At 32.2% G+C, this 137,707-nt stretch overlaps 5 protein-coding genes across 15 annotated transcripts; 3 read left to right on the top strand and 2 right to left on the bottom strand.

Moving 5' to 3' along the window:
• Positions 1-6,730: 6,730 nt before the first annotated feature.
• LOC132733269 (uncharacterized) lies at positions 6,731-10,887 on the bottom strand. The gene is made up of 4 exons (XM_060719881.1): positions 10,553-10,887; positions 9,836-10,021; positions 8,063-8,171; positions 6,731-7,524 (listed from the first exon to the last, which is right to left on the bottom strand). The coding sequence occupies exons 1-4, from the start codon at positions 10,761-10,763 to the stop codon at positions 6,780-6,782; spliced, it is 1,251 nt and encodes a 416-aa protein (XP_060575864.1). The 5' UTR covers positions 10,764-10,887; the 3' UTR covers positions 6,731-6,779.
• A 3,183-nt stretch (positions 10,888-14,070) lies between these two features.
• Positions 14,071-18,663, bottom strand: LOC132733263 (uncharacterized). Its single transcript, XM_060719870.1, has 6 exons — positions 18,547-18,663; positions 17,601-17,966; positions 16,867-17,205; positions 16,467-16,652; positions 15,540-15,648; positions 14,071-15,205 (listed from the first exon to the last, which is right to left on the bottom strand). The coding sequence occupies exons 1-6, from the start codon at positions 18,575-18,577 to the stop codon at positions 14,440-14,442; spliced, it is 1,797 nt and encodes a 598-aa protein (XP_060575853.1). The 5' UTR covers positions 18,578-18,663; the 3' UTR covers positions 14,071-14,439.
• Positions 18,664-22,452: 3,789 nt separating this feature from the next.
• LOC132733399 (uncharacterized) lies at positions 22,453-28,244 on the top strand. Its single transcript, XM_060720055.1, has 7 exons — positions 22,453-22,639; positions 23,430-23,591; positions 24,396-24,572; positions 24,919-25,260; positions 25,801-26,055; positions 26,649-26,746; positions 27,072-28,244. The coding sequence occupies exons 1-7, from the start codon at positions 22,567-22,569 to the stop codon at positions 27,345-27,347; spliced, it is 1,383 nt and encodes a 460-aa protein (XP_060576038.1). The 5' UTR covers positions 22,453-22,566; the 3' UTR covers positions 27,348-28,244.
• Positions 28,245-31,435: 3,191 nt separating this feature from the next.
• LOC132733392 (dynein light chain Tctex-type 5-like) lies at positions 31,436-36,245 on the top strand. Its single transcript, XM_060720043.1, has 2 exons — positions 31,436-31,651; positions 35,140-36,245. The coding sequence occupies exon 2, from the start codon at positions 35,385-35,387 to the stop codon at positions 35,871-35,873; it is 489 nt and encodes a 162-aa protein (XP_060576026.1). The 5' UTR covers positions 31,436-31,651; positions 35,140-35,384; the 3' UTR covers positions 35,874-36,245.
• Positions 36,246-51,395: 15,150 nt separating this feature from the next.
• Positions 51,396-117,640, top strand: LOC132733321 (alpha-taxilin-like). 11 transcript variants are annotated; one of them, XM_060720023.1, is made up of 14 exons: positions 51,396-51,485; positions 78,939-79,026; positions 83,226-83,444; positions 98,745-98,884; positions 100,411-100,521; positions 101,552-101,617; positions 102,980-103,108; positions 104,881-105,000; positions 106,980-107,033; positions 109,636-109,728; positions 110,949-111,044; positions 113,664-113,784; positions 114,299-114,526; positions 115,380-117,640. In XM_060720023.1, the coding sequence occupies exons 1-14, from the start codon at positions 51,438-51,440 to the stop codon at positions 115,559-115,561; spliced, it is 1,695 nt and encodes a 564-aa protein (XP_060576006.1). In that variant the 5' UTR covers positions 51,396-51,437; the 3' UTR covers positions 115,562-117,640. The 11 variants fall into 11 exon arrangements, with proteins under 11 accessions (XP_060576006.1, XP_060575971.1, XP_060575992.1 ...); XM_060719988.1 differs by having other exon boundaries at positions 82,614-83,444; XM_060720009.1 differs by lacking the exon at positions 51,396-51,485 and adding an exon at positions 59,574-59,675.
• The last annotated feature ends 20,067 nt before the right edge of the window (positions 117,641-137,707 follow it).

The raw sequence follows: 137,707 nt of genomic DNA, 5'->3' as shown, positions 1-137,707 counted from the left end.
AATACATACTGTTTGAACATACAAAATGACCAAAGAAAACCAATATATTAGCCTCGATTACGATATCCAAAGATGAGACCACCTTGCGATGAATACCACAGATGTTAACATCCGTTGATAGTCTTAAGAGAAGGTTTATGCCAATTTATAAATTTACACATTTCTTTTTCTTCTTTTTTCTTTTCTTTTGTTCAGAAAAAAAATCGGAAGCTTACCGCTTCAATGAATATATTTGCATACATTTTATGTTAATATTGGTTTAATTTTCTCCATAAGCTAGTTACCATGTAAACATTCAAGAAAGTCATAACATTTTATCAGCATTGAACAATCAACAACATTGTACAGAGCACCAACTAAGCTTGTTTTGTCCTAATTAAGTTTTAATGTGAGTATTTAAATATTTTACACAGAAAAAATAAGTATATATGAATGTTACTAAAAATGAAAGTTTACATAACAAGACATTTAAGTGAAATAAACGTTCTTCTTCTTCTTCTTCTTCTTCTTTAATTTTTATTCTTACCTACATACAGAATCCAAATAAATAGAAACATAATCAATCCTACTTTAGCAACAATGTCATCATATATGTGTAATTACGGTTTTCAGTTATTTTATTAAATTGTGTTACTTCTCCTTCCGCCTAGCGGTCTTAATAGTAATTAAAGAAGACAGTAAATAACGTTTGAAGTGAGTCAGGAAGAGATATGTAACGTTGACATAAGTAATATCTTTTAAGACATGAATAAAAAGTGTGTGCTTTTCGAAACGTGATATAAATTTTGATTAAAATTATAAATTCAGTTCTTATCTAGCCCTTTGAAGTGATCTTAAAAACTCATATATCATTGACATAACTACTGATAAGGACGATTAATCATCCATAGGATGAGATTATTTTAAAAAGATTAAAATGGACTGTGTGACAGATAGTTAACATAAATAGGATTAAGAAACTATTTAAACGGTGTCACAGTCAATGATGTTTATAAAACTCTTTACAAAAATATGTTTTTCTTGTTTTGTTTTTCCATTTTTTTGCTTAATTATCTTTTCAGTGTTTACAATAATCTGTGTTAATGACATAGACTGTGTTGCTATTATGAGCCCAACTGCAAATCTTTTACTAACTCCTCTATATTTTCATATGCAATATATAAATTGTAACTATGGTTTTGAGCTGCTTTTATTCTGGAACAGTCCATTAGAAGTTTAAGGGATATTAATCATCTAATAGTATAATTACAATGGGCTTCTTTTCAATTACCTGGTCATCTTAGTTTAACTATTTAGCATTACAGATAAAGAAATACTGCAATGATAAATATATTTTCTAATGATTTTTTTCAACCATTTAATTGGTAATGTCGCGGCCCAGGACTGATGTGAATTAGATCATTTGTTAGTAAATGTTCTCAAGTTATGGAGTGTATTTTACGTAATGATTATAATAACATGCATGAAGTGCATATATTGCCCATAAATATACCTGATAAAATGGTTTTCTACATTGAATGTCTTCATTGATTTTATCTTACTAAACGCGTTTATGCCCTTATTGAATATGATTATTTATTATCTGCGTGTCGAATTTCATTTAATATGCCGAAAGATTATCTCAAAACCATTAAATGTTCATTATATAAATGAGTATAGAAATAGTTACTTCAAAAATGTGTAAATATACACACGAATGTATTTATTAAAGTAAATAAACTTCCTTTCTCAGGTTTATACGGTGGCTTTTATATTTTGATTCTGTGTTAAATTGTCTCGTAATGTGAGTGAAAATTATTGATATATTAGGCATTATATAATATTATACAGTCTTTGGGCAAGAAAGTTTCTTAAACTACCAATTATCATTTCACAAACAATATGTTCCACAATGACGTAATGTTTCAAAAAACTTCCTTTTGATTAATGTTTATTCACTAACTTCGCCACAACTCAGTTTATCAACATTAAATATTACTTTTATTTATTATAATTAATTGATATACAACTAACAACTTGACAACTTTTGTGATGAACTGAAACACCCTTCATCTCTTATAAACATATTTATGACCTTTCTCAAGCACTTACAATGACTATCTGGAAGAAAGTATTAGTAATTTACAGCACTTCCTTATTGCTTAAACACGAAGTTGTGTTTATTTATTAAATCTATAGATTACATGAAAAGAAAAACAAGTTTTACTACATGTTTTGCTTTTAACGTGAACAAATATAAAGTATTATTGTCCATTTCCACCTTTTCCATGTCTATAAAAGACTATATACAGCGTGCACATGTACGATTGAAAGCACGGTGTCAAGACAGTAATATTCACGCGATGTCATAAATGGCGGGCACTATCTTTGTCACATTATACAAAGTAATCTAAAATGATTATTGCTTCCGAAGTGTTGAAGATTGAATACAATACGTGAGAGATGTCGCACTTTTCATTATCTTTATCTGTTCTGTCTTATAAACACATTCATTCAATTCAAGTCTGCAATTAACACCTCTTGATTGGTGTTTTATTCCCTTCGATTACCCTTTCCAATTTTGTATAATGATTATTTTATATGTTATGATTAAACATTTCAACTTTGTTAAGGTCTTTATATTATGTATCATGTTCTTCCATTATTATGCTATGCTATGCTATGCTATGTTATGTAATGTTATGTTATGTTATGTTATGTTATGTTATGTTATGTTATGTTATGTTATGTTATGTTATGTTATGTTATGTTATGTTATGTTATGTTATGTTATGTTATGTTATGTTATGTTATGTTATGTTATGTTATGTTATGTTATGTTATGTTATGTTATGTTATGTTATGTTATGTTATGTTATGTTATGTTATGTTATGTTATGTTATGTTATGTTATGTTATGTTATGTATGTTATGTTATGTTATGTTATGTTATGTTATGTTATGTTATGTTATGTTATGTTATGTTATGACTGTTCTTGGAGTATTTCCTTTATTGTAATTGCACTCTATAATAAATAATATTTAAAGCGGTAATATGTAAGTAAGAGACGTACATTATTTATATTGACATTCAAATTATGCAAATGTTTTTGTCGATTTTATGGTAAATAATCAAGTCAAGATAATAAAATATTGATTGAATATAATTATCCTGTTTCAGTACTCAATTAACTGTTTATTGACGGACATCTAATTTCATGTTGTGATAAATATGCTGTATATCTACAACAATGTAAACTAGTCGACGGCCTTATCTTACACATATCAATTAATTTTGTTTAAATCGTTTAAAATAATAAGGTCATAAACTACAATATTTTTTAGGAGTGAGAAATTGACATCGTACAAATAGTGTTAAGTTTACATGACACTTTACAAAACCGTATACCCCCTCATTGAATTTACTTCAGTAAAGCAAGGCACCTTAGTTGCCCCCCTATCCCCGCGCCACCAGCAACCCGTTAATCAAAGTTCTTGCAACAATGGTGTCGACAAAATTCAACAATCGGTCCTGGACACCTCGACGTTGTTGGACAATAAAGCATTCCGACATTTCATAGATTCAGTTTAATATCAAATACAAATCGGTTAATAAAAATGAAATACTATTATCAAAGAGAATTGTTCTTTCATGGGGATTTTTCTAAGTACGATATCACATTGTGATCATGAAAAAACACGCAGAAGAATCAAATCGATGTATAGTTATAAGCGCTGTGTCAGTGGTACTTTTTGCCTAGTTCAAAGGGCTGATATGACGGAATAGCTTCAAAATAGTACTTTTAAAATCGCTTTGTATTTTCATTCAATGTACACATGACATACAGTTTCATCGCTATAGATTGAATTTTTTATTCAATCTAACAACAGATTTTATAAGGGGCCATTTGTTGGTTCAAAATTGATAAGTTATTTTTATCACCTATATAAGAAGCTGAGTGGCGTGATAGCGGTCTCTTTCAAAGAAGGTGGCATGTAAATTTTCAAATTGTTTCAACTTAAATTTAATCTAGCTTTACTCAATAATAACCACATCCTCATTCTCTTTACACATATGATATTTGCTGCCGAAAGTTTATTGTATTTTTAGGCAATTACAATGTGGGAGCTTTTCGTAATGTCTGGAAACAGAATTCTTGTCTGGTACTTATAATCCTTTGAAGAGGTTAAAACTGGTAAAGACGTTGTTGAGCATCAGCTTCCGTTAACGGCGCTGACGTTGATATGACATGTAGTGAAGATTATTTTCATTTATATGGAACATACATCTGCAATTTATATATGATTTGAAGCAAGATTTACGTTTCCCTAAATCATAAGTATCAGGTAATTGAATTTGCTTAAGGCATATTCTATCATAATAGTATGTGGTCGATGTCGGGGCATACATGAAACATATACCTTAAAATTTGTATCGGTATTTCTTTTTCACCAGGCATTGACAAAATTTTGCCAAATCTTAAATAAATCGTGAAAACCTAATTTGTCTTCTTGTATTTGTGTTCAAAAGAATTGTCATCTTTTTAATTGATAACAATGACAGCTTTGTAGATTTCAGATAAATTAAAAATCTTCATTATTGCAAACATACACACACGTTTCAAGCGTCGATTATTCTAATGACATAGAAATCAAAATTTATCCCTTTATTCAAGGACAAAATCGACTGATTTATTGCCTCTTCTTACTTCCAATACGTATACCACTACTTCCTGCTATGAAAAAGATAAGATTAAACTTTCCTATGTTTTAATATACTATATATGCAGACTTGGAATAGATATTTTGCATAAGCATTTCATAAACGAGGGTTGTCCAAAAATTCGTGCATTGCAGTTATTTTTCTGCGAGTTATTAATAAAAAACATGAATTATATATAACTTGAAGGGGAAATCTATCTCAAATAAGAAAACAAAAGAAAAAGCCGTGTAACCGGCGTGTCGTGAAAAAGAATTGTCATTAAGTAATACCGGCGCACGACAAAAATAGGGTTAGTTCATTACAGTAATTGTATTAATTTTCTGTTGCTTGTAAAGTGGCATTTGCTTTTTATGTCATAATTTGTTTTACTGTCAATAGAGGAATGATTGATGCGAAGTATTTTGTAGTTTTTATTGTTCATACGTATATGTAACATATTCACCAGTGCACGAATATATTTGACAACCCTCGTCACATGCACATGCATTACGGACGGAGGTCTGCCTGACCGGTTGTTATCGTCTACCCAGCCTCTACAGAGCGTTTGTGCCATTTAAAAAACAGCCTTCGTGACACTGAACTGGTCCCGCTTGCTTTTTAAGTTCTGTGTAGGTATATGTCGGTGTTTTACCAATACTTGCGCAAAAATTTAATGATCGTCCGTATTTCCAGACGTTTAGCGACTGCATTTTCACGTAATTACAATATTGACGACCACACAGAAATGTTTGTTTAGGACCGTTACAAAAGAGCAAATGACGTCATATTTTCTAGTGACGTTAGGAATACATACACACATTTTTCCCTGAATTTTGACGTTTATGTGTAGTGTTTAAAGAATACAGTGCTGCATCAAAGTAATGAACTAACCCAATTTTTTGTCGTGCGCCTGTATTACGTTACTAAGGTATCTGTATGACGATTCGTTTTCACGACACGCCGGTTACATGGCTATTTCTTTTGTTTTCTTATTTGAGATAGATTTCCCCTTCAAGTGATATATAATTCATGTTTTTCTATCAATAACTCTTGCGACAATAACTGCAGTGCACGAATTTTTTGGACAACCCTCGTAGAAAGAAAATAGTCGTTCAGATGTTATGTCAATAGAAAGTTTATTTATAATGCTTTAAAATGATTTTAAAGATAACCATATGACTATAGTTATTAAGAGCCTGCTCTACAAAGCTTAGATATTGTGAAAAATGTTAAATGCAAACGACCGTTGTGGAATGAATCTGCACAATATGCATGGCGAACTTTTTAACTAGGTTTTTTAACATATGAATAAATAAAGATTTGCTTGATTTTAAGTTTATATAAGATTGAACTATATTTGCCTCATTGTAGAAACGTAAACGATGTATTTGAGTAATACGTACATATTTTATGTTATTCTATGTTATAACGGCTTCCTGAGTGGTTTTGTAAAAAATATAAATGCAAGCACATCTTAAAAGTTAATTTAATCATTCTTCCTTATTTTGATATTGTTATCAATAACAATTTTATCCAAATAAATGAAAGTAAAATACATGATATGAAAACTTGCACTTGTGTTGTCATTGCATTGAAAACGGACCGCTATCTTATATCTCTTACATTTTATAATTTTTGTTTTGTGTTTACAAAATTTGCTTAATATGAGATAATAAAGTAAGCATATCAATATTTTATATAATTTTATAAATGGCATAAATTAGGCTTGTTTTGTTTCAATTTGTTAGTTATAAGTGGTAATACAAGGCCGTATTTACCCATCAAAGCACAATTTCAGGGGTTAGCCGGTTTCTATGTCAAGAACCAACTCTCACTCGAATACAAGTTACATATTTTGCTCACAAAAACCAAAGCTGTTTGCAGGAATTTAATCCTATGACGGTGAAGTTTTTAAAAGTCTACGAATTTCTAACGATCTGTTTTTGAGACACCGGCTTGGACAATGAACACATAACTATTTATCACACATGCAGTTGATTACTCAATAACAACCCACACCATAAATTGAAATCAATTGTAAAAGGGATATTTTTATTTCATTTGAAGAATGCAATCAGAACGATTATTATAAAATGATTCATGGATGAGGAAAATTGCTCAAATGGTCATATTCTTCTTCATCTGATTTAGTTTCTTTGGTTTCTTTGTAAGACAGGCCTTGTTGTTTTGGGGTGTCATTTTGAACATGTGTGTACATGTCTGGACATTCATGAGCTTTAATTCCCTCCCTTTGTCTCACTTTGGTATGTGAATAATTGCCTAAACATGAAGTGTCGTGATTATTTCCGGCAATTTGTATATGAGAATAGTTGTCCTCGGTTTTTGGTGCTTGTTTTATCATGCCAGTAAGAATATGGGAATAGTTTTCGATTCCACCGCATGTGTCATACGCCTCTTTCTTCTGTCCACTTTTCACTTTGGCATAGTTATTTTGATTTTCAGTACCGATTATAAGACCTTTATCATACGGTTCCGTGTAATTATGACCCTCGATACTACTTTGAGCTTTTTGTGACATTTGAATACCTGCCTCTGTTTTGGAAGTTTCAGCATAAATATTATCTGCAACAACATCTGCTGGCTCTGCATATTCAGTACCATCATAATCACAAACATCCGCTTCTTCATTTTTTCTTCCTACTTCTTCGTAGTTTGAGTTTGAAAAATCCTTTAGTACGATATGAACCCTTTTATTTTCGGTTTCGTAACCTTGATTTATGACACCACACTTTATCGGTGATATGTTTGCTGTGTTTGACTGAGCATTATATTGCGCGTACATGTTTTCTTTGTCTTTAGCTTTGGAAGTCTGGTTTTGTTTCCTGTAAGACAAGTATGTATTTGACTCATTTTTTGAATTCTATTACCATCCTTAAATTAGTTTCTATTATTTAAGTATTTCAATGAATAAACAACGCTAGAAGAACGCCAGAACTGTACGATTTATCATTTTAAAACATGACATTATAATCTAATAACCACTTGGGTTCGAATCCCGACAGGGTCTCCGAATTTTTCATGTCAGTATGCTATCTCGCTAGCTTACGGAACGGTCGGTGGTTCTACTCAGGTGCCCGTTCGTTCCTGAAATAATGCACGGAAGGGCATCAGAGGTCTTCCTCCACCAGTAAAGCTTGAAAGTCGCCATATGACCTATACTGTGTTTGTGTGACGTAAACCCCAATCAAAACAAACAAACAAAAATACAATTGATTATACAAGTTAACGTAATAATATGAATATAGGATCGCCAATACCGAACAGTGTTCTTGCAATATACTGACAAAAAATACACAGATTTTCAAATCTAAATATAAATATGATTGTTCCTAACTCACGTATATGTATACGTGTATTTACCTTCTGCAAAGAAAACAAATAATGACAGCAATAAAAACAACTAGAAACAACAGACCAGCTGAGCCCCCTGCTATAACCGGTAGGCTGAAAATTGTTCTGTCTTCGTTTCCTGTAATATATCCACATATCTCACATATCTATTAAATATAAATTTAAGAATTAAGGTTTGCAATGTGAACGGAATTTTGTGGTTGATGTATTTTTACTTTACTCAAATTATACATGTATGTAATTTTTGTCACTGATCACTTTTTTGCATGTGCATTTGTTAGCTTAAGATACTGCCAACACTAAATACTGCCATATTTGCAATGAAAAAAATATTTATAAGCTTGTCTGTTTCGAAGTAAAAATCGAGTTATTCTGATCGCTGCGGCGTCGTCGTCCTTGTCGTCGTCTTCGTTGTTGTTGTCGTTATCGTCGTGCAAAAACTTTAACGTAGCTCACTTTTCAAACATTTTAAAAGATATCAACATGAAACTTTGGATACTTGCTTTTCTTGACAAGGTGCAGTTGTTAGACAAGGGCCATATTCTGAAAGCAATATTTTAGGAGTTATGCCCCTTTTTCATTTATAATTTACATATTACTTGAAAACAGCTTACAGTTTTAGAACGTTGTATTAAAACGTACATATTTTTGTGTTCGTTAACTCAGATTTTAATATAAATATGCTAAAAATGATAAACTTCAGTCAGGTTTTACTTAACTTTTTGTAAAAACACATTCATTGTGGTAATGTCTGGAAAAGCTATTCTATTTATTTCTAAGGCAAAAATAAATAAAAACATGGACTTTAGATTATTTTTTTTCGATTTAATAAAATATTATCTAAGAACTTGTATTCTTATTTCACTTTGACCCGATCAGACTTTGAACTTACATTTCATATTCATAAGAATTATTAAGTGGCATTGGTATTCGCGTGTTGTAATGCGGATTCATATAATATGTAGGACTGAAATACTAGGTAGCTTGCATAAAAATCATTTGCAATCTTTTTATATTTTATGGACAATAGATTAACACCAAAAATCGGGAAACAAAGTGATCCCTCGGAAGCATAAGTCACAACAAAATTACATGAAAATTGCAGTCTGTACATGAGGGATAATCAATAAGTACAACATATACTTAGTCTTATATAATTTGATGTCTTAGAAAATTAGTAAACTTTTAACAGTCTTTCTTGTTTGTGAATCAAGTTTTTCTATTAAACAGTACCTCGAAATGTAAGGAATAATGAGGAAACAGTAAAATACAGTGCTTTATTTTTTACATATACAGAGTAGCCCACTTTTATCAGATGTTAAAATAAGGTATTGCAAATATACAGATCTAAAGGCTTTGACGCCTGTAAGAAACAAGTATTTGTACATGTATTATCGAGACATACAAGCCAAAGTTATTTCTATCTTAAATAGAACATCTTTATGACTGTGATATGTAATTATTTCATTGCTCGTTAAGACATTGTCGACTTTACGGTCCAGCCAAATGTTGGTTATTAAGTCCTGCACAAGTTACCACATTTAAAGAAGATTAAAGAGACCTGGTACTACACCTGAATCTAACAATATTTAAGTTAACATTGACATTTTTATTCCGAAATTATTGAAAGAAAAAATGTGTAAAGTATACAAATAAAAATGAATAATTTGGCATTTTATGTAAATTAATGAATAAGTATGAATCATTATATGTAACAAAAAATGGACAAAACTTCGGATAAACGCAATACCATATTCATCCACTTTTCTGTTACATTCATACCTTTGTTAAATAACGAGGAAGTAGTCATTGCAGTATTTGTTTCTGTGATAGTATTTTCTTTTGTTGTGTCTTTTTCAGGTAAGGTTGTTAAGGTATCTGTGAAGATAGAATCAGTGGAAGAGGAACTTGACGGGGAGCTTGTTAAGCTCATACCTTCATTATTACACTGAACTGTCATGTTGTTACCTAAAAATGATACAACAATGTATCACATAGAAATTGATATAATTCCAAAGCGTATGTTCTTTTTATACATAAATTGGTAAGCTTTTGAAAACCTGTAAGCATAAATATATTAAGTCCATTACATAAACCACAGAATATTTAAATAAATCATCAGTAAGATTTTCTATTTCTAACGTTTTATATTTCTAATAAATATTACCAACATTAACTTTGATTACAAAGTATATAAAAAATATCTACGTAATCAACTAGATGTATTGATGATCATTACAATTAAGTGTGAACATGACACAATTGTTAACATATTGATAGCTTAATCATTGTTAACAATTTTCATTCGATTTTGTCAAATGCGATTTTATATTTGCTAGGTAGCCCTCGTTACAAAAAAAAATATTTTTTTCCTTGAACATTATCATATTCTTATAAAACTATCATAAAATGGATTTATAATTTGATAACCGATTTGATAAACGCATTGTATTATCATAAATTAAATCATATCGTTCAAAATCTTAAAACAGTGCTTACCTTCTACGTGAATCCATATCATTTGTGGAAAATAGTCAGAAAATAAAACTGATATCATAGTTACATTGTTGATAATTGTCATTTTTGTGTTATACATAGAAACGTCTACGCCGTCGTTTTCACATTCAGGCATGGCTGTGTCGCCAATTAAAAATGTGCTACCTGCACATCTAAAATCATTTCCGTATGGTCTGTAGTCAACAACTTCCATGTTGATATTTTCTGTGTAGTCCTCAACAATACATGAACAGTTACCTGTAGCATAACCGGTTCTATTCAGGGAAATATGCACGGAGTCAGTTTTCTGTTTCCATGGTGAACATATATTCTTGAATAAATCTGAATATAATGATACATAGATAATTAAAAAAAGCAGTTTTTTCTTCACCGTAATATAAAGTTTTGAAGTAAGAATGTTAATGGTTAAGTATTCAATAATGCGACTTTTGCGTATAAGAAAAGAAATACAAATTTGTAACATGAATTTAAATTTGTAGTAATACCGTTAAACGTGTAGATCTTAATGTTTCATACATGCGCTAAAGTGATGCGTAAAATTTGATAATATTGATAATAAACAAAGAGATGTTAAATACTTCGTAAGTAGCCATTTAATTTTTGCTCGTCGTTGCGTATTTTCTTGAACATAATTTTCGGACAACATTTTGATGTAAGTTGATTTGTTTTGCTTTGAAAGTTGGTAAACATTTCCCTTTACAGTTCGTTCGGGATAGCTATATTTTGTGAATCAGTTACGAATGACAGTTTGTTTAGGATCTTTGGATTGAGTTTTCAGGCACGCATTGTTTTCTTTGTTCTTCTTTTTCTTCGGGGTGGTCATAATAATGATAATGTTGTTGTAGTTTTGTTGTTGTTGTTGTTGTTGTTGTTGTCGTCGTAGTTGTAGTTGTAGTTGTTGTTGTTGTTTGAAAAATGTACATTTAAAGATATTAAAAGAAATATAATCTTTAAAAATATACTTTGATATTTTGTAAATTTTTCTTACCTTTGCTGACACACTCGAAATTTATGTTTGCTTTCCAGATATATTTCGATTGCTCTGTGGTATGTATATTGTCTTGTAAAAAATTACACCGGCTTTTCCTTGAACAAGATTGATATAACAAAGTTTCAAAATATACAATGACTTTGTCTGTGACTATATCCCATCCCCCTGCTGTATAGTCTGTTTCGCATTTGCTGCACAACAAATGTCCAGTCGACATTGTCACTACTTGAATGTTATTTATTCTAATCACGTGTTCACCAGAACAAGACAACTGCATAGAATGTTGGTCACAAATATAACTTTGAGTTTTATTGTGAAGGAAGCAAACTGTTGACGAGTTATTAGGAAAGGCACTAACGGAACCTGCAAAATAATACTCTTATATATAATGCTTATATATAATCTACCTTTGAATGATAAAAAATCGATTTGGCACATAAATTGATAAAATGTAGGTTGGTTAATCACAAATATATGGAAGAAACTAATTGTGAAAAGAAATGCGTCTGATAATTTTCGACTTCATTATTATCTAATCATCTTATTGTACATATTAATCTTTCGCGATGTTAAGTTTGAAAATACCGAGCAATATATCTTAACGTGATACAACATTATTTGTTCACTTAAAAATTTAATATTTTGAATTTTATAACGTTGAAGAGTAGCACAGATCATTAGTACTATCAAAGTTATTTCTATACTTACCTAGATAAATAATCCAAATAATTAAAAACATTTTAAATCCTACTGAAACAAAATTGTCATCATATATGTTATTTAATTTATATATTTTTTACCAAATGTGATCTTTTTCGTTCCGCGTACAAACCTGACTTATGAAAGTCACATTTATAAACAATAAATTACTGAGATTGTAAATAAAGTATGAAGTGATTTACAAATTGGCAGGTAACGTTGGCGTACGTGATATCTGTAAAAACATAAATAATAATATTGTAATAAACAATTAAAAACTTGACATAAATTATAATTCAAATTAGAAATTCAAATTTTATTTAGCCCATGGAAGGGATACTGTCAGTACATGATCAAATGCAATTTAAGGAACGTATGTGATAGACACTTCCTTTTTGAATTAAGAAACCTATGGAACTGTATCACTGGACTGGACATTTCTTGTTTTCTCTAGTTTGTAAACAAAGTAACAAAGTAAACTTAAGTACTATCTTATATTCCTAAAGATAGCTTTTGATGTGTTCTTGCAGGTAGGATTTGTATCAACAGATGATCGAGTCTGTGTAAAGTTATAAGCGCTGTATCATTGTCACTTATGACTTGGTTCAAGTGGCTTATTTGACGAAATAACTTTCACATTTGTTTCAAAATATTACAATTTAATATTCGTTTATACAATATACGCATACTACTTTTTTATCTTGCTAAACCACCTACAATGACAGCTTTAGATTTCAGGTAAATTATATAGCACTTCCTTATTGCAAAAACATACAAACACACAAAGCCGTGTATATTATTCTAAATGAAATTCAAATTCAATATGTTGCTTTAATCATTGACAAGGTCAGACGAATTATTGCAATTTCGTTCTTAACATACTGTTACCACTACCTACTAATATTACAGAGAGTAGGCTTTCTGTCAAATGTCTTAAAATAATACAAATGCACTGTGTTAAAGCAGGAATGTTCCCTCAATGCTAAATATGACCAAAAAAATATCGTCAAGTGGACTGATTGTTATTAAAACAATTCGTTACCTATTATAATGGAAATACATATATTTTGCATTATCATTGTATAAAGAATAGTTTATTTTTAAGCAGATGTTTTGTAGTTAATCCACATATGATCTTCATTATGACAAAGCTTTACAAATTAAGACCTATGATATCCTATGTGCTACACAAATGTATGTCCATTATGAAGAATACCATGCATTTACAATTTTTAAGATGCTATTAATGACAGTACCCTTAATCATTAGACTGTTTTAATAAGAGCCTGTTATATATAACTTAGAAAGTGTTTAAATGTTTTAATGCAATATACACGGCGATATATCAAATTAGGTTAAACAACGGATATCAACAAAATGTGCGCGTGATTTACTGATAGAAACGGATATACTAGTTAAGAACTATTCATCCAAATAATTTAAGTGTATATTAAGCTATCTACTGCAAAATTATTATTTTCATTTTGTAGAATAATACTTCCATAATACTTGTATGAAATATAGTATTGTCGTATATTGCCTTAAAAGGGAATGACTCATATGTTAGCTAAAACCTACTTTCAATAGCAGCATAATATTTTCCTCCGAAACATCTTATTCTGTATTCAGACAATATTAATGCATGTTAAATAACAGAGATTTTATTTTACAAATTCTTCAAGAAACAGCATAAGATTATGGAAACAATATAACTTTACTGTTGATAAATTTTATAGAATATTTCATAAGTTACCCTTTAAAGTAATATGCTTGGAAATGAGTGTTGACGTGGACCATAGAAACCCCGTATTGGACTACGAACTATAACTAATAATTTCAGATTCTATCGAATAAAAATAACGGGTTTGTGTTTGGCCGAGTGGTAAACTTTACTGACTTAAAACAAATTGACCCTCCCCACTATGGGTTCGAATTCTACCAGGAACTTTGGACTCCATCATGTAAAGAAGCTGTCCATCTAGCTTTACGAAACGTCAGTGGTTCTACTCTACTCAGGCGTCCGTTCGTGCCTGAAATAAAGCACGATGTGGCACCTGAGGTCGTTCTCCCCTAATAAAGCTACAAAACCACCCTTTGACGACTACAATGATGATGGGAATTAAAACCCATACAATTTTCATTCATATTAACCCTTTAATAATAATATAATTAACATAATTCAGTGATGAGAAAAATTGTTCAAATGGTCATATTCTTCTTCTTCTTCCACTTCTTCTAAGCTTGTACTATTGTTATCCACTTCTACTGATTTATTTCCCGTATCAGCTAGGTCTTGTTGTTTTGTGGTGTTGATTTCAACATGACTGTACATGTCAGAACATTCCTGAGGTTTACATTCATCCCTTGGTCTCACTTTGGTATGGGAATAATTTCCTGAACACGAGCTTTCATTTTTATTCCCGGCTATTTGTATATGAGAATAGTTGTCCTCAGTTTTTGGTACCTGCTTAGTCTTTCCAATCTGGATGTGTGAATATTTGTCGATTCCGGTGCACGTGTCGTACGCTTCTTTCTTCCGTCCACATTTTATGACTTTGGCATAGTCATTTTGGCTTTTATTATCAATAACAAGAGCTTTATCGTACGGTTCCGTGTAATTAACACTCTCGGTTTTATTCTGAGCTTTATTTGACATCTGCATACCTGTATCTGTTTCTGCATTAATGTTATCAACAACATCTGCTGGCTCTGCATAAACAGTGTCGTCACCACCACCATCAGCATCTGCTTCTTCTATATTCTTCCCTACTTCTTCATAGTTTGAGTTTAATGTATCCTTCATTGTGATATGTACTATGTTATTTTCGGTTTTATAACCTTCCTTCGTGGCACTATCTGTTCTAGTCGATATATTCGCCGTGTTTGATTCAGCGTGATATACTGCGTACATGTTCTCCTTGCCATTATCTTTGGTATTTGACTTCCTGTAAGACAAGTGTCATTTTAAGTAACTATTATTTGACATTAGTCTAGCTATTAATGCCATAATTTGTAAACCTGATGTATACATGTACAATGTACGAAGAGATTTGTTGATTTGTTTTAAAGAAGCCGAATGTCACCAGTTCTATAACAGAATGATGAAGTACTCGAAATGTTATCTGTAGGGAGAGTGTTTATGTTTAAGCAAACGTAATATATCCGATTTTAGGTTTTGTTCTCTTACATAGAATCGATGGGGGTTTTTTTGCAATGATATGTTGACATGTATTTAAACATTATATCAAATAAGGTATCAAATATATGCTATGCATTTACCTTCTGCAAAGGATGCAAATAATGATAGTAATGATAACAATCAAAGCCAACAACCCTGCTGACCCTCCGGCTATTACGGGAAGGCTGAAAATACTTCTGTCTGTGCTACCTTAAAGTCAAAACAAATTATTAATTATCAGATTTTGGCATGTATGTGAATTTAATGATCAAAAATAATATTTCAATATCTTTTCTCTGGTCCTCATTTTATTACTATTATTATTGTTGTTGTTAATGAGTTATAAGTCACAATGAAATTTAGATGACGACATACAAACTTTAAAAGAGGATGACCTCATTTGCCCCTTCCAAATAGTTCCTCACATGAACGAATTCTATGTCCCTGATAGGACAGCGGTGAGGAACAAGTGGTCTGAGGTCAACAACCGTTACCACTCGGCTAGGAATGCCCCCTCTTCAATTTTAATATGAATGTAAAAAAAGCGAACAAAGAAAATATTTTATAGTCTAAAAATGATGAATAGCTGACATGGTATACATAATAACAAATGAGGAATCATATACATAACTCCAGATAAATAAAAACGACATGTTTATTTTCTTTTAAAGATCCTGTATGTACATTGAAACTAATGCAGTTAAGCACAATTCAGTGAAACTATGTACCAGAATATAAGTTTCCTACCAACACAATATACAGACATCTGAAAATGTGTTACATTTATACAAAAAGTTTTATAAATAAGTTTTAAAAAAAATGCATCTTTTTTGTCATGACTTTACCAAAACAACACTTTTTTATAACCTTCCTATATTAACATGAACTGTTATATCCGGTCATATCTTTATAAGATATGCTTTTTATAACTTATCATATTGATAAGTCTTCATTTGAGCATCGGATTGTGTCTTATAAGACCATAAAGTTTTTAAGGTACAAGGACTATTTGTTTATAATGCACATACCCTCGTTATTAAATGGGGGAAAGGTCGTTGTAGTATTTGACTCTTCCGTAGTTGTCATCTTTGGAACTGTTTCTGTTTCTGGTACGGTTGATAACGTCGTTGTCGATGTGGTATCCACTGTTGACATGCTACATAGGTGCACCGGCCTGTATTCCGAATCATTACACTTGACTGTCAAATTATTGCCTATGCGCGATAGAAATATTGAAACACATACATTTATCAATCAATTATAAGGGTTATAGAAAAAATTTAAGTGATTTTCATATAAGCATTGTTATCTGTTGAATATGCAATATACAATGTTTAAATTATATAATGTTTTTTTTTTGTTTTCACTAAGATCAAATCATATAATTCAAATGTTTTAAACATGTAGAAAAAGATGTTTAATGTTTACCTTTTACATGAATCCATATCATTTTAGGCAAATAATCACCAAATAGAAATGTTATGTCGGTCACATTGTTGTCAACTGTAATATTTTTGTTGTATACAGAAAAGGTTGTGCCATTCTCAGTACATTCAAACAAGTCTATACAATCGATTTCAACCGAATGTCCGGCACATTCAATATCATTAATATATGGCCTGTAGTCAACAACTTCTATACTGGCATTTTCTGAGTTCCCCATAATGCTACATGAACAATTTCTTGTAGCGTTACCAGTTGTATTCAATGAAATATGTACGGAGTCTGTTTCTTGTCTCCATGGTGAACATAAATCTTTGAACAAATCTGAAGACAATATGATAAAATATATAAAACCTATCATGCAATTTGTCAGCTATGTCAGAATGATTTGCAAGATCTTCGGAAGTTGTGGGGATTGACGTGTTTTGTGTGTTTTTGAGTCTTCCACGGCCAACTTGAATAATTGAATTGTTATGTCATTCTAACATGTAAACATGTGGATATTGACCAGCTTTCCAAAATGGGTAGACATAATTTATTTACAAATTATTATAGACTTAAGCAGCATCATAACATTTTTAATCGCATAATTTAGTTGCATTTAACGATGTAGTGATATATTTAATTAAATTATTTTAATGTCGTCAATTATCATATGTAATTAATGCTACTATTATGCAAACATATGTACAATTTGGCAATAAAATCTCAATGCTCACCTTTTTCTACACACTCATACATTATGTTGGCTCTCCATAAATATTTAGTAGTCTCGTTGCTTTGTACTATATCATCTTGAGAGAAGTTGCATTGGCTCTTTCTTGAGCAAGCCTGATAAAGTAACGTTTCAAAATATACAATTCCATCAACTGTATCCCAGTGACCTTGATTTGCTTGTAGGTTGCAGCCATTACAAATTCCAGTGTTTCCAGTTGTTCTTTTGGAGATCTGAATCTCTTTTATTCTAATTTGTTGATCTTCGGAACATGACAATGATTCAGATTCATCATTACAAGGACTGCTTTTAAAGTTTTCATGAAGGAAGCATAGTATTGATGAGTTATCGGGAAAAGAATTCACGGAACCTGTGAAAAAGTAGTTTATGAAATTAAATTTAACATTTTCAATGCCGTAATAATATTTTCGCATAGAATTGTAAGTAAAAAAATCAACAACTTGTATTGAAAGGTATATTCAATAGTATAACATGCCAGAATAAATAAACTAAACAAATTAACATTTCTATGAATCTACCGAGTGCATTCCTTCCAGGTGGCCTCGGTAATGTAACAAATAATTATTGCGACCTTGTAGATATTTCGCAAGGTTTTTGTATTTGAATGACAAATAAAAATGACATCATGTAAACCTAGCAACAAAACAATTTGGTATGCATGTACTTGATTTAATGTTTCGAGTTCAAATGACTACTGAGATTATACAATATGCTTTACTTTGTGTAACTGGAAAAAGAGAAAATTAACTTCCTCAATTTTAAGATGAATATCAACTAATAACTATCCAAGTATTTCGGGTACAATGTGGCACTTTCATATCACTGATAAGGCGAAATTGTACTTCTAAATATGTATTCGTTAAAAACATTTTATTGTTAGATGAGTAATAATTAAAAAAAAGTACTGTGAAAATTACTTCTACACTTACCTAGATAAACAAACCAGATCATTAAAAACATTGTGAGTCCTACTTCAATAACCTTGTCATCCTTTATGCAATTACAGTGTTATGGTGTTTACACAGTGTTATCTATTTCGTTCCGCTTAACGGTCGTAAATGTTAATAAAGAAGAAATAAAAAAGTCACCGACACAATGATTCATTGGTGCAATAAATAACGTAAATGGTTGTGAGACATGGAAATGTATAGAGATTGTAGAGCTATCACGTTGTTGAAATTTATCAAAAGTATTTATGTCAGCATGAGCATTATAAAAATACAAGTGATATTTGGCGTACCTTTCATTTTTTTATTTAACGGCATCTTTTGCAAAATGATTATTTAAATCTAAATGCACTTTAAATTGTAAGAGCATTAAATTATTATTATTGTAAATTTATGTTATCATTATATTATGAAACGTTGGTTTATGTGATTAAAGAAAAATGTGTGAGAATAAAAGGCCAAAAAAGTGGTGGCTCCATAATTATAATAGTCTATATTGACTTCAATGCATCGCGCCAATAAAAATAATAATAATATATTATATACTTATAAATGAAATATTGAAAAATATTGATAAAATAAAATGTGTATTTTTATTTTCCGTATTTTCACTGTAAAAATCTATTTTTCACTGCAGTGAAACATATTTTCCGTATTTCCACTGGTGTCTTGCCGGACTACTTTCTCTTAACTTCTGCCAGTATAGAAAATTTTAAGGAAAAGACTGTCAAATTGTGATGTCTAAAAAGAGAAAAATATATAAAATAAACAGAAAATTCAATTTTTTTTCTATAAATACATGATTTATTTTCATCTTGTGGCATGAAAATTATCATATTTCACTCGTGGCTACCGCCACTCATGAACTATTTATTTTCATATCGCTCGATGAAAATAAATTATGTATTTATAGACAAAACTTGAATATCCTCTATATATTTATTAAAAAAAGGTAACACATGTTTTTCGTTTTACATGGCTTCGTATATGTTTCTGCTATTCATTAATTTTTTCAGACCAAGTACAAAATAGTCGCAAATGAAGAAAGTAACATATGGGTTAGTGTGCCAAGTCTAGTTGGATCGCATTTTACAATCAGACAAATAAAATATATTAAGGAAATTAGCAACATTATAATTACATTAAATATATCGTATTTCATTATTTTACATGCAATACATAGCTTTCTTTTGATAATATTCCAAAATACAATAAATTTTAATTCTTGAATAGGCCAATATATTGTGTTTATTCTACTGTTTTTCAGAAAGGTAATATATCAAAGGAATTATATGTTTAATTCTGTACAATTTAAGACTTTAGCTAAAATTGTATTTAAAATATAGAATAGTTTTTCATTCTTTTGAAACAATGTTCACATTATACAAAAAAAAAATGAAATGTTTAGTTGTCACTTTAAGAAAAAAAATCCTGCATTAACTTGTCAAAAACATATTACCATTGATTTACCCAAAGACAGCAATATGACATTTACTTCTTAGCTGATTAAAAAATAAGCTAATAACGTATAGACCATTAAATTTAAGTAACTTATCATATATTATAGAAAATAATTAAAACCAATCTAGTACAAAGCTTAATTTTAAACATAAATCTCTTATTGTTAAATTTGTAAGGTTTATCACAATTATACGGACAGTCGTATTTTGGCCGTCATTGAAATTGACTTCTCTGTTAATTTTTTGCGTTCACAAACACTGTTTATCTGTATGTCAATAATGTAATTAAAGTTCATTTCAAATTTTCTTCAAGTAATAAACCGTAAACAACAATTATCCTTATAAACACCTTTAGTTACTATAGATACATTGGGTGTGTTCTTCCGAAACAAGAAAACACGGAAGTTTTGAACACTTGTACATTCCGTTCTTCAACAAGGAAACAATCATCTTGTATTAAATCGACAAAAAAACAGACGCGTAAGGAAAGTAAATTTTAAAAAGGTCACCCATTGGATTAACGAAAGGAAAATGGCTTATAAGCCAACCAGTAAAGTACAAATTATGAAAATTATGAAAATGAGTAAGAAATTATCAGTAGATTATGATCAAAACATATATTTAAAATAATTACTAAAAGACTAAAAAATATTTCCCAGAATACTGAAGATAAGAATAACTATCAGATTGTCTATTATCAACAGAATAAACGTAAAAAGTATCAGAGACAAATAATTTTATTCGTTTTGCAGTTGAATTCGAGATAACAAGCTATCATTAACAAAGTGACTTCATAAGCTTAATCTCCCTTTGGTATTGAGAGAAGGTAAATAAACTCAATGAAATGTACGAGTTTAAAAGTACGTCAAGTACTAGTAAATGCTTTTTGCCTTGAAACGTTCTTTCTATTGCCATATGTATGATTAATGCATCTCTGATTTGTTTCATAATTGGTTTGTCCCGTGATATTATTTGCTTACAATTTCCAACAAATTAATAATAAAACTTTTAAATAAATATTTCAATTGGCAAAACACATATTAAAGAAGTGTAAATTTTACAAAGATAAATAAGGAGCATTTACCTTGGAATGTTTAAGAAAATTTTCTGCCTTAGATCTTAATTTTCCTTATTTGCTTTTGTTAAAAGAACAATACTTCCGAAAACGTCTTTAAGGAAAATCATAATTGAAACACATGGAAAGAAATGGTGGTCATCATTCAACTTGTTGAGTTATATGCCCCTGAATGTGAGTTATACTTTTCATGTCATTTTCAACAACAGGTAACAAATAGCTATAAAACAGCATTTGTGGTTCATGAAAATCCTTTGCGAAGACTCACATTTACTGACAAGAGAAAGCATTAACAAATAACACGACTATTTGGATAATGTTAAATCTTTATAGCCATTTGCTGTTATCATGTTGACATGGTGTCATCATGGTGTTATCATGGTGCCTCCTTAATAAACTAACATATATGATTTTCCTCATTAACAGAGTTGCAAAATCAAGTTATAACAATAACTATGCCAAGATATATGAAATTCTGATAAATTAGTACAAAAAAACAACTATTTAATCATTTTGTATATGGAATTTGATATATGCATTAATTTCTAATAACTGTTTGAGCTATGATTCGTCTTTTTTTACTCTAGAAAAATGTTTCCAAATTCAGTGGTCATGCGAACTGGGAATTGTGCATTCCGTAAACATTGCTTATCCTCATTTGTACATCATAATTGCCATTCTATATTTCAATGAGAGATCATTTAACATTTCCTTGAACAGATAGAACACCAGGACTAAATTGTTCACCTTTGACAAAGACTCGAGTAAAAAAACCTATATGCTTTGGCTGTATTCATTAGTTGATATAAAAATACGACTGGCCACAAAAACTAATAACATACTAATAACATACTAATTTACATATTAGCTCTTTATCAGTATGACATTGTTAATTTTATTATATTATGAATAGTAACAACGAGGCTCGTTCCATGTACAAAGTAGAAATGAAATTAATTTTCTTCTTCATTTCTTTCTTTCTTTCTTCCTTCTTCTTCTTCTTCTTCTTCGTCGTCGTCTTCTTCTTCTTCCTCTTCTTTTTCTTCTTCTTTTCCTTCTTCTTCTCCTCCTCCTCTTTCTACTTATGCTGAATTTCAAGTAGATCCGCTGTAGAAATCATGCCAATAGTTATCTAAATGGTTCCATAGTACTTAGATTAGGGTGCACTGTACAAAAAGTCAGTCAGATTCGTTGTGTTTTCTACTGATGTTTTCTTTGTCAATCTAGAAGCGAGCAATTCACTTGAAAACAGTTGAGGTATGACCTTTTATGTTACGAATAAATATATGTGTCATTAACACATGTGATAACAAAATTATCATCTTATCAACATTGCGCTGAATTTGCCTATTACCCAGCAATTGTAAACACATGGATAAGTTTTATCATTTTAATGTACATTGTCAATTGAACACACTTCCGTGTTTCATAATTGGACCTTAATTGAATGTTTAACATTATTATGAAATGTTGGTTAAAGTTATCTCTGTTTTCTCGGTCCTGTGTGCGATTTGTACATACGCTAGTGGATACTATGATAGTAAGTAGGGTTTTCAATATTTAAAATACTTGTCAATAGTATCAACTGTTTAATAACAGCTGCAGCTCGAAAGGCACCTGAGTTCTTCCTCCACCAGTAAAGTTGGAAAGTCATCGTATGACCTTTACGGTGTCGGTTTGAAATCAAAAGTAACAAGCAAATCAATATCAATTGCAAAGTAGAAAGAATAACACCAAAATATGTGTCTATATATAGCATCATTAGTGCATGAAATAATGCACTGAGGGACAACTTTGGTCTTCATTCAACAATTAAGCTGGAAAGGGTCTCCATAAGACCGTTTACATTGTCGACATGGATAAATATCTAACCAACTAAAATAACAGATAATACATGATTACATGTTTCATTTCATAATCGTATGTGTACACGTTCAAATGTTTCAACATTTCGTTTTTTGACTTCAATAAACCGTGCATGCAGAAACTTAGGTAGATTAAGTTTCTATTTGTTTAGTTGCAGACAACAGTTCACTATTTAACTAATTTTCTCGAATAAGTGTTTATATTGCACGTGCATCTGATAAAAAGGTGTTGATTTTTCTCTAAATTATGAATCTTTTTATGTTTTAACAAACATGTATAAAGTACACATGTCATAATATTTTATCCGGCTGCATAACATTTGAAATATACATGTATATGAGACAATATTGTTAATATATCAATGTCAAAAGCAGCCGAATAAAATCATAATACGTTTTTCATCCTTGTAGTTATTGTTGTGATGGATAACTCTTTGATAATAAAGTATTTGCATCTCATTATAGATGACCAGGGTGTTCTGAGAAAAGTTGTTTGTAATGAAGGAATGCACAATTTTAAAAATGTAAAATGTGTCCAAGATGCAGGCGATGATCCTATTGTGATCGGCCTCCACAATATTATGTTCGGGTACTTGAACATGTCGACCAACTGTTCGGAAACACAAGGTATGTTTGCTGTCTGTATTAACCATGGATATTATTACAAAATCCTGCGTACATAGCTACTGCATTGGCCTCTGATATCAAACTATCAATACTAGTGGCATTTTGAACATAGAACAGGTAACCCCTGCAAATACCGTATTACTGTATGACAAGTTATTCAACTTTGTTCTTCACATTTGAAAGTTGGGAGGGAGAGAGTTAATGTTAAAATTTTGGTTCCTAACATTCGAAAAAATATCAGGTTCTCTAAACATTCTCTTGTTAATGTATTTATAACTTATTCAGTACTGCAGATTGGACTAAATTTATTTTTCAGTGTTTAACCAATGTAAATGAATTATTAATGCGACAATTATTAACACTTTTTATACATTTTTGAAATATTTTAAATTGTTTTTATCTTCTAACTATAATCGGGCTACGTTTGTTATTTACGAGTTTCAATGTTTTCATTTTACATCAGATATTTAATCGATTATGCAATCCTGTAAGTGGGTCATACTGTATTATAGATTTTGAAGATACAACTATGTCAATTTATCTTAAAACTGATATATAAAGTCATGGCATATATATTACATTGCACAAACGCCAAAATGAAATGTTGAATATCTTGTTATATAATTTCTCTGGTTTGTTATGATCATCGAGATTAAAATGTGCTGCTGAAGTCGGTGCTAGCGGGTGTAAGAAATGTTATGCATTCAAATACCTCTTCCAGAATATTTTGATTTATATTTAAGAAACAGACTTAACATATTGATTGATATGTAAATATCGTATTTTGAATCAAATAATTTGCAGAAACGGAAGGTTGTGAAGAGAGAATGTCCGATATCCAAACGGGTTTAATGCTTGAAAAGGGGTCAGCACAAGTTGCCATGAATGCTGTACAATTTCCGGCGGTTGACAAGTCTCATGATTGCAAAGGTTTTGGCGATATACCGGATTATATGGCATTTAATTTCGAATGTCTAAAATGTATGACTTCATATTTCCTTGCGTTTAATTGTTTTGTCGAGTCGCTAAAATATAAACCCCATATAAACAAACACAGTCAAATGTATGAAAATATCTAAATAATCTTAACATACGTAAAGCAATTACATCGATATTTTTTCAAAAAATTAAAATATCGGAGGCAAAAATGCAACATAACAATTCATTAAATCTAATCATGTTAATACCATTGTAATATACTTTTGATTGACTTATGAACTCTGTACAAAATAAGTTAATGTCCGAAATCGCTTGGCGACTTTTTAATACGCATATAAATATGTATTGAAAACGTTAAACATTTTAAGACTGTTTCATATTATTGAAGCATCAAGTATATCAGACATATGTAGTGCGTCTACAAAAACCGGTCAGAAACTATCTGTCTACAACAATGGCTATCCGGCTATCCGTTCCGTTGATGGCACGCATCACTGTGAATGTAAAATTACCAGCCCGGCACCGGTTATTTCAATTACAATTTACGACTACCGATTAAACTGTACTGGTAATCAACAAAACTTGACAATTGAACAAGAACAAGGTTCTGTGTTAGTTTCCGTCTGCGACTCTTTCCGAAGTGGACAATACAATTCTTCTAATCAGAATCTAACAATGGTGTGGAAAGGACAAATAAATTCAATTGGACTCTTCTGGGTTGGCTTTCAAGGTACATATCTGTAAATCGGATTATGTTAAGAATCAAATAGTTTTGTTTCTTGAGCACGTAAGGTTTTGAAAAAGCGTAAAATGCATTTCATGGTTTATAGTTACATAATAATTTATTATCATAGATAAAGACTATATACATTGTTTTGAATATGAAAGCTCATTGTTTAAAAAAAAAACAATTTGGTCTAAATCAGCGGTGAGAGACAAATGATCATAAGACTCAATATCTGTCCATGATCAATTATATATTACATTTTTATGGTTAAAAGGGTTACTCTTTCAGATATATTTTCCGATGATTTTAATATCAAATAGTTGGTTTTGAAATGATAGAAAAATTATTAAAAAAGAATACATGTAATTATTAAGTACAAAATAGTAACTTACAAACAATAATGAGAACTCGAGAGACGAGGCTAGAGATAGATGTATAATGTTTCTTAAATACTCACTATACGAGTGATTTTATTTCTTGTCAAACAAAGAATTTTTATTGTTATTTCTTATTGATATTTTTGTTTGTTTCTACAATCTGAAGCCGCCAGTCATTTGTCAAATGTAACAGTTAACTGCTATCCAATTTGGGATCCAACAACTACAACAACAACAACTACTACTACTACCACAAAGTCAACAACCACGAGTAGTTCTTCTTCTACTACTAATTCCCTTACCCCTTCACCGTCAATTGCTACAAATACATCAAAACCATCAAATGGTGTTCATCAAAGTTCGTCGGCCACATCAACACAAAAGATGAACAACGCAGAACATCAAACTGGACCAATGCCAAGTATAGTTATTGTTCTTCAAGTTATTTTCAGATCAGATTTTTGTACTGAACTCATGATGAGTTTTGTTATGGAATCTGCTTTTAATTTTGAACTGTCCATTCAAAGTTTAAGTGATTGAAAATACAAAATTGAGCTACAAATAGAATCTTTGTCAAACTGCACGGATGTGTTCTATACAGGTGACAAAGGCTAATCACTTCCGATTTCAGCAGGTTGATAGTTTATCAATTCTGTAGGTTCTAAGCTTACCTACACGTCATTATGTTACACTTTTGATTTTGAAGTTTTCAAAAATGCCTTTTCAATTTCTTCAATATTGTGCAAAATTTAAACGCAAGAACTGCACTCAACCCTTTTAGATTTTAATCAAGAATTATATTTTACAGTGCTTAGTTTAAAAATGGTTATTATTAGAGTTAAATTTAATCAAGTAAAGCAATTTAAAAATACTTTTGTAAATATCTAAAAATATTGATGTTTTCATATGACATAATTTTAGTGATGAAGATGAAATGAATAATTACATGTTTATGTTCAAATTGTTTTGAAGCATCAGTCGCATACAATAATCATATTTTCCATACTTTTTTAGAGACCGTGGTATATGCCCTAGCAGGGGGAGGCGGTGGTCTTTTACTAATACTCGTTATTGTGTGTGTAATCGCTGTCAAGAGACGTAATAATGTGACGGTAATGATTTAAGCTTTTTTTGGTACTGCACATACTTAAAATATTTCTAATAAACCGATCATGAAATCTTAAGTAATAGTTATATTCAGAAAGTTTTTTTTCTTCTTTTGGTTTTTCTATTTTCTTAGTTTTATATGTTGTTGCTTCGTCGGAATGAACTTCTTTATACACTGTTGTCATACAAATACAGATGACTAAAATGTTTGAAGAATGAATTACGTAATTTAACTTCTCCAGATTTAGACAGTTTTATTTTTAACAAACTTCTAAGCTGTAATTCAAAATTTATGTTAATTTTCCACCGTTATAATTTTTATCGTTGTAGGAAATTGAAATTGACCCATCTCTGATAATGAATACCACACGCGGGAATAACAGCGTATCAAGGGGTCAAATACCATCTAGGGTATCTACAACTTCTCAAGGTAATGCTAAAGAGAATCGTAGAACATCAACAGAAATAGAACTAAATCAAAGAGGTGTCAAAGGAAGGAAAGCGTCTGATTATGAAATGGACAAATATGTCATGGATAAAAGAACATCCAGTCGGATACAAGACCAAACTGTTTCTGTACCTAAAGTTAAGAAAGTAAATAGTTAATTGTGATTTACGGAAAAAGAGATCTATGTACAATGTTAAACCACTGACAAATATAATATGGAAAAGAATTGTAATCAGGCTGAGTAAAAAGACTAGCTCAATGTATATAGAGACAGGACAATATTTTCTGGTATAAAATGTAATCCGGGTGCATCAGTTACTATTAAAATTGAATGAGCAATCATTTAATTTATTTACACACATGCTCATCATTCATCCATTAGATGAAATTGAATTCTCATTAGATAGTATTTTATCATAACATTTTAGTTTAAACATATTTATATATTGAATACATACAAAAAGCATGTTCAATAATTGCACAAATCAAAACGTATATTCAAAGAAAAGGATTTGAAACGGATCACAAATTCTTATAAAATTCTCCTATGGCCCGTTCTTCACTTCAGTGTTGTTATATTTTTCTGGTACTTCGGGGTCATTGATTCCAGCACTTTTAAATGTTCAGAAATTGAGAACCGCTGAAACCGATAGTACGGAGATGGGGCGTGAGAGATGTTGCAGTTTTTCATTATATCTCATGTACAGACTCAATCAAACTGAGTCTGCAATTTTCATGTAATTTTGCTGATTTTAATGCTTCCGAGGGATCACTTTTTCCAGATGTTTTCATATTTGAGACAAATAGCTGTCTACTGAAGCAAAAGTGTTCCTTGTGTTATTGTATTGTTGTTGTTGTTGTTCATTTATTTGTTTTGACGATGTTGCTTCTTTGTCGTCGTCAACGCCGTTGTTGCTATTGCTATTGTTGACTTCGTTGTGTTGTTGTTATTGTATCATTTGCATGAAAACAACTTAAAATCATGTAATCAACTGAATGCTCTATATGGTAGCTTTAAGATAATTTTATGACAATAAAACAGAGATCAAACAAAACGCTCTCTATCTTAACCAATCAAAATACTTTTTTCTAAGAGCTGTAGGCAAGGCACAGTGTTTTATATAGCCCTTTTTGGATTTTTGGAGTGGGTACTACCTCTCACCTTATTAGATGTTGACTCAGACATTGAATTATATAGGTCAGATGAACCGGTTTGAAATTGCAGAAAATAACACTGTTAAATCTCTTCCTAAACATATTTGGATTTTTCAATGAATGTCGGTTGATAACGGGTGATTACCGAATTGTCAATAATGCATTTGCAGCTAAGCACTTCTTAAGCTAATATCAAGATAATGTTTGCTATTGACATTATGCTTAAGACACAGTCTAATAAAGGTGTACTTAAATTACAAAAGACCTTTGAGGAGAGGATATTAAAGAAATAAATTGCATTTCTTAATGAATGATTGCAGACAATCCGTACTGTGATCCATTTAGAATCCCTTTGATAAGACAAATACGGTCAAGTAAACTTCAAAGTTTATGTAATTTGTCTTGTAAAAAAATGATGACTAATGAAAAAAATAAATCGAAGTTCTTTAAATAATTTTGAGGATAAAACTAAACAGTTAAAACAAAGCATTCGACGGTTTATTGAAATACGATAAAATATGATGCATGCATAACATGTATGCAAAACTGAATTGACAACGTATTTATCAGCAAATAAGGTCAGAATTAAAAACAATGAAGTAAATTCATGTAAATATATTTCATCAAATAAGGCAGGAACGATTTTGAGTTTTCAGATTGACATAAAATATGTAAGGTTTATCAGATAGATATGAACGACGTGAACACTTTTAGATGAAACGCGTTGTACGTAGGTAATCATCGCAAAACATTAGATCTTCGCTATAGAATCCGATGCGCTTTTACATGGAATATATCTATGTTTTAGGAAAATATCACATAAAAGCTAATCAATTCAATCGTTAACCTTCTGAATTTGTGAAATGCATTTGCCTAGCCTTGATTTTAAAGTCTAGGGGAGTCCAATATCAAAATAGAATTAGTAACAACGTACAAAAATGAGCTACCAACAGTAAAGTGAGCATGGTCTATGCCTGTATGCCTCTATTCTGGTGGCAAAGGCCGATAACTTTCGCTTCTAACAGGTTAAGAGTTATGATTTTGTTGTCAATTTAACCGATAGTGAACAAAAAATAATTTACGATAAGCATACATACTTTTTTAACATCGAGAAATAGTGAAGAAAATATATTTTACATAAAATATCGAATAGATTCTATTGTAATGATTGCACAGTATGCTAAAGTAATTTTCTAAGCATATAAACACGATAGAGCTATTAGAATGCATTGAAGTTTTCTTTTATAAAACATGAGTGGAAGCATTGTTTTCAAGATTTGTGTAGCATCTGATAACGGTATGGACCAATAACTTGTGTGCAAAATGACAGATTAATCGATTGCGCCATTTTTCCCCATTTTTTTTTTTTTTTTTGCAAAAATGACCAAAAATGAAAAGCGTTTTTAACGCTATCTACTAACATCAAGCTAATAAGCGCACAAAGATTTATTTTTTAATTTCTATTTGAGAGTATTTCCTGTCAATTTTAACATCGCCGTTTAAAGTATGCCAGGCGTTCTATGTAAGAATTTCAAATATTACGTTTTAAGTTTTATGACCTTAGTGAAGGGGATATATAATTTTAATTATTTACAAAATTTAGTCAATAACTACCGCTTTAAAACCTGACTAAATATTTCAACATTAACATTGAAACACAAATGCAATATTTGTATATTCTATTTTTTTGAAACACTTACTTAACAAACGAATTATTACTCACCCTAACAATCCAAATGCGTATTAAAATAACTATGTGTCATAAAAACACTTTGAATAATTGTATTACAAAAAAGAACTTTTTTTACTTTTTGTGAGGGTTACTGCCTTTTATGCTAGAACAATATAGCATAAAATTTGTTGTAATCTTCGACCAATTGAAATACATCAATTTTCTTTATTGAAAGAGCAAAACAGCAAACAATATTGGATAGTAATATTGAAAAGTGAAGCAAAAATAGTAATCGTTCAATGGAAGTAAAGTGAGTGTACACCGGTATGGAATATTGGATTTCACCTTAAAAATTTAATTGTTTTAAATGTTATTGTATTCGACATTTTTACTTTTACTCTTAAAGGAGATATGTCAAAAGAATAGTCTAAAAAGTCAAACTAAATTTTAAAGAAGATAACTTGTAATTTTTAGTTATTATCTACTTATTTACGTTAGAAGGTAGTCACATATAAGTAGGTATAAGTAGTAATTTACTTATAAGTAAGTAGTTTTTACATATAACTAAGTACGTGTAGTTAATTACATATAAGTAAGTATAAAATTACCTATAAGTAAGTAGGTAAAGCATATTAGTAAGTAGGTATTTACACATAAGTTAATAGTTAATTACATATAATTAAGTAGATACTTACATATAAGTAAGTTATACTTTACATAGAAGTAAGTAGTTGTTTACATACATGTAATTAAGTTGTTATTTACATACAAGTAAGTATTTATTCACATATACATGTAAATAAGAAGAATTTTACAAACAAGTAATTCAAACTATCTTGTTAAGCAGTACTAATACCATAAATACAGTTTTCACAATGATTCCAAGCTTATAACGTATAGAGGGCCCTTTTTCTTCTAAAATCCACACGTACAAATTTCATAATGAATAATGTCGAATCAACGTAATATATGTTAAAATTATTTTCAATTTAAGTTCAAGTAGTCGGGCTATAATCTTAATCAAATTTTGTGCAGATATGTAATAAAATAACCACGTGTATACGATACGAACATCGTCCTAATATTGTTTAAATGATTGTTTATTCTTGCGATAAATTTTATCCTTGCGATAAGCAAATAGATATAGAGCGATGAGCAGACCAACGTACTGGTATAAAAAAATAAATTGTTTAAACCAAAGAAAAAAAATTAATCAAAATTTAGATATAAACTAAGCAAAATGCAGTCCTTTTAACAAAATAATCTTAATGCTATGAAAGTTCAAATTTATGAGTTAAAGGATTCCCCTGCTTTAATTCATTGTACCAAAGCCCGCTTATCAGCAATTGTGTACTTATGTATTGTCAATTGAGGACGAAATAATCTCTGTTTTTTCGCCGCTTTGTTTGATATGAAAGGATTTAGTATTTGCATTGATTGCACACAAGTTTGAACGTATTGTCTCTTAGTTACACCATATCTCATGGAAGAAAACAAAACAAATGAGATTATATACGGTTTGTTCGAACATAAAGAGTAAAAGTTCTGATTTCAAATGTTAAGTTTAAATTTGCATTAACTCGAATATTGTCATTTCATTAAGTTTTACAAAAGAAGAGAGTAGGATTATTTCTTGTAAGTAGTTTTAACCTTCAATTTAAAAACAAGTCCGACTCAGCTGCCTCTTTTAAATATCTGCAAGTTGTGTGCTTGTTTTAAGATAAGAATTTTAGACAAATTAAGTATTGTTGTTCTTTTTAAAGAGAATTAACTTCGCTCATATCATTAATTGGAATTCATTCATTTCACAACACTAAATAATACTTCTTTTGGTTAACCATCTTTAGTAAATATAACAAAACAACGTTTTATAATAATTTGAAATATTATTTAATCTCTATATTTTCTTTTAATTAATATTACTATAATTTATAGATTCGACACAAAACAAAGAGACAAAACTCCATGTATTACAAGTTTAATATGAAATTAGTTTAAAAAAGTAATTCATATATTTTAAAATAGGTAAAAACATTGATGTTGATATCAAAACAGAACAGAGCAATTAATGATAAAAATATTATGTCTTTTATTTAGTCTAAAAATGAAACATATAGCTCTTATGTTTTCCATTTCAGCTCATCGCAATATTTTGATCACAAATATAAAAATACATTCCGCATGTGTTTATTTTTTTTAAAAAGTGTGTCATAAAAGCGATGTAAAATGCGTGTCATAATAGCGATGTAAAAATGTGTGTCATAATAGCGATGTAAAAATGTGTGTCATAATTGCGATGTAAAAATGTGTGTCATAATAGCGATGTAAAAATGTGTGTCATAATAGCGATGTAAAAATGTGTGTCATAATTGCGATGTAAAAATGTGTGTCATAATAGCGATGTAAAAATGTGTGTCATAATAGCGATGTAAAAATGTGTGTCATAAAAGCGATGTAAAATGCGTGTCATAATAGCGATGTTTTAATATTAATTCTTCTTATGTTTCTTTATAATTTCTAATGGCTAAATTCAATAACAAAAACGTCGCGTGTGATAGTTTGCATGGTTTAATACATGTCATGAATTAATCATTTATGAAATATTGTACAATAACATGCAATATGTTCTCTACCTAAAAACTGCAAACTAATTGCGTGAACGCAGTTGTAAATTGTTTATTCAAACACCTTGTTTTATCGTAACTCATTTTAAGTGCGTTTAATGATTTATTATGAATTTCAAATAATCAAAGCCCCACCTGGAGAATGTGGGCATGAAATATTGACATCTTCAAGCAGCTGTAGTTATTTGCAAATAGTGGAAAATGAAAGTATATTATATCTATAAAAGCATGTCTATGGAAGAATGTGTACTGAAATATTGTGTTAAGATGTTCATTTATCTTTTGCCTGCTAGTGAATACTCATGAGGCTAGTGCAGACCAAGATCTATGTGGTCTAATTATGGTCGGCTCTGTTTGTCAAAATTGGAAGATGGGCTCGTCCGTTTATGAGGGTTAAATTTTGATTTCTGCTTAAGCCGGTGCTGGGGGGGCGTGGACGGTAACTTGCACTTTCCAGTACCGTCCTCATATGAACAGGCTCAATCAAACCGAGCCAGGAACATTTACAATATTGCCGTGTTGGGCTTTTTTTAGGGATTCTGTTTTTCTCTATTTGAAAAATGGGCTGTGTTTTCTCTGCCACTTTTTCATGTATAAATAAATATTTAACAATTATAAATTCCCTAACATTGAAAGAGCAAGGGATTCTTCTTCTTCTTCATATGGTGAAGTTTTTTTTCTGTATATGACCCTACCTTTTCTTAATTTAAGTATATTGTCTAGGGCGCATCTACAGGTCTGAAAGGTAAAGGTCGGAAATTTCACATGAACCTTTAACACTGTGAGTTGAATTTGTCAAGCAGATGAACCCCATTAGATATACGGTTTATCTATAAGCTTTAATAACATTGATACAATATGTAACTGTTTAAACACTTCTCAATGTGTTATCTATTTATATTTGATCGAGTTAGAGCAATTACAAATACTTGTGATACTAGAGAATACAAACTACCGTGTACCCGTGCATAGTTGAACTTTACTTTTTGAATACCATGAATAAGGATACCCTGTTTCAAAGGTTATAAAGAAATTATCTAGCTCAAACTCAGATCTCGGGTATCTGATTGGTCAGAAACTGCCACAGAATGTACACAGACCAATGAAAATCCTGAGATTTGAGACTGAACTGAAGAAAAAGATTAATAACCTCAAGGCCAATATTTGACACCAGTATAAAGCTAAACCAGTCCAAACTTCCATGAAGCCGGCCAGACGTTATGCATTTCGTGTTGGAAATTAGATATTGCTGAAGTCGGTGCATGGGGGCGTGTGACATTTAAAACTGTTCGTCTGTTCTCATGAAAAGACTCAATTTTAACATATTTTCATTTATATATTTTACATAATTTATATACTTTGTTTTCTGTGCTATCGAATTAAATACTTCCGCAGTTAAACGCCTAATTAAAATTACTTAAACTTAATTAAAAGTCCTTAAACTTACAGTGTCGGACCAAGAATTATAACAGGGCAAGTTCGTAACACAATAATCATCCGGAGTTTTGGATTATTGGCGTTTAATGACCTTTTAATCTGTAAGTTTAAGAACACCTCTATAAGGAGATTACTTTAAAGTGTATGATTTTGTTTCCTGCAATGTCGTAATACTTTGGGATTTTAAATGTCTTGCCGACAGTCTGACATACACTTGCTGTGTACGGTCAGCGGCCAGTCAATTGCACTCATCTATAAATTCCAGAATAATATGCAAGTGGTTATAGAGAGGGACCTTGATGATGATGATGATGATGATAATGATGATGATGACGACGACGATGACGACGACGACGACCACCACGACGACGACGATGATGATGATGATGATGAATTGTTAACTTGTCAATCAGAATATCGCTCGGTCTTTTTTCTGTTATGTACCTTTCACACACACCCACGTTTTTTCAGCTTAATTAAAATGTTTTCTAATGTATAGTATTCACAACATACGCGTGGGGGCAATTAAATCACTTTAAAAAGCCTTGTTATCTAACTTTTGCATCTTTTTTATATCACAAACAAGGACATAATCACGAGTGTCAAACTAAAATAACAGAGCTTTTATAGAAATAAAAAAGGCGAACAATATCAATCCTTGATATTTATAGCATCAAAAGCCTGGTGCTATATATTAATTGGATAATCCAACATCTGAACAATAACTGATTGATTTTTCACCTACGTTCTAATCGATCTTCTCGCAGAAATGGAAACGATGAAAAGGTCGTCATGTTGAATAACGAGATAAGAAGTAAAGCCCAGATTATATGATTAATAGTTATAAGGCACTGGAAATAAGAGTTTGTTAAACAGTGCAATAGTAAAAATGGATTATTGGATAATAATAAAAAATACTGGAGCGTTTCGTGAGTGGTTATAGTGACATGGCTTTGGTCAGTGGGTCAGTAGATTAAAAACCAGTTACACACCAGACACTCTAATATTCATAATTTTATTTCATTCATAAATGATTGGATTTTTTTTCAATTTTGATTCCAGGAAATGAATTTTGTACAGCACTAGAGTCGGGTCGTGGTGATAAAGCCAAACGACATTCATCAATCTAAAGGAATCAGTGAACAAGTAACCGGATTTTAACGGATGCGGGCTTTACAAAATTCGGATGACTTTTATGTGTTTGGAATTAGATTGATTTCAAAACTTTTTCAAAAACAAAACGTGAAATTGTGTTGACCACTGGATTTATTGTGTGTGTAAATATATTTCTCTCAGAAAAAGACAACATGAGTAGGGTAAGGAAGCCAGGAATTCTTAGAGTGATGACTAAGACCCCAATTCGGGAAGGTTCTACAAGAGAACGGACATGGGAAGCTAAATCTAACGTATCAGACACTGAGATGGCATGTCCTAGACAAATAGAAAACACGTATAAACTTACGCCAGACGACGAGAAGAAATTCAGACCTGGAAAAGTAGAAAGAGTAATGAAAGAGACACTGACTGAATATTTAACTGATGTTGAATATGAAAAGACACTTGGTCAGCGTATGAGTAAGATGTTAGCGGATACCATAAAGAGTAAGGTCAAAGAGTTCAAATGGACACGTTACAAGCTGGTGGTACACGTGATCATCGGTGAGAACAGGGAGCAAGATATCACGGCCGGAAGTAGATTTCTCTGGCTGGACGACACGGACAACTACGCATCTACCACGTTCTCAAACAAATCACTGTTTGCTCTAGCCGTGTGTTTTGGTGTATACTATGAATAACATAGGTTTTAGTGATTAATATTTTAATATTTGAATGTGTATTTAATGTGTATGTGATATATATGAAAGCCATATGACATTCATTGCAGCAGACGATGAATTGTTAGTGATAAAGAGTGATTTCGGGGACAATAATTTTTGTTATTTATGTATTTACTTTTTTTTTAATCTAGAAAAAATATAATTATGCCTGTTAAATAATTACAAAGACGGTGGAGTAAGTTCTAACTATTATACAATGAAAAAATAAACAACGGTTAAGGGATAGTTTTAACAACTGTCTGTTACTTAGATTTCCATTCTTGAAAACCATCTGTATTACAATACTTAAATAGAGAAATAAAAATGATATAAATGGTGATAAATCGATAATGTTTTCCTGTATATTACCCAATATGGAGATGTCAGCCAGAAATAGCACGACCACACTTCCGCAAACTGTCAGTCAATAGTGGTTAACTATTATGATGATTCAAATTGCATACCATACCATGAATTTTTCATGAAATATTCTTTGTTAGGTTTTATTTGAAAAAAGTTTTATTTTCCATAGCAAATCATAGTTCACTTCTACATATACAATTGTTAATTTATACGGTCTACGTATTATTTGCATATATATGTGATGTTAAATGGCATTTAAATCTTGGATACATGTCTTATTGCCCTAAAAGCGGTGCAGGGGGGCAGTATGCGGCCTCCAAACGCTTTTCAATAACATTCTTCTATTTATTTTTCATCAGTAATTTAACACATGTTTTGTCCTGAACTAATTTTAATATCAGTCCCACTATATTACTTCAGTTCTTAAAACTGACGTTCTGTTATTTCCTGCACTGCTGTTGAGGGGCTAAATAACTCCATTGATGGAATTATATAGATGCGTATAAAAAGCGAATTGTGCTCTATTGTATGTAAACCTGATCATAACTTACTGGGAAAGAGAAATGCCCATATACTTGCTGGAAAAGCCCATATAGTTGCTGGAGAAGCCCGAAATGCCCATATACTTACTGGAAAAGCCCATATACTTGCTGGGAAAACCCATCTACTTGCCGGGAAAAGCCCATATATTTGCTGAGAAAAGCCCATATATATACTTGCTGGGAAAAGCCTATATTCTTGCTGGGAAAAGCCCATATAATTGCTGGAAAAGCCCGTATTCTTGCTGGAAAAGCCCATATAAACAGAAACAGTTTCAACAGCTTCTTCTAAATGTTCGTTGGCAATCATTTTGTCATATGATGCCGCTTGTGTTTAATATCACTTGAAATCAATATAACGACATGATTGCCTGATAACCATTACTTTTTTCTTTATACTACACACGTTTCTATAAGCAACGGCGATTTCACCGTTTTGGGGTACTTTCTTTGTAATGAAATCAATAAAGTATGTTTCCTGTCTCTCCACTTACATGCATAGACTTACATTAGCTCTGTATAAGAATTGTTTTAAACCTTTATAAAGAGCCGCAATATATAACACTTTACTTGTTTTATTAATATCTATAAGAAAAGATAACTCAAGTAGGATCATTTAAAGCATAGACATTCTTAAATTATGTATAGGTTAGAGTGCATATTGGGTGTTCTTCGTAAATAAGAAAGCTAAAAGCTAATAGAAGTTTTCACATGTTTTACAGTTTCTTTTTGAACATTATAACAAATTCAGTCGGGGAAAATGGCTAATAATGAATCCGTGTCGTTTTAAAGACAGTTTATTTCGGTAGATAAATATTTGAATTTTCTTTCTATTGTATACAAAAATCATCCTGTACCTGAAGTTCTCAAACTTATACCCGTAATGTTACAAAATATTACCAATTTTTGTAACACAATATAATTGCTTATGCAAATGCATTATGAAATTATTTGAAGATATCTTAATTAAAGTATACGAGTAATTTTTAAGCAAACACTTAAATGAAAATCAAACAAACACTGTCTAAGACTTAAACAAATACACGATTATAGGCCTTGCACCGTTTTCTGCTATACATAAATGCAAATTGCACTTCAACAAGAGCTAAATATCCGATCGATTACAGTATGTAACTTTGTACACAATGAACCAAATAAATATGCTTGCATTCGAATTTCATAGATAAATTCACCGTAAAGCCTAGTGAATTTAATTTTGCCTGCACTCCTTTGACTTTTCGTTTAGCTCTTTGTTCTTTCCGCTTAAAACTTGATTTCAAAAGAATATATTTTACTTACTATAAAACCTTATGTATAATGTATATGGTAAATCAATATAGATGTATAGAATTACATGTTCTTTCTGGTCTTGCTGCCTATTATAACAAACCTTGATTGTAAACAATGAAAGTTATAATTGATTAATTCACTCATAAATTTCACGCGTTATTAAATATTGACAACCTTTGATTCTTTTTATAATCATACCTGATTTAGATAAAACTTTAGTAAAAATCAATTGACAATATGAAGAGTTGGTTAAGTTTGCTAACTATGGAAGTTTGACAACTTAAGAGATATTTAGTTTTCTTTAAGTGTAAGGGACATGATTGTGTAACCACGTATAGTCTTAACAGTTGTCTCTCTTGTCACTGTTGGTCAGATATAAAATACAAAAAAGCAAAGCAAAGTTAACTCTACTTTCTTTCCCTCGGTGGAGGGTGGAGAGATTTGAAGGACTAGGAGCGGCGTAAAAAAACAGAAACTTGTATTATGCGCACCAGCTGCCGATGCCCGAGTAAAGCCGAACAGTGACCCTACAGAGTATCAGAAGAGACGACGAAGAAGGGTGCTAGTTTCGTGGGATCCTAGCACGAAGTGAAGGCTTGCAAGGCAAGCCCTTTGCTTGGCAGCAACAGTCCTTTTCAGAGCTACCTCCTTTTCATATTGTCTTAGGTTACTGTACATTTAGGTTCTCATTGACCGCCATACAGTGTTCTACTTTTGGCTAAAAATCCATATCTCCGTGTCCGTGGACCGTACTCGACATGGCAAGCTGCATTAAGTACCAGAACGGGCGGGTGGACCCTCATTAAACACAGACTATATATACATACTAAGTTTAACTTTCGTGATATTTGTTTGTGAGCTCACTGATAGTATATATTAAATCCACATTATGTATCCTGATAATGTCAACGCGAACATGATAATTGTCAACGCAATTACAACATTGGCAGAACATTATTCGCGAATATACCGGCATTTCCTTTTGCTTACGGCTTTCGACCGTGAGTCAAAATGAAAAATAAGTTATATAGTTCTTACACATAATATAAATAAAAAGTAAAGGTCTTGTTTATTATAGTGTTATCCCTACTGAAAGGGCCAGCAATTTTGACTTATGAGACACCATTTGCTTGCATACCATGTACCTCTCATGTACCGGCCATTTCGGAACGAGAAACACTCATCCTTCCGTGGGAATATTAAAGGGACTCCACTGAGGTTTAAAGCCTAAAAACATAACCTTTGAATTTCTTACATAAATGAGCTGGGGTACTTTAAACAGAAATATGCAAAAATAATTAAGAAATATACTTTGAAATAAATTGAAAATCGTATTTTTATGCTTTTCTTAGCCCGATTTAAGTGAAAAGCGTTAAAACGCTTTTCATTTTTGGTCCGTTTTTACAATTTGAATAATTATTTTGGAAAAACGAAGTGCGCGAATGATCTGAAATTTTGCACAAAGATTAGTGGTCTATCCCTACATCAATTAGTTCATTTATCTGGAAAAAAATATTTTCAGTACCATCATGTAAAAAACCTAGGTGGAGTCCCTTTAAATTATCTGCTCATATACCATCAGAATTCATGACAGTGACTGCATGATGGACCAACCAATTATTGTGCTCAATGTTATACTTTTTTAATTATTTTAAATAATTTCTAAAAAAAAAACATCTATCCGATGTCTAACAGTTGATGAAACTGTCGATTTTATTTGCATTGTAATGCTATGTTCTCACCGCCGATCAGATCAACTCGATCGTCCCGTTCACATTAATTCCCCGATGAAGCCCGACCAAGCTAGATTAAATGCACATTCACGACTCCTACACGACCTCAAGTCGACCCTACACGATGTTTTACGACTTCTTCTCGACGACAACCCGACCAACATCCCGACTTCTTCTCGACTAGACTAACTGTACCTCTGCTCGATCGTTGCCAGATTTTTGTCAAAAAAAATCGGGTAGGAAGCCCGAGCCATACCGACCAAGGTAGACCGCTCCGACCACCCCGATCACGCATGCAGACCGAGCTAGACTGGTACCCGATCGCTTGATCGTGCTTGATCGAGTTGATCTGATCGGCGTTGAGGAAACAGCATTAATGAATCTGGCACATGTTGCTTATTCTGTTAACATCCTTCTTTTTTAATATAAAAAAAAATAGTTTTTAAAATAAGTGTTCTGTAACTCATGGATATGTGTCAACGTATTGTGAAATTATGTTAGTTTTGGATAAGTGTCAGCGCATTAATTGAGCCGCGTCATGACAAAACCAACATAATGGGTTTGCGACCAGCATGGATCCAGACCAGCCTGCGCATCAGCGCAGTCTGATCAGGATCCATGCTGTTCGCTTACAAACTCTATAACAAGTAGAGAAACCGATAGCGAACAGCATGGATCCTGATCAGACTGCGCGGATGCGCAGGCTGGTCTGGATCCATGCTGGTCGCAAACCTATTATGTTGGTTTTGTCATGAAGCAGCGCATTAATTATTTTCTTAACAAGTCCTATGTTTTCAACATTTAAATATTAATTGAGTTAAAACTAGACTGTATTGAAAAACTTCCTTTTCATTCACGTGCTGTGACATTATATTTCATTGTTTATACCAACGATAAAGTTGCCACATTTCAATCAGTATGATTTGGAAATAAAAGGTACTAGTATAATTAATTCATTATTACTACTCTAAATGGATGTAATAATCATAATAAACAATTTCAAAGATATGTGTACAAATACATCATGTTGCGTTTTTTTTTTTTTTTTTTTTTTTTTTTTGTTATGTTTTTTTTTGCAAACATAAATATGATTCGATGGTGTAAGTACGCATATTTTATTTTAAACTCATGTATGTCAGAACACATTTTTATTTCAAGTCCATGTATGTCGAACTATATACAGTGTAACTTCCGAATTCCGGAACTTCTGAAATCCGGAAACTTCTAAAAACCGAACAATTTTTTCGGTCCCGATTTTTCCCCTTCTATTTTTTATTAATATAATACTTCTGAATTCCGAAACTTCTAAATTCTGAATTCCGGACGATATTTTCGTAAAATTAGAGTCAAATCAATGCAATTTTACCTCCGAAAACCGGAAATATTCAAAGGTGTGAAATACATTGTAAATCGAGAATGCTTACCCTGCAGGAAGATTTAATCTCCCTATCGATTGTTTACTAATTAGCGGTGATCGTGTAATTTGACACGCGTTAAAATCACAAACTGTGAAATGGTATGTTTGAAGTGATGTGTTTAATCAAAGTAATTTACCGCGGTCAGTTAATTTGAAGTGTTTATTAGCGGATTAAATCACAATTAGTTTGGACAATGTATGCATCAAACGACTTTAGGGATTTTATTGCATTTGATGTAATAATTAATTAACTAGCATCGGACGATATGTACGTTTATGCCATTAAAAACATTTCTACAAACTGATAGAAATTCAAAAGCATTTGCAGGTGTAAGATAAAAATGTATTCTTTTCATTCACATCTTTATCTTGATTAAAAGACTATTATATATGATATTACAGTAATGGCCACATCTTCCTTGACATTTAGTGATATTAAGTGGCTTAGTCTTGTCCACATTATCATAAACCTCTGAATTCCGGAAACCTCTGAAATCCGAACTTTTTGACAAGTCCCATGGGTGTTCGGTTTTCGGAAGTTACACTGTATATTATTTCAAGTCCATGTGTGTACAATAATCATGTAAGTAAGCTTTCAAATGCTACCACAGCAAATATAAAATCCAAAAACTTCAAGAAAAATCACACATTTAAAAATGATAACAAAAAATATAACTCAAATTTTGAGAAATCGAAAAGGAAATTATTATTATCAAACACCGTTTTCTAAAAGACCTAAAGTTGAGGAACAAAGATGTAAGATCGATAATGATATGACTGTAATTATTTACCAAACGTCAAATCCACGAGGAGATAAATCCAGACATTCTGAACAATGAGACGCTCGAGCTTACAAAGACAACAGAAATTCAGTTTTATGTATTGCGCTTTATCTAAACATAATCACACTAAACGACATTGACATTGTACATCATCGTGTAGAGCACTTGCGTACTATTCAGAAAGAAGAGAAAGTGGATACTAGTATTATAAATCAAGGCTGCACGAATATCCTCTGTGGGTTATAAATCATGGAAAACGCATTGTTGTCAATGAGGGCATAGAACGTATATCAGATGTAAACACAAAGGAATACACCCACCAACGAAATAATCAATAGAGATTTCAGCGAAGAAAATGATGAAAACAACAATATAACCAGTGATTTTGAAATAAAAGCGACCAGCGGAGATTTGCACTTAATAAACAGGAGGTGCTGTAACCAACTTTTATTTTTAGTCAATATGGACCACGTTTTCACACATTATCTTAACAATGATGTTATAAATTGTCTCGTTTTAACCTTTTACCTATATATAGACATGTTTTGACGGCTTCTTGCCATCCCCCCCCCCCCCCCCCCCCATTTGAGGCCTCAAACAGTGTAAAAATGCCATATTAAGGCCTCAAACACGGATTCTCGTTTGAGAAATGTTGTTAAAAAAGTGGTCACTTTTTTCGGCGCGGCCCCCTATCAAAAAGATACATGAAGGGGTTGCCAGAAGGGGGCTGTGCCCCCATCTGTTTGGGGGTTTAAAGGGGGCGGTAGCCCCCCTCATCGCCAAGAAAAATTTGGGCATGTGACAGGCTAAAAACGCCTCAGGTCGATCTTAAGATTACTTGTAACTAACGCTGAAAAGCCTTTTAATCTATCTCAATCCATTGAGAAGTTGCAGCACTTTGAAATCAGTTTTGATGGGAAAAAAACAATGCAAAATAGTGATTTTAGTGCGAACCAAATGAATGTGGTCTACAAAGACTAGTTGATATTGAATTTTGAATAAAATATTAGTGAATTATGGACCCTTCTTTTTAATTGAGATTTCCATTGTAGTTTATATAACATACTTGGCTTCGCTACTGGTAAAATAATGGGTACATGTTACATAGGTATTTGGCCAAGCTGTCTTTACACTTTAAACCTTAATTTGTATAGGTAAAATGTTTCTAACAGGAGTGACAAACAGTATTCTATCTGTGTATGTAGTTTTCCATTAGTTATGTAGTCTGCCCCTTCTTAACCTTTTTATTTGATGTTTTAATGTTCCTTTTAATGAAGCGAAGGGAGTTGTTGGCTTTAGGGGTTATTCTTCTAGCTGTTTATAGATACTGCATCACACCCATTCGAGTAATTGAGTAATTGCTCTTCAGTGCAAGAAATGTAAAAGAAGGAATGTATAGAGAAGAAATGTACAGAAGGAAAAAAGTAACACAAAATGTATTTGTGAGAAAATCGAAACAAGTTTGTAGAGTTAATAAAAGATGAAATATACAGCCTGTCAGTTAAAAAGTTAAAAACAGCCTAAGAACTCATGACACAGTTTACATGTAGTTACCACTTGCCTAAACTGATTCAGGGTAAGGGCTTCTACACGGCCATGAAGTGTGTATTTTGATTTTTATGTGTTCTAGTGATGTTTATTACTACACATTTGTGACAAATAAGGTTGGTTGAATTCCATACCCCATGGTTTTCACACTGTTGTAACTTATATTTAGGTTCTCTTGCAAGATATGTTGTAGTGTACTGTTGTTAAATTGTGATATATATGGCATTGCCATCACCAAATAACCGGACCTGTGAAACTATTCTTTCAGGCAGATCGTTTATACAGAGTAATAATAGAAAGCGGCCGAGGACAGAGCCCTTTTGCACACACGTGGTGTAACGGACACCTCATCTGACTTGCCACCATTGACTGAGACTGACTGTGGGCGACATATGAAGAAAAATTTGACCCACAATGTATCAGTGTTATATTCCTCGGCCTAGTCTCTCTCCCATGTTTCTAACTTATAGAAATCATTTTTTTCGCTTTCCAATCCCATTTAATGAAAAACGGCGTATAACCCCATTTATTTATTTATTTATTTATTTATAAACAAAACTCATGGCCCTTAAGGGCATAAGAGTGAACAATCAACAAAACAAAAAATAATAATACAAACATGGCATGAAGTAAATAAGTAAATAAGGAAGATGACTTATTGAAATTTCAGCATTATAGCTTTGACAAAAATGGCTAGATTAAATAAAGTATTTCTGTTGTCGCTACACATAAGAGCCTGAAAATTTAAAATACTAGGAAACCTTGAATAATAGTTACTGATATACCTGTGTCTTTCATGATTAAAATAAGTACATTTAAAAATAAAATGAAATTCATCACCTATTTCTTGCTGATTACAAAGTGAGCATGTTCTATTTCTCTTTCAATACCAAATAGCGACCTTTCTCTATAGGAATATTAGAATTGAGACATCTAAATTTTTACAGAGAGCAATTGCTAAATTTTTTGGTAAACATAGTAAATAATGTTCTAATTTAAATTGAGTTTTATATATTCTATAGTTTAAACACTTAGCAGAATCAAAAACATCACTATTCCATACTTGTAAAAACTGATCCACGTAATCGTGATTTTATTACATATTTAAAATTATTAAAATTTGCAACATTCTGAGTTATCCAAAAATCAGAACAACCAAGATTATTCAAAGTAGATTTTACTTTCTCGATCCACTGACAATGTAAAATACCCTTTTCATGAAGATTATACATAGTGGCGGTACAAAGAGCACATATTTTTATCATTTTTACCATTAACTAATTTACTCCAAAAATTTAACATTCTGCAAGTAATATCATTTTCAATAGGAAATGCACCTAGTTCTCCCAAGACCATAACCTGAAGGAGTTGACATCTTAAGTTTAAGTATATATTTATAAAATTTCAATTGAAACTGAGAATAATAGAATTATTTTCAGGTCCCCAACACCTCCGACCCATACAATAATATTGGCTTAACCATACTATCAAACAACTGTAACTGAATATCAATTGGCAAACACAATTTCTTAATTTTAGTTAAAAATACTAAACATAGCCTTCCTCGCTTGATCTGTCAAGTGCTTTTTTGTTTTATTAAATTTACCCATTAAAGTTGAATATCACACCTAAATAACTAAAAAATCATCTACAGCTTCAAGAGTGCATTATTGAAATAAAATACAGGCTTATTTCTTAATTTACCACGAGAAAATACAACAAACTTTTGTCTTATCGATATTAACAGTCAAATGCCAAAATTTACAATAATCAAGCATGCAGTTTAGTGCTGTTTGAAGGCCAGTTTGACTTTCCGCGAAAACAACTGTATCATCAGCATAGAGTAATAAGTACAACTTCAAGAATACATCAACTTCATTCATTACTTAACTGTTCATTTATCTGGTCTGATAAAAACTGCAACCCTTCACAATATGTAGACTTATAAGAAAACCAAATCATTAAGGAAAATTGAAAACAAATTGGAGAAAGATTTTCTCCCTGACGGACACCTAAACAGCTTACAAAATGTATCTGACAATGCATTATTCACTTTAACACAAGACTTAGCTTTGTCATAGATATTAATGGAATAACTTTAAGTAATTTTCCCGTCAATATTATGTGCTAACAATTTCCTCCAGAGAGCAGTACGGTTTATACTATCAAATGCTTTCTTGTAATCAATAAAAGAGCAATACAATCTCTTTTTCTTCGATAAGTAAATATCAATCAACATTTTTTAGGAAAAAATTTGATCCGTAGTTCCATAACCATTACGAAACCCTGCCTGTTCCTCAATTAATAGGCCAGACTCTTCCAAAAAAAATAATTTATTCTAGAATTTAAAACTGATGTGAACAATTTACCAAGACAACTTAAAAATGGTTATACTCTATAATTATCAGCATTATTTTCGTCCCCTTTGTTTTTTATAAATAGGTAAAATTATACCCGTACACATGTATCTGGAACAATTCCTGTTTCAAGTACAAGATTAAATAAGCTGCAATACAATGGTAATAACAAAATCTTTTGAGTATTTTAATATACTCATTCAGTATATTATCTTTAGGTGAACATGCTTTGTTTTATAACTTTGTATTTTTTTTAATAAAGTTTTAATAACTTTGTCAATTTTAAAAGTAGTAAATGGGCGATTTAATATATCATTAAATTCTGAAACTGATTCAATATCAAATGCTGTAAATAAATCTTCAGAATCATCATAACTATTTATATTACGAAAATGATCATATGAAATGCTTCTAACTCGAAACCTTGTTCATTACCTCTTCCCTTTCTCACCGAATATTTATTGAGAAAGACACCAGTACTCCTTTGGTTTTGTACATCTAATTTTTAACAATACTTTCTTGGTAATTCCTAAGTTTAGTATTTAATAATTTCTTGTACTTCTTACTACAAGTTTTCAGATTTTTAATAAGTTATCTTGCGTGCGAAAAGATCTGTAATTACGCTTAGAAAGATATAATACTCCTTCTGACTATCCCCTACATTCTAAGTCAAACCACTGATTATTAGACTTTTTTGAGGAGTTAGCCTTTCTCTGTACAATTTTTAACTAGTACATTTTTTCAGCCAGCAGAAGTAGTAATCTACCAGCTTTCAATTTGTGATTTGTTAATAAAGCAAAGTGTACATGTACCTTCACCTACTATGGGTAGCAAATTGAAATTAACAAAATAATTACTAAACCAGTTTACAAATCAATACCCAATTCAGAAACTCATCTGAACTTTCAAAATTCCAAAATGGTTTTTAACTTACAACATTAACATTTACAGTAAGCAGAAAAGAGGGGAAACTAAATTAACGGCACAGGCTAAAACGCAGACGCTAATGCAGGACAATATAGAAATAATATTGTAAACGGAAGACAATATAGAATATTATTATAAAAACGCAGACCCAATATAGATATAGAGTGTTTTCACAAAATTGCCAGAGATATTACGAAATAGAAGGTGTGAATAGACTATTAAACAGCTTTCACCACTTTATTTTTCAGATTAACTTTATTAAAATAAGAGATTTATAAGAATTATTATTTATACAAAAATAACAGATGTTTAATTAGAGATTTAGAAAATCTTTTTTTTAAATGTTTTAATTTAGTATGAAAATATCAAAAAAATAAATATATAAATAGTGCTATAAGAAAGTTTTTTTTTTTTTTCTATGTTAGATTTTAATTTTAAAATTAAAATTTGAAAAAAATAAATTTAATATACTATAGGTCTTTGTATAATTTGTAACGTAAAAGAAATTGGCAAGAACGTAATTATCAAAGTTGTTTACTGTTAATTCTATAGGTGTTGCATTTTACTATATGGTAACATATTGTCTCATTTATCAAAAGTTTTACTATATATCTAATAATTGTCTGCGTTTCACTATAATCTGTTTCAAATTTTCTGCATTTACTCTATATCTTTAGTGTCTACGTTTTACTATATGTTTATATTGGTCTGCTTTTTCAAAATTTGTACTATTATATATCTATATTGTCTGCGTTTTACTATATGTTTCATATTGTCTTGCATTTATCACAAGTTGTCTTTATATTATAGTGTCTGCATTTTAACAAAATGGAATTTAAATCTTAAACAAATTTTCTCTATTATAATTATAGGTGTCTGCGTTTTCCTATATGTTCCATTATTGTCTGGCATTTTATCCAAGTTGTATATAATATCTATAGTGTCCTGCATTTTACTACTAATGGTACATATTGTCTGCATTTTATCAAAAGTTAGTTACTAATATATTATATTTGTCTGCGTTTCATCGCTATATGTTTCATATTGTCTGCATTTACTCTAATAAATAATACCCAGTTGTCTTTACTATTATATATCTATATTTATATTTTATATTGTCTGCGTTTTACTATATGTTTTCATATTGTCTGCATTTATCACAAGTTGTGCTTTATATCTAAATAGTGTCTGCATTTTACAAAATGAAATTTAATCTTAAACAAATATTTTCTCTATTATATCTATAGTGTCTGCGTTTTACTAATGTTCCATATTGTCCTGCATTTATCACAAGTTGTACTATATATCTATATTGTCTGCATTTCACTATATTGTTTCATGTTTACTCTATATCTATAGTGTCTGCGTTTTTAAAACTATATGTTTCATATTGTTCTGCATTTATCAAAAGTTGTAACTATTTTATATCTATATTGGTCTGCGTTTCACTATATGTTTCATATTGTCTGCATTTATCGCAAGTTGTACTTTATATCTATAGTGTCTGCATTTTACAAAATGAATTTTAATCTTAAAAACAAATATTTTTTCTATTATATCTATAGTGATGCCGTTTTACTATATGTTTATTTTTGTCTGCATTTACTCTATATCTTTAGTTTCGGCATTTTACTGTTACTTTTAACAAAATGAATTTAATTTTCAGCAAATATTTTCTCTATTATTTCTATATTGTCTGCATTTTACTATATGCTAACATGTCTGCATTTATCACAATTTTCACTATATATCTATATTGTCTGGGCATTTTTACTAATACTGTTTACAAAATGTATTAAAGATTTTATTGAATTTAGTGTTCAAAGACTTTTTTCATATGCTTCTGTAAATTATGATATATACTTAAAGCTGGTTGGAAGTTTTTCAATAATCATACTTTTTTAATATAATTGTATCAAAATTATGTGTTTTTCTCTGCAGAAACAAAGAGACACACACATTTAAATTAAGTGGCAATATACTAATACACAGGATGTGGTCACACTTTCCGTATCAACAGGGGACAAACTGTGGGGGTAACTCTAATCCCCTTGGCTATAGGGCAATTAATTATGCACGTGTGAAGTGACACTCATCTAATCAATTCCAAACAATCATCAACAACTATATGCAATCATGAAGCATGACATAAGTAAGTCATGGAAATAAATTATGCACTCACTGAAAAGAATGGTACCACATCATAGATGACAGCTTCATTCAGAATATCACGAACTTGGTATCCTGAGTATGAAAATACACTAAAACTGCCCTTGCACAAATAGTCTGATAAATACTTGGCTTGACTGTGACCTAACACCAAAGCCATAATGATAAACACAATTTAAACAAAAACACACAAATATTTAATACTATTTAAATATTCACTATTTTGTTCGCTATAAAAATATCAGTAATAATTTTATAATCTCCAAATGATAAATCCAGCAACAGAATTATCCACAATATGTATCACACTTTTGTTATTAATACTATAAGATGTATGAGAAAGGGATATATATATATATTTTTTTTTTCAATTTCATTTATTCACTCAGATCATACAAACATGACAACATGAGGTAATAATACAATTACATGTACATAATAAATGAGGCTTCAGAATCAGACAGTATCAAAAATAACATGATATTAAATTGTTAACATAAATATTGCGGGAGAATCAGCATTAAAACAAATACTTCAATAGGGTTCTCCACAGCATTAAATTTATACAATTTTTGGCTCATTTGAATCTTAATATAATTTCTTTAATAAATAAACAAAGTTTTTTGTAATCTGGAATATTAACATCAGTGTTCATAAGATATGAAACATATAGTAAAACGCAGACACTATAGATATAATAGAGAAAATATTTGTTTAACATTAAATTCATTTTGTAAAATGCATACACTATAGATATATAGTACAACTTGTGATAAATGCAGACAATATGAAACATATAGTAAAACGCAGACAATATAGATATATAGTACAACTTGTGATAAATGCAGACAATATGAAACATATAGTGAAACGCAGACTATAGATATAATAGAGAAAATATTTGTTTAACATTAAATTCATTTTGTAAAATGCATACACTATAGATATATAGTACAACTTTTGATAAATGCAGACAATATGAAACATATAGTAAAACGCAGACACTATAGATATAGAGTAAATGCAGACAATATGAAACATATAGTAAAACACAGACAATATAGATACATAGTACAACTTTTAATAAATGCAGACAATATGAAACATATAGTAAAATGCAGACACTATAGATATAGAGTAAATGCAGACAATATGAAACATATAGTGAAACGCAGACAATATAGATATAATAGAGAAAATATTTGTTTAACATTAAATTTATTTTGTAAAATGCATACACTATAGATATATAGTACAACTTTTGATAAATGCAGACAATATGAAACATATAGTAAAACGCAGACACTATAGATATAGAGTAAATGCAGACAATATGAAACATATAGTAAAACGCAGACAATATAGATATATAGTACAACTTTTGATAAATGCAGACAATATGTAGCATATAGTAAAATGCAGACACTATAGATATATAGTACAACTTTTGATAAATGCAGACAATATGAAACATATTGTAAAACGCACACAATATAGATATATAGTACAACTTGTGATAAATGCAGACAATATGTAGCATATAGTAAAATGCAGACAATATAGATATATAGTACAACTTGTGATAAATGCAGACAATATGAAACATATAGTAAAACGCAGACACTATAGATATAATAGAGAAAATATTTGTTTAACATTAAATTCATTTTGTAAAATGCATACACTATAGATATATAGTACAACTTTTGATGAATGCAGACAATATGAAACATATAGTAAAATGCAGACACTATAGATATAGAGTAAATGCAGACAATATGAAACATATAGTAAAACGCAGACAATATAGATATATAGTACAACTTTTGATAAATGCAGACAATATGTACCATATAGTAAAATGCAGACACTATAGATATATAGTACAACTTTTGATAATTACTTTCTTGTCCACATTTCTTTTATGTTACAAATTATACAAAGCTACAGTAGTATTAAATATTTTATTCCAAATTAATTTAATTAAAATCTAACATAGAATAAAAAAAAAACCTTTCTTATATCACTATTTATATATTTATTGTTGATATTATCATACTAATAAAACATTTAAATAAAAAGATTTCTAATCTCTAATTAAAATGTTATTTTTGTATGAAATAATAATTCTTATAAATCTCTTATTTTATAAAGTTAATCTGAAAAATAAAGTGGTGACAAGCTGTTAAGAGTCTAATTCACACCTTCTATTTCTATATCGTCTGCATTTTGTGAAAACACTCTACATCTATATTGTCTGCGTTTTACTATATATTCTATATTGTCTGCGTTTTACTATATATTCTATATTGTCTGCATAAGCGTCTGCGTTTTAGACCGGCCCCTAAATAACATTTAGTAGTCTTAATCTCAAAATTTCACAATGTCATTTTATCATGACACCGTTTACGTCATAACATGGCAGCCACCTTTGCAGGAAATCCAGAAAAAATTGCTTGTGAAAAAGTATGCATTTTTGACGTTGTTTGTATTTCATTGACTGTTTTGATAATTTTTATACATTCTTCAATATTTTATGTCTTGTTTTTAAGAATGTTGTTGATTAATTTTGTCAAGAATAGGCGAAAATTGAAAGCGAAAACAAGGTCGGCATCTCTCTTGGAAACATGCATGGGCTTGAGAAATGGAACGCTTTTTTCTGATATCCTTAACCATTCATTATGCATGAGGCCCAAATTTATGCTTAGGTCCTCTGCCTTTGGGTTCAGTTAGGGGTCATTTGGGTCGAGGTCACCAATGTCAAAAATAGATTTTTACAGCTGTAAACAGGTAAATTTTTTTATGAAATTAGGCAAAGCCACAGACGCTTGGGGTTATGTGCGTGGCTCCCCTTCTTGATCCGCACTTGTATACACCATGCCTATTTTTATCTGCAAACCGTACGTCAAAATATTTTTGCATATTATTACGACCTGGTCACATGTCTTGAACATAAAACATGTTTTCCGCTATTTTAACCACGTTTAAAAAAGTCCCTAGAATATCATAATTTCATGAAGATAACAACGTACGCTTTCCTTTGATGTGAGATGACTGGAATGAGTTTCGGCACCGTTTTGCGCTTTCATTTTCATGCCGAGAACCAAAACTCCGCAGCGGTTACTTCCCCTAATCAGTACAGAAACCAAATCAAAGAAGACTGACGGAAAGGGCGAGTAGTTGCGATTGAATTTCTTTTTCCCAGCGATTTTCCCGCTGTAATTTACGGGAAACATTCCAGTGGTCATGAATTCGTAAAGAAGCATGTGACTCAGTTATGAAAATATAATTAAATGAGCAAAGCTTGGAAGAAAGGTACGATCTGATAATAACATGCAGTTATTTATTAAAGGAATATATGCATCGACTGATTTACACCAGAAATAAATGGCATGCGATAACATAAATACCTGAAATATATGTAGGTCAGTTGTGTTTACATTTCGAAGCTTGGTATCGTCAGGAAATTGAAGCTTGGAAAAAAATTGACTTTTTTAAAACGTTATGAAATTCTATTCAAACTTGTTTATGTGTTAGACACTTAACCGTCTCATACTAATATAAGCACAAATTTAAAAACTTATTCTTGTAAAAAACAATACTTTTAGTTTTTAATATTCAGGGGCGGAGAAGGGCGGGGTCCATACTCCAAGTGTCTGCGGGCAAAGCCTACAGTACTGGACACGCGAAACCCGCACAATTCGCGTATTCGCGGCGAACTCTCATGCTTTATAACGCGAGCGAATTCGCGGCAACTTGAGACAATCGCCGCGAATTCAACTCGCGGCGATTTTGCCGTGAACATTTGCCGCGATTCGCGGGGAATAATACATGTTCATTTGTATAATAAATGTAGATCTATTGTGTAGTCTGTGAACTTGAAACCAGATATACATGTACAAGTACGAAAATTAATTAGTAGATCTACATGAAGTTGTATCAAGAAAATCTTGTAATTTGCTAAAATGCCCTTTCTCTATTTATCTTTGATGCCAACAGCAAATATAAATAACCACGGCGAAATCAAATAACACCGTTAAAAACTTTCCGTGAATGGCGGAATCATGACCTCAATGTATAAATGCGACGCAGTACAAGTATGCGGCTCCATCTGCAGGTAAATAGTGTGCATGTACACGTGTAAACTATTTTTAGGGGGGGGGTACATATTGAGTTTAAAGTAGATAGATATAAATATAATATATGTGTAAAAAGATATTTAGTTACATAAAAAGATACATAATTGATACGACATTAACTTGTTCATTTCTAAATGTAGTGGATCACCGGGACATTTCGTTCTCTCGGGTGATCATTACTCAATTTATTACACGTTTGTAAAAAATAACACACGCAAGATTTGTCTGCTATAATTTCTGAATGGCGGATATTTGCACCCCTGTTTTAAAAATGTTAAAATATTTAATTGTTAGTTACCGAAAATTATCGCCGATTGTTGAAATTCCATAGCGCTAAAAAGACACAAAAACACTCGTGCAAAAAGAAGCATCCATAAATAAAAGGAATATAATGTTTCCATTGTTAAATAATAAATACAAAATTTACACACGAAATGACCTCTGACAAATGACTGGTCGGCTCTTCTGAAGAATCTGTGAATCTTTGATGTTTACACACCTGTAGTTGTTGCCGAATCATCAAAGAAATGCCGACACTCGATTGACTTTCACCTCTTTTTTATATATCAGAAAAAAACTGTCATTTCTTTTTGTCAAGGAATGATTACACATGTTTAATTATTGCTCAAGTAAAAAAAATGTTGGATATTGATTGTGTCAATTATTGACATATTATTAATCGTAAGTGCATTTTGATTGTGATATTTTATTTACATTTCTCATCACCTACTCATGCACCTGGCATTTTTTACTCGTGAAATTGAAGGTAAAGAATGTCAATTTAAGTGATAAAACTTTTACAATTTTCAACAATCATAATTAGCGTATTAGACGTAATAATTAGTTACACCTGTGAATCGGTGCTAAATGTCGCTTTGCATTGTTCTAAAAATAGAATATGTGCGAAAGTAAACAATGGATTTTAATTACATTTGTATTATTATCAAAATAACAATTGGACAATTTGTTATCGTGCGTTCTTTGATGTAGTACCAATTACCTTTTGTAATTTCAATCTCGTTTTATTGTTAACTAATTTTCACCAGCACCTGATTGCTTTGTTTTAATATACAAAATGTATACGCTGTACATGTTCAAATGCTAAATATTTATAAATATACAAGACGTTTACAAGATTTTTTTAAAGTTTTCAAAATTAAAGATCACGGGAATTAAGGACCAAGTAGTACTTTCTAATACAATTATTGCTGAAGATTCTCCGTAAATTACGGCGATACATCGCGGCGATTTTTCGTGACCCGCCGCGAAATTCGGCGAACTTGCACGTGGCGATGTTTTACCGCGAAGTGTCCCGTCGCGACATAGACTACACTCGCGGCATAACGCGACTTTTGCGGGTTTCGCGTGTCCAGTACTGTATGAACGGGGAAGTCAGTTAAAAAAAAAATCGTTCATTTTTCCATTTTAAATGTGTCATTCGTTATTTCATGCACTGCTTCCGTTTTCACTCTGAACACTCATTTGTCTGTTATCGGAATACCTTGCCTATATCCATTGAGTTACATTGAAAAATGCAGCGCCCGACTAGAACTGACACTGAACATAAAGTTTAGGAATCTTCATTAGAGGTGCAGCGATATGTTTTGATGCATCGAAAACCGGTTTAGTGGGTGCCGATCGCTTCCGCTATCATATGTAAGAATTTCAATTCACAACCAAAAATATACACAGGGAAAATGCGAGTCTTAGTCCCATTCTAACTAGTATACCGCTTTATTATGTGTAATGTGATTGGCTAATTTAACTCTGTCATCCAATCAGTGAGTGCAAAATGTTGTATTTTCTCAAAACAAATCAGAATGGCTTCAAACGTAAATGTAGAAAAAATTAGGGCTGTGCATTGCCATTTTTTTCTGTCACGATACATATCACGATATTTGTTTTTCCAAACGATGCGATTCGCGATATGTATTGTATACTTTGAAGAAAGTCGCTGCATATTGCGATTCTTATGTTGCGACGCGATACGTATCACGATACTGACTTTCAGACAATATAAAAATTTGGCCATTTGTTTACAGCATAATTACGAATATAATATAAAACTATAACAATAACAAAAAAATAAACTCTTTTACTTGTTGTTATAACTTGGTTTCCGATTTTGATCTTTCAACAATGTACTTTTCTGATTACTTAAGGATTAAAGGTATTGTTAATTATACCATAACAGCAAATTGATATCTACTATTGTCCACTACTGTAAATATGGCAGTTTAACAATTAAAGTCTTACAATACACCACTAAAGATTTTTCTTGTGAAAAAAATAGTAACAAGTGATTTACAATAAGGTCAACAACTGTGAAAATAACAGTTTATCAGTTTCACTCTCAGTTTTCTCGAAAGATTTGTGCTCAACCCCAGAGTATTTTATTTTGAGTTTGCAAATTTTGCAAACACTCCACGTCCGGTCTTCCACATTATACAACACTGTCTGTTGGTTCCCCAAAAACTACAATGTTCCCAAAACTCGTGAATTATATGACCAGGGAGGATTAACTATAGTTTCCCCTTCTAAATATTTTGCAGTCTACAGTTTTTCTGTTTGTTTGTTTTGTTGTTGTTTTTTACGGGAAAATGATGTCAACGGAAATGAAAGTATAAATACATGACGAATATCACATGGGAATGTTGTCATCATCACTATTTTAATCGGACATTAAGTGCGACTAAATAAAATTACAAATTCATGTTTGTAGGTTGTTTTTTCTTGAAAAGGCATAGATCTCTAATTATTTTTTTATTATAAACAAGTTCAAAGAACACCTGCCCATTTATATGGAATTGATAAAACTTTGTTTATAGTTACCGTTAAATGATTGCGGACACGGGGAAACGAGATGACAACGATGATATGATAATAGTCGCACTTGTTCATTGTTTTCATCTGAGCTATTTTGCTTTCTTCAGTCTTTCAAAAAAGAACGTTTGTATTTATATTCTTGGAAGATATTGTTAGTGTATTGCAATACATCCCCGCTATATCGATACATCGGGAGGTGAAATATGTATTGCATCACAATATATTGGAATTTGTAATTTCATTACGATGCATACAGCCATACATCGAGGATAGGGCAGATCGCGATGAATCGTTACACCTCTAGAAAAAATAAATCTAAATATCCTCCAACAAAACTTAAATAAAATGTGTGGGAATGCTTTGGGATAGAGTCAGATTCAGACCCACAATCCTTTGCGTGCTTCGGTGATAATCAGGCTTTCCGCTAGTCTCCGATTTTCACACTATAGTTCAACTTCGGAGATATCCGTGAACTATTGCTTACATTACCCACATGGATTTTCATCGGATAAATATTTGTGCGGAAAAGGGTGTTTTGTACGTTTTAGAATAAATAACTGTTGCTTCTTATAGAAGTAAAAAATATTTAAGTCTTTTTTGTTGATGTACCTCCGGGAATTCAATATGGCGGTATTTTGGCTACTTTTACCCAGAATGCATCAAATCTCACGACATGATAACTTGATGGAACACAATTCGGCCGATACTGATTTTAACTGTGTGACGTCACAGCCTCTTCTTAATCTTATGTTTAGCTCCATGCATGAACACACTTAATATTCTAGTAAATAATAAGTTAGCCCGGATAAAATAAGTTGAGACAACAAAATATATTAAGAAAAAAATGTTGAGGGGCGCTCACTTGTACAGCAAATAAGCAGAATTATCAACTAAAGAAAACGAAGTAATTACACAGTCATGAATCAAATAAAAAAAATTAAATTGGTTGTCATTGAATGTAAGATTTTGAATTTACTGCCCCGAATTCCAATTTTCAATTTATTCTACTATATATTTAAATAAAGTTTCTTATGATTTACACTGGCCCAAACAAATTTTCATTGACCACTGGACCAGTGCTAAATTCGATGACTGAATTGGTGTGCCTGAAATCGAATCGAACTCTTGGTGTATTGTTGCAGCCTTAATGTTCATCCTTTGGATTGAGTTAGTGGTCAGTTGGATCAAGGTCACCTGTGCTAAAAATAGATTTTTACACTTTTGCCCATATAGCCTTTATTCATCGTCAGATTGCTTTCATATTTGGCAGGAAGATAATTTGCACGGTTGTCAGTTAGGGGTCAGTGGGTCAAGAAGGAACAGGTGTTAAGAGTCACAAAGTCAAGGTCACTTGTCCTAACAACAGTTTTTTAAACTTTTTTTACATAGCTTTTGTATATATTTTTTACCAATGTCTCATATTTATAAGGAACATACCTAAGGTGGTCTTTTAAGTTTGGATGGAGTTTGGGTCGCTGGTTTCAAGGTCGAGGTCTTGTAGTTATATATATTTGATAAAATTTATTGGTAAGTTGAATATTTTTCAACTTCATCAAAAGTCATAGCAATGACTTGCCAATTTGTATTTTTCTCAGTGACAAAACACCATGACTCTTTCAAGTTATATAACAGTTTTACTGTGTTTACAATTTTTAGCAATTTTTCTGTCCATAACTGAGTGAATGGTTAATTTTTATTTTTTTTTATTTTTTGTTACTTACAAGAAATTGAGCTGGGGGCATTCAGTCGTGTTTAACAACTGTGTTACTGTTTTAATTATATTTTGTGCAATTGAGTAGTACTTAGCTTTTTGTGCATGCCATTAGCCAATTGTCAGACAGTTCAAATTGGAATTATGAAAGTTTACATATAGATCTACATCTACAATCAAATCTATGATTTTTTAAAGAAAAGACAGAAAGAACTTAAACAAAATCCATCCACTAATGCCGCATTTATATAATAAAAAGAATAATAAAAGAAATCTGGAAAAAAGTGTTTAATTGAGGATTCAAGCTTACAACATCGCAATTATTCTAATGCTATTATTATTCTTACCACTAGGCCATCATGACGTAAATATCAATTAAAGTATTGAGTACTTTACTGTCATTAAAATTCAATTAGTAAATTGTAATAAATAAAGGAAACTAATGAAAAGGCTTCCGAAAATTAATCAGTCTCTGAAACATTCTATGTTTCATATGGGATACTCACTAGAATATTAAGGAACTTTTTGGTAATATTTTGTTTGGTAGTACTTTGAAAAAATCATCATATATTTTGACATGGATGAATTTAATTGGATACTATTGCCTATACATGTATTTACAACTTTATCTAGATAATTTTGCACTATAAACATATTTTACAGTGTTAAGAAAAGTAAATGTGGAACACCTTTTGAAATATCAGGCTCACAAAAACTGGTCAGCTATTGTTCTTGGTAATGGCATGTTTTCAAAGCCCCAGGTTAGAAAGGTAAAATATTTCAGTCTGCTTGAATGCAGAACTGTACTGAAAGCTTCTGGTTACCATAGAGAAATAATGTACAAGACTCATCCAAAAATAAAAATTCTAGGACTACAGTGATTTTTTTTTGGCTTATTTTATAGCTGATATTCAGTCATATTCCCGATTGAAAATAGTATATTATATTCCCAATCCACAGAAAAAATTCCCAATTGAAAGTTACCAAATGAAATTATTGAATAAAAAATCATAAAAATCTTTTTTCACTGTTATCATAGTGCTTTAAAAATGTTTGAAGATGCCATCATAGACAGTGCTTGTTTGCATTCATTTAATCACTTCAAATTTTCAGTAATGCATTTTTTCCCAGTTGTTAACAAAACATCGCTGAAATTCCCAATTCCATGGGTATGGGTTATGTTCCCAAAATCCTGGGAAAAAACCTTGGACTATTTTCTTTTACATTGTACACAATATTCATGTATCAATGCTCTTCATCTGTAATGACAGTTTGTGTAAAAACAATGTCATGATGATGGATAGATAGAGTGTAAGTAAACCTTGTTTCTGGAATTACCTTCTCTACTATAATTATGTCCTTACAATAAACAGTATACCAGTATTTATACAAAAGAATAATTACCCCCCCCCCCCCTTCCCACCTCTCTCCACCCCAACTGCTTCCCTCTCAGTTTGATATATTCCTATCATATAAATGTAGTTTTTACATAAATAAACGTCTGTTTCATTATTTTATTCTCTGTTCTCACCTGGATTTATTAAGACAATTAGTGAAAACATATGGGGGAGAGGCCTGCTCTTGAACTGTTTGATTCATGCATTACTCATTTGCAATGTACATGAACAATACAGACAGCCTGAAATCCTGGTTAAACTTGATTCATTCATGAATTCCTTCTGTCTCGAGAACTTTTTGTACAATTTTCATGATTTTGAAAAAATTCACTGCTGTTTTCCTTTTCAAAATCTAAGTAAAGTGAAAGTTAAAATGTTTATAATTGTAAAATTTTGATTTTAAAGTCTATTTGAAAGACTGATTGATGGTGAAAATTTATGTCAGAATTTAACATAAAGACAAAAATTTGGAGTAATGTGATATTAAAGTAACTAAATGAGTGCTTGTTGTGGTTTTACAGACTTTCTTGGTCTTAACTCAAAATTAGACCTAACTGGAGTTGTCTGCAATTGGAAAATGAAGGTAGTGTTATTTTCAGTACAAATTTTTTCAACTGTCGTTGATTTGTTTTACTACAATATGATATTGTTTGCATAGGTCTGCATTATTTTCTTGTTCTCATGTTTCTTAATGTATTAATGGGTGGGGTAGTGTTTTAGTCATACATTGTACATTGTATTAATTGTTTGTCCCTTCAGGTGGTTTCATAGTAATGTTATACACATGTATTATAAATTGTGTTGATAATAATAAATGGTAAGAAATTGTGGTTTTTAGTTGGCAAAATGTATCTTTTTCGACTTATATTTGAAGTTGAACATTAATAAAAATGAATCATCAACCATCTGTAGAAAGGGCATAAACTCTTAAGTGGCTGATTACAGATGTAATGATTTGTGTCCCTTTGATAAAAAGAAATAAACTTGATGAATGGACTTTGAAATGTTTCCAGGTCAGATTCAGGTGTTTTTGAAAATGTCTGGTTTCCAAAAATAAAAAATCAAGAGAAAACTGTTATGCTGTAGTTTCTATGCTTAATATTTTATGAAATGGTTGTTAGATTGTATAATATTAATTTAGAAACATTTTCTATAATGGATTATAGTTTTGTGTACTGAGTGCTTACAATGAAACTGGACATGTTGTTAGTCTATTCATTATATTACTTTTATGGAATACATAACTAATTAAAATAATAACTGGGTCGAAAGAAACATAAGGTAATATCGTCACATTGTCTAGATATGAGCAAAAAATAATGCACATACATTTTGTATATATGTTAGTTTTGCTCATCATTTATCATTAATTTTGTTCCTTTTATATATTGCTAAAATTAAAACACATGCTTTAATTAATAATGGTAAAAATCATCAGTATTCCATTCACATGATTTTATTATGATACCAGTTTAGACAGGTCAGCTTGCACTGTGTCTATTTATAAGTTTGACTGCTTATTTTCATTTTAGTATTTTGACATTGACATTCATTAGACCTTAACAAGGAAAAGATGCAAAATCAATGCATGACAACTTCATACACAATACATGTATAATAAGGGCAAATTTATAAAAAAAAATAGCTTCTCAGGATCCAATCACCTGTGTTGTTGTTGACTGGGTGTTTTTTCTTAGATAAAAAAATCAACAGCATCTTTTTCAGTACTGTGAGCAGACAGCCATACTCTCTATCTGGTAAAAGATTATTATCAGTGATTGTTCTTGTGTTGTTACCTACACCCTGTATTTTCCTGCAGCTTTTATGAATATGTTTTAATGATCTGCTCCTGTGCATTCTGCTTACCTTTGTTACATTCATACATTCTTTAGTTACTGTAAAACATATACATTTTCACAGGAATTTGAATTTGGTTTTACACGTATTTTGCTATACTTTGTATTATTCAGAATTTAGAGCTTTAGCCAAGGGTCAGACTGTTCTATTTGTGTACAATCTCAGTGTTTTTTTTTTTCTTTATATAACTACTACCCTAAAACGGTACCATTCCCAATAGAAAATAGACATTAAAATTCCCAATTTCCAATGTTAAATTCCCAAAATGACTGTTCAAAATGCCCACAAGGCAAAGTGATTTTTCTTTAAAATCATTTAAAATCCAACATATTCATATAAATCACCACTCAATAGTTCTATCTAGACAGTAGAAGCTGTTAGCTATCTTTATTCATGATGTCTAATCTCATTTGTAGCTGAAAAAATGCATTCAAAAAATTCCCAATTTTAGTCAAAATAATGTATTTTTTCCCAATCAGTCTGGTACCGGCACCATTCCCAAAGTAGAGAAAAAAACGCTGAATCTGACCAAACTCAGACTTTGTTGACCATTCAGTTTTGATGTTGAACAACTAATGACACATCTAAATTCAAAGCTTTTGTTTGTTCTCTTACACAAATTAACATAGGACAGTTTGATGAAAAACCAACACAAATTTAAATATCAAAACATGTTTCGCTTTATTCAGCTTCCTCAGTTGATACATAAATGAAATCAAATTAACATACAAATTAACATACAAATTTGTATCAATGTTATTGTCCCACAAGCAGAAAGTCTTAGAATCTACATGAAAGGGCGGGCAAAATTTGTATTTTGGAATAATATGGGAATTTTTAGCTTTAAATTCATTAAGGTTTTCTTAAAACCCTTAAAAAAATCAAAACACTGTGGCGGGAAGTCTTTTATTTTTAGAAATCCCATTTACCTCTTAATTTAGAGTTTTTTTATTTGAACATTTTTTTTTTGTAATCTAAATTGACTAATTCCATGAAATTTAAGACCTATGGAGCTTCAGTTTAACAGTACTTATTCAATATTTTATATGGTTTGTTATCATTATAAAACATCCATTAATATAGGAAATTATAGGAAACAGAGAGAGATTTTCATGGCCCCACTTGCCTCTCACTACTGTTGATGACTTCAGGATTCATTCATAATTTCATGTGAGGAATCTATCCAGCTTACTATAAAATAATGCACAAAGGGGGAACCAGACACCTCTGCTCATGAGAAAATCTCCATGACTTTTACAAATGTTGGTGTCAACAAAAAAAAACATTAACATAATTCACAAAATTTCACAATCTGTTCTTATTATTCAAGCTTAAAACATAAGAAACGCAAAAAAATTTGCAAGCGCCAATTTTATGCTTTATTACTTCCTACATTGGGAGGATATGTGAAGGAATTTTGCTATCTACCTGTACAACTGGGATCATTATTGTCTGTCAACCTCGTGTTTAACCCTTTTTCTCAGTGTACATGTTTGTTAGTTGATGGGAATGTAGTTGGCTCCATTTGGCAGGTAGTTGGGTGGTGAAGTAGACGTGCCTTTAAAACTCTACTAGATGTGTATACATGTATGAAAATTTTTTATTACATTTTATAGATATTTTGGAAGATATTTACACTGCAGAAATTTTGGTAATGTAGATAAGCCAGAGGATGTGATGGCAACATGCTTTTCTATGAATGATGTGGCATGCGCATAAAAAAAATTTAAAGATTGTATACTTTTGAATGTTCTGAAACAAAAACCCTTACCAGCCAGAAAAAAACACTCCCTTATAAAATTTCACTTTGCAACATTTTTATTTAAAAGTGACAAGGTCCCTAAAAAAAGTTTTTTTTAAAGGGAAATTTTTTGGGGTTTTTTGAAAGTAGAAAAAAACCCTTTTTATACCCCAAAAAATTTTTCACCAGGGAATGTAGAAATTTTGGAAAACTGCCGGCAAAATTTTTTTCTATGATGGTCCAGTTTGAAAAAACCCAAAGAGGGCGTCCAAGAGGGCCGAAAAAAAATAAATTTTTTTTGTTTTTATAAAGCCCAAAATTGAGATTTTATTTCTTTTTGATATAAAAAATATTTTTTGGGAAATATTATTTGTTTGGACCTGAACTTTAAATTTTAAATGGTCCTTCATGATTTTTAAAAATTTAAAAGGCCCCAAAGGTCATTTAAAGGGTCATTATTTAAAAAAAAACCCAAAAATTTTAAAAATTCCACCATTCTTCATTTTTTTATATGATTTTTAAAAATTTTTCAAATGTTTTTAACTTTTTAAAAATTTGCCCAAACGGGGCTTTTTTTTAATTTTTGTGTGGTGAAAAGCTGAAAATCCAAGTGGTTTTTCCAATAATTTTAATTTGTCATAATTAAAAGTGTGGTCATATTTTTTTTTGGATTTTAAACCCATTTTTTTTAAAATTTGGTTTCTATAAATTGATTTTTAAAAGTAAAAGCCCAAAAGGTAAATAAAAGGGTTTAAAATTTTTTAAAAAAATTTAACCCAAAAACATTAAAATTCCCCCATCTTCTAAATTTTAAATTTAAAACAAAAAGGTTTCTTATGTTTTAAAACATTTCTAAAATGTCTAACTGGGCTTTTTTTTAAAATTAGGGTGTGGGGGAAAGGGCTGAGAAAGTCAAAGGTCATTTCAAGGTCATTGTTTCAAAAGTAACCAAAAAATAATTTCTGACATTGATACATTCTGTCATTTTGATATCAATAAATACTAGCATAAGTTTGTTTGTTTATCTAAGGACCTTAACATCAGTATGATAATCCATCATGTTTTTAATAATCATATATAAGCCGGTGCTAGTGGTTGTGGACGGTAGACTGCAGTAATGACTGCCATCCATGATTAGACTAATTCAACTAATCATGCATATTTTCAATTATGCATGTTTTGGTATTTTTATAAGCTTTAAATTTTATTTGTTGTTTTTTTTTTGTTGCTACCATATAGATGACCAACTTTTAACATTTGCTGCGAAGAGAAAATACCATTTCTTACCTCAGAAAGCAATGGTAGATTTGATATATTGGTCATCATTATTTCAAATACCACGGAATGTACAATAGAATACAGTCAGTAAAACAATAATCTGGCAGCAAATATTTTCTTATTGCCTGACAAGGCTTCACAAATGCCATGTACAAATGTCAGTGTATGTTCTGTCTGTGCAATCTTGCCTAAATTCCAAGTCCATTTTGGAAAAACTGTACTTAACCTATTTTTGGAAACTTTTACAATGTAAACATGGCCTTTAAACTTGGAAAAATATAATCATTTATATGCAATTTGGAGAAAATAGAAAAAACAGAATCCCTAAAGAAAAGCCCAACACGGCAAAATTGTAAAATGTATGTAGCTCGGGTTTTGAATTGAGCCTGTTCATGGAAGGTACTGGTAAAGTGCACAAGTGAAAGTTACCGTCCAGCGCCCCCTGGCACCGAATTTAAGCAGAATTTCAACATTAAACACGAAAATGGTGAAATTATGAATTTAGAAACATCCACAGATGTGTTCATACGGCGGTTATCATGGAACTTCAATGTGACACAGTAGTGTCATTCCATGAAAAGCGGCATATGGTCCCCAAGTAAAAGAATGCGTGTGCCCTAAACGTGAAAACAATGGGCGAACTTTAAATAAAATGGAATTTTGAAAGGGGATCTAAGGTTATGAAGCCTGCATATCACAGAACCCAAAAAATCGAAAGTTTTAATGAAGTAGGTTGAAACACAATTATATATATGTTGTTTTTTGTCTATTTCAATTCAAATTTCTGTATCAAAGCATGGAACAAATTGCAAAGAAATCAATGAAAAAAAGCAATATGTATGCCCATCAAATTTATGGAACACAAAGGGAACACATGTTCACCCTACAATTATTTTGGGGTGCAAATATCCGCCTCAAAGCAAAGACAACGATAGGTGCATCTCCCCTTGGTATTGATTGTTTCAATAAAGTTTCATTGAATTCAAGCGAGTAGTTGCAGAGAAATAGCGAGGTAGTGATTTTTGCTCTGTATGCATTCTGTATCACTAATCAAGGGTCATAACTCTGTGTTGAACTGTCTGACTGGAACAAGGGGTTGATATGCGCATCTCTTCTTGGTTTATTGAAGGTTCCCATAAAGTTTCATTGAATTCCAACTAGAACTTGCAGAGAAGTAGCATTAGCATGGAAATAAGTATTGCTCTTTATGCATACTGCATAACTTATCAAGGGCCATTACTCTGTGTCAAAGGTCTGACCCGAACAAGGCAACTTTATGCACATCTCCTTTTGGTATTGATGGTTCCCATAAAGTTTCATTAAATTACATCCAGTAGTAGCATATAAATAGCGCAGAAACAAAAAATTCGGACGGTCAGATAGACAAAATTAAGGAAGGGGCGGGGGCAGACCAAAACCAAAACAATATCCTCCTCCCAATTCCATCAGTAAGGGATAATAAAGCACAGTTGCCTGAGATCATTAAGGTCATAAAGTGTAATCCACAGTGACACTGGCAAAAAGGCACAGCAAGTTTTACTTACTTTCACTCGGCTTTGTATAAAGTACTAGGTGTATATCGTTTCTTTCCATCTACCATATGTGTAGATGCATGCCACCTTAGCCTTGTTACCAAAGTTACAAAGATCAAATATGAATGGCTGACAATTCATGAAAAAGACATAAATATGCCTAGTGTACAACATAATCTGGGTTTTGCTATATAGTTTGCTGTCACCTAATATCGTAGAGTCAAGAAAAAAACTTCTACAGAACAGATATGCTGAGTTTTTTCAGAAGAGGGTGGTTGTTGAGCCTGCAAAACCGTCATAGTATCAAATTCAATAGTTTCAACGACAAGTTAATTATTTGAAGTGTACCTTTGATTTAGCCATATTGTCTCAACTAAGTATTTAAAATTTTAATAGGTTATCAGCTCCATCAGACAGTTCCAAAGTAAATTTTTGAAAAGTATTTCAACCATGTCAAACCACATCAAACTCTTGTAAACATCTTGCTGATGTCCCTGCAATTTACCCGTTAAATTGGCATGCCAGATATTTCCAAATGGGTCAATAAAAGTGCCTTAAGTTAACCACAACTCACTGTATGGCATGCAAAGTTTATAGAATGAATATTAGTGTCATGTTGGATAATGATGTGGTCATAATTATCATCCTTTAAAGATGTAAAGAAAGCATTCTGTTTGTAAGAATGTCTAGAAAAGATGCTGAGGAAGCATTAGTCTACCATAACAAACCCAATCACATGCCCTCAGAATATCTAAGTAACCTTCAAAAACCTAGTCCATCCAAAACAAAAATTCAAGTTTCAGTTTAAAAGTTTATCAGTTTTTGTTACAAAGCTTACCTTGAAGAAAGCTCTGCAAAAATCTCAGAGGAGGTCATTGTTCATTTAATATCAAGAGGTCTCATGCCAAAATATACAAAGTATCAAATTCTTGCCTTTATTCACAATCACTTTGCTTCTTGACATGTTTTAATAAAAGAAAAGGGGAAAATTGGCTTCAAATTGTTTTGTTGGATATTTGTGAGACCCCAGATTATCATGTTCTACAATAGACCTGACACATGGAGACCGATTAAATGAATTTCCAGTTAATTATGCAATGTTAACAGCTTACTCCAAGCAGAATTCTATCAATAAGGAAGCATTTCTGGTCCTCATAAAAACTATTCTTGTCTATGGAATACAATCATGCAACTTGTAAATCTAAAAATACCATTAAAAACATTCATTATGAGTACCGTTATGACATATCATATTTCTTCTTCAAAAAATAATGGCCCTGCTTTGAAAATATAAAGTATTATCATACTCAGATATTCCAAAGGAATTATTTCATAAAAAATAGCATTCCTTTATCAAAACATAAAATTAAAAAATAAATACAAAAAAATTCTCGAAAATACTTTTGTATAATTATGATTCTGTACATAAAATGTACCCTGGACAACTGAAGCGTACATAAATAACAATGTGTTTCTACAGCATAGATAGTTACCTAATGTGTGCAAAAATTTGATTTTTTGCATTAGTATGGTATATTTATATAATTCAAATGTTATAACTAAAGAAATAGTATGAAGTTACACACTATGATGACTTTTTATTTGAATTACTAGAAGCCTAGCCATTGAACGTCTGAAGGCATCATGTACGCCATTTTCTCATGCATACTTCTTTGAAAACAGTCCATAAATGCTAGATTGTTGTCATTAACAATTTTTGTTATTATTTAAATTCACTATATGTACAAGTTGCTGACTGAATATATGGGAGAATATAAAAATTGCTGACATGAACATAACCCTGAGCTTGTGCCTTGGATAATATTTATCTCATTCAGGCTATATTCTCCCATAATATATCCCATCGCAGACTTGTTTAACTACAAGTATATACATGTAAATGCTATACCTGAAATGCTCAAAATAGACAATGTACAAGGAAAATGTTTTTACAAAGTAGTTTTTCAGCATTGTAAACAAATACATTTGAATTGACCAAATATATAACTTGTGGGAAAATGTACAATACCCATGAGCAAGGCTAAAAACGTTTGTATTACAGCAACATTTTCTTCATTAATAATCACTTATTAGATTTCAAGAGTCAACCAAATAAAATATATAATAAAATTTGCACAAAACATTTTAATGGGTCCTAAATTTAATTCAGAAATCTAATAAGTAATCATAATTTACACTGAAAAAAAAAAACATAAACAAAAACTAATGAAAATATGTTCAAATTGCAAATCAAAGTACTGAAGTACAGACAAGCTGGTTGGCAGTTTATGATCAATTTGCATAAATTACATAAATTTGCATTCATTTGAAACAATTACATAAAATTTACATAATGTTTTAAACAATGTTTCCAGTCTTGGAAATTGAAAATATGTTCTGACCTGTCCAAAGGGAATTTTTTTCTTGCTACTTATTTTGCTACTTTAAAGACATGTTTAAATTATCAGTAACATTAATTTGTTGTGAATTATCATTTTCATCAAATGGCCTTGACCTTTATGACCTTTACCTTGACAAAGGCTTGGCTTTAATATTATTTATGCTATATTAGTTTATGTTTTATAACTAAATAAGTATGTCCATATAAAATTTTGATAATAAATTATCTATAAAATTTCCACATTTGACATTCACATTTCAGGACATACAAAAATAGTGAAGTGACCTTGATTGATGTTAAATTTCCGAAATCTAAATCATTTGTACACCAATTATTTTGGTATTGCTGAATGCTGTACACTTTAGTTATCACTTTGACATCTGTTTTGATAATAAGGTTGTTAATAATTTTAACTTTTTTTTTTGAAAATATCTAATTAAAAATAAGTTTTTAGCGAGATTTTTTGCAAATGACCTTAAATGACCTTGACCTTGACTTTGAACTTGATTGCTATAATATGTTTAGTTAAAAAGAACTTTATCATAGAAGTAATAAACATGCAATCATTAATTGATGTTATTTGTAGATAAGAAAACTGCATGTGACTTATAAAATTTCCTTCTATAAACAAATTGTGGCGGCCATCTTGGACGCCATCTTGGATTTCTCAGCCCGCACCACATAAAGAAAAATTATGCCACCATTTCCTGACATAAGATACATTTGCGGTCATTTTGGTATATAACACAATTTGTTCTACTGTTATGAAAATTTCACTGAGATTCAGCACCAATTGTCACCGTACTATTTAGGTTAAGATACCTTGCCCTTCACTGTTTGGTTATTTATCTAAATCATGCTACTGATGATGCAATCTTTTCATGTCACAAATGAGGACAAATGCCCAGGACTCACAGCTTCCACCGAGTCTGACTTACATCTTATACATAAACATGGGGCACCTTGGGCCAAAACTGGTGCCAGTGGTTACAATAAAGTCCCAATATACATAGTGGGACAGTGACTCTGAGACTTTATTCCCAATTAAGAAAAAATGCATTGTAGCTTGATGACAATTTACATGGACCAAATTGTTTTTGTGACAGATTGAAGTGAATAAGTTTGAAGTTAGTAAAAGGTCTTGTAGCTTAAGAATCCATTGACTCCCAATAGGTCAGGGCTGGCAAAATCTGATTTTCACTTACTTGTCTGTTTTTATTTGAAGCATTTCTTAACTTGTCGAAGTTGTCCATGAATATGATATTTACATAGTAAATTTTTGACAATTTCTACCTGTTTGCACAGGCTGTGGGTCAACCTGAGCAATACGGACAATTGATTTAGCCACCCCTGATAGGTCAATGATAACTCAAGTGCTTTTCTTGAAACCGAGTATTTAAATCTGAGAAATACAGACATTCATCTTCCTAATACATAGAGGTCTGTCAGGCTATGTCAGTCTGGCCACAAAATTTTCAACAATTGAATCCTTATGTTGTGTTTGTCAATTTTTGAATTTGTCAATTTTTGAAATAATAGTAAATTGTAATTTATCTAAACCAGACTCAGTGTTTTTATAACCCTATTGTTTGAGAGGTGGACATTTAGATTTATCCATGTTCGGTTGTGGCGTCTGTCCATATGTCCATAGACCGACATATCAGTAGAATGTGTGGGTATGTGTCTTGCTGACAACATTTCTGTTAATTTTGTTAATTGGAATCAAAATTAATGCAATGTATGTTAAATTTGTGTTGTCTTAATTATGTTAAAATTGTTATACATAAGACTGAAGTAAAAATTATTTGGCTAGAGTCCTTTCTTTGTCCGTCCAGGATGGCATAACTTTAAAATGCGGCAGTCTATTTATAGAGCTTACAAATTACAGCTGACTTGTACTATTTGTAAAATGTGGTATACATTATTTTGCAGCACCTGAAAATGTCAGGCTCTTGTAGAAACATATTGATAGAGATGTGTCTTACTTTATGTACAAGAATTGTAGGAAACAAAGGGGTGTATTAAAAGTCAAAGTTCTACCATATATTCTGTAATGATAATAGAAGGTAGTTAAGCCATGTTGACTATGATCTTTTGAGTCTGTGACATTATGCCGTAGTTTTCTTTGCTAAAGCTCCACCATAGTGCTGCCAAATTTCTTGCATGATTATAATTAGAGGAGACTAAAAAAAACCAGTGACATGTGCTTTGCTGATTATATGTAGGAATATCTTTTATCTTGCACCATATCCCAAGCTTATAATATGAGCCAATCTGTTTGTTATAGAAGTGTTTCTTACCGAGGCTTATTATCCCTGAATGCTGACAAGATCAGGTGGCTTTTTTGCACCAAGTTTAATTGATTAAGTGGAATTTGGAATGAAGGACATTTTCAAATTATCTGAAAATCTTGGATTACTGAATGTATTTTAAAGACAAAAGTGAATTAGATATTTGTGTGAATGATAACATTCAGTTGAATTGATGAATGCAATGTATAACAAAAGCTACGAAAAAATTCATAGAAATCTATTTTGGCAATGTAGTTTTTGCGGATTTTTGGCATATTAATCATTGATTCCCAATGTGGAAATGGTTTGGATGTGGTGGATGTTGTAGGCCAAAGTGTTTGAAGAAAAACATGGATGGTCGGCGACCAATTGTCAAATCTAATACATTCCAAGAAGTATGATACTGTCATATATTTTATTATCAACTTTGAGTATTAGTATTGTACTAGCTTAGTTGTTTTTGCTACATATAAAAAAAAAATGCTTGAAAGATAAGAAATGTTTATGTACATTTCTGTTTTGATTTTAGGCACAGATTTTTGTTTATGCTCATACATCGGGTTTTCCTGCCGATCAATAATGGATACACATTTTAAAAATTTAATGATTTTTGTCTAATTAATTATAAATGTCAAAAATAAAACAATTCTGCCATGATGTAATGGACATATTTCATTCATATACATGTAATAGTCCTGCAGAAAATGGGCATTTTATAAAGAAGACACATCATAATTGTATGTACAGAACAGTAAAGTTGGTAAGAGAAGTGAGATGTTTCAATTATCATGCTGACACTTTTAGTGCTAATGATGTCAGATGATAATGTAATGTCTCGCTTTCGTTACTAACTGTAGAAATTTCTTTTCAAACATCTCTTTGTTTTTTGTTAAAATTTATTATTACTTTGTTAGCATTCCCTTTATTTGTCCAGGCAACCTGAAGAAAATTGTTTGTTTGCCACTTTCTAGGTAGCATCTATGTTTTTCTCTTTGACAGTGAAGCCACTGGCTCTCTTTTCACAACTTTTTTGTGGGCCGAAATTTGGAATTCGTAGTACCATTTATTTGTCTTTATTTGTCACATGCTGTCTTTGGGATAATTATATTGAAACTGTATTTGATTTATTGATTGATTTTATATTTTTGATATTTTAAAAAAGAAAATTCAATTTTGGGTTTTTATCATGTTATTGGAATTTACGTTTTTCACCTTTTTTCATAAAAAATATAGGTTCTGCAAACATTTGCATGAGGCATGTTCAGAAATAAATAAATCCCTCTGATAATAATACAATTATAGTTCTGGCAACAAAAGAATTAACTCTGCACTTGCATTTCCTTATAATGGTCTCTTTATCATTTATAAACTTATTGTATCATAGTTTGGGGACCTTTCTGTTGAAAAAGTGTCAGAGTTAAATCGTACATATACATGCACAGTGCGGTAACTGGAGTGCAGGTATCAGTTACCCGCACTCCAGATCATGCCCGTTGATTGGCTCATTTTTGCTGGGGTTTACATATTGTGACGGCGGAGAAAGGGAAAGCGGCAGAAATATCATATTCAGATGCTCGTTCATTGGTTACCTTTTCCCCGGGGTTTAAAATTGTGACAACAGGGAACGTGTTTTCATGTTTGACTATGATACAAAAGAGAAAGAACACCAAAACACTCGGCAATCTGATTTATACTCGGGGGCTACGCCCCCTCGTACAAATCAGATAGCCTCGTGTTTCGGTGCTCTTTCTTTTACTTATAAATAATTTTTCAAGGTTAATGTAGATCTAGACAAATAATTTGTGTGCAAATTTTCTGATCATTTGCTCACTTCATTTTTCCAGAATAATTACTGTATTTGTAAAAAAAATCACTGAAAACTGAGCAAAGAACACAAAAAATACAATTTACAATTTATTTCTGTGTGTTTTTTGTATATCTGTCTTTATGGAAGTGCCCAAGGTGATCTATATAAGAAATCCAGATTTTATGTTTTTAGGCTTTTGGAGTTCATTGAATGGAGTTCCTTTAAAGAAACACAAAATTTATATAAGAATCAATGATGCTTATTAATTCTGTATATTTCCACCAGCGATATTGCCCATCCTAAAATTATTAAATATAACACCTTTTTCTGATCATGATAATTTTGTCACCTTTGTCTTTAAATAATCATAGAGTGACGGCAAGAATAATTCCCACTGTTTTCTATTGTATTCTAAGGAATTTACTTCAGTTTGGTATGTAGACATTTTAGATTTAATGTAATTTAAGTGTATACCATATTAATTAATTATATAAAAAGAAGGTTGAATATACATGTAGTTTATACATTTACCTGTATGTGAGATGGTAGCAAAACATTGTTATACGTGTATATACATGTAGTCATGTATGATAAAAGGAAAAAATATGTATTTTCCTTTATCAAAATCTGCGATCTTATCTTGTATTTTATGATTTTGTATGGAATCTTGTATTATATCTAGCCTAGCAGATGGTTTAAGTTAATGTAAATGATAATTATATTGTTCTATGTAATCTATGTGTAATAGTTACATTAAGATCTGCTCAATTATTGTTATTATTATTATTGAGTGTACAGAAACTCTTGATGAAAGTCACAGGTGCTTCTTTCAAATTTAGGCTTAATAATTTTATAATTAATATATTAAATCAGTGCATAATATATTATAATAATTATAATGAATTACCTGTTTATTAAACTAAAAGTTGTATATGTTGATGGATAGTTCTTATGTTTTGTTAAACGGTAAGGAATTGGTTATTAAAATTATATATTTCATATAATTTAGAAGAAGTTTGTAATGTTTCTTATTAAAAGATGGCAGTTGGAATTAAATTATACATTAAATTTTATAAATTGTGATAAAATGTACAGATAATGCTCTAAAGTTAAGGGCAGGATTGTGGGTTTTGTGGTCATTGGCCTGGTATTCAAATATTTCTTGGATTTAGGGTTTGATAGCTACTAGAGACTATCTTTGTAACAATTTCAGTTTTTGTGCCGCCTTGAAAAGGCGACATACAGGGGTTACTTTTGTCGGCGTCCCCTAAAGCTTGTCCGGAGCATAACTCAGACACTATAAGTCGGATTTACTTAAAACTTGATATGCATGCTTCTTTCAATAACCCGAAGTGCAGTGCACAAAGACCGGTACTCTGCACTTCTTAATTTTTGGTTATTGCCCTTTGTAAATTTTCATACTTTAATTTTGTCCGGGCCATTTCTCGGTATGGACTTGAAACTTCATAGGATGATAGATCTCATTAAGAAGAAGTGCAGTGCACAAGAATTGATAAAAGCTATGGACTTGAAACTTCATAGGATGATAGATCTCATTAAGAAGAAGTGCAGTGCACAAGAACCGGTACTCTGCATTTCTTTTTTTTTTTTTGAGTTATTGCCCTTTGTTAATTTTCATACTTTAATTTTGTCCGGGCCATTTCTCCAAAAGTATAAAAGCTATGGACTTGAAACTTCATAGGATGATAGATCTCATTAAGAAGAAGTGCAGTGCACAAGAACCGGTACTCTGCATTTCTTATTTTTTGAGTTATTGCCCTTTGTTAATTTTCATACTTTATTTTTGTCCAGGTCATTTCTCCTCAAGTATGAAAGCTATTGACATGAAACTTCATAGGATGACAGAAGTGCAGTGTACAAGAACCGGTACTCTGCATTTCTTATTTTTGAGTTATTACCCTTTATTAATTTTCATACTTTATTTTTGTCCAGGCCATTTCTCATAAATTATAAAAGATATGGACTTGAAACTTCATAGAATGATTGATCTTATTGATAAGAAGTGCAGTGCACAGAAACTGCTGCTTTGCACCTATTATTTTTTGAGTTATTGCCCTTTGTTAGTTTTCATATTTCATTTTTGTCCTGGTCATTTCTCCTAAACTATATTGTTCACAAGGCGACACATCCGACTTGCGGAGTTCTAGTTTTTTAAACATACTTATTTTAGCTCAGTTTTGTTGAAAGCTAACACTGTTTTAACCAGTCTTGTGTGTGGTGACCTGGCCGAGTGGTAAACGGGTTAGACTAGTAATCCTTTGTGAGTTCAGACCCCGTCAGGGGTGAGCCGTTGTTTTCGTAAGCTTATAGCTTCCTACACAATCAAACTAAAATATATTAGTATAAACTAACCACCCGCTCTCGAGTCCGCTTCCTTGAATTAAACGAAGAAAACCAGAAGGGTTGAATTGAACCCATGATCTCTTGGTGGAAAGGCAGACAGCCTATAACTCTAAGCTGTCACTACCCTTCAGCAATCTAGAATAAGTATTTTAATTCGCCATAGTATAAAACAGGTGTGTTTTGATAATATATATTAAAACAATCATTTACAAAAATCGCTAAGAAACACACAACAAAATAGTTATCTTAATATTAAAAGCTGATGGGTTCTTTAATTAAAAGCTCTTGGATCTTACAAAAAGTAAGGATGTACTATTATGTTATATACCTTCTGAATTTGAATAGAGCTATAATGGTAAAAAAAAGATTATGATAATTACAAGACTTCAAAAGAAAACAAATAGGAAATACATTAAAAGCCTTTTGCATTATAACACAAAACTTTATATAATAGTTTTGTGGCAAGTATGTCTGTAGATATTTACATAAAATGTATATTAACAAGTTTCACTGAGTATATTGATTGTAGTTCCTGGATTCTTGTCATGTTGGAATGAGTAAATGATATTTACATGTTTATGTTTAGATCATGCATACATTGTGTGTTTTGTCATGTGTTGACAGGTGTGTTAGCTAAGTATATGACTATATGTGTGTGTATGGTATTCATACTGTAGATTATAGTTTTTTGATTTTAAAACAACATCTTTTTTCTCAGACAAAATTTCCCAAATCAATTTATGTTTATTTTTTTGGTAATATTAATGGCTTCCACACCTTTTGGTTTTGGTGTTTTGGGGGAAAAGGGAGTTTTTACTCTTAAAATCTACTATTTAATTGTCCCCATAGCTTGGGGCCTTTATTCCCACAGGTAGGGGCATTTACTAGGAATTTGATATGAATATGATAGCACTTATATTCCAAAGATATTAGGTAGTAAGTCTGAGGTATAAAACTCTTTACATCCTCATGGTGGTCATTCCTGTATTAAGGTAAAATAACTAAGATTGATTAAATGCCCATTTCTTAGCCAAAGGAAGACTTCAAATTAAGACAAGTTCATATCACAAGTAAAGGGGGGTAATTTACCTCACTAAGGGTGGTAATTTACCCTTATTTCTAATATTATTTACCTCTATAATCATGTTATAATTAAATCAAAATGATAATTTCTTCAGGGCTTATCAGTAGCAAGTCATTGATTGACATTTATAATTGATCATTGCCTATATGTTAGAGATATAAGACTAAGATTATGGTTTGACATGTATGTATTGTCTATTATATGACTATAGGTACATATATATGTTTCTCATTGATGATGGAATACACACTGTAGGTTACTATAGATATATATCTAAGATATAGATAGTATAGCAGTATTATTTACACACAAACCAACAATGGCCATTTTTATTTCTATGCACACTGTTTTAAGGGGAATTCTTGGACAGGTAAAGTTCTGATTTGTTTGCATGTGCCCTGATTTATACTTTCCAGATTACTCTGTTGATAAAATTGAGATTGATTTTTTTTTTGTTCAAGATTCCATTTTAATAGTCAGCTTACAAGGACATTATTATACTAGTATGTTCTAAGAGAGAGTATAATATTTGGACATGTAAGGCATTCTCCTGGACTTTTTTAGGCACTTCATTAACAGTCAACTGTACTCCTTGATTGTCACTTGATATTTTTGACTGCTAATTTGGACATTTAATATGGGGGATTGGTGTTATTTAGAAACAAGCATTGCAATTTAGAACAATTTAGGTGACTGGTGAATTGATCAAATAAACATCTGTTGTAATTTTGAATGCTTTAAGAAATAAGAGTAACTGAGATATGAACTCTGTAGTGCATGCATTTGATACTTCAGGATAACTCAACTGTATAAATGTCCGTCCGTCCGAATTTCGTTTCCGGAGTAGTTCTCTGCAACTAATGGCTGGAATTCAACGAAACTTTATGGGAATGTTGATCAGCATGTGAAGTTGTGCACCTGGGTATTTTCGTCTGGATATTTTTAGTATTTTTAGAGTTATTGCCCTTGACATAGAATTTGTCGTTTTCCGGAGTAGTACTATGCAACTAATGGCTCGAATTCAACGAAATTTATGGGGAATGTTGATCAGCATGTGAAGTTGTGCACCTGGGTATTTTCGTCTGATATTTTAGTATTTTTTAGAGTTATTGCCCTTGACTTAGTAAAATTTTGTAATTTTCAACTTGTGTCGCATGTAACTCAAAAAGTATTTGACCTAGAGTCATGAAACTTTACAGGAATGTTGATCAGTATGAATAGTTGTGCACCTGGGTATTTTCGTCTAATATATTTTTTAGTATTTTTTAGAGTTATTGCCCTTGACTTAGTAAAATTTTGTCATTTTCAACTTGTGTCGCGTGTAACTCAAAAAGTATTTGACCTAGAGTCATGAAACTTTACAGGAATGTTGATCAGTATGTGTAGTTGTGCACCTGGGTATTTTCGTTCTGGATATTTTTAGTATTTTTAGAGTTATTGCCCTTGACTTAGTAAAATTTTGCAATTTTCAACTTGTGTCGCATGTAACTCAGAAAGTATTTGACCTAGAGTCATGATACTTTACAGGAATGTTGATCAGCATGTGTAGTTGTGCACCTGGGTATTTTCGTCTGGATTTATTTAGTATTTTTAGAGTTATTGCCTTGACTTAGAAAATGTTTGCAATTTTCAAAACATGTGTTGCATGTAACTCAAAAAAGGATTTGACATAGAGTCATTAAACCTTATTGGAAAGTTGCTCAGCATATTTAGTTTGTTGCTGGGATTTCGCTTGTGGATTTATCCAGTATTTGTAGAGTTATTTTTCTTGACTTAGTAAAAACTGTTTCATTATGTTGTTATTTGATCCTTGAGTGCTTGAGTTAGAATCGACCAACTTAACAGGAATAATGATCAACATCACTAAATTACAGGAATAATGATTCACCTCACTGTGAAGCTATGAACCTGGGACTTTGCATGTGGATTTTATTCAGTTTTGTTAGAGTTATTGCCCTTGAATTACAGTAGTATAAATTTGCAATTTTCAACTTGGGGTTTGCTTGGGGGATTTATTCAGTATTTGTAAAGTTCTTGCCCTTTACTTAGTAAAAAGATTTTTAGTTTTCAAAAAATATTTTACCTAGAGTCATAAGATTGACAGAACAGTGGCGCGGTGGGGGCACCCGTGTTCTATGGACACATTTCTAGTTTTTATTAAAGAAGAATTACAATGATTTGTTACAATAACAGTTAAAAATATTTGAAAATTGTGAGATCCCTTCTTGGTGCCTTGAAAATGGCAATGAAGTCTGGAGATTAAGATGTTTTTACATCTAGGTGAGCTATTGTGATCCCCCACCGTCCGTCGTCGTGCGTCGTCAGCAATTTCTTTAAACAATATCTCCTCAGAAACAAATGACTGCACAGCAACCAAACTTTACAGGAATGATCCCCTAGGGTGGGTCCCCTGCCAAAGTTGATCAAATGGTTCCGGTCTGTTTGCATAAGTAGGTCACAGGGCCAGAAAAGGAGTTTCAAAAATGCAAAATTAAAAAATCTTGTCTGAAAGTACAAGGCCTAGAGCTTTGATATTTGGTATATGATATAACCTATAGGTCCTCTACCAAAATTGTTCAAATTTTAGCCCTGGGGTCAAAATTGGCCCCACTCCAGGGGGTCATAGATTTTCCTTATATGTATATAGTAAAAACTTAAAAATTCTTCTTGTTTGAAGGTACAAGGCTTCAAGTTCAAAGAATATTACAGTTTATGCCATGATTAATATATAAATAAAGCCTTATGTCTTCAGTTGTTGTGTTAATAATAACCAGTACTCTGCGGGGGATATAAATTCAACGAATTTGCTTGTTAGAAATATATATTTATATTTAAGAAAAACATATATTTTTTCATTACACAAATGTATTTTCAATTGAGCTTATGAAATAGAACATTTCATAGTAATCAGGCTGGCGGTACATGCATGTGACTTAAAAACTAAAATGCGCAGAACAAAATATGAAAAAAAACACCACATATTCAATTTTTTGTGAATATCTTTCCTTATACTAAATAAATTTTCCTCACATGAAGTGAATAAACCCCTACATAGAAAACACTTCCAATGGCTGCTACTTATAACTATGTGATTCAGTTGATAAATTGTCGTAAACAAAGTGCATGAATGAGTTGACTATGTGTGATTGGAAAAGATAATATAAGATATAAGAGAAATGAAACAGAGTTGGATATAACAGTCGAGGAAAGTGCCATCTTTTTAGGGGTTTATGAAAATTTATTCAATATTGAAAAAGATATTCCCAGAAAACCCACCTGAATTGAAGCTATTTTAAGAAATATTCAGCCATGCATGTTGTTTTCACCTCCCTGTAATGATATTTCCATTACGTAATTTTATAAAAAATGTCTTCATAAAAAATATAATGTTATTTACTGAATACACAGCGTGGTATTTTGTGGGTAAGAAATGTTATGTTATTGGAAATGGAATGTTATTATTGTCAATGTTTTATTTTCTTATCTTACAGACTGTAGAACCCGCGGAAGAAGCCAACATGGAAGCTGTGAATGTAACAACTGAACAACCGGGTCCAGTGCCTGGCAACGAGAGAATAGGTATATATTCTAATTTACAAGTCAATTAACTTAAAATTACTTTGATGTTTAATAAATATGTAACAATAAGTAATATGTTATTTTGTGCATATAAGTAAATATCATTCTTTTAGTTGTAATTGAATAATTTTCATTATTTAAATTAAAAGATAATGTCTGCCATAAGATTAAAGGAAACATTTCAATTTTATATCTTATCAATTATAAAGATAGAAGAAATACAATTGAAATGTATTAAAGATAAAAGCTGTAGCTATATTTAATTGACTTATCATAACTTAAGCATTCCAGCAAATTTTATCACTCTATAATAATATGTTGTTTTTGTAGTAATTGTGTTATTGCAATATATGCATCATGTCATTTCACTATCATCATGTAACAAAGAAAAGATAACCCATACAGTCATCAGACCAATGCAGAGCATGGAGTTACTTCCCTTTACCTATACCAGACAGCATGTGCTATGGAGTGACATCACATTTTATTTGGCAGCAAGCATGAAATATGATGATTTCATTATTCGCATATTGATGAATGGGGAACGAGATACCCTCTGTGTGTTTTTTGTTTCACTAATTACAATTCTAAGTGATTCATTTCCCTAGTTTGAAGTTTTTATAAAGAGTTTGAAAAGCAGAGATTTTGGCATCGAAATATGTTTGTTTAAGTAATTAATGTTTGTTCTAAAGAGTTTTGGAAACAGCCTCTTATTCCACTGTTTAATATGACAGTGATGAGTTTGGCGGCATTTAAAAGAGAAATATCGGCAGTTTTTGAAATTTTTGCATGCAGGGAAATTATGTCTGGCATTCAATTGTTCACTGTATAGAGATAAGGTATTTGTTTTCAAGGATTTTTCGTTGTTTAATGCTTTTGTGAGAGCGTTTGAAACTTTATTACATAATGATTTTCCCATATTTTTGCAAGTAAGGAGTCTTGTCTGTTAAACGTAAAAGAATTGAAGTTTTCCAATACATTTGATATTACGAAAATTGGCTATAAGTTGGATGATGATAAATCTTTCCAGGAACCAAGTTAAAAAAAAAAATTGCATTGCATTTATGTGCAGGAATTGAGTTTTAAATTGCAGAATATGATAAGTTCATAAAATCTATATAAAGATAAGTATAATGTATATCTTAATTTGACTAGTAATGAACTTTAGTCTGGCTTAAACATATTATTTCAAGCTTGATTGTGAAACAAGTTCTTGCAACTTATATTAATCACTTTCGAGTCCACTTCCTGGAACCAACCAGTACTGGTGTCATATGAAGAAACATGGTTGTGACCCGATGAGGGCTCGAACCCATCATCTCTAGGCTAAGAGGCAGACAACTTTAATAACCATGAGGCCACGGCTCCCCTAACTTATAACTTGTTTTGAGTTAAATACATAAGAGGTGTCCAATAGTAGTAATTGCAATATTTTAATACTTAAATTAAACTGCCAACATAAGAAAGATAATATTTCACCATTGTATGGACCGATCTGAGTATATATTTGTGGCATATGTGTGTTGTAATTGCTGTAAGTGGGCAAAAGGCTATATTTTGTCTTAACTGTCAGGGGGTTGGGGAGGGGGAATGTCATATCCACTGTAGTGGTTTCTTTCATTAGTATATTTGTGAAAAAATATATTAAGCTTATTAAAGGTGCCAGTCTCAAGTCATCTTCCTGGAACTAACCAGTACTGGTGTTATATGAGGAAATGTGGTTATTACACTAGTTGGGCTCCAACCCACAATCCCAGGGTTGGTTGTTACTCCAGTTGGGCTCCAACCCACAATCCAGGGTTGGTTGTTACTCCAGTTGGGCTCCAACCCACAATCCAGGGTTGGTTGTTACTCTAGTTGGGCTCCAACCCACAATCCCAGGGTTGGTTGTTACTCCAGTTGGGCTAGAACCCACAATCCAGGGTTGGTTGTTACTCCAGTTGGGCTAGAACCCACAATCCAGGGTTGGTTGTTACTCCAGTTGGGCTAGAACCCACAATCCCTGGGTTGGTTGTTACTCCAGTTGGCTAGAACCCACAATACCAGGGTTGGTTGTTACTCTAGTTGGGCTCCAACCACAATCCCAGGGTTGGTTGTTACTCTAGTTGGGCTCCAACCCACAATCCCAGGGTTGGTTGTTACTCCAGTTGGGCTAGAACCCACAATCCCAGGGTTGGTTGTTACTCCAGTTGGGCTAGAACCCACAATCCCTGGGTTGGTTGTTACTCCAGTTGGGCTAGAACCCACAATCCCTGGGTTGGTTGTTACTCCAGTTGGGCTAGAACCCACAATCCAGGTTTGGTTGTTACTCCAGTTGGGCTAGAACCACAATCCCAGGGTTGGTTGTTACTCCAGTTGGGCTAGAACCCACATTCCCTGGGTTGGTTGTTACTCCAGTTGGGCTAGAACCCACAATCCCAGGGTTGTTTGTTACTTTAGTTGGCTCCTTGGGTTGATTGTTACTGTAGCTGGGCAAAGTACCCGCAATCCCAGGGTTGGTTACCCTAGTTGGATCCCTGTGTTGATTGTTAGTCTAGCTGGGCATGAACCCACAATCCCTGGGTTGATTGGTAGTCACCTTTACCACTAGGCCACATCTCCATATTTAAGCATTTGTAAAAAGCAATCCATAATTTTTGTAAGTTATTCCTCCAATGTCAAGGATTTTTCTTCTTCTTTACCTGATATTAACAAGTGAAAAATAATGACTTAAAGTTGGAGCTTTGTGATTTAGTAGATAAGGTTTCTGACTTAAAAGCACTTGCCCCTTTCCGCTGTGGGTATGAATCCTGACAGTGACTTTGAATTCTTTTATGTGAGGAAGCTAGCTTTAATATGAAAAATGGGTGGTTCTACTTTGGTACCCATTTGAATCTGAAAAAATGCACAGATTCACTAGTAAAACTGGAAAGTTGCCATATGACCTATACTGTGTTGGTCCAATGTAAAATTCCAACCAAAAAAAAAGAAAATATGTAAAGTTCATGGTCTCTTATCTTAGAATCTAGATTCAGGTACATACATTAAAATTAATTCATTGAATCAATAAACACAGGTATTTGATATAAAATTATACAAAATATGTTCGATTTAACTGTAATAGTTCCTGGAAGTTCTGTAACAGTTTAAAACCTGTGATATCTACTTAACCTGCATGAGTGTGTGATAAAACAAGTACTATCTGGTTAGATTTTTTTCTTCAACATTTAACATTAACCCACTTGTTTATTCAAGGTTGATAAATTTAAAGGAATTTATGTGCTTGGAAAATGATGCTTTATTTGTGATTATTGTTTTACTTTGTTGGTTTGTGTGGGTTTTTGAGCCACAGTGTTGAATAGAGGAGTTCCTTTTTATTTTGATAAAATGCCTGGTTCTGTTTGATTTTTGTTTTGGTATAATACAAGCGTATGATTAGTAGTTAATCTGTTTAATTACAGCTTTAATTAAGTTTATGTGGATTTTTGTGACACATGTCCCTTGTTTGACTTATAAGGATGATATGTTTTTGCATGGACTGAAGTGTTTGCATGGGTTTGGTTTGATGGACAATCTGTTCTAATGGACTGTATTGGTTGATACTCTAGGTGAAATTCATGCAAAGTCAGAGGTCAAGGTCAGTAGTTCAGAGAATCAGGATAAGGAGTTAGGCTCCTCTGTAGATGATATACCTCTAATTGACCTTTCAACTTCTTCCAAGGAGTCCTTCAATAAGAAAGGTCAAAGTGAAACTGTTTCGAACAATTTCGATTCTTCTATGTCCAAAAAGGAGTCTGATCAAATGTCTTCTGAAGGGGATGTTTCTAGTGAAGGAGATGTTTCGATTGGAATTGAAAGTGTTAATGAAGAGAAAGGAGAGGGTAATGAAACTGGTAAAGTTGATAGGTTAGAAAAACTTGCCAAGCAAATTGATGATTTCGACCCGTCTCCAATATTTGAGCGGAAAGTAGTTCCTGGCGGTGTAGTGTTTACTGGAGATATAAATGATGACAAGTTAGTTGACAAGTTGCTAGAAGATTCAGCTGATGATAATGCTGAAAAGGGTAATAATCCTATAGAAGAGGATAAAATAGGTAAAGGTGAAATAACTCCATGTGAAGCTGAGAAAACTGGTGATAAAAGTAAGGAAGATTCACCAGCTGAAAGTACTGATGAGGGTGATCTTGATGAAAATTCTAATAATGATGCATCTAATGTAGAGACCCCAGAAAATGGTGAAGAATCTCAACAAAATGGAGATATGTCTGGAAGTACGGAGTCTGATGGTTTCCAAGAAGAAAAGTCGAATGGAGAGAACAACAATACGGAGAAAGCAAGTGCAGACAAATCCAACCAGAACAAACAAGAATCACAAAAATCTGAGACTGCCTCACCAACAAAAACAGCAAAAAGCAAGAAAAAAGAAGACAAAAGTATAGGTAAGGAAAAATAAATTTTAATTTGGTTGGGGGGACTCTTAGTGTGTGTTTAAGACCCTTTTCTTGGACACATTTCATTATTATATACAAGAGTCATGCCGGCAGCTGTCAGAAGAAATGTGGTTCTATTTGTGTCTAGTACCAGGCTTGATATGATTAAATGAACATTGAACTTGCAAATTCTTTAAATTTAAAGATATTGGTCATGTTGATTCAGACTGTTTTAGATTAAGAGTTAGCCATAAGATTTGGAAATACAGGGTAAGAACATAAGGATAGTTACAGTTCTTTGTTTGTTTAACCATTATGTTAGAGTGTTAGTGGTCTGCCCCAGTTCAGTTTGGCTCATATTAGGTGTGTTTGATATAGTTGTGAAAAAATTCGTATTTGGTGTAAGCATCAGTCTGTCCTACAGTATGCTTGTCAGGGTTATAAGATTTATGATTTTCAAATAACTTGTGCAAATTTTAACAAGTGTGTATTGCTCTAAGGTCAAGGTCACATTTACATTTTAATTGTGATTCGTTTGTTGTGAAGAGCTCATGTTGACCAATCTTCTATGATTTGATGGGAAATACTGTCTGCAGATATTTTAAAAGCTGGTCATAAATTTTCAGCATGATGTGCGATTGTAATGTATATTAAAATGATATTTTAGCTTTAAGGATTATGATCACTTTAGTAATGGTACATAACTACTTATTTTCCGAAATTCATGTATTAAACAAGAAACCACTTTCGCCACCTTTTGACGGTTTTGATATTACATATTTTAAGGATATTACCCATTTTAAGTACATTTTTGTCGCATGAGGGGCTATTTTTAATTGGCATCATTATTTGGAAGAAAAAAATGATAAGATAGTGACCTAAATAAATGCTCAATAAGGTCCTTGAACCATTATATCAAAGATTCACTTATTATAAATGTCAAGAAAAAATGCATAGCAAGATGTATATTAGCAAAAAAATTAACGTAGAGTAATTTTTTCTTCAAAGGTATTCTTGCAGTATGATTGTGTATAAAATTGTTTTGTTTAATATTTTGTTATATTCTGTTTATATGAAATGTACGGTAATCTAAAATTGATGCAAACTATTTTGCTCTGAATGAATGTCCAAATGTCAGAAATAAATTAATCAATATATTTTATATTAAACTTTCAAACATGGCCAATTTTTAGGCGTCATTAACTTTATGTATTTTAAATGATAAACACCAAGTTGTTTTTACAATAAACATTTGTGTAAAAACTCAAGTAATGCCATTTGTATTTTGAGCTATTGTAGTAAGGGGTTAGAGTTTTATATTTTCTATTAGTTGATAAGTATAGTATAAATGTTGATAAACTCTATTTCTTGTGGTAAAATAGTAAACATTATTGAGAGAAAAAGAGAAGGTCTTTTATGGTATTAAGCCTATTTTTTTTCCTAATAACAATAAAGATGACTTCATTATGGACAAGAATAAACCCATCCTTACCATGCTAACTTTGTATGAAGGTCATTTATAAGAGACTATTTTGTATGTATGCAGTGATTATTTTAAACAACCTGTGGCTTTCTGAAGGGGGAAATATAGCGCGATAAATCAGAAAAGGGGAAATCAAATTCCAAAAACTGAGAATGGAATTTACCCACACATTTTATAAAATTTTCAATTTCAATTCAATTTAACATGCATGGTACATAACATTGGCTATCTATAGGGACAGCTGTCTGTCTTCTAGCTGATATAAGTCAGATGCTCTTTAAAGTCATGATTCTGGTGAATAATGTGCACAGGGCATTTTAGAGGACAATATTAGCATTTTTAAGGGAAAATAAACCTATTTTGGGCTAGATCGGCCAAAAAATCACTGGCTTTATAAAGCTCACATACACTCTATGCAGGCTGGCTTGAGTTCTATACTGGTGGCATAGAATAATTAATTCTTACCACCCTAAATATCTTGAATGGACTTATCCATCTTTCAGTCTGGACAAAACCATTCATCATTTTATTAAGGGATATTTTGAAAACATGTACTCAGTGTCTATTCTAGGAGCGCGATTGCGCGATTCACGCTAGTATTTCAGAGATCGCGCACAATTCAAAATCATGTGCGTGAAAATCGCGCATCTATAAAAAAAGTAAAAAAAACGTAAAACTTCCATCCCACATTATATTTGGTTGTTTTGTTTACATTTACACCGAAAACCGAAGGGAGGTAACTGTAAGCTAATTATAATAATTAAGTACCGTATGGTATTGGTTACGCGAGTTGACGGAAATTAACGGAATGTTCCGTATCGACCGGAACTGGTGTGCTAGGTCTGACAGTTGGGCGCCATTTTAGTGTAGTAAATAATCAAGAAAAATGAGGCAATTCCTAGCTTGGCTACGATCTAGACGTGAAAGATAGGCCGATTACTTGTATTGCCAATCCCTTTATAATCAATCGCGGCAGTTCTGTAATAATATGTTTTCGTTTAAAAATTAAGGGGGGACAACTTCTGCTGCCTTAAATAAATATTATTGTTTTAATTATTTCATCGTTTGAACGCCTCAGTGTAAACTTAATGCAGATGACTTAACATTGGCAGTTTATATTGGCACCCCTTGATTTTGAAAATCGCCCCCTTTTTTGAAATAGAGGGGGGAAAATCACCCCTATTTTTCAATTCCTAGAATAGACACTGTGTACTGACTGAATAGAGATTATGATCAGACTGCACAGATGTGTCGGCTGATCTTTGCCTGCACTTGCTCCAATCAGTTCAGGGGTTTTTTTTCTGGCCCATTTTGATGACCAATATTGGACATGTTCCCAATACTAAAGAGTATGTTTTTTCCAAATTTCAAGAAGAAAAATCCCAATTCAAGGAATAGAAACTATAATAAGTGATGTTTTTTGCCATTTTGTTACATTTAACTGCACTGTGCCAAAAATTGTATTTGTATCATGTGCTTTAGAGTGAAGTATAAAAAAAGATTAATTAAACAAATATTTGATTTGTTTGTCTAATTTAATGTATATAATATGTTGTCAGTTTTCCCAATTTGTCTAAAACATTGTAAAAGTTCCCAATTCTCAGGATTGGGTCATAATCCCAAAGTGATGATAGAAAAAACCCTGCAGTCACCCCCTGAAGGTTTAGGGTTCAAAGTTATTATTGCCAGCTTTATAGTAAGCCATCTAAGGTATACTAGTAAATGAAAGAAAAGACAAAAAATTTGATTTGCTAAAAAATTGGTCAAGTCTAATGGTAGGCCAGTTTTCCTGTTTGTTTTAAATTATATTTATTTGTCAAGTCATAGATCAAATTTCACTTTGCAGTTTATTTGTACCACTTAGTGACTTTCACAATAACATATGTCACATTTAATAAGAAAAATAAGAACATGTGTAAGTAAGGTTCAATTAAAGTACACTTATCTTAATGATTTTTCAAGCATAGTTTTATAAACATCTGTTTGCATGAACAATTATTTGACACATTAAAGATGATTTATTTGTTTCAATATCACCCTACTACCCAGTACCTTATATTGAATGCTACAATCTAAAACGCTATAATAAAAAGTTTGATAATTGTGTACAAATGCTATAAAAAAAAAATTTGGAGAGGGAAATAAATTTATGACATTTATGAATTTGATGATATGACCTCTTACCCGGCACATTAATCAATGTATTGCAAATAATGGATTAACGGCATGAATGAGGGCGATAGTAAGAAACAGTAAACACCCCCCTATTATCTGGTAAAATATTGTAAATATTGGGAGTTAAGTTTCGGACATTTTGTGAAAAATTTGCATTGTTTTGTAAAACGTTGTTGAAGAATATTTGTATATAACACTATTAGGACTCTATACAAGGTGTCTTGTTCAATAGAGATTTGATCCAATTTTTATGTAATGTATTGAAATATATATCAAAAGGAAGAATTGGCATTTAGATGAGAGAGAATAAGAATGTTTAATTTATGAGTTTTATGTTAAAATATGTAAAGTAGAGACTGGAAAAGATAAGAGAAAAAGTTTGAACGAGGCTATTACAAATATGGATTTTAGAAACAGTGCAGAAATGAATGGTAAGTGTGGTTTAAGTATAAATGTGTAAATTGTTATAGGTTTGTTACCCTTAAACTGTTGATTTTGTGTAATGGATTTGCCCGACTTTGAATTTGGAAAAGTCTTTTCAAATTTGAAGGGATTTCAGTGTCAAATTAAAAATTTGGGTAACTGATAAAATATAGAGCCTAAACAGAGTGCATAATTATGAGTGTGGGTTGGCCTGATGGCTCTATATGGTGGTAAAGGTTAAACTTGCTTCCAGTTGATAACAATGGCTAAAGTTAGCTGCTAGTCTAGGTTAGCTGCTAGTCTAGGTTAGCTGTTAGTCTAGGTTAGCTGCTATTCTAGGTAAGCTGCTAGTCTAGGTTAGCTGCTAGTCTAGGTTAGCTGCTAGTCTAGGCTATCTGTTAGTCTAGGTTAGCTGCTACTCTAGGTTAGCTGTTAGTCTAGGCTATCTGTTAGTCTAGGTTAGCTGCTACTCTAGGCTATCTGTTAGTCTAGGTTAGCTGCTAGTCTAGGTTAGCTGCTAGTTTAGGTTAGCTGCTAGTCTAGGTTAGCTGCTAGTTTAGGTTAGCTGCTAGTCTAGGCTATCTGTTAGTCTAGGTTAGCTGCTAGTCTAGGTTAGCTGCTAGTCTAGGTTAGCTGCTAGTCTAGGCTATATGTTAGTCTAGGTTAGCTGCTACTCTAGGTTAGCTGTTAGTCTAGGGTATCTGTTAGTCTAGGCTATCTGTTAGTCTAGGCTATCTGTTAGTCTAGGCTATCTGTTAGTCTAGGTTAGCTGCTACCTATCTGTTAGTCTAGGTTAGCTGCTAGTCTAGGTTAGCTGCTAGTCTAGGTTAGCTGCTAGTCTAGGTTAGCTGCTAGTTTAGGTTAGCTGCTAGTCTAGGTTAGCTGCTAGTTTAGGTTAGCTGCTAGTCTAGGTTAGCTGCTAGTCTAGGTTAGCTGCTACTCTAGGTTAGCTGTTAGTCTAGGCTAACTGTAAGTAAAGGCTAGCTGTTAGTCTAGGTTAGCTGCTGGTCTAGGTTAGCTGCTAGACTAGGTTAGCTGTGAGTTTAGGTTAGCTGCTCAAACTAGGTAAAGAACATTGTCACTGTGGCTAAGAATTATATTTCGCCTGCTTTCATTCTAAATTTGGCAATAAGTTTAGACACATCATAGTGGCACAAGAGTACCTTCTGCTGTGATTTATATTGGGTTTTCTTGTTTTATGACAACAAAAAGAGGTTAGGTACCTTATTTATACTGGGCTGATTATTTATTGCTTGGTAAAAATTTATATTACAAAGTTTAAACTACAAAAAAAACTTTTTAAGTACATAATTACATGTCATAAACTTGTGAAACTATTTCTTTAGATTGGAAATTTTCGTATTTCACCTTTGGTGACTTCCGATAAGTATTTTTAAATAAATAGATATAAGTAAATATTATAAGTATTTGAATGTAATACAATGTAGATTATGTAAAATCCAGTGTTCTGAAGTAGGGATCAAATCTAGTCTCCTCCAGTTTATAACAGAAAACCCCATTGTATAAAGTTGAATTAGATTTCAGTTTGGAGTGTTCTTCAAAAGTACTTTGGAGTAGTTTCTGAACTATGAAAACATGTTTTAACAGAATTTTTTTAAGTGGTAATGGTCCTACTGGTTTATCATTTTGAAATTATTTTTTTAAATTTTCTTCGAGATTAAAGTTTGTCTGACTAATGTCTTTTAATTTGTTTGTCCGTTCATCTGTATTTTGGTAATAAGTCAACACTGTAAACGTATAAAACTCTATGGTCGAAATAAGCACTTTAGCCAATCAGCAAAAAACTAGCAGATTTTCTCTTGGGTCTTTAAGAATTTCCAATTAGGTGGTACTGACATGTCCTTAGTTTGTAGCTTGACTTGCTTGTAAAGTTCAATGGTAATTTCTGTTTCTATACAATTGAGCACATTTATTTAGCTACATGACTATTGTAGTCTGTATCTAAGATAAAGTCTAGTTATTATATGATTGCTGCATCAGAGTTGATGTTGTTGTTGTCATACAAAAAACTTTAATGTAGCCCATTATTTAAACATTTTAAATCATATCAACACAGAACCTAGAATACTTGAATACTAATGACAATAAGGCACGGACTTTATTTATTTTGAGTTTATGCACGTTCTTAGATTATTATTTTGTTAAAATTGAGAGTCCTTGCCCATAACAGAAATTCCACTAAATGCCATGCCCTTGTTTCAGCTTTCTTTGTATATATTGCAGTTTGATTTTTAAATATTTACCATAATTAAAAATTAAAAAAAATGTTCTAAACTTTTAATTCCTTCGAAATCAAAAAAAAAGTCCAGCGTATTTTTGAAATGTGTTTTGTCTCATGCCAGGAAGTTATTGATTTGCAGTTGATGATGGAGATAAAGGGGAAGGTATATTCCTGAGTATAGGAGATATGGCTTATCATACTTTATCTTATTTCCTCCCCAGTTTATACAGACTGATAATTTTCACATTTACAAAACAAGTTTTAACTGATTGATATGGAGATTATATGGATATGTTCCTGCTGGGAATAAATGGGAGAAATAAGTCAAACAACCTTGACCTTAAACAGTCCCGATTGTTGGCACTATAAATTTTATGCTGTAAATTTATAAGACTAAGATAATTAATATAACATTAATAAAGAACCTTGACTGTAAAACAGGCCCAATTGTTGGCACTGAGGAAAGTTTTATGCTGTAAATTTATAGATGGACTTATATAACATTTAAAGACCTTGACATTAAAACAGTCAGATTTTTTCTTTTACTCATTATGTCTTAGGGCTTACACTTTACCTGCTGAATTTTATGGACATGTCCAGCTTTCATTTTGAGATACATTATTCCTAGAAACTATTTTGAGCTTTTAAGTTAGGGCTTTTCATGGTTGATACATTTCTTATTATATAGATTAATTGTTTCAAGGTAATATTTAAAGATTTTGTCAATATCTTATGCCTCTAAGTTTAGCTGTGCTAGTATAGAGAGAAAAAATACAGAATATTAGTGATATAATTATGCTCTTAATTTACCAAGGTCGCTATGATTGCTTGAAAGTTTGTCTCCTCAAAACGCCATCCTTATGAAAAAATTGCGAATGTCTCTAGGAATACAGTCGCTTTTTATTTCTTTGGGACCTTGTTACCACTATATAACTTCAATAATTTTCACTATAAAATTCTCTGTTTGTACTTGTTTACTCTCACATTAAGTACAGAATGAATCAAAACATAATAGAAAATGATGTAAAATAAATTTAACAAAATATTTTCCATGTTCTGTTGTTTACCAGCAATAATGTAACGAATGGTACTTTTGTATATGGCCAAAAAAAATTTATATTTTTGTTTTTCACTGAAAATTAAACATACCAGTGGTTGTTTGTATTGGAATTCTTCAGAATGGAATGTAACAATCTGTCATGGGCTTGTACGAAGTATATAATATATAGGTATTGAAATAGCCACCAACAACAAGTTTGATAGATAAAAACCGATCAATATATTGATATATGGTTTCTATATATTAAGACAGTTTCAAGTAGCATGAAGACCAGATTTATTACATGGCAGCCGTTTAAAATCATCATGGCAGTATTGATAGGTTTATTGGTAAACTCTGGTGACTTTAAGTACACAAACAGAAAGAAAGTTAAAAGCCTCTTGCCTATAGAATACAGGTAGTTCTTCATCAGAAAAGTGGATAAAATTTCAGATGAAACGTTTTATGGTTTTCTTGTTGAATCTTGGCTATTGCATATGCTTTCAGTGGTAGTGTATTGGGTTGGTTTTGGGCCCCATTTTAAAATTAGGCTTTTGTTGCTCATTTTCCCCATAGGAAAGAAATGTATTGTTTATTCTTATTGTCTGAGTTTATTCTTATTCTCTGAAGGTATTGAAAAAGAATATTAAAAAAAAAAGAAAAAGAAAAAAGCCTGGCTCCAGAAGAGAGATTCATAATGGTAAGCTTGCACACCAATTGATCCTTAACCCTTAGCCTGTTGGTGCCAGCTGATTCTACCCTGGCATGGGACCAGTGCAGACCAAGATCAGCAAGCACATTCGTTTCATCATTCTGTTCATGGTCTGCACTGTTCGCTATTCAGTCTGTACATAAAGTAGTAATTTTCTCTAAAAATGGTGTATGGTTTTTAGTCCCCTACCGGTTTACCGGAGGGGACTTTAGGTCTTCCCTCCGTCCGTCTGTCCGTCCGTCTGTCCGTCCGTCAGTCCGTCTGTCAGTCCGTCAGTCCGTCCGTCCACAAAACTGGATCCCGCGATAACTTGAAAAGTACTGAAAATATTTTTATGAAACTTGGTATATGGATAGATGGCAGTATGGTGATTATGCACGTCTTTTTCTTTTCTTCCTATGTTGAAAATTCTGGTTGCTATGGCAACAAATAGGCTGAAAATATGGCAAATTTTACACATAAACTGGATCCAGTGATAACGCAAAAAGTACTGGAAATATTTTTATGAAACTTGACATATGGGTAGATGGCAGTCTTGAGATTATGCACGTCTTTTTCTTTTCTTCCTATGTTGAAAATTCTGGTTGCTATGGCAACAAATAGGCTGAAAATATGGCAAATTTTACACATAAACTGGATCCAGTGATAAAGCAAAAAGTACTGGAAATATTTTTATGAAACTTGACATATGGGTAGATGGCAGTCTTGAAATTATGCACGTCTTTTTCTTTTCTTCCTATGTTGAAAATTCTGGTTGCTATGGCAACACATAGACTGAAAATATGGCAAATTTTACACATAAACTGAATCCAGTGATAACTCAAAAAGTACTGGAAATATTTTTATGAAACTTGACATATGGGTAGATGGCAGTCTTGAGATTATGCATGTCTTATCTGTTCTTCCTATTTTGAAAAAATATCAGTTGCCTTGGCAACAAATAGGCTTAAAACATGGCAAATATAACAATATTTGTGATTAGTCAAAAAGAGCTGAAAATTTTTATGAAATTGCATCTTTAATTCAAGAGTAATCTCCTGTTTAAGAATTTTGCTTTTAAAATGTTATATTTTGGTAACAGGGATGTTTCAAATATTAACTTTAGAGTGTCTTTCAGTCCGTCTGTCTGTCTGTCTGTTCATAAAAACTGTTTCCTGTGATCACTTTTAAAGAACTTTTCCAACAAATTTACTTAAAATAGAGAGAAATTGAAACATTAGTGAATGGCCCTTCAGAATGTTGATGGGGTTCTAACCTGTAGGGGACTTATGGATTGCTTGCAATACTATGATAATTGCTTGTCTTTATATTGAAAGATGGACACTGAAGTCATTTTAAGATTACTTCTTGACTTTTCACAGTAATATAGTTGTTGAATGTCTTAGGCCAGATGATTCAGGGTTGCCAATTCCTTTCGGCCCTATACACCCTTAGGTTTGAATCTAACCTGTATCTATTGTGCAGTAAAAGTAGACATGAACAAGCGTTTCCATATAAATCCATTTTGTCAGTGAAAACTTTAAAGTTACCACGTGACCTTTAAATGTGAGGGTGTTAATGATCAGTACTATTAAATTGCCATTGACATGATCATTTGAAATTGTTAACAGTGGTATATCAGAAAATAAACATCTGAAAACCTTTGATTACTTATTAAAACATAAGGAAAATACACTTTAAAATAAATTTCTTACATTCCAAGAGAAATTGAATTTGGAATCACACTGTTTCGCATCATATTAATATGAATCTTTAGGTACATTTAATTACTTTAGGTTCATTTTATTACTTTAGGTCTATTTCATTATGACAGTGCTGTAAGAATAGACTTAGTGACATTATGAACAGACTGTGGGGGTCATAAAAAATTGCTTGAAACATTCATCTGAGTAATCGGGCAAACATTATTTGTACTTTTAGAACTATTTTTTAAAGACATTTTCTCACGTAATCCCGTTGTATCCTTACGCAGAACTTGATCTGTTGATGAAGACCAGTTGTATTTGATTGAATTATTTAGACAAGTACATCAGGATTGGTTTTTTCCTCCATTTACAGAACAGTAACAGTTTATTTTGCTTCCATTACATCAGTTGTTATTGACTGGCAAAGATTTATGTTAAGAGCAAAACATTCACAGAATATGTTCTTTCCTCGCTCTGATTGTATAAGTTAACTGTTTTGTCAACAAGAGGATCTAATGAATTGATAAATGAGTTTTTGAAAGATGTCATTTATGATTATCCCTTCACCATGCTAAATATCTTACATCTTAAATGGACTTGTTTGTCTTACAATTTGGACAAGACCATTGATCATTTTTAGGGAAAATTATAGAATATGACTGTACTATCTGAATAACAAACAGTGCTAACCATAATTAGAGGTCTTTGTTGGCATGGTCACATGGGCAGATTTAGTCACCGACTGCAGGCTAAAGGTTTAAAATTATTTAAAGGCCTATTATGCCCCAGAAACAGATACATTTTTACTTTTTTCAAACTTTTTTGGCAAGCATGAATTTTATAAAGGTTACATATTGTTCTTAGTGCATGTTAGATGCTTGTAACCTGAAAAAGGTAGCGTTTAAATTGAAAAAAAATTGTCATAAATGTAACAAATTGTTAAACAAAGTAGTAGTTTGACTTCCATACAAAATACATAATCACTTTGATTGTATTAGATCTAATGACCAAAAAAAGAAGGTTACTGGCTAATGAGTAACTTTTTATATCCTGTAAAAGTACACCAAATAAAAAGGTTTTTGAGAAATAAAAAGTAAAGTATTTCTGGGGCATAATGGGCCGGAATTTTACAGAATGTCAGTTTAAATGATGAGGAGAAGCACTGTGCTTCCTGGTTGTTACCACATGATTTACTGTATTGTTTTCAGTTAAATTTACATACCAAATGAATTAGATCATAAGATATCTGAACTGTCAGAGAGTTTGATGTGTTTTCGTTTTAGTCACATAGCTTTGTAATTAAATTGTTGGTTTTAGCTAAAAATGTCCGGAAAGACAGTGTATTTTTGAGTACAAATTGTTTACTTCCAAAATGTAGAATATTAGGTTACCATGTTGTGTGTCATTGCGGATAATAGCAATTTATGAGCTTTTTCTCATATTTCCTGTATTTGCAAAACCAGAATGTCATTGACTCTATGAATAATATCTATCGAAGAAAAGTATAGTATATTATGGTAAACAATATACGGTACCAGTACATAGACATTCCTGTCTTTATTATCTCTTTTTATTACTTTCTTAAAGGCCCATAATGCGTAAGAATTGCTATTATCCTTATTTCTTAAAAGCTTTTTGTTGTCCTGATAATTTCCAAAGAGTTACTCTTACTTGAATCATCTTTTGCTTCTGTTGCCTTAGTGTATATTAAGGCTTTTGGCAATTAGTCAAATTAATGTGATTTAGAATTTTGTATGGAAGTCAAAATACTACTTTGTTTACATTTTGCTACTTTTTGTGACAAATAATTTCACATTCAGTGCTACTTTCTGAAAATGATAAGCATCCAACATGCTCTAAAATCATTATTGAAATGTTGTATAACTCATAACAGCCTTAAATAAAGAAGGAAAAATTTAACTGTTTTGAGGCATAATTAGGTCTATGCCTTTAATATTGAGGTTTATTGGACTTAAAATATTTTTTGGAGATTTTTATGCAATTTGATGTTGGTTATATCAATGCAAAATTTCAAATCAATTGCTCAATCCTATTTTCCAAATTAATAACTTTTTAATGTGTAAAATGACCTAAAAAGGACCTCCGGTACTTTAAGTTGATTTTCAAAAAAACTTAATAGCTAATTTTTTGCAATTGGTGAAAATGCAAACAATGCATGAAATTTGCTGTTTGTTTAGTGAACTAAAAAATTTGTTTCTGATTATAATTATATACGACCAATTTGGTGCAGTCAGTATTGAACTGTTCTCTCAAATTCATACCTTGGTCATGACTGTGTTTATTTAACTACGCAATTTCTAGCCAGGTAGGAAGGTCTGTTAAAATACCTGTTAGCAGATCTTAATCACATTTTCTCAATTATCTCTCTTCAAGAGCACCGCCAGATATTCGGAACAATTTCAAAAACATGCCGCCAGTAAATAAAGCCATTACCTCCGGAATTATTTCATAAACAAAAACAATGTAATGTGTACTCTTCAAACTAAGTCAAAGATCGGGTGTATGGGTGTATAAACTTCTTATAAATAGGAAAATTGCCTACAACTTGATAAGATCTTGGCATCAGCACCCGATTTTCCCTGATTATATTTTGTAACATAACTATTCTTGATGGAGATCTGGTGATAACAGTGTCTCATTCAGCCATAAAGGAGGTCTTAAAATTTAATTTTCTGGGATAATATCTTGGTGTTTTTATTGTTTTCTTGTGGGGGGGTTGATTTTTATGTTGTTGTTGTTGTTGTCAGTGTTTGTTATGTTTTTTTGCTTTGCTGCATTCATTTTAAATACGAATACGAATGTTCAAACTTAAGGTTTGGAGAGCAATATTTTGGAGTTATTATAAATTTCAGTTTGCTATTAAGTTGATGTAAGTGATGTTTGTGTTCATTATTTTGTGGAGTTTGGTAATTATTAAGACTTTATAATTTGTAATGAAAGGATTTGAATTTAGTAGTGCAAAATTTGGAGCAGTTATTCTTTGTTTTTGTTTTTTTTTTTAAAAAGAAAGGTTTTATTGAATATTCGGTTAAAAACTAGGCAGTAGATAAAATAAAGTTATTGAGCTAGATTTGTATTGTATTTTAATAGGTGCCTTTGAAAATTAAACAATGTAAAAAAGGGTTATGGAATTAAATACATGTATGTTGCGTTATGGAATAACTATGTTTCAAATTACATGTGTATCAAATCTCTATAATATTCTTGGTGAAAATGTTATTTTGTATATCTGTTTAAGGGATTGTACTATGGTAAGGGATTAAACAGGATGTTAGATGAGTTGCTATATTATATTAACTTACGGTTAACAAGTTGAGGAAGTTATCTCCCCTTACCATGCTAAATATCTTATTAAATGGACTTTCCATCTTTCAATCTGGACAAAACCATTCATCATTTTTAGGGAAAATTTCAAAATATGTGTTGAACTGAATAGTAAAGAGTGCAGACCATGATCAGATGGCACAAACATATCAGCAGATCTGGGTCTGCACTGGTCTCTTAGCAACAAGCAGACCAATGTTTGATAAGGGGAGTCTGTTGCTAGCTTAATAACATTGATGGGTCAAGTTTCAGTTAACAAGTCTAAAAAATTTAAATAGCAAAATTTAATAGGGATTCTTATTAAATCATGTAAATGTTTTATTTGCAATTCTATTAACTTCTATTTGTAATTATACACTCGAATGTGTTATTTGTTATTCTATAAAATTCTGTTTGTTAGCTCACCTGTCACAAAGTGACAGGGTGAGCTTTTGTGATCGCTTTTCGTCCGGCGTCCGTCCGTCCGTCCGTCCGTAAACTTTTACTTTAAATGACATCTCCTCATAAACCACTAAGCCAATTTCATCCAAACTTCACAGGAATGTTCCTTTGGTGGTCACCTTTAAAAATTGTTCAAAGAATTTAATTCCATGCAGAACTCTGGTTGCCATGGCAACCGAAAGAAAAAACTTTAAATATCTTCTTTTAAAAAACCATAAGAGCTAGAGCTTAGATATTTGGCATGAAACATCTTCTAGTGAGTGTCTACCAAGTTTGTTCAAATAAAAGCCCTGGGGTCAAAATTGGCCCCGCCCCGGGGGGTCATTGATTTTCCCTATATACATATAGTAAAAACTTAAAGAATCTTGTTTTAAAGAACCAAAAGAGCTAGAGCTGAGATATTTAGCATGAAACATGTTCTAATGGGTGTCTACCAAGTTTGTTCAAATAAAAGCCCTGGGGTCAAAAATGGCCCCGCCCCGGGGGGTCATTGATTTTCCCTATATGCATATAGTAAAAACTTAAAAAATCTACTTTTAAAGAACTCAAAGAGCTATGGCTAAGATATTTAGCATCAAACATGTTCTAATAAGTGTCTACCAAGTTTGTTCAAATAAAAGCCCTTGGGTCAAAATTGGCCCCGCCCCGGGGGGTCATTGATTTTCCCTATATACATATAGTAAAAACTTAAAAAATCTTCTTTTAAAAAACCATAAGAGCTAGAGCTTAGATATTTGGCATGAAACATCTTCTAGTGAGTGTCTACCAAGTTTGTTCAAATAAAAGCCCTGGGGTCAAAATTGGCCCCGCCCGGGGGGTCATTGATTTTCCCAGTATGCATATAGTAAAAACTTAAAAATCTTCTTTTAAAGAACCAAAAGAGCTAGAGCTAAGATTTTTAGCATGAAACATGTTTTAATAAGTGTCTACCAAGTTTGTTCAAATAAAAACCCTGGGGTCAAAATTGGCCCCGCCCCGGGGGATCATTGATTTTCCCTATATGCATATATTAAAAACTTAAAAAATCTTCTTTTAAAGAACTCAAAGAGCTATGGCTAAGATATTCAGCATCAAACATGTTCTAATAGGTGTCTACCAAGTTTGTTCAAATAAAAGCCCTGGGGTCAAAATTGGCACCGCCCTGGGGGTCATTGATTTTCCTTATATGTGTATAGCAAAAACTTAAAAAATCTTCTTTGAAAAAACCCAAATAGCTAGAGTTAAGATATTAAGCATGAAACATCTTTTAGTGAGTCACAGTCTGCAAAGTTTGTTCAAATAAAAGACCTGGGGTCAAAATTGGCCCCGCCCCAGGGGTCATTGATTTTCTTTATATGTGCATAGCAAAAACTTAAAAATCTTCTTTGAAAAAACCCAAATAGCTAGAGTTTAGATATTAAGCATGAAACATCTTCTAGTAAGTGTCTACAAAGTTTGTTCAAATAAAAGCCCTGGGGTCAAAACTGGCCCGGCCCCAGGGGTGTCATTGTTTTTAACTATATGTGTATAGTAAAAACTTTAAAAAAATCTTCTTTCAAAAAGCCAAATGAGCTAGAGCTTAGATGTTTAGCATGAAACATCTTCTTATGGGTGTCTACTGAGTTTGTGCAAATAAAAGCCCTTGGGTTAAATTGGCCCTGCAACGTTGGGGGGCCTATATACAGGTGAGCGACCTCAGGGCCATCATGGCCCTCTTGTTTTAATATGGGATTTCTAATTTTAAAACATGTAAAATTTACAATATAAATTCTTTCTATCTTTCAGAACATATATTGAAAGCATTAAGTAGTCTGCAATCAACGGAAGAAAAGTTAGCAGCCCTATGTAAAAAATACGCTGATTTACACGAAGAACATCGTGTTTTGCAGTCATCTTATAAACAGAATCAGAGAAAACTTACTGTTGTAAGTATATTTTATTGTGAAGTTTTTGTCGTCCAGCTAACAACAGATTTTCTTTGTAAGTGTGTCTAAGAATTTGTATGGCTTTTAAAGTAAGGCTTATTAAAATGGTGATTTCTAGTTACTTAAAAGATTTACTTAGCTTTCAATGAAACATGACTATTAGGAAGTCTGTTAAATCAGTTTCAATTTGCTGTCAATTCTTGTCTTAAGGTAATGAAATCTCAAGGTTTTCAGACCATTGCTTTGCAAGGTTGTGTCTCTTATGGGTGACATAGAACCAAATGCAAGAAAAACCTTTAATAAAGACCACCCTAGGAATAGTCCACACATAGAAAAATCTGTCAGTTATGGCCACTATACCTGTTGTTGAATGACTTAAATGCATAAACTGTATTTTACAGACCACTTGTCATCAAAGACCTTATAGTAAATGGCATACTTGAGCAGGTTGATACATTCTTAGTTTTTTGAGACAACAATTTTATACTTGTGAATAAGTTTTTTAAGAATAAATATCTTACATTTGTGCAAAACTACTCAGTTTAGTTCTATACATAGAAAGAAATCAGTGAGTTGTGACCACTATTTGATACCTGTAGTTGAATGACTGAAATATATAAATGAACTGTATTTACTAGGAATGGCAACGAATACCAAAATGAATACTTGAGTACTCGGTCGTTTTTCCAATCGAGTACTTGGTTACTCGGATGATTGCCAGTGATCTTCAAAGTTTAACACACAATATCAACACCGTCCGCATGCTACTGTCGTTTTCTATTTAAATTCATAGAATTCTGTAGATAGTAAATAGAACTGCACGGGAGACTAATTATTTATAATTAAATCAACAACATAATATTTTACAACGTTTTAATTAAATGCAAAATCAAGTTTAAAATATGTATAACAGTTCAGATATCTTTTTTCTTCTTGAAATAATATAGACTGATTGGCGGCAACAAAAGTTTAACCTGGTCTAAATACTAGTTACCTTTATTCTTACATTCACGATAGTAATCGGCCCTTTGTTGTTTTTCAAAACAGTTACTTCGGCTATACAATTAAAGGTAATTAAATATCATAAGAGGCTGGATGATATAAGTGACGCAGGTGCGCGTGTCAAACTGTTGATTGCCTCGTTAAATTTATGATATCATTTTCGCACCTCTGCAAGGATGTTTTGATTGCATTTAACGGGTATTTATGAAGATAAATGCACATCTCCGAATTTCTGAACTAATTGGATCTCACCAATCTTTCTAAATCGCAAAAAAATAGAAAATATATATTTTTTCCGAGTAATCGAATATCAATTTTGTTAACCAATATTCGGTTAACCGGTTACTCGTTGCCATCCCTAGTATTTACAGTCCACTTGTCATAAAGAGACCATAATCATAGTAAATTGCATACTTGAGAAGGTTTAATTTTGGAGACAATAGTTTTAGACTTGTGAAGAAGTTTCTTAAAAGTAAATATCTTGTATTTGCTGCAAAGCTGCTTAGTTTCTATTTTGTTTTCAGACTACACGAGAAAAAGACCAGTTGCAAGCAGAGCATACGAAGGCAGTGATGGCCAAAAGTAAATTAGAAAGTTTATGTAGAGAATTACAGAAACATAATCAAACAATTAGGGTAAGTAAACAATGATTTCCTCTCGTTAAATTTGGTTCTTTGGTATCTTCAGCATTGTGATTAGGTGTTATGACATGCCGATGTGATAGTGCTAAAATCTTAAATGGACTTGTCCATTTTTCAATCTGGACAAAGCTATTTATCATTTTAAGGGAAAATTTCAAAATATGTAGTGACTGAATGGCAAACAGTTTAGACCATGATCAGACAGAATAGATGTGAAGATCAGTCTTTATTTGAACATAACCCAATTGGTGTGACTAAAACAACCAAAGAAATGGAAATAAGATTATTTAATTAACTATTTCACCATGTATAAATTAACCCTTCACATTTTGAATTTGTTTAATGGGTTTGTCCTACTTTGAATTTGGAACAGTCCATTTGAAAAATTCAGGGATTTGAACATATAGATACAAAAATTGAGCAAACAACAGTATAGAGCCTAGTCAGACTGCAGGGGTATGAAGGCTGGCTTGGGTCTATACTGGTGGCAAAGACTTATCATTTCCGGTTTGGTTTAAACATATTTATTTAAGCTCCATTGCGAAACAAGTTCTTGCAACTTATATTTATCACTTGCGAGTCCGCTGCCTGGAACCAACCAGTACTGGTGTCATATGTCGTATGAAGAAACATGGTCATGACCAAATTAGGGCTCAAGACCATGATCCCTGTGTTGAGAGGCAAGAGTCACCTTAACCACTAGGCCACCGCTTTCCTTTCGGTTCAAGCAGGATGAGGGTTAAAATTGTAGATGAAGCTTAGGATAAATTGCTTTTGATGTCATTACATATGTCTTTAAACATGATTTGACATTTAGGATGAGCTTCTTATAATACCTCAGTTATGATTTATATTTTTCAGATTCTCATTACTTAGATAAACCTTGAAAATAAAATTTATAGATATTTTCCTTTTGTCCATCCATCATGCTGTTGTTCCTAAACTGACAAAACAAGAGGATGTGGGGGCGTACTATCGAGACATTTCAAGTTTTAAATATTTAATTTCATTTATATTTTAACAGCAAGAAAGTTTACAACGAGCTAAAGAAGAAGACGAGAAGAGAAAAGAGATATCACAGAAATTCCAGGTATATATTGATGTTTCACCAATATATCAGCTTGTTATAATTTATTCTATAGCAATAATGAGGCTTAGAGAGATGTCTCTGAATTTTTGCCATTATATATTTAAAGCTCATTCATGGATGCATATTGAGAAAAACTCCCTTTGCAGTGTTTCTTCCAGAGCGCGTTTTTGATGCATTTTTTATGGCCTTGACGCAATGAGACTCAATTTGTGCGTTTCCAGTGACGCAGTAATTTATTCTCCATTAATTTAAGTAAATCTCAAATTATGACAATTTCAAATCCATGGCAAACTATTTAACAAATTTAAATACAAATCATGCACTGCTTTGATTTTACGACTTAATACCTTTCAATTTAATTGTCCGTTAATCAGACAAAAAATTCCCTTTCATGCATCCAAGAGGACAATATAATTATATCCAATTAAAGCTGCATGTATTACAGTAGCTAACTGGGGGTAATTAAAATCATTAAAGAATTTTTTTGTTCTGTTTAAATAGAGATTCTTCAAATTATTTTTATGCAACATTTTCTTTTCTATTCATCTATTATTTTTCAATGGCTGAATGAATTATAAGAAAGAGGCTAATAAATTAGTGGTTCCAGTTCTTTATATGTACTTCTTGGTTAATAAATGGTTTGGCATGACCCTCAAAATTTCAAGTGACCCTTAAAATCTGATAAAGGGGGTCAAAAATGACCCCCAGAAAATTGGAGCTGGAAGAAACACTGCCTTTATTTTGAGCTATCAGTAAATGATAGCTTGATGCATTACAACTAAAGCTTATGTGGTATACTAACTGATAGCTGTCAGCCCGGGTTTTCCTGTACAAGTTAATTATATACATAACATAACTGCATTGTGCAAATTGCAGTCTAGATAGAGAAGAAAGTTTATATGTGGTTTGTCCATCATTCATGGAGGAAATACTGTACAAAGCATTTGCTTACCAGTTTGTCCAATAAATTGAATGTTTTAAAGCAGCTTGTCTCCAGATCCATGCTTATTTTCATGAAAGTTTTGAAAAAAATGTATAAAAAGGTAAAATATTGTTAAGTGAACAAAGAAAGTAATTGACACATTGCAAACAGAACTTTCAGTTCATATAAATCACCAAATTAAGGTCAAAACATACAAAAATAGCCCTTACTGTGTTAGTCACGCAGAAGAAATATGATGATAAACACTGCAAAAACAGTTAGTAATTGCATAAAAAATGTGTAAATCATTACTTGAATAGTGAATAGTTTTACTTTTCGCAAAATCTTGGTACATTTTTGTCAAGAGTTGATATTCTTAAAATATGTTTGGCTCATGCTGATTTAAGAAAATTGAGTCATTCTCATTCATTGCTTTTCAGACAACCATAGGGGAGATCCAAACTCAGATGCAAGAAAATCATGAACGAAATAAACAATTACGTGAAGAAAACTTTGAACTAGCCAATAAACTTAAAAAATTTATAGAACAGTACGAAGCACGAGAAAAGGTAAGTTCACGTTTTTGTTTGAAATGTTTTTGCCTTTCTGTACTCGAGTCCTTTTAAGTAGGGATGGACCAATCGGCATGCTAGGAATGAGATTTACCATTAATAATCTTATTTATCAAAACTGCGTCTGCTTTTGTCAAGGTTATTATATTGATAAATGATTCATGGAATAAAGATAAGAATGACATTTACATCTATTTTGGGATAATTGTCTTCTTGCTAAATAAAGGCATTATTGTGATAGCCCTTAAGCCAATGGAGGCAATTTGATTTTAGCTTGTTGCATGCTTTATTTAGCTGAAAGGAAGATAGATTATATGCAAGAATAAAAATAAAGAATCTGTAAAGCAGATATTTTGATTCAGCTTCCCTTTTCTTTTCTTTTGTGTGTGTATGCGGGTGAGGGGTATGTTATATTTAAGCTAAATTAAGCTTAATTTTAGTACTAGACTTGCATAAGCATAAATTTGGAACTTTCCATTGTAACTTTAAGGGATGTTAAATGTCAAAATGTTAAAACTTATGCAGCTGGTAGTATAGTGTTTGGTCTAAGAGATGTGCAGTCTGACCTATCTATATATTTTGTATATTGTTTGCTGAATTGAATTATTATCCCTGAAGTTGCTGCAAACAGTTTTGAGAATCAAAGCTACTTACTTGCAGATTATAAGCTACAAGTGTCTGATAACCAGTTTAAATCATAATATCTGAGAACCAGTTTAAATTATGATATCTGATAACCAGTTTAAATTATGATATCTGAGAACCAGTTTAAATTATGATATCTGAGAACCAGTTTAAATTATGATATCTGAGAACCAGTTTAAAGTTGAACCTAATTTTAAATGATAAAATGTGATCACAATCTGTTTTTTTACATATATGTTGTTCAAACAAGACCTGACAATGTTACATATAGTAAAAAAAATTTAAAATGTGTGTTAAAAAAAATTAATACAGAATTTAGAATTCTTCTTTGCTTTTAACTGGTAAATTTGACGTGGGTAGAACTTGAAACTGACTTATTTATTGTAGATTTCTAATTATTTTCAAGTGTTTTGTTCAGGAAAGCAGTAACATAGATAACAATATAGTTTTGCAGATCTTAAAATCTGACATTTTCATATTGTATTACAAAAAAAACTAAAATTTATTAGAACTTTTCATTAAAATGTTTTGTAAAATGATTTTAAAAATCTTAAATGGGATTTTTAATTTTGTTGGTACTATTTCATGAGATTATTTACAGTATTTTGAACAATTAAATGCAAAAAAAATTTCCAGAGGAAAAAAATGTATTTTATCCAGATATAAGCATTTGTATTGTTTCTTCTAAAGATGTTAAACGCATAAACAATATTTATAGATAAAATAATCATATATTTTATTGAAAAGGAATTTATGAGGTCCACAATTCTATGGAAAATAATGATGGATGGGGATGTTTGAAACAACAAAGTTATTTTCAGTGAAACTGAAGCCAGCAGTTCCTGATTTGTGATTTTTGCGCCATTTGTCTGCAGGAACTATTTGTCATCGTAGTGCAATAACGGATTAACTCCTATTAGATTAAATAGGAGTTAGGGTGTTAATGCATTCAAGTGACGTATTGTTTGAACTGTTCTATTAAAAGCATGTCCTGAAAGAGATCATTTTTGTAGGAGGAACTACTTTCCGGACGGAACTTTTGTAGGAACTATTTTTTTGTATGAGGAACTACTTTTTTGTATGAAGAACTACTTTTGAGACAATAATTTTTGTTATGATTTCAGCAAGTAGAGAAGGTTATACAGCATAGAGAACTAGAACAAAAATTAGCAGATGCCAAATTAGAACAGGCCTCGGCAATACTAATGGAAGAAAAGGGGAGAAGTCAAAAAGAAAAAGAATTGGTAAGAACTTGATGTAAAATGAGAAATAATAGATATTTGCCATTTCAGTTGACTCATTAACAATTACTATGAAGTAAAACCAAGACTGTCTTTTTAAAGAAGATTCAAAATTTATTAGCTTGACTATTCGCAGAATAATCGAGCAAATGCAGTCACCCATTTGTCGGCGTCCCTGTGTTTAAGTTTTTGCATGTAAGCTGGTATCTCCATAACTACTGAAGGGAATAGATTAAAACTTCACACACTTGTTCTCTGTTATGGCACAAGTCCCATAACTCTGATTTGCTTTTTTGCATAATTATGCCACTTTTTCGACTTAGAAATTCTTGGTTAAGTTTTTGCATTTAAGCTGATATCTCCATAACTACTGAAGGGAATGGATTGAAACTTCACACACTTGTTCTCTGTGATTATCTAACATGACTGGCACAAGTCCCATAACTCTGATGTGCTTTTTTGCATAATTATGCCCCTTTTTCGACTTAGAAAATCTTGGTTAAGTTTTTGCGTGTAAGCTGATATCTCCATAATTACTGAAGGGAATGGATTGAAACTGCACACGCTTGTTCTCTGTGATTATCTTACATGACTGGCACAAGTCCCATAACTCTGATTTGCTTTTTTGCATAATTATGCCCCTTTTTCGACTTAGAAATTCTAGGTTAAGTTTTTGCGTGTAAGCTGGTATCTCCATAACTACTGAAGGGAATGGATTGAAACTTCACACCCTTGTTCTCTGTGATTATCTAACATGATTGGAATAAGTCCCATAACTCTGATTGCTTTTTTGCATAATATGCTCCTTTTTCGACTTACAAATTCTTGTTTAAGTTTTTGCGTGTAAGCAAGTATCTCCATAACTACTGAAGGGAATGGATTGAAACTTCACACACTAGTTCTCTGTGATTATCTAACATGATTGGCACAAGTCCCATAACTCTGATTTGCTTTTTTCTATAATTATGCCCCTTTTTCGACTTAGAAATTCTAGGTAAAGTTTTTGCTTGTAAGCTGATATCCATAACTACTGAAGGGTTTGTGCCTTTTTTGGAACAATTTTATGCATTCATAATAATAAAGCAGAGATTAACTCCATAAAACATCGTAATAACAAGCCTTTGTACCTTTTCGGATAATTTTATGTATTCATATAGTTTAGCATTATTATTCTCAATGAAACACCCTAGTGACAACTTTTCGAATAGTCGAGCGTTACTGTCCTCCGACAGTTCTTGTTTTTTGTACTCCTCAAATTTGATTTGCAAGTACATGATTTTTTTCTTACTTAAAATTTCTTGTTGCACCTGTCTTTATTGACTGATGTCGCATATCCTAGCTATTTAATACTGGTATGTTGGTAACTTCTTTGGTCAGTTTGAATGAAAATAGATTTTCCTACTTTTCCTTATAGCAAGGCCATTTAGATAGCATTGTTGCAGCAGCAATGGGAAGAATCCATTGGTGTTACCAATATTCTTGTTACTTCCCCTATAACTGAAGTGAAGGGGCAGAGGATGGTTGCATATAAATTTCCTCTTGACTGCCAATTCGCTGGAATGTAGGCACATTTGTGTCCTATGCACATGTTTCTAACTTTGGACAGATTTTCCTTTCTAAACATACCTGAAATGATGAAAGTATAGTTTTGACGATGGTCCTTGTTTCTATGATGGTTGGCATTGAGTGCATTGACTTGCATTAAACATAACTTGTTTATTGTGTGTGTGTGTGTGTTGGGGGGAGGATTTTACGGAAGTGTTAAAGAAAGTTGAAGTTACATATGTACATTTGAAGATTTATGAATTAATATAACTTAATTCATTTTAAGTACTTGTGAAATTTTGGATATCTACCTTGGTACTAGCTTATATCATGGACCAGCATTCAAGTTTGGTTTAAGATGCGAAAAATAGTATGTTTGTAAATTACCCATCTGAAAGCAAAAGTATTAAAACATTGATTTTGTAACATTATTACAGTTAATCCTACAGTCTACAGAATATATGAAGAAAATGCAACTGAAAGAAGCTGAGGTAAGATATAATTATAAATATTATGATATATACATATACTTAAGAAGGATCAATATTGATCCTTTATCCCCATGAAATTGTTTTAATGAATAATGTACGGAATGTATACCGTGGGTAACCGACGATGGTCCAGTTTTAAATTTAGATGTTTGTCATTTGTTAAATTTAGGGATTTTACAATGAAAATGTTTGGGTAGCCATCTGTTCAGAGCTGGGTAAGAAGGCATGGTTGTGCTGGGTAATACAGGCATTTCATTAATACATTTAGTGCTCAAACGATCAAGTGATTAATGTGCCAGCCTCTTAACCCAGGGATCATGCATGAGCCATACTGGTGTCAAAACAAAACAATGATGTTTACTTGAGGAAGCCTGTTGTAAAAGAACTGTTTCAAAATCCCGTTGAAATAAATATATATATACATTAATCAGTTGATCAATAAATGGTTAGACTTGTAACTCTCAATGATGCAGCACAACTTGTGTCTTAATGCAGTGATTTAATAAAGTTTAGAATAGATATACCAGTTCTCATACTGCGATACAAAAATACAATGATTAGCATTTTCAAAAGATAGTGTAATATTGAAATCTTTCTCTGATAATTTTCTATGGTTAGAAATGTAAAAGAAAAGTTACTTTTAATGTTGCTATCACAGCCGCCCTTTGATCCTGTTTGTCTCTCCATTATTTCTCATTCTCTACAGTATATATCTGTCTCTTATTTTTTACTTTAAATGAGAGATATATAAAGGCCTGCTTACAGGGTATAAAAACTATATCTATAAATGATAATGTTCAATAAAAATTTAAAGCAATGAAGTCGTATTGTTTCCATATTTTTATGGTCAATTCCCAAATGAGAGATAAAGTCTTACGTACAGGGTATAAAAACTATATCTAATGAATTTTTTTATCAATTTTATAGACACTAAAATCCAGTTGTTTCCATATTCTTAAGGTCAATTCTCGAAAGAGTTCTTACAAAGAATATTTCTGCTTATTTAACACACATGAATGTTGTATGCAAACAGAATAATATATTCTGATTTAACTGCTCAGTAATGATTTTGTGCATTCACTGAGGGGAATATTGATATACAAGCAATTTTCCTTCATTCAGTTATTTTGGAAGAATTTGGTGTTTTTTTAAATTCAAACAATAAGATTTTCAAGACTACCCAAATTTTATTATGGACAGGTCTTGAAATGGAAGCTGGACAAGTCCATTTTAAAAATTTAGCAGGTTGTTGGTTAACTATATAGTCTTACAGCCAGTTCCTTGTAAATATCTAAACAAATACATCTAGGTTAGTATGACAATATCTAGCTGTATTCCTTATACATAAAGTAATTTAAATTCCATACAACAGACCTACAATTATTTTCCCATTTCTGTTTGTTAGTTTAGGAAGATGTCTGTGTGTTTAAATAGGGGAGAAAATAGCAAGCTATTCTTACTGTGAATTAATAACCGACAGCCATAAATTCTGTTGTTTACATGAAAATAAAGAGAAATAACCAACCCCTGTGGGAACTGAATTTTCAGAAAATTGATAAAATGAAGAAATTGTCTTGGAAACGGCTTACAGTAATAAATATACTTCAGAATGGAAGACCGTAAGTAGATAAGAAAAATAAATGAAGACCAAAACATTATCTTTTATTGTTGTCTAGGTAATGAATATTGACTTTTTGTCCATGGCTTTTATTTTTCTGTTGGATTGAACGTGATCATGGTTATTTGATTATTAGATTATTTACTTGAAAATAGATGACAGAGATTTTGTTTCACGGAGAATTATTAAATTAAAGAAAGGATGGGCATTCCCCCCTGGTTAAATGTCAATTTATCAGTTTCTTAGGATTTTTTTATGTGTAAACTAAGAGAAATATCAATAAAAGGCAGACAATTATACTTGTGATTAAATAGCATGATTTTGAGATATTGCTAGATGGAAATTGCTGTAAAATGTGGAATAGATGGCCATTTTAATATGGCTTTTTTGTTAAATAAAAAATAATCCTGATTAAGAAGTATTTTTTTGAGCCACATTTGTAATGATTTTCTGATTTCCTTGAATTATAAAAGACTAGCATAATATGGAGAAGTACTGTTGTAATTAAATTAAGATTTTTGAAAACAAATTGATAAAAAAAAAATAGCAAATTGCTAAAATGGCAAATGACAGGATGATCCCAAAAAAGTGAAAATGAAATCTTTTGAAGTTTGGCATTGGAGTGCAAATAAAAAACCACTAAAGCTTTTGTTTAATAATAATCTGGCAGAATTGCACTCAAGCGCTTTTTAAAAAATTTTGATAAAGAAAAAATAAAGGATATTGATATTGGTTAATCATTTTATGAAAGTCTTTCAAAAACCAAAAACTTAATTTAGAATTTTCAATGATATTAAGGCTTTCTAAGGTCCAGTTCCTTAAAAATTGTGAAAGATATCCACTTCAAATTTGCCATTTATGTTTGCCATCACATTGGTGAGTATTAGTGAGTATTGAAAAGTCTTCAGTAGTATAAGATCTTATAAAATTAGACATTTTTCTTCCTAGATTCAGCACCTAACTTTTGTCAAATATTTTTTCCAGTTAAATATGTACAAGGAAAGATATGAAGAATTCCAGTCAACAATCAAGAAGAGTGAAGAAATGTTTTCAAAGTTCAAGGTTGAAATGGATAAGGTATTATATATATACATGTACTTATTAAGCTTTTTACTGACAAAAAATAAGATTATTTTCTCTTAGTTATTTAAGTATGAAAAAGTCATTCAGCTTGTTTCATACAACTAGACAAGTTGTATTATAAATAGTTTTTTTTAATTAACAATTTTCATGAAAATAATAATAATAATTCCATTGTAGTTATTGGCAATTTCTGTGTACATGTACTTTCATGTCATTCACCTTCATTTGCAAATGACTAATTTGAAAAAGAAAATTGTTTGGTACATGTGAGGAAGCTATCCAGCTAGTTTACAGGACCTCGATGGTTATACTCAGGTGCTTGTTCATGCCTGAAATAATGCATTGAGAAGCACCTGAGGTCTTCTTCCCACTAATAAAGCTGGAAATTTGCCATATGACTTGTACTATATTGGTGCAACATAAAACCCAACTATAAAAAGAAAATGTTCAGTTTTCGGAATTCAGAGGTTCTGGTATTTAGAGGATGTTTTTCGATTAACTTATAAGGAAAAAAATATGGGACTTTAAAAATTGTCTGGTTATCAGAGGATTCCGGTTTTCAGAGTTTTACTGTATTTTACTGAGTGAATACTAGAAGCCTTATTTTCATGAGTAGCATGAGCTCTTTTGAAATCAAAGACAGTGTTCAAGGTTGAAATCTGATTTGAGCCGCGTCACAACAAAACCAACATAATGGGTTTGCGACCAGCATGGATCCAGACCAGCCTGCGCATCCGCGCAGTCTGATCAGGATCCATGCTGTTCGCTATCAGTTTCTCTACTTGTAATAGAGTTGGTAAGCGAACAGCATGGATCCTGATCAGACTGCCCGGATGCGCAGGCTGGTCTGGATCCATGCTGGTCGCAAACGCATTATGTTGGTTTTGTCATGATGCGGCTCATTTGATCTTCCTTGTTAGATTAACAAATTTTCAATTTATTACATCCTATATTGATGGTTTATGCTTGAACTATAATATCGTGGCACCTCATTTATCGACGTATTTCAATTATTTTGTAATGTTCGTTCATTTGTACACTGATCTTGGCATCATTGACTGAATTCAGTATTTGTCTGCTTCACACAAAGTTTACCATTGAACCTTATTACAGACATTGTTAAAATGATAAATATGTTGATAATATGGTGTATCAGACTAAATATTTATTACATGGTGTCATCAGATCACAACTTAAAATATTTATATTTCTAGATGACAAAACGTTGTAAAAAGATGGAGAAGGATGGAGCTCAATGGAAGGGCAAATGGGAAAATGCTAACAGAGCACTTCTAGAAATGGCTGAAGAGGTACTTCATTTATTGTGTCGCCTCTACGGAGTAGTGGCGACATATAGGGATCATTTCTCCGTGGTCTGTCTGTCCGTCTGTCTGTCTGTCCGTCCGTCCGTCACAAAAGCTTGTCCGGACTACTCCTCATAAACTACTGGTGCAATTTCATCCAAACTTTACAGGAATGATCAGTACCAAGTCTAGTTGTGCATATTGTCAGCATTTCCGGTTCAATGATTTTTGTCAGAGTTATGGCCCTTTAATAATTTTTAATTTTAAAGTTTGTCCGGACTACTTCTTTTATACCACTAATGCAATTTCAATGAAACTTTACAGGATTGATCTGTAGCTCAAGTCCTTGCCCATATTGCACGGGTTTTTCGGTTGAATGATTTTTGGCCGAGTTATGGCCCTTTGATAAAAAGGTGTTTTTTTCTGTGTGTTGCCAGATACACAAAAGCTTGTCCGGACTACTCCTCATAAACTACTGGTGCAATTTCATCCAAACTTTACAGGAATGATTGGTACCAAGTCTAGTTGTGCATATTGTCAGCATTTTCCGGTTCAATGATTTTTGTCAGAGTTATGGCCCTTTAATAATTTTTATTTTTAAAGATTGTCCGTACTACTTCTCTTATACCACTAATGCAATTTCAATGAAACTTTACAGGATTGATCTTAAGCTCAAGTCCTTGCCCATATTGCATGGGTTTTCCGGTTGAATGATTTTTGGTTGAGTTATGGCCCTTTGATAAAAAGGTGTTTTTTTCTGTGTGTTGCCAGATACGCAAAAGCTTGTCCGGACTACTCATAAACTACTGGTGCAATTTTATCCAAACTTTACAGGAATGATCAGTACCAAGTCTAGTTGTGCACTGTCTGTCCGCCTGTCACAAAATTTGTCCCAACATGAAATTGGCCATCATGAGGCGACACATGTGATCACTGATTGCTCTTGTTCTACAAGAAATATATAGGACCATTCCGGTGTTTAGCAATAAAAAATTAAGCCCCACCTTTTCTATCATTGCTAAGTCAAGTGCTAACAAACTATATCAATACAAAACCATGTTGGTTTTTTGTGTATCCCTGTGTAGCAATTGAATAGCCACTCAGGCAATTTCATAAATGCATAAATCTATAAACATTAGAAAAGTCTATTATCATAGCATGCCTTTGAAGAAAAACAGCCATGTAGCCTGTTTGTTACTTGTATGTCCGAGTGGTTAAGGTCGTTGATTTCTAACCACTTGCCTCGCACCGCTGTAGGTTTGATCCCCGCAGTGTACTTGAATTCTTTCACGTGAAAAAGTTATCCAGCTAGCTAATCGAATGTTGGTGGTTCTACTCACGTCCCTGTTCTAACTGATCCAGCTTTAAAAGAGCCGCGCCAATATAATGGGTTTGCGACCAGCATGGATCCAGACCAGCCTGCGCATCTGTGCAGTCTGATCAGGATCCATGCTGTTCGCTTACAAACCCTATTACATGTAGAGAAACTGATAGCGAACAGCATGGATTCTGATCAGACTGCGCGAAAGCGCAGGCTGGTCTGGATTCATGCTGGTCGCAAACGCACTGTGTTGGTTTTGTCGTGACGCGGCTCAAAATCATTCCATAATAATCATTGAAAGTCCAGTTGCCTGTGTCAGATTTATTGTATTTGATTGAGAATAAGATATGAATAGCATAAATAAAATAACAAGATTGTTTCATAATCATGATCAGATATTAGCAAATTGATTGCTAAATTCCATTAACCCAATCAAATAAAAGATAAAGTTATGATGTTCTGGCTCATAAAAAAACCTGAAAAGTAAATAAAAAAAATCCTGAAAAGTAATAAAAAAGAATTGTTTGATGGAATGAAAAATTTTATTCAGGAAAAATATCATTCTTTATTGTGTGACTTTGTTTGAAACGATGTGTACATTATGTGGACATTTCAGAATTGTTAATAAAATTATAGAATGTTTTTGCCTGTTTGTGTATAAAATAATGCACCAATGCCAAGACCCGTTAGTCTAGTCTAAACTTAGTACAATTTGACTGGATTATATCCCTTTATGAACATAGAAAATGTCTTGGTAGGGTTTTTCATGCCCACTTTATTTTCAGGACCACTTAAAAAGTTTCCACTTGAATCTGCACACGTATCTCCTGAATAATAATTGTTGGGTCATGTTCCATAATATGTATAATGTATAGAGGATATTGAATGAGTGTAGTTCAATACTGAATTTATTGAATGAGTTTAATTTATTAAGCGAGCCTTTAAATTTTATGCAACAAATTCAGTAAAGGACCTACAAAATAAAATATTTTATTTATCGCATACATGTACGGTACACAAAATAAAGACTGTTTTAAGTGAAAAAGAATCACTTTGTCATTGAGCCGCCTATAGTGTAACGGTAACATTTAGTGCGTCTTTACACAATGTTTGTATATCACAAATGACTTAATGTCAAAATATATGCACATCCTTGCAATACCATTTTTACGGAGTCGCATGTGATAAAAAGAAATATGTAATGGTTAAATAACATTGAAAACAAGCAAAGCCATGTTTCAAGACTCGCTAAATTGATTAGAGAAGATTGTTATATTACAACATGATGCTTTTTTGTGTTACAGAAAACAAAGTATGACAAAGAAAGAGGTCTATTGATGACAAAGATTGGTAAATTAGAGTCATTATGTCGAGCCATGCAGGCAGAGAGACAGGCTAGGAAAATGTTAGAAACAGAAAAAATAGGTTGGTGCTCTTTCAGTTTAGATGTTTGAGTCAAAAGCCTTTAAACACTTAATTCTTAACCTGCAGGCGATAACAGATTCTACCCATGCATCTTACATGTGAATAAATTTTACCAGCCAGCAATGGAAGTTTAGTGGTTCTACTACGCTGCCTGTTTTTGCTTTTCACACGAAAGACTTAGTATTACCGTAATACTAAAAAAATCAATTATGTATATGATACATTAAAATATTTCAATTTAGATGTAAATGATAGATGCATGTTACCATATGCAGGAACTAGAAGGTACAAGCCTTTTCCACATCTATAGGGCCAGGCCCAGCATGCACATTTTGTTTAGTCTGACCAGGCCCTATCCTGTTGGCTGACCAACTAAAGTTTTTCTTCTTGATATAGTAATGGACAAGTCCAATTAAGAAATTCAACAAGTTAAGGATTTATGTTGGTTTTCTTTTAATTAATTTAAAAGATGCTAGTCTATCATTATTTACCATGTTTATCTTTTATTTTACAGCAGTTACTTCGGACATGGAAAAACTTGGTTTAGATAGTCCTGACGACGATTTAGAGTCCTCACTTCCCCCATTACCCTCAGATCCCTTCCCATTCAGAACAAGTCCTGTAAACACAGGTTCGAGCTCTGGGCCGGCATCAGAGGAGAGAGTGGCGGACTCTACGACCGGGGAGAATGAGGCGGGTGATGATGCCGGAGAGAGTTGTGAAGGAGACTCAGATAATTCTTGTAAGTTTTAATCATTGTTGTTGATATAATTTGTTTAAATTTGAAAATTGATCTCCGGTCATTGATTCTTATGGTGATTTGTCTCTCACTGCTGATCCAGTTTAGCGCGGAGGAAGGTAGTCTAGTACTGGTGTAACTCTCCAGGATTGATGGTTAGGAAACTACCCGCCTATATGACTGAAATACTGTTGGAAAAAGGCGTAAAATAAAACAAACAAACAAACAAAAACGCTGATTCATAAATCATGTGGGATAAGTAGTTGGTCAGTTGGGGAGATGTTGGTAAATACAGGTAAGTAATACAGGAAAGCTATTTTTATATAGATCGACCGCTGAGATATTAACAATGATTTGTTTAATTGGCACAAAAAGCAGGAAAACAAACAAACAAATGCTTTGAAGATGATATTATTTCACTGATTTATTAGAAGTTAACGTTATTCACGAACATTTAATTTTCTGTTTAAAGGATTTCCTTGCAGTAAATTTTGACCATGTGAAGTTTAAAGTTTCTTACATTAGATGAGAAATTAATTCATCAAATCAGTATAGATATATTATGAATTTGCCTACTTTAAGAGGACAACAGGGTATTCTATCAGAAGTTGGGCTAATGTTTCATTAATTCATATTGTCTCGGAGAAAATAACTTTGGACATCAAGATTTTACGAAATACCTCTGAATTTTTTGCAATGAACCTTTAAATGCTTGTCTGTACTGGTTATAAAATTGGTAGCAAGGGCAATAACTGTGCTATGCATGTGATAATATTTAAATAAAGTCTTTACAGGGCCTGTACATTATTTTTGAACATGACAAAAGTAAGATGTGTTTGTTTTGGGGTTTTTTCAGGTGCCTCAGAAAAAACAGGAGTTACTGTAATCCAGCAGACACCAGCTGACCAATCAGAAGACAGTTCTGGTGCAAATACCCAGTCAGAAAGTCAGATACAAGAAGTGACAAGTTCTGACCAATCAGGAACAAGTTTACAGAATGATCAAATGCAGAATGACCAATCAAATGCGGCGTCTTGATTCTGAATATCAATTGTATGAAAAGAATTAATGCAAATTCATCCGACAACAGTTTAAACATGATGAAAAAGTTTGGATTTGATCATTATACATACACAAGTCTAGAAAGACTTCAGTTAAAACTTTGCATAGAAAGGAATCAATTTTTTTCATTCCTTTTTACAAAGATACAATTGGTCACTCTTTTGAACTTGTCATTAAATTCTGTTGTATAATTTTATCCAAATAATTTATTTTTAGAAATGTAAAGCAAAAGCGTTTTCGTGTAATTTTTTCAGGAGTATAAAAAAAGGTAATCATTGTGTTTTTTAAAAAAAAAAAAAATGCTTTTGCGATACATTTATATCATTATGTGTTACGAGTGGCTTGCACTGTATAGAAATATATTGCAAAGGTCAACAGAATGGCACAATAAAGGTCACTCCTGAAAGGTCATGGTGATTATTAATATGTAAATACAAAAAAAGTATAATAGCTAGAAGCTGCTTTTTATGATACTATTCACTCTGATATTGAGTCAGAATTTAGAAAAAATATCTAGAATCCTTTATTTATGCTGTTGATTTATTTAAAGCTTCTTTTTTTCAAATAAGAAAATATATCCAGAGGGGCAATAATAAAAAAGCGGACTATGTCCAAAATCATAGAGGAATTATTTATAAACCTGTGCTCTGACATTTGTGTTATTTACAAGTGTACAGGGCAAATACCTGCATATCATTATACATGTTATGAAAGGTTTTGTGGTGTTTGTTTTTTTTTTTTGTTGTTGTTTTTTTTGGTTTTGTGAGAGCAATGTTCCTTGCGTTTTAAAAATACAAATATATAGAAACTGGAAAAAATTAGTTGTACACTATAGTTGTTGGAGGAAAATATATTTGGTGTAAATAAGCTTGAATACTTAATATAGAAATGCAATAAACAAACAAACAAGACAGGCGTTTGGAAAAGCAAGATCTTGGCATTGAGCCAAAATGTGTCTTGTTGCGTGGGTTTTTTTTTACAGTTATTAAAGCAGCTTACTTCTAGATTTCATGCTAATTTTGTATGTGAAAATTTATAAAGGGTTTTAAAATTTAAAAGTTTTGTCAAGATAGTTAGTATACAGTATTTGATTGTTTTTTTTACATCGAAGTACATGTATGCCAAAAATATCCTTTACTGGGTTAGTAAATGGGTAGAAATAGGGTTATAATATAGTAAATTCAGTCTATTTTTTTGCAACTAGTATGTAAAGTGTTATATACTTATACTGCTTAACCTACCTGAATTTGTGTAATAGTCTTACCTCGCTTTGAATTTGGAACATTACATTCAATGTTTAAGGGACATTGATATCAAAATGCAAAAGCGAGCAACTAGCAGTATTGGGCTTGGTCAGACTGCACGGATGTGCAGGCTGGCCTGGCTCTATACTGGCGACAAATGCTAATCACTTTAGTTCCAGCAGGGTAAGAGTAAACTCTAGAGTACATTTTTTCTAAAATTTGATTTTCTTAATATTTTAAGACAAATCTTGAGGCATGTAGCTTTAAATAGCTTAGATGACTTCATAAGACCCCCAGGATTAAGTTGCCAAACAAGTTTTGAAAGTAAATATGTTATTTCTCCACTTTAATAAAATCTTAATTGAAACCTGACCTGTTTTTTTTTTATCTGCAAAAGTTTTTATGTCGGAAATGTCGGAAAACTTGTACAGAAGTAAACAAATTTTAAAATATTTTCACCTCCGCACGTATTTTTGTTATCGTAAAACAACAGATAATTTTGATATATGTATGTTGTTTTTTTAAAAGAAGATTTGAAGGTTTCAGGGGTTGCTAGGAATTGATAATTAGCCACAATTTTGTATTTTTTTGTTTTGATTTTAGAAGTATTAGTAAAATAATGGGGGGAGGCCTTCATGTGAAACATGGTGGTCCATCCTTCTAGGTATGAACAAAGAATTTAAAATAGCTATTTTTTTGTTTTCTTTTCCATGTATACATGCTTACACGTTGAAAATGTTGGTCATCTCAATGATTCATTTTGCCATGTCAAATTTTTTTTCACAAAAAATAAAGGTTTGTTTAATTTCAATTCTGTTGTTTTTCTAGATATCCGTGAAAGAATGATGTTATACTATATAAAGTGAAATTGATAAGTGAAGAATACTTTTGTGGGTAGACTTACTTATCTTCCCAGATACTGATGACTTACATAGTTCTGTTATAGTCTGGTTTAGCTGTTATACTTACCAGTCTTTGTAACACCTCAGATTAGCCAGAATCATCTTTTCTGTTTTGGTGTCATATTATCTAAATTGTGTTGGTGCGCCGTAAAACCAAATAAAACACCTCGCCAGATAGCTTACAGACAATTTGTGGTTCTACAAGGAAGCGTTTCAACCCGATCCAAACAATAGAAAAATGAATTGAGATACATGTAGTCCTTCCTTAAAATCTGAATTGTCCATTGTTATTTTAAAGCATTTCTTTTACAAGACAGACAAGTTAAACAGCTGATGGTATTGAGTGTAACCGTAGTGGACACTGTATCAGTCTGTCTGTGTTGTATGTATGTACGCCACGGCGTGTATGTGCGCACATAGAGCATGTGTGTGTGTGGTTTGTTCATATTCACCACCGGCATAACACATGGGCGACGATAGATTTGCACGCTGGTCTGAACTTGTCCTAAGTAAATGCTAAGTCCTAAGACATAAGACCAACATGAGGGTTCAACATGAATGTACTTATGGCTTTTCAAAAACAGTCTTTACTTTGAGTGATATATTTTGGAACACTTCACTCTCCCGAGAAAAGTTTCTAATAAATCCCGCAATAAGTCAATGTCTATCTGCACTGCTTTTTGAGCATGAAGGATGTAACATAAGACTGCTATTAACATTTTCTTTGAAATGCAAAATTGTTCCAGGTTAGGTTTTCAGCAGACTTTGTATAAATTATATAGCATGAACTAAAATAAAGTCTGAATGAAATAGTGGTCTATATCGGGAAATTTGATCAGCCAAAAAAAAAAACTGGCAGTGTGCAAAAACTTGCAACTTTTAGAATATATAAATCTTATAAAATATATTTTCATATTCCAATTTCATTTTTGGTATCAGATATATCTGTTATTCTGTATATTCCCAGACGTGACTTTTTCGTCTGCCTTTTTCATATTTTCGTCTGCATCTTTTGACTTTTTCGTCTGCCTTTTCTGTATAAATGGCACCTTGAGGTAAAAACCATTTTCATAAAATGAGTTTTCTTATAGAATGATGTATATTTAAACTATATATTATTGACAAACATGGGGTTTTTTAATTAACATCATTACTGTTTTCTTTGCGAACTTCCTGCCAATTTGTAAACAACGTTTCATCCATGGTATAATTGTATATTGCTAACACGAATAGCTTGTTCTTGAGACTTTTGTTGTTGTTGTTTGTCCATTTCTCCTTACAAAGTGGTTAATAACAAAGTACGAAACACGCGTCTCGTGACATAGACTGGAGACTGCATGCTTCACATACCCTATGTTTGTATAATGAACAATTTTGCTGACTTTGTCATTTTTACTTGTTCGCCCTTGCATAACGAAAATGTAATGCATAATTTATTATGAACTATATCCAAAATAGAATATTGAAGTGTCAATGTTACTTCACAGTGTGTGAGCAGACGACAAGACTTTTAACTATATTGATTTTTCAACATTTGCCGGTTTTTTTTTTACAAAATAACCTTGTAAATATGATAAACATTTGATTTACCGGTGGCAGAAATGTTTTACTCCACGCGTGCTTCTATATATAAAAACAGAATCATCGGTATTGCGTTAAAGGTGCGCAATTAAATTGTTTCAAATTTCATTTTATTGAATTCCGGCAAATGTTTTCATTTCCCTTGGTTTTAAATACATATTAATTTGAAAAAGTAATTATGTCGTATTGTTGACCGGGGAGGATTTAAGTATCGAACATTTTATTTTAATCATTGTTTAAGCAATAACCTGATTATAACTACGGTGTCCCAAAAAGGCCATCGTGATACACAACTCGTAGCAACGAATACACGAAATTACGATGGTGAAATGACAAAACTACGATGGTGAAAAGTCGAATATATGTTGGTGAAAAGTCGAAATAACGAAATCACGATAGTTTAGAACTCGATAAACCTTCGAAGTTTTCAACATCATTCTTTCGACGTTTCACTATCGTGGTTTCGTTAATTTGAATTTTCACCATCGTATTATGACTTTTCATCACCGTGGTTTCGACTTTTCATCATTGTAGTTACTGTACCTTCGACTTTTAACCGTCTTATCATCTACTTTTCACCGCCATAGTTTCGCCTTCATGCATGTCTAACCTGTGCACATACTCCACATAGATCATAACAACTGATGACGACATAAGTAAATATAAAATACGATGGTGAAAATACGAATAACGAAACCACGGTGGTAAAAAGTCTGAAGTATTGTGGTGAAAATTCGAAATAACCACGATTGTACGATTGTGGCGAAAGCACGAGATTATATTCCGAATTTTAACCATCCGGCATCGTACTTTTGACTTTACTTCAGTGTTACTCTGACTCTTTACCATCGTGGTTTCGTTATTTCGACTTTTCACAATCGAAATAGCATTTTTCATTGTTTCGAGTTATATGCGTGTGTGTGTCGCGATGGCCCTAACGGGACACCGTAAATAACAGCCACCAACGCACTTGGCTAAACAAAACGATAATTGTCACAGGAATAATGAAATACCAAATATTTTGCCATCATCTATTTTATAATAAAAGTGCATGTACGTTCTGAATTGTAATTAAGAGAATATACATTTACGAGTATGTTTATCAGTGTTAAAAAACTAGACGCTGACATTTTTCTAGTGAACCAAAAGATAAATAAATAAAGTTAAATAATTATGCATATCTGATTAGACTAGCAAATACAGTTCTATCATCACGTTCTCCAGCATTACTGCACGTTGACACGTATTCCTAAATGTCAAGAATACTCGAGATAAAAAGAGTTGAGTTGCGAAATTTACAAAAGTGTACTTACATTGGGAAGAATACGAAGTTTTGCCGATGGCACCAGATGTTTTCTTTGACATATTTTTTCAGGTTCATTAACATGTATATGATAATATGGTTGACGAAAGTTCGCAATTATTTAATTGAAAATGTAGTTTATATATAGAATGACAAGCTGTTATTTTGTTCGATGAATCATTTTAATTAAATATACAATATGACACTACCCTTCTGCGTGTCCAGAATTTAAAGTACAAAGTATATAAAGCTATACTTAAGCTATATCTAATGTAATATTTTTTACAAAATTAATTAACAGTGAAATTACATTGTTTTCATAAACTTGTGGTCGATTCTTGAAAGAATGTCTCTATTATTTAACACACATGGGTATGGTACTAAAACATTTCACAGGTTCTTATTGTTTAGCATGCGCCATTCGCTTTAAAGGCACATAATGCCTGAGAAAAAAAATGCTATCATTTTCATTTCACAAAATAATTTAATTGTTGTCAAAGTTTCAAAAAAAAACTCATTAACCATATAGATTAACTATCTTTGCTTCTTTTGCTTTGTTGGCAATTGGTATAATTATAGTGAATCGGTATTTTGTATGGAAGTCAAAGGACGACTTTATTTACATTTTGCTACGTGTATGTGCATTCAGAGATAATTTCCTCAGCAGTTAAACATCTAACATGCTCTAAATCTGTTATTTTTAAACATAATTAAACACATGTTTGACATTTCCAAACAATTTGCTTAATATGGATTTCTGATGCATAATGTGCCTTTAAGGAAATATACTAAAAGCCATTTTGGATTTTCTTTTCTTTTTTTTCAAAATGCTAACAATCATGTTGCAGCTTTTTACTCTTTAAGATAAGTCTTAGTACTTTGACTTAGAAATTATCCATATTTTGACCCGTTTTTATACTGGACCTGAAAAAAATGTAACCAGAACTAGATCGGAGCATGCCGTGAGTTTTCGTCACAGCTGAGTTATCTGGTGGCAAGCCGGTCTAAACTGCTTACTGTTACGTGTCAGTAACCTTTCATTAAAATGTCATTCAACCTGTACATACATGTATCTAAACAAATAAAATAAATCGATCAGCGGTATGTATATTGTAACATACATTCATACATGATGTTTCACAGCGGACGATTTTCTACATCAAGGTCCTCTAACAGTGAGCTGCAACATTTTCAATTGTGTCGTTTCATACCTTTAGGGGTTCCTTAATTTTCTTATTTTAGTGCATATATTGTTTTTGACTGTATCTGCAAGGTCCCATCCGTCAACCCTTGTCAAGATGGTGTACTCCCCATATTGGTTGATGTATGGTTGCCATATGTATAGGTTAGTGTTTAATAATATGTATTAACAAAAATAATTGGTCAAGCCTGCCGCAGGCAGGCGACCAATTATTTTTTGTTAATGCATATTATTAAACATTAACCTATTTAATGATCAACATTATTTTTTTCAACCAAAAACAAGGCATTGCTCTAAATCACTGATAGCTCCGCCTTTTCACTCTACAAGATGTCTACACCTTGTCAAGTTTCTTACATGTCACATTTAGATAAGCTAATTGGCACATTTTTTACTGAAATGTCACAGAATTTATACCGACTATCAATTGTTTCTATAAAATATGTGGAATAAAACAGCCAGGAAAATGATGCAATTAGATAAAAACAATGGAGTTAATAAAATGTGTACATCCTATTAAAATAAATGGAAAATGTGAGAAAAATACATTAGAGATTATGAATTGATACAAATTCGTTATTGGCTTCAAGTTATTCACTAACATTTAAAATCCCTTTGAAAAACAGTTCACTTTTTCATTTTTCTGAGTGTCAATTTAGGTTTACAGGTCCATTTACAATGAGTTTTTTTTTAGCCAAAAAATGTAAACATTGTATTCTTAATGTCAAGGATTGTTAATGCAGTTCATTCCTATCGACTGAATTTGGAAAATATAGAGTTTAAAACAGTCAGCAATTTATAACAGACATTTTTCTTAGAGTTAAAAGGATATAAAAAGTTACTATGTAATCATTGTCTCTGCGTGCCCCACATGTATTATCTGTGTAATAAATTTGATTGTATCCTCACATTCAGATACACCTGACCTTTAAAAAAGTAACGTTAGCATTGTTTTGAAAACCTATATATTTTACAATTCAGAGTGCAAACCATACCTCTAACTCCTCCCTAATATAATGCATTATTGAAATTTGTTAGACTGCGGTTATACGACAGATTAAGTGAATTTTATTTAGTTAGTACACATTAACCAAAGTTAGACTAAGCAGAAATTTGAAAAATACTGCAATGTGATTGGACAAAAAATAATGTTGATAATTAAATATAAAAGTCGGTGACTATATATATTTAAGGTTTACATTATGCGCTCCCACCATTATGTTGTCATTGGTTGTTCAAGTTATTTAATTATTACATGTAGCATTTTGAATAAATTCTAATAGAATTAAAAGTGGATATGGACAAGTATATTGAGCTGCGTCATGACAAAACCAACATAGTGCGTTTACGACCAGCATGGATCCAGACCAGCCTGCGCATCCGCGCATTCTGATCAGGATCCATGCTGTTCGCTTACAAACCCTATAACAAGTAGAGAAACTGATAGCAAACAGCATGGATCCTGATCAGACTGCGCGAAAGCGCAGGCTGGTCTGGATTCATGCTGGTCGCAAACGCACTGTGTTGGTTTTGTCGTGACGCGGCTCATATTGAGCAGCGTAGTGGTCAGCATAAGAAAACTTTGTTTTGCGTTGCAAATGTCCACATTTTTCATTCCCTTTTTATTTAATAGTCCAAGCGAGTGATTTTCTCTTTTTGAAACCTATTGTTTTATTTTTTGCACAGGTGACAGTAAAACTGAAAAAGGCCGAAGCAAAATATAATATATTTGAATTTTTAATCGTTTTTAATTTTTTGCACAGCTGAAAAGGGTGTAGAATGTATTTGAATTTTCTAACAGTCATTAACCCCATTTGAACACTGCCACATGGCACATTTGCATAAATATCTACATTTGTATTTTCTTCCATTGCTATTTATTCAGAGTCATTTATCACTTTAGTTATCGACTGTGTTGAATGCGAATGAGTTTAAAAGTTAATATTCTCAAATAGCCATCTGTGTATGTTATACGAGGAACTAAAATCCAATTTTGAAAAATAAAAGTAAAAATAAAGTAATCTAAAAAAATGCATTTTCCAGGATTCGAACCAAGGTCTCTACACAAGTTTATGAAGCGAACGCTCTACTTCTGTAAACTGTTGACTAAAGCTAATGGTTCAGGTTGTTATATAATAAGGCGTTAAAATGTATGCTTTTCAGCTCATCTGAAGTGCTCAGATGTGAGCTTTTGTAATGGCAGTGTGTCCATCGTTCGTCGTTGTCTACTATTTCTATAACAATATCTCCTCATATACCATCTTTAAAATCTACTCAGAAACTACAGTGCCCACGCAGAGCATTAATATTTGGCATGTGGCAACACCTTGTGGTCCTCTAAAAAACTTATATTTTAAGTCATGCCCTAAGGATAAAACTTGGCCCCACCCTAGGGGTTACTTAGTTTACATAGCCTTATATAAGAAAATACTTTTAAGTCTTCTTTTATGATACTGCAATGCCCAGAGCTTATTCGGCTTGAAGCAATGTCAAGTGGACCTCTACAAAAGATATATAAATCAGGCAGAATTAACCGCACCCTTGTTATTTAATATAAATTTATTGTTTTGTAGGAAATAAAAAGAAATCCCAGAAACCACAATGCCTTGAACTTCATCACCTTGAGGTTCTGCAAAAAAGTAACATATATCATGCCCCTGGGGTCAAAATTGTTTCCTCACCGAGATTACTTTCTCTTTACAGATTTGTATAGAAAAATATTTTTTTAAGTCTTTTTTTGTAAAACTACACTGCCTAGAGCTTAGATATTAGGCATGTAACATTGCTTAGTGGACATCTACAAAAAGTTACATTCCCTTGGGTCATTTTGTTCTTAAAATGTAGCAGACATCTACAAATATTTATATTAAGATTATGCAGCCTAGAGAAAACCAAGTGTGACTTCATTTATATGTCTTTAACCTTTTCTAGCAATGTATCTCAGGTGAGCGATCCAGGGCCATGATGGCCCTCTTGTATTATCGATACCGGTATTTGCAGTATTGAAATTCGAGGGAAAACACGGTCCGTTAATATTAATGTAAGGGCACTGTAAATTCGCTTTTAAATAATTTTATCAAAAAGTTTAAACTTGTTTAGCTTTCGCGTGCATGAAAATTTTAATTAGTTAATTAGTTTAAAGTTTAAAAATCTGACCATGATCCTTTAGACAGATTAATCATTTCCAGCGATACATGCATGATGAGTAAGAATATTTTAATTATTTTGTCTGGAACTACTTTAATTAACTCCAGCTGGCGCAGAAATACCACGAGGAACAAACAGACATCCTCGTATGTGATGAGTCATGTCATTGTTTACAGAAAATAACAAAAATAGGTACAAGGTTAAATTAACAATGAAATATTCAAGGCATGTGATTAAAGCACGTTCTCACATAAGATACAATGTAAAATCATTGAAATACATGAAAGCGTGTGACATTCTATTTTCTCATGTGATTAAAACATTTACAGAAATTCTATATTGTGGTTCATTTGCTGCAATAAATGTACAGTGAAACCTGTGAATATACTCCATTCTTGTAATTAAATCCAATGTCTACTCTTTTTTATCAGATACTCGTACCGTACAGGTTTTGTAGTACAATATAGGAAGAGATCAAAAGTCTCATTCGCAAGTATCTTTTTTTCTTTCTTTTTTTTCTTTTCTTTCTTTTTGTTTTTGTTTTTTTTTTACACTTTTTATAACAATCTGCATATCATGGAAGCTTTTTGCACAGCTTTTACAAATCGAACTTGTATCTGCGGGTAGTGAAATTTGTGACTTTAACAACTTGACCTCAGAGGTGACATGTATGCTCGCTTTGGTGTGCTTTTTCAATACAGCGAAAAGAAATGGCCTCCGTGCGCGAATGTTAGATTTGTTTCATTGTTTTTTAATACGGATTTTTAATAAACTTAGTTTAAATATATTTAATTACAACTCGGCTGTGAAGAAAGCTTTATGCTTATTCACCACTCACGAATCTGGTTTCTATGTCGTCAAATCGGAACATCTTAATTCTTATCTGAAGTTTGACGGAAGGGGCCGAGAAAATCTCAGTAGTGCTCGAACCCACGAGCAGTTTTTTTAGAGGCAGACACCATAGACACCTCTCCCTATTATTGATTACATTACTAAAAAATAAAGTGCTTTTAGCTTTATATAAATTACCATCAGAACATAATCTAACCATTGTGTATCAAAGCTAAGTTACCAAATATGAATAAGCACTTTTGTCTGTTTAAGTTTGTGGTCGGCTCGTGCGCTGGCACGTGATTGAAAAGAAAGTACAAAAAGGCGTTACAATAAGAAAATAAGCTATTTCTGTTCTTATAACGATATACATGTAATTATGCAGCCATAATTGCAGTATAAACAATGCGCTCTTTCATGCAATGTTGCGTTAACTAACGCTTGACCCTTATTTAACAACAGGTCGACATTAAAGGCCCATTATGCCTCAGGAATCATTTTATTTTTATTTCTAAAAAGTTTATTTTTTATTTTTGGTGTCCTGTTAATTACAGTTACCAAAAGTTACCTATTGACCAATTACCTGAGTCATCCTTTGCTCCTTTTGCTTTTTGGAAATTATAGTACTGTTATATTGATTTAGTATTTTGTACGGAAGTCAAAGTACTACTTTATTTACATCTTGCTACTTCCATGAAAAATAATTTCATGCTCAGCACAATATTCTGTGTTAAACATCTCCCAGGCTCTAAAACTTAATTATTGTTATAAAAATTATGTTTGCCGTTTCAAAAGTAGAAAAAATTTATTACTTTCTGACGGATAATATGCTTTTAAGTAATGCTACAATTAAAGGTACAAAAGCACAAATTCTACCGTAAACAAAAATGCTAATATCTTAAATACAGATAACTGCCCGTGAACAAATGACTTAACATTGAAATATGAAGATATTAATCAGAAATTGTTGATATCACCTCTGTAACCTATTAGATAACGACAAAGGCGGTGTTTACATGAGTGTCTTAATGTACGTAAACAATATTAGAACGTTTAATCATGATACAACGTTTTGTATCTGACGGTAAACATGTTATTGCAATGTCAATGACATATTGGTCATAGTTTAGTGACGACCTTCCCAAATACAAGAACAACGTCAGATATTGTTTGTACCGGAAGTGGGACAACAATTGTCGTCTGCAATTTCACCCTTATTGTGTTGCAAAAAGGTTCGTTTCAATAGTTGATAAGTTTATACCAATTTATTTTAAGTTGATTGTGTCGGAAGCTATAAGCTTATTAAAGCTCTCTCGAAACCGTTCCTGGAACCAACTAGTGCCAAGCAATGAGTGAAAAGTTTCTTGCTCTCACGGAATCAAGGGCTTGCCCCTGAAAGGGTTTGAACCCACGCGGTCAGCAATCCTCCTTAGAATACTAGTCCGACGAGTTAACCACTCGGTCAGGTCGCCAAACTATTCGTCTCTTTCCGTTATAACTCGGCAAAGAAATGCATGATGGTCGAAGTTCTTAATTATAAGTGCCCGGTCGTATTCTTTTCTCTATGTACATTTTTATTTAATTTCCCCCTTGTACCTGGTTAAATAGTGCCACCTTTTTAAAATGTTATTAGAATAAAATTTTCATGTTCGATAATTGTCACATCTGACAAGTTTAAAATAAATAATTAAAACCTAAAAACGCATGTTTTATAACAAATACATAATTAAAAGGTACGCGCTATTGAGATCGAACAAAATTAGCTCCTGTGTAAGAATCATTCAAAATGAAAAAATAAATTTACATTTAACGAAAAAACATTTTGGGTTAAATATTGATTATTGAAAATGTTTATTATTTACAATATCAAGTATATACAGACGATGTTTATTTAAAATGATGCCTGAATTTATGTGAATAAAGTTCAGTAAACTCACAATGACTCTTCTTGTGTGATGTATATAAATTTATTTAATATAGTCGTTACCGGAAATTCATTTAATGGACTCTGTATTGAAGAATGCAGGCATTCTATCATAATAACATATGAGCCGCGTCACGACAAAACCAACATAATGGGTTTGCGACCAGCATGGATCCAGACCAGCCTGCGCATCCGCGCAGTCTGATAAGGATCCATGCTGTTCGCTATCAGTTTTTCTACTTGTTATAGGGTATGTAAGCGAACAGCATGGATCCTGATCAGACTGCGCGAATGCGCAGGCTGGTCTGGATCCATGCTGGTCGCAAACCCATTATGTTGGTTTTGTCGTGACACGGCTCAATTATATATTTTTATTTGACGTCACGAAATTCTCCGTTGTAGAAAATATACCGGTTCCGGATAGTGCCAAGATGTTATTAAAGACCTCGGGTTCAAAAAGCCACCCTGATTACTTTCAATATATGTAATTTTTAGTGTGAGTAACAGGGCTTGAACTTAACTCTTAAACTGCGGGTGGCAACGAAGTCCGACTAGTGCAGGCTGATCATGGTTTTCACTGTTCACTATGCAGTCAGTACATAAATATCATTGCTGGTCATGTTGGTTTTGTCATGACGCGGCTCATTTTATTTTGCGTGTTAAGGGTATAACAACCGAGCCACTACACTCCACCCCTACTTAACGATGGATGTTTCACATTTTGGTGGCCTGAATAAATGAGAGTCATCAACAGTTTCGTTGTAGAACCCTCAAAGCTAAAAACAAAAGGCAGCAAAATTTCAAAATTATTCGTTTTTAAAGAATATCCTTGTTTTTCAAATATTGAAGAATGCTTTGCCAGAAGAACATTTTTTCTCATCATTTCTCGACCCTTACAATGTGTAGAGATGGCTTTAACGGGTTCATCTTTCACCGCAGACGAAAAAAGAAAAAATATCTGCTAAACAACACAATGCTTCATTGTGGGCGCTATACATATAATAAAATTCAAGTATAGTAATTAAAATATTGGGGATAGAGGCCGACATCTAAAACAAACATTAACAACAACAAAACAAACAAACAAAAACGAAGTTTCTAGAGGCAATGATAATATTAAGACAATGATATGTTTAACGCGGCTAAAGGCCCATTTGTCAGTGATGCAACCTAATACATGTATATAGTGACTATTTCAAGAGTTATCCATACATTTTATAGCTCAGTCGAAAAAGAAATTTTATTTGAGATATAAAAGACCAATTTCCTAATAAGTTTTCTTTCTTCTATTCTGTTCTTTCTGTAGAAATAAGTTGGTCGTATTCTATTCTTTCTATTGTAATAGTTTGGTCGTATTCTATTCTTTCAGTAGTTATAATTTGATCGTATTTTATTCTTTCTGTAGTAATTATTTGGTCGCATTTTATTATTTCTGTAGCAATAATGTGGCTGTCTTTCAAGCACGGTATACACTCTTATATCACATATTACATTAATTTGTATATCTCATCATGCGTAATTTCTTTCTTTTTCTCTCTCTTTTTTTCTCTCCTTTTTATGTTCTGTTTCTCTCTTTTTTCTCTCTCCTTTTTTTAGGTTTTACGGCGCACCATCGCATCAAATATGTAATATGCATCCTTCCAAATAAGGCAAAACAGCCAAATATTGTATCAAAAATAAAACCCGCATCATGAAATCCGAAGTTTCAAAGACTTTTTTTTATTCCAGGTGAGCTAAAATGAAGCTGAAATCATCCATGAAGAGAACCCTGTTTGACATTATTTTCTTTCTTTAATGTTTATGGTTTCCTTCATAGTTTATCTATTACAATGTTTAGATTGTTTAATAAGAAAAGACTACGATTCTATTTACATTCACAACGAAAGTATTAACAATTTAAAAAGTTTTTTATCAGTAAAAATATGCTATTTTTTTTTCAATAACATCAAAGGTGTTAGTAAAATATTTAAAATCTTACATCTTATTTTATATAATTTGTATAAATTACAATAATTATATGCTATATGTTAGATATAATCATCAGATAAAAATAAAGTTCAGAAATTTGTTTCTCCAAATCTAATCCCGTTTTATCCCCCCCCCCATCTGCCCCCACCCCAAGATCGTTTTGCTCATATCTTTAATGGACTTGCCCATCAATCAATCCATCATATTTCATGAAAATGTCAAAATATTTATTGTCTAATAAACGAACAGTGTAGAACATTATCAGATGGCACGGATTTGCCGGCTGATCTTTGTCTGGTCTCACGGAAAATCAGTTGTTTCCAAGAGGCTAAAGGTTAAAGTGACATTAAAATAAAACCCCTTACATAGTACGACCCTTACATTACCCTTATCATAAAACTAGTCACGGAGGAAGAGAATATTCCGTTTATAATTGCAATTTCAGTGTATACAGAAGCTAAAGATTGCAGATTTAACCGTAGCTGGAATTATTAATAGTTCACATCGTCTAAAATTGCAGCCTATTTATTGCTAGGAGGCGCTGAAGTGTGAACGATATTGGATTTCAGTGTTTACTTTTCTAATATTTCAAGTCAAGGTTTTTGATCACGTAGCAAAATATCTAAGTTCTGTAAGGTCGGCGTTCCTGCCAAGTATTTAATATAGCGGAAAAATATGAATATGCGATAATAAACTATGAAATAAATAAATAAATGTCACATTAAGAAACGAGGGGGGGGGGGGGGGGTTTGTGGCGAGTAACACAATACTAGTATAAGAATGAACGGTTATATTAATATCATTGAAAAACGTGCTTGATAGTCATTTGATATCATGCATGCAGCATCCACATTTTACACGCAATGGGACTTTAAAATAAGCTGTTAACCAATTTGCGAAATTTCCTTAAACAGCTCGGATACAATATGTATTATGCAGCCGCATGAACACTGACTCACCATGTTGTTTATAAACAGGAAACAACAAAACAGAGACGGCCAGTCGCATTTATAATAAAAGCATGCGGTTAATTATATAGCAGACTACCGCTTCACATGGTAAAATGTCATTGATATATTAAACTCTTAAATAATCTATGGAATCAATAAAACAAGGGAAGTTTGCTGAAACAAATCCTTGGTAATGATTTATAACGGCAAGACCTTCATTGTGGAGAAGAAGAAAAAAAACTGACCAAAAATTTATTAGAAATGTGACACTCAGCGGTTTATATAATTAAAGAGGAAGAAAATGAAGTATTAAAGCCATTTGCGTGTTCTTTTTCTTCTATGGAGGAAGTTGCACGCGCTGTCTGGAGATCATAGTTACATTGAACTTAAAACAAGAAGAAGCAAAAAAACAAAAAACAAAAACAAAAATCCATTTAATACAAAGTTATATCACATCAAGTACGTGCACGTCGTTCTGATTGTAAAACGGTAAATTCGCATGCGGTAGGACATGGTTTGTATGAAGTTAGCTGCGGATGTCCTGACTAAAGCCGAGGAGAGATGACCTAAAATGTGACAGGGGCGACGAGGAAAATGTGCTGTGGTGCATGAGCCCCTAGCGCAGAGTGACAGCTTGAAAGGCAAGCCCGTTGCTGGCATAACATTCCTGAAATAACAGCCCTTTTTAGGGCTACCTCCTTTTCATATTGTCTCAAGTTACTGTATAGGCCGCCGTACAGTGACCTTCTTTTGGTTCATATTCATATATTTTGGCTACTACCCCGAGAAAGGTCAAACCTGCGCTCATTATGATTAAAATTTCTGCCAAGTAGTTTCAGTATCTTTCTACCGGTTCAAAAGATACAGACCGGACACGGAACTCCTATATAAATTAAATAATCCCCGGGGCGGGGCCAATTTTGATCTTAAAATAAGTAATATTTCTGCCAAAAAGTTTTAATTTCTTTCCATCGGTTCAAAATATACATGTATAGATATAAAGATACAGATACAGAAATTTTGATATTGATACAAAATGACTAAGTGTGACCTTGACCTGAGAAAGGTCAAACCTGCGCTCTTCACATGGTCTCATTATGGTTAACATTTCTGCCAAGTAGTTTCAATTTCTTTCCATAGGTTAAAAAATACATGCAGACAGGACAAGAAAACCTGCTAACAAGAAAAAAACCCTATTGTTTAATAGAGGGCTATTTGCCCCTTCCTCTATTGTTACGGGGGCATTTCAAAAGTGATCACACGTGTCGCCAATTAAGCAGTTATAATGAGAGTTGATTTAGCTAGTTAGTAGCAGGAGACACAAAAAATATAAACAGGCCAAAATGCTTTTTTATTCAAGGATCATAACTCAACCAAAAATCATTCAACCGGAAAACCCGTTAAATATGCGCAAGCGTTTAAGGTACCAATCCATCCTGATTGCATAACTATGATAAGAAGAAGAGAAGTATTATACTGGACAAAAAATAACTTGAGAATAAGCTAGGACTTTGACAGAAATTATTGAACTGGAAAATGTTGACGATATTAAAGCACAACTAGACTTGGCACCGATCATTACTGTTTTACAGAGTTTTTTAGGAGAAGTCGGGATAAGTTTTGTGACAGACAGAACCCTGTAAGTCCTGGCTACTTTCAGTTTGTAGCATATATCAACTTTTGTGTAACAGGCGACACAAAAATCATTAACAGACTGAAGCCCTTTTTTATCAGCCAAAAAATCATTCAACCAGAAAACTACTGTAAAATGCGAAAATATTTGAGGTACCGATCAGTCATGTAAAGTTTCAATCAAATTGCATGACTGGTATAAGAGTACATGGTGTGCACGTAAAGTTCAGGTCTAGTGCACACCATGTGCACAATGGCCCGGTAGGACCTTTAGTTTGAACTCAAAAACCATAAATAACAAGAATTTGTAACAGAGTTACCAACGTCCCCCGCTTCAGGGAAGTTTTATATGAAGCCTAAAATTGTGCTATTTCAAAAGATTGAGGTATGGATCTCAAGACTTCTAGTCCAAAATTATGATCAATGCTAGATCTGCAAATGCAACAATAAATTTATTAAAGAAATAAAATGAAACACGAATTTAAAAATCTATCATGTTAAGCTTTGACCTCTAAATGTGTCCTTGACCTTGGAGGTAGGGTCGCAGGTGTTGTGCATGACATATCGTCTTATTATTGTAACTGTTTGTGACAAGTATTTTCAAAATCCCTATGAAGAAGTTATAGATCGGATATAAAATATACCCTAGAACAGACTATGTTAATATTTGACCTCTGAGTGTGACCTTAGAGGTAGGGACCCATGTTTTGCGCCTGACACATCGTCTTATTATTGTGATTATTTGTGCAAAGTATTTTTAAAATCCCTTGATCAATGAAAAATATATGGACTGGACACAAAATATACTACAACAGACTACGTAAATCTTTGACCTCTAAGTGTGACCTAGACTTTGGAGGGAGGGACACAGATGTTACGCATGACTGTCATCTTATCATTGTGACTATTTGTTCCAAGTATTTTGAAAATCCCTTGATCTATGAAGAAGTTCTGGACAGGACACAAAATATACCATATAACAGAGTCTGTTAACCTTTGACCTCTAAGTGTGATCTTGACCTTGAAGGTAGGGATGCAGGTGTTGTATTTGATATATCGTCTTATTATTGTGACTATTTGTGCCAAGCTATTTTAAAATCACTTGAACTATGAATGGACACAAAATATACCCTATCACAGACTATGTTAATGTTTGACCTCTAAGTGTGACCTTGACCTTGCAGGTAGGGATGCGGGTGTTGCGCATGACACATCGTCTTATTACAGTGACTTTTTGTGCTAAGTATTTTCAAAATCCTTTGATCTATAAAATAGGTATGGACCGGACACAAAATATATCCTGTAACTATGCTAATCTTTGACCTTGACCTTGGAGGTAGGTGACCAGTTCTTATGCATGACACATCGTCTCATAATTGTGAACAATTGTGGTAAGTATTTACAAAATCCCTTCAAAGATAAGAAAGTTATGGACCGGACACACATATACCCTCAAATAGAAAATGTTGACCTTAAATGAGCAAGTGCGACCTTGACCCTGGAGGTAGGGGTCTGGTTGTTGAGCATGACACATTATCTTATTATAACAAACATTTGTGTCAAGTTATTTCAAATTCCTTTGGTAATGACAAAGTCATGGACCGGACACGAAAGTGTGACGGACAGACGGACGGAGCCTATTTCTATATCCTCCTTTTTTCTTCGAAAAGGCCGGGGACAAAAAGGGCCATAACTCTGTCAAAAATCATTGGACTGGAAAATGCCAACTGTATGCACATCAAGACTTAGTAAACAAGATATGCTTGTAAAACATGTATGCCCCCTATCAGCAGCCAATTAGTCATGTGATAAGGTTATTATGCATGACTTCTGACCCAGTGATCAAACAATTAATAAGGGTTATCAAGTATCTACTGGTCATGACCTTAACCTTTGACCCCTTGACCCAAAACTCAATAGGGGTCATCTGCTGCTCACGACCAATCATCATACAAGTTTGAAGTTCCTAGGCCTAAGCGTTTTTTAGTTAATTGAATCGGAAACCGTTTTTACCTACAAGGTCAATGTGACCTTGACCCCTTGACCCCAAATCAATAGGTCATCTGCTGGTCATGACCAATCACCATACCAAGTTTGAAGTTCCTAGGCCTAAGGGTTCTTAAGTTATTGATTGGAAAGCATTTTTACCTACAAGGTCAATGTGACCTTGCCCTTTGGGACCCTTAACCCCAATATCATAGGGGTCATCTGCTGGTCATGACCAATCACCATACCAAGTTTGAAGTTCCTAGGCCTAAGGGTTCTTTAGTTATTGATCGGGAAACCGTTTTTACATAAGAGGTCAATGTGACCTTGACCTTTGACCCCTTGACCCAAAATCAATAGGGGTCCATCTACTGATCATGACCAATCACCAATATCAAGTTTGAAGTCCCTAGGGCTAAAGGAAGTTCCTTTTCGTTATTGATCGGAAACCGTTTTTACCTACAAGGTCAATGTGACCTTGACCTTTGACCCCTTAACCCCAAAATCAATAGGGGTCATCTGCTGGTCATAAACCAATCACCATACCAAGTTTGAAGTTCCTAGGCCTAAGGGTTCTTTTTTGTAATTGATCAGAAACCGTTTTTACCCAAGAGGTCAATGTGACCTTGACCGTTTGACCCCTTGACCAAAATCAATAGGGGTCATCTACTGATCATGACCAATCACCATACCAAGTTTGAAGTTCCTAGGCCTTAAAGTTCTTTAGTTATTGATCGGAAACGCGTTTTTGTTTACAAGGTCAATGTGACCTTGACCTTTGACATTGACCCCAAAATCAATAGGGGTCATCTACTGATCATGACCAATCACCATACCAAGTTTGAAGTTCCTAGGCCTTAAGGTTCTTTAGTTATTGATCGGAAACTGTTTTTGCTTACAAGGTCAATGTGACCTTGACCTTTGACCCCTTGACCCCAAAATCAATAGGGGTCATCTACTGGTCATGACCAATCACCATACCAAGTTTGAAGTTCCTAGGCCTAAGGGTTCTTTAGTTATCACTCGGAAACCATTTGGTCTACGGACCGACGGACCGACAAGTGCAAAGCAATATACCCCCTTTTCTTCGAAATGGGGGCATAATGATCATTCCTGTAGTTTGGATGTAATTGCACCAGTAATTTATTACTAGTCCAGACAAGTTTTGTGACGGACGGAGGGACAGATATACGTTCTAATGAGACAGTACTTAGTAGCTACTTAATTGGTCTCTCTGGAAAATAATCACATAAAAGCTTATGACATGAATGACATCAAAGAGAAAGTACAGTTACCTATTGTTATTAGCTGTAGCCACAGAACTATCCAAATGTTGGCTCGGACAGACAGACAGACGACCGGGGTATAATTATTTAGTTTCACTGTATAAGAAGCTATTCACATGAAATAGACAAACTCTCATGCCCATGCCTGAAACCAACCAGAACTAAGCAACAAATGTCAAGTTCCTTGCTCAAGGTAACAATCACCTCAATGACAGAGGTTTGAACCCCAGTAGCCTGCTATCCATGCCAGTATTTTCTTTGAACTTCTTTTCAAAACCATCAAGTGTAGTCATATACCATTAAGTAATGAAGGAATAAAGTAACAACATAAAAGAAAGTAATTCTTAGAACTTTAATAAAGACCAAAAAAGTTGAACAGCACTTCTTGATGTGAACATGTACAAATTATACATATATAAAAAGACTGACCAATAAAACAGACTGCATAATAGCATAAAGGGTAATATCTGCACCACAGACATACATGGTATAGCAATCTTATATCCACCATCGTAATTGCAGCTTACATTACTAAGCAGGTAATATCATATAGGGAAAATACTTTTTTATAATCAGCAAAACAAATATAGTGTCGACCCCTTTTTCCAAATTGAACTCTACCCCTTTTTCCAAATTGAACTCGTTCAAGTTCCAAAATGGTATAAGTCTTACAGGATTAAATGGTTTTTCGTAACAACAAAATAATAATACAAATTGAACCTTTAAAAAAATGCAAATTATCTTAAACAAAATTCAAATAGTCATTCACTCAGTAATCAAAAACAAACAACATAATATGCAAAGTTTATATACAGAAAATAGAACAACATGAAACATCTAAAATCTAAAAAAAGGTGTTTTTTTGCAAAGACTCAAAAAAAGTATACAAACATCACAAAAAATGAGTTTTTCTAACCCACTTGAACACTTGCGAACTAAATACAAAGGTTGATAAATTATCTGTTAAAATTTACAAAATGCCAAAAGTTAATTTCCTTTTTGGTTAAATGAAAATTTTCTTACTTCCTTAACAAAGATCATGACTGTAAAAATACCACTTGTACATGTAAGGGTACAGTGTTAAAACATTTGGTTTACAGACAACATGGTTATAGTTATTTAAGCTATTCCATTGTTACATATAGCTTATAAAATTATATCATAAGATAATATGGTAATAGGTTAATATGTTTATATAACTTATAGCTTAATGCAGAAACATTTTTGATGCACTTGGTTATAGCTTATCTTTGTTTACTAAGCATGGTTATATAGTATATCAATATTTAGTACAAATGGTTATAGCATATTAACATTTAATGCATAGTTTTAACATCCTTAATGCAATATCAGTGTTAAATACCAGGGTTATAGCCTATCAATGTGAAAAACTATTGATTATAGTCCATAATTGATAATTTCCATGGTTATAATATACCAATGCTAAATACCATGGTTATAGTCTATTACTTTTAAGTACAATGGTTATAGCCAATCATTGTTAAAATACTATGGTTATAGCTACATGTATATCATTGTTACCATGGTTATAGTTTATTACTTTTAAGTACCATGGTTATCCTATCATTGTTTAAATACCATGGTTATAGCTACATGTATATCATTGTTACCATGGTTATAGTCTACTACTTTTAAGTACCATGGTTATCCTATCATTGTTCAAATACCATGGTTATAGCTACATGTATATCATTGTTAAAACCATGGTTATAGCTTTATCATCATTTAAATACAAGTACTGCATGGTTATAGTCTATCTATCAAAGTTGCTCTATTTCTTTTCTAGCAAGTGATCATAGGTTTTACAAAATTTACATGTGAAACATGAAAATAGCTTTCAAGAATGTGAACTATTTAAGTATTTCTTAAAGTCATGAAAGTAAAAATCAATAAGTTATATCAGTTAGGAAAAATGTTTTTTCTTCAAGTAAAATATGGGAAAAAGACTATAGTTAACACATGATCTATACTAGTGTCTGTTTCTGAAATCTACTTAATGTAATTCTATTAAGATTCATTAATCAAGTATACCATCAAATTACCTCATATGTTATTGTGAACAGCATTAAATTAAACTTTTATCAAACATAAGTTTGTAGGAAAAATGTTGGTTGTGTAAAATGACAAAACAAAGTGCAAATTCTTC

The sequence above is a fragment of the Ruditapes philippinarum genome, unplaced genomic scaffold (assembly GCF_026571515.1).
Source record: "Ruditapes philippinarum isolate M1 unplaced genomic scaffold, ASM2657151v2 ctg823_1_1_1_1, whole genome shotgun sequence".
NCBI lineage: Eukaryota > Metazoa > Mollusca > Bivalvia > Venerida > Veneridae > Ruditapes > Ruditapes philippinarum.
The sequence above is the reverse complement of the archived record's forward strand: the minus strand, read 5'-3'. Positions and strand labels throughout refer to the sequence as shown.

Bases quoted from the DNA above. Each gene is read 5' to 3' on its own strand.
- LOC132733392 (XM_060720043.1), top strand. From the start codon at position 35,385: ATGAGTAGGGTAAGGAAGCCAGGAATTCTTAGAGTGATGACTAAGACC.
- LOC132733263 (XM_060719870.1), bottom strand. From the start codon at position 18,577: ATGTTTTTAATGATCTGGTTTGTTTATCTAG. The intron at 17,967-18,546 runs GTAAGTGTAGAA...ACTTTTTCACAG, and splicing joins GATCTGGTTTGTTTATCTAG to GTTCCGTGAATTCTTTTCCC. The intron at 16,653-16,866 runs GTAAACATTAAA...TATCGCGCATAG, and splicing joins GATATGGATTCATGTAAAAG to GCAATAATTTGACAGTCAAG.
- LOC132733399 (XM_060720055.1), top strand. From the start codon at position 22,567: ATGTTGGTTAAAGTTATCTCTGTTTTCTCGGTCCTGTGTGCGATTTGT. The intron at 24,573-24,918 runs GTATGACTTCAT...ATATTATTGAAG, and splicing joins TAATTTCGAATGTCTAAAAT to CATCAAGTATATCAGACATA. The intron at 26,056-26,648 runs GTATAGTTATTG...ATACTTTTTTAG, and splicing joins TCAAACTGGACCAATGCCAA to AGACCGTGGTATATGCCCTA.
- LOC132733269 (XM_060719881.1), bottom strand. From the start codon at position 10,763: ATGGAAGTTGTTGACTACAGACCATACGGAAATGATTTTAGATGTGCA. The intron at 10,022-10,552 runs GTAAGCACTGTT...TATCATTTTTAG, and splicing joins GATATGGATTCACGTAGAAG to GTAACAACATGACAGTTCAG. The intron at 7,525-8,062 runs GTAAATACACGT...CTTGTCTTACAG, and splicing joins ATTTGTTTTCTTTGCAGAAG to GAAACAAAACCAGACTTCCA.
- LOC132733321 (XM_060719957.1), top strand. From the start codon at position 70,486: ATGTGGAAATGGTTTGGATGTGGTGGATGTTGTAGGCCAAAGTGTTTG. The intron at 107,034-109,635 runs GTAAGATATAAT...TATTTTTTCCAG, and splicing joins TGCAACTGAAAGAAGCTGAG to TTAAATATGTACAAGGAAAG. The intron at 109,729-110,948 runs GTATTATATATA...TTATATTTCTAG, and splicing joins TCAAGGTTGAAATGGATAAG to ATGACAAAACGTTGTAAAAA.